The sequence below is a fragment of the Mauremys reevesii genome, linkage group 1 (genome assembly GCF_016161935.1).
Source record: "Mauremys reevesii isolate NIE-2019 linkage group 1, ASM1616193v1, whole genome shotgun sequence".
Taxonomy (NCBI): domain Eukaryota; kingdom Metazoa; phylum Chordata; order Testudines; family Geoemydidae; genus Mauremys; species Mauremys reevesii.
This window is the reverse complement of record NC_052623.1, coordinates 15,257,863-15,402,041: the sequence shown is the minus strand read 5'-3', so window position 1 is coordinate 15,402,041 and position 144,179 is coordinate 15,257,863. Positions and strand designations below refer to the sequence as shown.

The 144,179-nt window shown below is 45.2% G+C and overlaps 1 protein-coding gene across 4 annotated transcripts; it reads right to left on the bottom strand.

Moving 5' to 3' along the window:
• Nucleotides 1-35,069: 35,069 nt before the first annotated feature.
• SLCO2B1 (solute carrier organic anion transporter family member 2B1) lies at nt 35,070-140,376 on the bottom strand. 4 transcript variants are annotated; one of them, XM_039513084.1, is made up of 16 exons: nt 140,262-140,376; nt 132,954-133,044; nt 122,852-122,955; nt 105,347-105,484; nt 105,052-105,214; nt 102,589-102,810; nt 101,351-101,449; nt 98,354-98,484; nt 83,678-83,786; nt 71,478-71,642; nt 65,730-65,922; nt 64,772-64,928; nt 45,204-45,373; nt 41,734-41,798; nt 37,330-37,450; nt 35,070-35,686 (listed from the first exon to the last, which is right to left on the bottom strand). In XM_039513084.1, exons 3-16 carry the CDS (start codon nt 122,930-122,932, stop codon nt 35,512-35,514), a joined length of 1,989 nt encoding a protein of 662 aa, XP_039369018.1. In that variant the 5' UTR covers nt 122,933-122,955; nt 132,954-133,044; nt 140,262-140,376; the 3' UTR covers nt 35,070-35,511. The 4 variants fall into 4 exon arrangements, with proteins under 4 accessions (XP_039369018.1, XP_039369010.1, XP_039369027.1 ...); XM_039513076.1 differs by lacking the exon at nt 132,954-133,044; XM_039513093.1 differs by lacking the exons at nt 132,954-133,044; nt 140,262-140,376 and adding an exon at nt 123,576-123,594.
• Between the last annotated feature and the right edge of the window lie 3,803 nt (nt 140,377-144,179).

The following is a 144,179-nucleotide window of genomic DNA, read 5'->3' as shown; positions in this document are numbered from 1 at the left end:
CCTGTATCCAGCCAGGGCATGCGGTATGTGGCTAGGACAATGTCCTCAAAAAGCTCTTGTGGGTTAGGAGGCTGCAGTGAAGAATCTCTCCTTTATTTCAATGGCCGGACGTTGAAACTAGAGAAGATCATACTGGAAATAAGGTGTAAATTTTTAACAGTGAGAGTAATTAATCACTGGAACCAGTTTACCAAGGTTTGTGGTGGATTCTCCATCACTGACAATTATTCAATCAAGATTGGATGTTTTTCTAAATTCTCTGCCCTAGGAATTATTTTGGGGAAGTTCTCTGGCCTGTGCTCTACAGGAGGTCAGACTAGATGATCACAATGATCCCTTGTGGCCTTAGAATCTGTGACAGCTGATGGCTACTATAGGGTGACATTTATGCCTGCACTCTGATAACGTGACATCAAACCCCAGTTGAGCTAGGAGTGAAGCTGGATGACTATTCTGGGGTTGGTATTGCACCAGTTTCACAAGACTTAATGGTTTAAGGTCATAGATGATAAATGGTTCCTGATACACAAGAACCAGTTTCATTGTGGGAGCCAGCTTGACAGTCGTGAAATTACTGGGGACATTGCTGGCATGAAAAGGACGACTGGGAATGTATGACAAAGGGAAGACAATTAAGACACTCCTAAGCTTTCCAAAAATGTGACAGCTAACTCGTCAGTGCCAGACGCCCTCTCATTTATCAAAGCCTAAAGAGAATCAGACATAATGGACAGGAAAGAGAGAAACAGCAGTGTGGGAGAAATTGATGGACGTACAGAAGGAACAAGTCACGTAACGCTCTCTGCTCACAAAAGAAGCATTTAAAAGCTATCGAACGAGAGAGGAGTGAGTTTAGCAGGTAATGACAGAGGGAACTAATAAGTCTGGGGATCTTAAGGGAAATGGGTCAAGGGGCTGGACCAAAGTGATACAACGTATTATTAGTGATGATCATTGTATCATGTGTTTAGAATCACAGGGTTTGAAGGGACCACAAGGGTCATCTAGTCTAACCCTCCACCAAGATGCAGGGTTTGTGGTTGGAATGCAAAAAGCAATATTCAAAGTACAGGCCAAATTTTGAAGTCTTAACTCAGCTCTTACTCCTGTGGAAGTCAATAGTAGTTCTGCCTGAGGAAGGACTGTGTTCAGCCTAATGGCCTTTTGGATCTGATTTGCTGCACATCCTATCACCACCTTCGATATGCAGCCTGCTCTGGAGTGGAGGGAGGCTGTAGAAAGATGTGACTTCGCCATCTACACCTTTACATTTTTTAAGCCTCTCTCTACAGGGCAGCTGCCATTTTGTTAGACAGCTGGTACAGCAGGTTACAGAGGAGACATGCACAACCCACTGTGAGTGCCTGTAATAGGTCCTGCTCTGTGCTGATCCACAAAAGATATAACACCGTTACAGCCCTAGGTAGAGAGCTTTAGCTCAAACTGTAGCAGGTTGTGCTTTTAGCTGTGAAGATCCCAAGTTGGCAGCTCTCTCACACACCCCCACACACTGTCTTCTTTCTCACGGAGATTTTCCTTAGCACCTTCTTTTTTGTTGTTTCCCTTAATGTAAAATAAAAATATTTGGTCTATTGCAGATACAATGGAGGACATCAGCCAGGAAGACAGTGGAGGAAGGAGAAATTTTGACCAGTGATGCAAGAGGAAAATCTTTATCCTTAAAAAAGCATTGTTGGACCTTTAACATCTACACAGAAGAGACTAGACTGTTTTTAAGGTAAGAACCTACAGAAGTAACTTAGGTCATCCACCCTCAGCAGGATGGAGTCAGCCATGTCAGGGTTTGACCTTGTAGATTCAGAGAAACTTATCCCACTAAGGCATCCCTTCCAGACCAGAGAGCATGTTTAGACAACAATGCTTTAGATAACATTGCCAGCCATAGACCAATTCCTCTTGTTTTCCCTCCCATAAGGAAAGCAACAAGGAAGCGCACAAGTAAAGTCTCCATGAGAGAGCTCAGTGTATGTATATCCCCTGTAATTATCAGCTGCAATTCTGAGAACAAAATGGCACCTGCTTCTGCATCCAGGTAGAGGCCTTACTCATTTAAAGGTGTAGTACACACAAAACAAGACAGAGTTTCATAGCTACTGTATATACATCACAATGCCTCTCTACAGGAGACCCCAGTATATATGTAGAGAGAGAGAGGTACCAATGAAACAAACTCCCCTACTTAAGGGGATTTCCTGCACATGACTGATTGGCCAGTATAGTGACCTGATAAATTATATCTGCCAGAACAATGAGCTACATACATGAAGACTTTCTTTCTGTTTGTAGCTGAGCAGCCTGTTATTTCAGATCAATTCATGGCTTCTGCCGGATACCAGATTACACGCCTTTGAAGTATAAAGGCCTTTGTTTACCCACAGGACAGGGTCAGCACAGGAAGTGGCAGTGTAAGCTTCTCTCCACCTCCTGCTACTGGTCGCGGCCAACATGCCTCACCATGTCACGGAGGCACAATTCCATGGTATGAGAAGGAAGTTCAGTCTCTGTGGCTGTGCAGTCCTTGGCCTCTCCTTTGAGACTGCCAATAGGGGTGCAAGCTGTGGTTGTGGTTCATAGTGAAATGGTCAGCTGTTCACAATGATATTGACTAAGATCACAGTTCGTTTTGCACAGGCCTTGGGTAGTAACTTCTTATGCATTACCAGATCTCACAACTAAGCCAGGTCAATATTTGGTAAACAATCCCTAAGATGCTCTACCAAGGCATGTTGATAACATGGCAGAAGGCAGGTTTCTCTCTGAGTCAGTAATGACTGTGCCCATAAGTAATGTACTCAGGAAGGTGCCATCTTTTGCATAAGACACAAAACTAAAGTTCTCATCACTTGTAGACATCAAGGGGTCCATGGCATTTCCAACTCTGGGAATCAAATGCTGCCTACTGAAATTCTTCTGGTAGTTTCTATTGGATATGGTATGTGTGTTCACTTCCTGTCTTCATCTGTTGTGCAGGGCTGCTTCACACTGATGTTATGTTCACTGATGTTATGTGATGTTGAGAGATAAAAAGACTTCCTTTAAAAAGTGGAACTCAAATCGTAGTGAGGCAAATAGAAAGGAGCACAAACACTGCCAACTTAAGTGCAAGAGTGTAATAAGAAAAGCCAAAGAGGAGTTTGAAGAACGGCTAGCCAAAAACTCCAAAGGTAATAACAAAATGTTTTTTAAGTACATCAGAAGCAGGAAGCCTGCTAATCAACCAGTGGGGCCCCTTGACGAACGAAATACAAAAGGAGCGCTTAAAGACGATAAAGTCATTGCAGAGCAACTAAATGGATTCTTTGCTTCAGTCTTCATGGCTGAGGATGTTAGGGAGATTCCCAAACCTGAGCTGGCTTTTGTAGGTGACAAATTTGAGGAATTGTCACAGATTGAAGTGTCACTAGAGGAGGTTTTGGAATTAATTGATAAACTCAACATTAAAAAGTCAGCAGGACCAGATGGCATTCATCCAAGAGCTCTGAAAGAACTCAAATGTGAAGTTGCGGAACTATTAACTAAGGTTTGTAACCTGTCCTTTAAATCGGCATCGGTACCCAATGACTGGAAGATAGCTAATGTAACGCCAATATTTAAAAAGGGCTCTAGAGGTGATCCTGGCAATTACAGACCGGTAAGTCTAACGTTGGTATGGGGCAAATTAGTCGAAACAATAGTTAAAAATAAAATTATCAGACACATAGAAAAACATAAACTGTTGAGCAAAAGTCAACATGGTTTCTGTAAAGGGAAATCGTGTCTTACTAATCTATTAGGGTTCTTTGAAGGGGTCAACAAACATGTGGATCCAGTGGACATAGTGTACTTAGATTTCCAGAAAGCCTTTGACAAGATCCCTCACCAAAGGTTCTTACGTAAATTAAGCTGTCATGGGATAAAAGGGAAGGTCCTTTCATGGACTGAGAACTGGTTAAAAGACAGGGAACAAAGGGTAGGAATTAATGGTAAATTCTCCGAATGGAGAGGGGTAACTAGTGGTGTTCCCCAAGGGTCAGTCCTAGGACCAATCCTATTCAATTTATTCATAAATGATCTGGAGAAAGGGGTAAACAGTGAGGTGGCTAAGTTTGCAGATGATACTAAACTACTCAAGATAGTTAAGACCAAAGCAGATTGTGAAGAACTTCAAAAAGATCTCACAAAACTAAGTGATTGGGCAACAAAATGGCAAATGAAATTTAATGTGGATAAATGTAAAGTAATGCACATTGGAAAAAATAACCCCAACTATACGTACAATATGATGGGGGCTAATTTAGCTACAACGAGTCAGGAAAAAGATCTTGGAGTCATCGTGGATAGTTCTCTGAAAATGTCCATGCAGTGTGCAGAGGCGGTCAAAAAAGCAAACAGGATGTTAGGAATCATTAAAAAGGGGATAGAGAATAAGACTGAGAATATATTATTGCCCTTATATAAATCCATGGTACGCCCACACCTCGAATACTGTGTACAGATGTGGTCTCCTCACCTAAAAAAAGATATTCTAGCACTAGAAAAGGTTCAGAAAAGGGCAACTAAAATGATTAGGGGTTTGGAGAGGGTCCCATATGAGGAAAGATTAAAGAGGCTAGGACTCTTCAGCTTGGAAAAGAGGAGACTAAGGGGGGATATGATAGAGGTATATAAAATCATGAGTGATGTTGAGAAAGTGGATAAGGAAAAGTTATTTACTTATTCCCATAATACAAGAACTAGGGGTCACCAAATGAAATTAATAGGCAGCAGGTTTAAAACAAATAAAAGGAAGTTCTTCTTTACGCAGCGCACAGTCAACTTGTGGAACTCCTTACCTGAGGAGGTTGTGAAGGCTAGGACTATAACAATGTTTAAAAGGGAACTGGATAAATTCATGGTGGCTAAGTCCATAAATGGCTATTAGCCAGGATGGGTAAGAATGGTGTCCCTAGCCTCTGTTTGTCAGAGGATGGAGATGGATAGCAGGAGAGAGATCACTTGATCATTGCCTGTTAGGTTCACTCCCTCTGGGGCACTTGGCATTGGCCACTGTCGGTAGACAGATACTGGGCTAACTGGACCTTTGGTCTGACCCGGTACGGCCATTCTTATGTTCTTATGTTCACAGCATACACACAGAGATGTTAGTTTGAAACATTGCTGGAAGGTTGCAGCATAACACCACTTTATTTTGAAGAATTCAGAACATATAAGAACCCCAAAACAGAGGAAGAGAATGCAGGCTGCTCCCAACTCACCCCACCTTACTGTAGGCTGGCAGTCTGGAAACTGACAGCTGCTAGGCTCAGCTCATGCACTTTCCTACAGAACCCCCAATCGGCAAGCAGGACCAGGAAAAAAGCCCTTGCGATTTAGTGACAACCTACAATTGTAATGCAGTTTTAATATGCCACAGATGAAAATCTCTGTACACCAGTCTGTGAAGGGCATGACATAGACATGTTAGTGTAATTTATTCTTCTATTCCTGTTTTATCTTCTTCTTCTTCTCCTCCTCCTCCTCCTCCTCCTCCAATCGCTTCTTTTTGTTCCTCTTGGTCTTTTTTTATCCATCAGTCTTTTCCCCTGCGTTCCTGCAGCTATTACATTTTATGTGCAAAACCAGTAGTGCTCTTTAATCAAACAAAACCATTTAAAAACACTTCATTGTAAGTGTTTTCAGTTTTGTGCTCATTTCTGATTTCATGTTCTACACTCGCTTATTGTTTCAGGGCAGGAACAAGTCTAGGAAAAGCTTGGGGGATGGGGGAGCTTGGGGATCTCACAAAACTGGGTGACTGGGCAACAAATGGCAGATGAAATTCAATGTTGATAAATGCAAAGTAATGCACACTGGAAAACATAATCCCAACTATACATATAAAATGATGGGGTCTAAATTAGATGTTACTGCTCAGGAAAGAAATCTTGGAGTCATTGTGGATAGTTCTCTGAAGCAGAGAGTGCAGTGACAGTCAAAAACACTAACAGAATGATGGGATCATTAAGAAAGGGATAGATAATAGGACAGAAAATATCATATTGCCTCTATATAAATCCATGATATGCCCACATCTTGAATACTGCATGCAGATGTGATTGCCCCATCTCAAAAAAGGTATATTGGAGTTGGAAATGGTTCGGAAAAGGGCAACAAAAATGATTAGGGGTATGGTACGGCTTCTGTATGAGGAGAGATTAATATGATTTGGACTTCTCAGCTTGGGAAGGAGACAACTAAATGATAGAGGTCTATAAAATCATGACTGGTGTGGAGAAAGTAAATAAGGAAGTGTTATTTACTCCTCGTAACACAAGAACTAGGGGTCACCCAATGGAATTAATAAGCAGCAGGTTTAAAACAAACAAAAGGAAGTATTTCTTCACACAATGCACAGTCAACCTGTGGAACTCCTTGCCAGAGGATGTTGTGAAGGCCAAGACTATAACAGTGTTCAAAAAAAGAACTAGACAAATTCATGGAGAATAGGCTCATTGATGGCTATTAGCCAGGTTGGGCAGGGAGGGTGTCCCTAACCTCTGTTTGCCAGAAGCTGGGAATGGGCGACAGGGGATGGATTACTTGATGATTATCTGTTCTGTTCATTCCCTCTGGGGCATCTGGCATTGGCCACTGTCGGAAGACAGGATGCTGGGCTAGATGGACCTTTGGTCTGACCCAGTATGAGTGTTCTTATGTTGAGAGTCTGAGGGACGTCAACACTGCCAAAATAGACCTGTGGCAGCTAGTTTCAGAGCCTGGGTCAACTGACTTGGGCTTGTGGGGCTCATGCTACAGCGTTAAAATGGCAGGGGAGATGTTCTTGCTCAGGCTGGAGCCTGGGTTCAGAGACTCTCTGGGTTTCAGAGCCCCAGTTCCAGCCCGAGCCTGAATGCCTACACTGCTATTTTTAGCCAGTTGATCCAGGCTCTGAGACATGCTGCCGCAGCTCTCTTTTTGCAGGCTAGATGTGACTTACCCAGATTCTCCAAAAGAAAAAGGAACCAGGGGCCAGATCCCCAGCCAATGTAAATCAAAATCAGTACGACTTCAGAGATTGCTGAAGATGCTGCCCAGGCATTTGAGACATCTGGTTTGGGTTAAACACCCGTCAGCTGTCAAAGTGCTCTCCATCCCCCCCACAGAAAATGAAACGAAGCTGCTTTAATCAGAGAGCAGCACGACTGTCTGGGGGTTTCCGTGCCACTTTTATTACCTGGGAGCATGATGATTATAGGCGTCATAAAAAGAGCAGCTTGTTTAATCTGAGAGCTGGAAACCATCGCACCCAATCATGCCAAGAGGAGCTGCCAAATCCTGAACTGCTGCCTTGGCAGAATGATTCTCTCTTTCTCTCTGAAGTTCTCCATTCCACTGAGCCCCTCCTTGTACTCTTCGTCTCACCAGCCTGCAATTATGAGCTATAAATATCTGCATCGAGCCCTTTCTGGTCTGGCTCCTTGGACAGATGAGAGGTGCTGTGCCAGAATGCCACACAGCTGGACAGGGAGTCAGCACTCACGCCCCCCAAAACAGCTCCTTGAAGACAACCCTGATCCAGCATACCTTATGCACCCTACCCTGGAGATCCTATGGTTCCACAGCTCCTTTAAAGGGCCTGTCCATGAATCTATGTGCAGCTGCTGATTTTATTTTGACCAAGAGACCAAGCTTCAGTTTCTTTGGCTTTAGGTGTGTCTCTAAGTTATTTTGGGTCCAGCGCATCCCTGGAAAAACTGCTGCTGCTCTGTTCTAAAAGACATATATAATGCTCTTAGTCTACAAGCTGCTGGGCAGGCATTAACTAATCAGTACTCAGAACACTGCAGTGAAATAGATAGCAATCTCCCCTCCCCCCCGCATTAGAGAGATGGGGAAACTGAGGTACAGAGAGGTTCTGTGGCTTGCCTGCGTGCACAGAGATAGTCAGTGTCAGCTCCTGGATTCCAGTCCTGTGTTCAGGTGACATCTTTCACACGTCATCATGTTCAGAGTAGAGATGGGACTAACATGTCCATCCCAATACCAGGAATACAGCGGGTGACATAACAGCTTGTGTCCCTGATGCTCCGAGCTGTTGGACGAGACGCCGGTGGGACAGCACATATGTGATCAAAAGCACCTACTGCGACGCTGGACGCTATAGAACACCCTGTGGCAGCTAGATAATAAGCAGTGTCCCTGGAGAGGAACAATGACCATGTGGTTAAGGCCCTGGGCTGGGATATACTTAGACTTAGACTTGCAGTGTGGCCTTGGTCAAGTCACTTTATCTCTCCGGGCCTCAATTCTCGATCTGTGAAATGTGGTGAATGCTCTTTCCTTTGTTTCTTGTCCATTGTGACTGTAAGCGCCTTGTGGCAGGGACTGTCCCTTACTGTGTGTTTGTACAGCACCTAACACCGTGGGGGATCTGATCCCTGCTAAAGCCTCCAGGTGCCACTGCAATACAAGTAAGAGTGGAAAGGGACGTGTAGGAAGCATCACAAAGCAGCTGGGACTTTTGCTAATGGCAGAGAATACCGTCTCTGGCAGAGGCAATCAAGCAAAACATTGTCTGTGGATATTGGTTCAGTTCTAAGTCTGCATTTACCTTGGCCCTGTTCGCCGCCTTTTTCTATTTGCTTCCAACACCAATATAGCAGAGTTTTCCTAGCCCGAATGCTCAGATACTCATCGTGCAAAACAAATCCTGGATTCGCTTGCCAAACATTTGCGCCAGAAACCTGCTCATAAGAGCTACGCTCAGCCAGTTGGGGAGGGCAATACCATGTGACCAACCACAGGGCCGCAGCTCGGCTGACAACTCAGATAGTGGCCAGCCTCACTGAATAATGAAAGCTCCTCTGTGCACCATGCCCCTCCCTGCACTGGGGAGCCGGGCTGGTCCTGCTGCAGCAGGACGTCTGAGCCGAGCCAGAGGCTTTGACCCTTAATCAGGAGGTGGGGTGTTCGCCATCTTGTCTGCCTGTCATGTGCAGGTGTGTGATAACAAGGGTGCAGAGAAGGCATCTGTAGCTCAGTTCACCTGGGAATATTTTCCTCTCGGGGGTGGGGGGGTCCTTTCATGTACTTGTGGCTGGAAGTAGAGTGACCATATTTCACCCGAGCTGCTTGCCAGAGCACCCTCCCCCTCACAGAGCTGGCCTGAACCGACCCTCGCCCCTGCATGGAGCTGGCCTGAGCCGGCCCCTTTCCCCCCACATGGAGCTGGGCGAGCCATCCCCTTTCCCCCCACATGGAGCTGGGGCGAGCCGGCCCCTTTCCCCCCACATGGAGCTGGGGCGAGCCGGCCCCTTTCCCCCCACATGGAGCTGGCGCGAGACGGCTCCTTTCCCCCACATGGAGCTGGCGCGAGACGGCTCCTTTCCCCCACATGGAGCTGGCGCGAGACGGCTCCTTTCCCCCACATGGAGCTGGTCCGAGCTGTCTCATGTCGCTGCTCGCCTGAGCCCCACTGCACGGGACTGGTGTAGGCGCTTGCCCCCCCAATGTTCCTCCGTACCCCACTAGGGGGATGTTGCCCACTTTTTTTGGCATAACTGGACTACTGTCCCATTTGCTCTTGCCAGCTGATCATCTGTTGGCCAGAGCAAACGGGACCAATGCCCAGCTTTGCCAAAAAAAGTCAGAATGTCCAGGACAGGGCTTAAAAAGGGGACTGTCCCATCCGAAATGGGACATATGGTGTCATAGATTTATTCCCCACTTTGAACTTTAGCGTCCACAAGATGGGGACCTGCATGGACTCCTCTAAACTAAAATCCTAGTTCAGATCTGGTACGCTGCCACCAGCTAGAAATTCCAGTGTCTAGCACACTCCCTGTTCCCCCAAAACTTTCCCTGGGGAACACAGATCCAAGCTCCTTGGGTCTTAACACAAAGGAAAATAGCCCATCCCCCCACCTCCCCCTCCCTTATCCGTCGGGAGAGATCACCTTGATTCAAACTCCTTGAATCAAACAAAGAGGGATTCTCTTCCCCCCCCTCCTCCTTTTCCCCTGAGATTCCAGACAAGGGAAGAAATCAATCAGGTTCCAAAAAGAAAAGATTTTATTAAAAGAAAGAAAGTACACTATCTCTGTAACACCAGGATGAAAAGATTACAGGGTCTAACTTATAAAACTGGAGAGACTTCCCTCCCCCCTTTTCTCAGGATAATCAAAAGTAACAGCAAACAGACATAAAGATATTTCTCCAGCCAACACACATTTGCAAATACAGAAATTAATTAGAAGACTAATCCGCCTTTCTAATACTCACTATACTGAATAGAAGAACTACTTCAGGAAACTTGGAGAGCCTGGAGATACGTCTGGCCCCTCTTAGATCCGAAGAGAGAACACCCCCCAAACAAAGAACACAGACAAAGCCTTCCCTCCACAGAGATTTGAAATTATCTTGTCCCTTGATTGGTCCTCTGGTCAGGTGTCCGTCAGGTTACTGAGCTTGTTAACCCTTTACAGGTAAAAAAAGACCTTAACCCTTAACTATCCATTTATGACATATGGTCACCCTAGCTGGAAGTTACAACCTGACGCTTCACTTTGGGGCTTGTATTTCTTTTGATGCCTTGGGGGGCAGGGGAAGGCTGTGGGGGAACAGTACAAATTAGGAAAAGCTGTCAGAGGAAAAGAGAGGCCCTTTCAGCAGACCTGTAACTACCTGGGCCACAGCTACCTCCCCAAATGAGCACATGGTGAGCTGCTGGATTCCTTACGCATGCAGAGCTGCCTGTCCTCCTAAAACCTGTTTGTTGCTGCTCAGGAGGTGGAGACCTGTGACAAACTGCCAAGCCACTTGCAGTAGCCGCAGTGTGTGTGAATTGGAATACCAGGTTCAAACCTACCTTTGGGGCTTAGTTCCCTCCATAGGTGCTGAGCTTCCTACCCCTCAGGATCGGGCCCATCAGTTCTGTTTGGTTTCATAGAATCATAGAATCTCAGGGTTGGAAGGGACCTCAGGAGGTGTCTAGTCCTACCCCCTGCTCAAAGCAGGACCAAACCCAACTAAATCATCCCAGCCAGGGCTTTGTCAAGCCTGACCTTAAAAACCTCTAAGGAAGGCGATTCCACTACCTCCCTAGGTAACCCATTCCAGTTCTTCACCACCCTACTAGTGAAAAAGTTTTTCCTAATGTCCAACCTAAACCTCCCCCTCTGCAACTCGAGACCATTACTCCTTGTTCTGTCATCTTCTACCACTGAGAACAGTCTAGATCCATCCTCTTTGGAACCCCCCTTCAGGTAGTTGAAAGCAGCTATCAAATCCCACCTCATTCTTCTCTTCTGCAGACTAAACAATCCCAGTTCCCTCAGCCTCTCCTCATAAGTCATGTGCTCCAGCCCCCTAATCATTTTTGTTGCCCTCCGCTGGACTCTCTCCAATTTATCCACATCCTTCTTGTAGTGTGGGGCCCAAAACTGGACACAGAACTCCAAATGAGGCCTCACCAGTGCTGAGTAGAGGGGAATGATCACATCCCTCGATCTGCTGGAAATGCCCTACTTATACAACCCAAAATGCCATTAGCCTTCTTGGCAACAAGGGCACACTGTTGACTCATATTCAGCTTTTCGTCCACCGTAACCCCTAGGTCCTTTTCTGCAGAACTGCTGCCCAGCCATTCGGTCCCTAGTCTGTAACAGTGCATGGCATTCTTCCATCCTAAGTGCAGGACACTGCACTTGTCCTTGTTGAACCTCATCATATTTCTTTTGGCCCAATCCTCTAATTTGTCTAGGTCCCTCTGTATCCTATCCCTACCCTCCAGCGTATCAACCACTCCTCCCAGTTTAGTGTCATCTGCAAACTTGCTAAGGGTGCAGTCCACACCATCCTCCAGATCGTTAATGAAGATATTGAAGAAAACCGGCCCCAGCACCGACCCTTGGGGCACTCCACTTGATACCGGCTGCCAACTAGACATGGAACCATTGATCACTACCCATTGAGCCCGACCATCTAGCCAGTTTTCTATCCACCTTACCGTCCATTCATCCAGCCCATACTTCTTTAACTTGCTGGCAAGAATACTGTGGGAGACTGTATCAAAAGCTTTGCTAAAGTCCAGAAATAGCACATCCACTGCTTTCCCCTCATCCACAGAGCCAGTTATCTCATCATAGAAGGCAATTAGGTTAGTCAGGCATGACTTGCCCTTGGTGAATCCATGCTGACTGTTCCTGATCACTTTCCCCTCCTTTAAGTGGTTCAAGATTGATTCCTTGAGGACCTGTTCCATGATTTTTCCAGGAACTGAGGTGAGACTGACTGGCCTGTAGTTCCCTGGATCTTCCTTCTTCCCTTTTTTAAAGATGGGCACTACATTAGCTTTTTTCCAGTCGTCCGGGAGCTCCCCCGATCGCCATGATTTTTCAAAGATAATGGCCAATGGCTCTGCAATCTCATCGGCCAACTCCTTTAGCACCCTCGGATGCAGCGCATCCGGCCCCATGGACTTGTGCTCGTCCAGCTTTCCTAAATAGTCCCGAACTACTTCTTTCCCCACAGAGAGCTGGTCACCTCCTCCCCATACCGTGCTGCAGAGTGCAGCTGTCTGGGAGCTGACCTTGTCTGTGAAGACAGAGGCAAAAAAAGCATTGAGTACACTAGCCTTCTCCACATCCTCCGTCACTAGGTTCCCTCCCTCATTCAGCAAGGGGCCCACACTTTCCTTGACTTTCTTCCTGTTGCTAACATACCTAAAGAAACCCTTCTTGTTACTCCTAACATCTCCGGCTAGCTGCAACACTGCTTTGCTCAGCACTGGGCTTCTGTATAAACTGAAGCCAGATTTGGTGGCTGGACTTTTAACGCTGTTGTAATCCAGCAATTATTGTAAGAGGGCAAGATCCCTCACTTGGTTCCACTGGCATAACCCCGTTGAAGTCTGGTGTTGAAGCAGGATAACTAGGAGGAGAATCTAGGATTTATAAGGTACTATAGGGTTTATCTCTATAATACTTTGTTTCAAATGCTTTAAGTGAGGTTTTCATTTTAACAACATCCCTTGTTCCCTTTCCCTTTAGCTGGAGAGAGGTTTTAGAAGGAAAAACCCCGTTGTTTGGCAGTCCCTTAGTGGTCATTTAGGCAGTTGTAGTTCACACCTATGTTTGCAGTTGATATGTTACTGTGGCTAGATAATAATCAAAAGACCTAGCTTGTATACAGTGCTTTTTATCAGTAGCTCATAAAGATCTTTAATCATTATCCCATTTTACAGCTGGGAAACTGAGGCATAGAGGTGAAATGGCTTGTCCATATTCACCCAGCAGGCCAGAGGTAGAACTAGGAATAATCCCAGTCCAGGGGTTTTCCACTAGACCACACGGCTGCCATGTTATTCCTTAGTGTTCCTCTCCACTGTATAATTTGTTATAGTGGATTAGGGATAATGATTGTGCTTTGCAATGTCTGCAATGTGTAGCTGCTAGCAGGGCTGGTGAGAGAAATCTCATCCATGGTCAGTGTCCCAAAACCTTAACAACTTTATTACATGGTTGTTACAGTAACTTTAGGTGTGTGACGGATGACTGGTATCTCTCTCGCCTTCTCCACCCCCTAATTCCCTGCAACATGTTCCCCCTCCACACACCATTGCCAGCTTCCCCTCCCCTTCCCATTAAGTCATTATTAGACACTGTAAATGTCACTAACATGTACGCTGGTTCTCCTTGCTGTGTCCTGCTCTCTGCTGCACACACACATTACAGACAGCAGCTTACCAGAAAGCTGCACGCTGCCTTTGTTATGTAGCTCGAGCTTCGACCCAGCAGGTTCCCCAGCACTGAGCAGTACTGTCCCACCAGCTCTTTTCAGGTCTGTTTCTGGGCCAGTTCACCTTCCTTCCTATCCTACCAGCAGCCTGGAGTTTTATAGACACCAGGTGTCTCTATCAGGCCCTGTGGGAAGACAGCTAATTAGTTACAGGTGAACTGGACCCATTCTCTCTTAAAAGGGCCAGTCACCCTGTGAGTTACCCATTATGTTTAATGGGTGGAAAGACAGTGTGAATTGGAGGAGAATAAACTGCAATTTTCCTTGTTCCCTTCTCCCCCTGCCCCATCATTAATGAATATTTAAAATAAATAAATCTTGTTTACTATGGATGCAAACACTTCTCCCCATTGAAGTTACAGGGGATGTTTAAATTAGCCAGACTGTAGGTGCCCAGATTTTGTGGTTGGTGTGACGACTAGCTGTGGGGCATGGGAGCAGAACATCTGGGCCTGTGCACCTGCTCTTGTGGAAAAGGCCATCAGATCTTGTAGGGTCTGATTTGCAAACACTTGGCACCCACAACTGAGTCTAGCCTTTCAAAAGTGCCCAGCACGCAACATGCTAAACTCTTCCAAAAATCAGACCACAGTTGCTCAGGAGCTTGGGTCTCCAGCCTTTCTGAAAACTTATTCCCTATAGCACCATGCTAAAGCAATAGCACTGACTCAGAAGGAAGGTGTCTGAGCAATTACCTTCTCAGCAGGTAGGGGTGGGGTAGTTTTACTTCTGAGCCAGGGCCATGCCAGCAGCCTGCAAATAATGAGGACTCACCATTAGGGACTATGGACTGCTACCCATGATGCTGGAATGTGGTATCCTAAATAAAGGTTGCCCCCAGGGGGGACACACATGGGTGAATCTAGCCCAGAAAGTTATCACCATGCGAGGGCCGTGTGGTAACTGATGAGTATTGAGCTGGTGATCTCAGTTTGGTTTCCAGCGGGGAAATGTTCCCATCACACAAAGTTCCACCCACGAGTAGCACAAGCTGGCATGCTTGTTAGCATCAGCAGAGAGGTCACAGCCCAGAGGGGTATGGAGACCAAGCTCATGTCTCATGCTTCGAGATGGTCCCTGCAGAATGGAACTGAGGTACATTGGTGGAGACAAGTTGGAAAGCTCGTCCAACCGCTACTCAGTGTGAACACCAGACTTTTGGTCTCCAAAACTGTCAGTCTAGCCCTTTCACCATTATTTCACAACAGTGTGCATATTTAACACATTTGGAAGTGTGTGCCACGTCCCCCTCTAGTGGCTGGCTAGTGTAGAGGACAACAGCCTATTACTTCTGCCTCTTAATGGGGTTATTCCTTTAACGCCAGTTGTAGAGAGCTGTGCTGCAGTGCTCAAAGTTACATGTTCGAGCACTGCAGACGAATGCCGGTGGGCGTCATTGCAAGCTCAGCTTCCTCCTCACCCACTATCTGTGACTCTCTCTTCAAACTGCATCCCCACTCTGCAGTCTAAATTGCTTTAGGAGGATAGTAACTTTTGATGCTGTCTTGGGACTACATGAGTTTACATTTCCCTGTGTTCTCGTTCTCAATAAATTGTTTGCTTTCGCGTACCTCCGGGTGCCTCTGCGTTTCCTTTATCTCCCCTGCCCTGAAAAAAGTAGCTCTTTGGTACATGGTATTCATATTGTTTTCCTTATCTAATCTTTTCTTATTTACTTCTGGGATTTCCCAGAAGGCTCTCATTTCGCCTCGGTTTGATTTGTATGGCTGCATTAGATAAACGGTGCCTGTCCCCTCTATCCTTGTTATGACAGCTCTATAGTACGCACAAGTGCATTCATTCTTCTCCCCATTGACCTTGCCAGGCTTTGCCAGAGACTGTTCAATTTAAAATCAAACAGGGAGAACTTCAACTTTATCTCTAAGGTGAACATTGAATAACCAAGCAGGTGGGTCTATGATGCACACCTCTACCCCGATATAACACGACCCGATATAACATGAATTCAGCTATAACGTGGTAAAGCAGTGCTCTGGGGGGCAGGGCTGCACACTCTGGTGGATCAAAGCAAGTTCGATATAACACGGTTTCACCTATAACGCGGTATGATTTTTTGGCTCCCGAGGACAGCGTTATATCGGGGTAGAGGTGTAATTAAACTTGCACTGTTGAGTTGTAAATGGGATGATATATGATCACATGCATCTTTAAAGTGGTAGGTCCCCCCTCCCCAAACTGTGCTGTCTTCTAGATAAATCTATCCCCATATATTTCACAAGGGTATACTCACAACAGCTGCTTCAAACCCTACATGCCTATGAGTCTACAAACACCTTTCTTAAGGGATTGTAAAAGGATCAGGCCTATTTTATAGCACCCTCCTCCTACGGTCTGCAAACAGTTTCCCCTTCTATCTGTTTGGTTTTTCTAGAGCAGGTCCACTCTGCAGTAGCTCCAGTAGCCAACCACTGGGAGCAGGGCCCCTAAGCTTTCTGGACACCATTGCAGTTTCTGGTCTCCATTTCCTGCTGCCCTCTTTTATAAGGGTAGGCTAAGTTCCAGCTCTTTCTCAGGTGCAGCAGGCAGGGCTAATCAGCCAGCCAGATCCAGACCTTTGATCCCAATTCCTTAAAGCTGCCCTCCATATTCATCGATTGGAGTTTTATCTGCAGTAGGTTCTGTTTTGGAATCATGGGAAGCGAGCGGGACATACTTGCCTACGAGAGTTTGTTTGTCCCTGTAACAGGGTAGGACTCACCCCTGCAGCACCTCCTGCTGGTGACTCTGGGAATTAGCTCAGTTCCAGCCTTGAGCGCCCTCTGCAGGCCGGTGATCCGCCTGTCTTCAGGCCCCCGTGTCCCGCCTTGGACCCAGTGCCCTTTTACATGGGGTGCTGCCCCCTAGCAGTAACCCCGTTCTCTCTGGGTTTCCCCTGCCCAGGGAACCCCCACCCTCTGTCCCCACCTTGCCTCAGTATTGGCTACTGCCAGTCATTGTCTAGCCCCACACTCTGGGGCAGAATCAGCCACTCATCACTGGCAAAGGGGTTTGGACCTGCTGCCTTGGCCTACCCCTGGGCTGCCCTCTGCAACCCCCAGTACCTGTTGGCCTTCTGCTAGGCCGCAGCCTGGGGCTTTCCAGGCTGGAGCTCCCCAGCTCCTCAGCCTTTCCCCAGCCCTGCTTCACTCAGGTATCCAGTCTCTAGCTCCCTGCAGCCAGGCCCTTCTCTCTCTGAAGGCAGAGAGAGACTGTTTTGGCTTCTAGCTTCCCTGGCCTTCTTATAAGGCCCTTGGCTCAGTTTGGGGCATGGCCCCAGTTGCAGCCACTTCCCTAATCAGCCCAGCCTAGAGCAGCAGCTCTCAAGCCCTGCCAGGCTGCTTTTAAACCCCTCAGGGCAGGAGCAGGGTCCACCCTGCTACAGTCCCGCTTTGAATCTAGCAGCTGTGTATCAGCGGGGACGGCTTCCTGGCACAGAATTGATTTTATAATTATGATGTCATGTGTCGATATTCCTCCGCCGCCCTCAACAAAATATTATTTACAAAATTACAGAACATGACACAGAATTGACCCTCACTCACCCCAAATGCAGTGTCATGTATTTTCATGGTTCCTGCCCTCTTAATGTGACTTTGATGCTAAGCTACAAAAACATTCTGTAGTTACACAGTTAATGTTGGGTTTTAAAAGCACAGAACCATCGGACTGGAATGGACCTCGAGTTTAATCACTCGATTAAATATCCTTTTTCTAGGAGCGGCAAAGTGGTTCAGGGTACCAGATATGTGGCAGGACCCCTGGTTTCTAATCCCAGCTCTTGACACGAATCCACACTATGATGGTGGGCAAGTTATTTCCAGCCTCTGTGTCCCCTCCCATCCTTTGCTTGTGGTGTCTATTTAGATTGTCAGCTCTTTGGGGCAGAGACTGTCTCTGAGGTTTGTACAATGCCTAGCACAAGGGGGTGCCAATCGAGGCCTTTAGTAGAATACTGTTAACAATAATGAAGATTCAAACCCTTCATACAGAGCAGACATGCTCTCTGATCCCAGGTTAAAAGCAGCCTGCAGGTGTGTTATGACAGTGGGTCAGAAGACAAGGCAGGGCCCTTCAAACCCTGGCTCCCATCCCACACGTTGCCCTGACTCAGGGGCGTAGTCCCCCTGGAATGGCTCACACAAGGGTTTGCAGAATCTGACCCCAAATCAGGACTGTGGTATTCGTGTAGGAGCCAAAGCAGTGGTCATGAGCCACTATTTGAAGTGAAGAAGAACGTGTCCAAACCCTTTTCCTCTGCAGCTCCTGCCGCCTGGAGCTGCCTTTCTGTCTCATTTCTGATCCCATCTGTTTTTATCTCTCCAGCCCTTGCTGCTTGTTAATTTCTCTCTTCCTCTCTATTTACTATTGACATGTAAAGACGTAGCGTTTCAGGCCAGAAGAGAATAGCAGAGCATCTAGTCTGACCTCCTGTATCACAGGCCAGCAACCCCACCCAGCATCTGCACACTAAGGCCAGCAGCCAGAATGAGACCAAAGTATTCCAGAGCTCAGGAGACCAGCCTGTTCTGTGCCACAGGCTGAGAATAGGAGGGACCAACGTGCACCAGTGCCCGAGGCCCCTGCAATGGCAGGGAATTGATGAAGTGAGACATAACCAGATAATCCTGGCTAGTGACCCACACTCCATGCTGCAGAGGAAGGTGAAAAAAAACAGGTTCATTGCCAAGTTGACCTGGGGGAAAATTCCTTCCTGACCCCTCATATGGTGATTGGTTAGACCCTGAACATGTGAGCAAGAATCTGTCAGCTAAGCTGCTCAGGGAGAGTGAGCTCTGGCCTGCCCCATCCAGTATCCCATCTCCAGCCTTGGCCATCTTTGATGCTTGGGAGGAAGAAGATAAAAACAAACAAAATCCAGAATACATTGCGGGGAGGGGTTGGATCCCTTTCTGACCCGTGCAAGTGGCCAGCAGAAGTCCAGAAGCATGAGCTTTAGGAACATAAGACATAAACCAGAAGGAACTTCCCAGGCCTGCCAAGCCCTGCCCTCAACCATCACAAGCAATGCCAACATATAATCCCACTCGTAAATGTATCCAGCTCTCTCTTGCCCCCACAAATCCTGTGGGGAGGCTGCTCACCCCTCAGATGGTAGAAGCTGTCTTTTAATTTCCAGCCTGAATTTGATCATGGTCAGTTTATGGCCATTTGTTCTTGTGCCAGTGTAACCCACACACCTCCTGGGTGTGGTGTTCTGTCCCAGCTAGTGGCACCGAGATCACTTACAGAGAGTTAAATGAGTCTGTACTACAGCCTTAGCTAAGAGTCTGTTGGCTTTTAGCTCATGCGGTAGAGGCTCATGCACTTGGCTCCAGAGACCACAGGTTCAATCCCGCCCACTGACGAGCGGGATCTGTCGGTATTACACCAGCGCTCTCTGTTAGCTTAAAGAGCTCACCCCCTCCCTGGTATTTGCTCTCTGATGTATTTATAGAGAGCAATCAGATCCCGTCTCAGCCTTCTTTTTGCTAGGCTAAAGAAGCCACACTCTTCCAGTCTGCTCTCGTAAACTAGGCCCTCCATTCCCCTGATCATCCCAGTAGCTCTTCTCTGCACCTGTTCCAGTTTGAATTCATCCTTCTTGAACAAAGGTGATGTATATTTGCTACTTAACGTCTCTCTTCCTAGTTATTATTTCACTCAAGCTGTGTTTATCTAGCAATGGAAGTCACCTGGGGATCATTTGGAGGAAAGATGCTAGAAAAGAAAAGTTGCATTTGGTTCCCTTTTGTGCAGCATATGGAAGAGATCAGGGCCAAATCGAAGGACTCCCGTTGCCTTCCAGGGCTTTGGATCAGGCCCTTAGCGGGGTTAGCTACAGCCAGATTTGTCAAATGTTCTCAGCATGCTGGGAGCAGAGCTTTGTTGAAAATCTGCCCAGGGGCTTCCCAGTGGGAGCTGCTGGCTGGTGCATAATTCTGAATATCTGACCCCAGTGCCAAGCATTGCTGTTCCATTTGGAAGGTTTTTGCACAAGCCGGAGGCTGGGATTCTTTTTTAAATGGAAGCTTAAAGCAGTAGAAATACCCCAAATCTACAGAAAGTCCCTCAATCCATGCTACCGTGCAGAACAGCTCAGGTGCACATTTCCAACCTTGCTAGCCAGAACACTGTTCGCTATAAGCAAGAAAGGTATCTGGAAGCAGCCTCTGACACAGCATTTTCACTTTTCCTTCCAGACAAAAACAGAAATCACAGGAGGATGGGGAGAGATTTCTCTTTAAACGACTGAAGGTTTCTTCCCCACAACTTCAGCACAAGTTTAACCCTTTTCTTTCCAGACTTAAAATATCAGGGCCTGAACTACACATCCCCCCTGGCCCTTGCTTTTGGGGCTGGGGAGAGAGCCGTGCTGGAGCTGCCAGCATGGGGAGTTTGCTTCTGGGCAGGTTGGCAGCTGAGTTGGAGCTGCACTGATGCAGCAGCTCTAGGCTCTGTCTGGCTGTGCTGGAGGATGGCCCAGGCTGGAGATGCCCTGGTGATGCGGCTGCTGTTCCATAATGTAAGGAGAGCACTCTTAAATAGGCTGCAGCTGCCGCAGTGCTGGTGCCGCTTCCAGGCGGTATGTGGGGAGCGGGATGGCTGTGCCAGAGCCTCTTTGCCTGAGATGGTGAAGCTGTGCTCTCAGTTGGTTCAGACCTGGCCAGGGAGTGTGAGGGAGAGGGTTTGCCATTGCCCGTCTCCAGAGGTGGCTGCAGGGATTTCTGCATGAGAAGCATTTTCAGCCGCAGGTCCCTGTCAGGATGAGCTCTGGTTTTGAGGCTTGTGCAATGGACACTCTTGGCAGGGACGTGTGTCTCGCGAAGGCACTTCATACAACATGAGTGTCCGTCGGACCTTGGCATAGAGTCCTGACAGGAAGCACATTTCTTGAATCCTGAAGCCCCTGTCATTATTGAACTAGGAACGCTGGGGGAGAGTGTCTCCGTGGGAGACAAGCTTGAGGAAAAACGTTTTTTTGTTTTTGTTTTAAACTAAGTAACTATTCTAAGGGAAGGGAAACAACTGGGATGTTACTAACTAACTATTTTTATATTCTTTGTAATTGTTTCCTTCAGAGACCGGGGAAGAGGATCAGTACTGCCCTGAGTCCCGTCTTCAGCCAAGGACGGTTGAGAAGGAACTGGGGGGTGGCACAGGATGCGCGCACTCAGGCAGACTCTAACGAGACCACGACACAGCAGCTGAGCGTGTGTGTCCTGGCCAGGCACTGCTACTGAAGATCTCCGATCAACGGCACTGGGACGCCCCGTGACCTGGAGTGGAGCACCCACAGAGAAAGCACTCGAAGAAGAATCAGTGCTAGCCAGGGGGGTGTTGGTGAGGTGTGCCCTACAGGGTGAGATTTCATAGCTGGGAGGAGAACAGAAGGCAGTGGTAGCCAGGCAGGGGCGTGCTGAGTGCTGGGAGCAATCGGTTCAGTCAGGAGCCAGGAACCAGGGCTTTGCGCTTTTTACGGCTTGACCAATGAAAGTCAGAGGAGTTCCATTTCCCTTCTGACCCAAAGTCACTTCCACTTCCCGGGTCCCAAAGGCTGGGCCACAAACACTGCACTGGGACTCAGGAGCTGTGGGGTTCGTTCCTAGTTCTGCCCCAGGGGACTATGAGTGAGTCCCGCAGGGTGTATCAATGTTGCATCATGTACCTGGGCTCTGAGGCATTTGAACCCCACCCTATCCACACACACAAAGTCCTCTCACATGTGCCTGCAGCCCCTCAGGGCACAGGCTCTCTGTGCTTCAGTTTCCCATCTGAATAATGCGAGTAATCACGTCCCTATCTCACAGGGGAGTGTGAGGACACATTCATTAGTGTGTGTGAAATGCTCAGTTACTGTAGAGGTGGGGACTAGAGAAGTAGTTAGCCATTTTGGGGGGAGGGGCAGGGCGGTTATTGCTTTGCTTAACTTATCCATTTTCGACCAGCTTTCACATTCTACTGTGTACAGTTTATACTCATATTGTCTTAGCCTAAATGTCACAAACGGTTTACATTGCGCTAGCAAACACACCCGACAAGATGGCTACAGCCGCCGAGGGCACGTTGCTTGTGAGCAATATCTTCACTGGAAGTAACAAGCAAACCCCAAAATGGAATCTTATTGTTTTGCAGAAACCGCTGACTGGGGAGGATTCATGATTACTAAAGCGACTTGCCAGCTTCATAATGTGGAATCTGATCTGGGACGTCCGAGTTCTCTAGAACTCCCAAACAGGAAAGAAAGAATTTCATTTTCTGGGAAACTGATTACTGTAGTGTGAGAAAAGAGGAAGCAGAGGGGTAACAAAGCATGTCACAGAAATGTCAGTATTGAAGTAGTTCCAGACTGGGGGAACGTTTGGCTCCTGATCAGGCCTTTGCTGTCTTGTGGGGCAGCTGAGCCAGCGAACCGCACCAGGCAGTTCGCTGGCTCAGCTGGGAGCTTCAGGGAAGGGCCACTGCTTTCTGGGGGTCGGGGGTGGGTGGGCATGACTTGAGCTGTGCCGGGGTTATGCCCCCGGCTACCTCTTTCTCTGTTGCATCACACATAAGCTGCTTGTCTTCACATTTAAGGCCTTCACAATTATTATTTGTATTATTATCGCTTCTAGGCGCCCCAGTCATGGACCAGAACCCCATTGTGTTAGGTGATTGTTGTTGGGTAGGTATACCCTGTCCCTCTTTGGGGAGAGAGAAAGGGCATTATAGCCAGCAGCCGAGTCCAGATAACCACCCTTAGCCTCAAGGCGGTATGGCCTAATGGTGAGAGTCTATAAGATGGCTCTTCTATTCAGGGCAGTGTGGCCTAGTGGCCAGAGTCAATATTGCTTCCCCCCCCATTCAGGGAGGCATAGCCTAATGGCTGGAGTCCCTATGGTTGCCCTCCTATTCAAGGCTGTATGGCCTAGTGTCAGAGTCAATAGGGCTACGCTCCTATGCAGGGCTGTGGGACCTAGTGGACAGGGGGAAGTGGGCCTCCACCCAGGGGTGGGTGGTGGCCAGGGTAGGGCGACCCAGACCCTCCCTGCTCCACCAGGTCTCAGCCCAGGACCCTGTCAATGGCAACTGTATTCACCACTAGGTCAGTGAGGATCCATATGAAACACTGACTTCACCCCAGTTCTACAATCAGAACAATGGCTAGTTCCCCTTGGCTACTTCCGACCCTGTTTCCCATGCTGTCATCCACCGGTCCTCTGGTGCCATCGGCTGGCAAAGCTCCCGATGACTTCGTCCCCTTGTGGGCTTCTGGGTATCTGCCTGGGTCTTGGCATGCCTGGCCTCTGTGGTCTGGGGCGCCCTCAGCTCCTGGGAGGGAGCCAGGCTAAACTGGGCTGCTCCCTTTTATATTGAAGCTCCAGTTGGGGCATGCCCAGCAGTGGTGAGGGTGTGTGGCTTCCTCAGCCCACAGCATGGGGTTAATTCTTTCTGTGTCTCCCTGTGTCTCCGCCGAACATGGACAGATATACAGCTGGAATCTGTCTGGCTCACTTGGGGGCTAATATTGATAGAACAGGTATTAGAATGATAAGAAAAGGTTTAGTGGTTGGACTATTGAATGCTTGTGAGTTGCTGCCTGCATTTGTCTTACTTGTAATATCTGTGTTCCATACTGTAAGGCAAGATTTGAGTGTGATCCTCTCACTCCAATCGTCATACAGGAGAGGGACATTAATTAGTGCAAAGAGCTGCTCTTCTACAACAATTGTTATGCTCTTCCCAAAAAGAAAACCCATTGATACCAGATGGGCTGTGGCTGGAGCTCACAACCAGAAACTCCCCACATCTGGATCGAGGACTCATCAGCCAAAGAACTAAAGACTCTTATTGTTGTTCTGCTCTCCTCCCTGTGAAGACAAGTCATGAGAGTGGACTCCTCCCATCAGCTGTGTTAGCAGCTGAGAGCACATGGTAGGAGGGGGATAAAAGCCCCAAACCAAAGGGAACTAAGGATTTCTATGTTGCTGGGACTCGGGGGGGTGATGGTGGGAGGGGGAGTTTCCTAGACATAAGCAAAAGCTGCTTAGAGTTAGCCCTAAAGGACAAATAGAGCTTGCCAATTATGGAAGCCTCTACTACCTTTAACACCTAAGACTGTAACTCAGTGGTCCCCAACCTTTTTGGCTGGCAGGCGCCAGCTGAAGGACCACTGCTGCGGTGGAGCACCCACCGAAATGCTGCCGAATTTCGGCGACATTTCGGCAGCGATGCCTCTCGATGATGTCGCTTGCTGTCGACAAGTGGCGTCATCGAGAGGCGTCACTGCCAAAATTCGGGGGCGACGCCTCTCGATGACGTCACGTGTCGGCGACAAGCGTCGTCATCGAGAGGCATCCTCATCAAAATGCAGCTGCGGCATTTCGGCGGGTGCTCTCCTGGGGGCCAGGACGCGGGCACATTAAGATGCCCCCGTGGGCCCCATGGCACCCACAGGCACCGCGTTGGGGATCCCTGCTGTAACTCATTTGTGTCTATATTCACTTGCTTTAACTTTGTAACTAATTCTCTAGTTTCCTTTTCCTATTTAATAATCTTCATATAGTTTATTATAGAACTGGCAACAAGCATTGTCCTTGGGGTGAGATCTAAAACCCAACTGACCTGGGATAAGTGACTGGGCCTTTGGGACTGGAAGTAACCTGATTACTGCTGTGATTCTTGGAGTAAGGTACCATCTATCAGAAAGGTTGGCACAACTAGCTGGTCAGACAAAAAAACCCAAGGGAAATGTGTGTGACTGTGTTAATGTGTCTGAGGAGTTTGCCTTTGGTGCAGCTGGCTGGTAAAATCTAAATTTAGAACTCACGACCAGTCTAGGAACAGTCTGTCCTGAGCATGGTACTTGCACTTTTGGGCCACTGTTGGGAGCATCCCAGGAGACAATCTTGGTCAGTGTGCTAGACTGTGGGCTCCATACACCAGCAGCCTAACCATTGTCAAGTTGTTTGTAAGCATCACGGTAGGGGAGAGTTTTAAGGAGGGTTTAAAGTAGGTCAACAAGTTAGTTTTGTGGATGTTCCCAAGGAGCTGGTGCCAAGCATTGGGTGGGAGAAAGCATGAAGGCACTTGTTTGAAATTGTAACCAGTGGGCGATGGAGACTGGCATCGTGAAGGGAGTCGACCCTTCGTTAGTGAATGAGAGATGATCAGCATGGTAGAGCTAAGCTGTGAAGGACCTTGAATGTGAAGAAAAATAGCTTATCTGCTACCATAGAAAAGAGGGAGCCAGTGGAGGGATGCAAAATGCTTTAATAGTCTGGTAGGGTTATTATACTAGAAACAGCTGAGCCCTGAAGTTTGGTTGTGCCTCTGAATTCCGAGCGTGAGGGTGTCTGGATTTCTGATGTGTAATTAGGTCACCCAAACGGAATCCTAACTTCAGCACAAGGAGCAGCAGAAGGGAAGTCTGGACTGAGAAAAGCAGAGACTTTATTCAAATACACAGTGACAGCAAAAGGATTTCAGCAAAAAGAGGCCCGCCAAGGAAATTGCCTGCCATAGGAATGTGCTGTTCTCTGAAGCGGACTCTGAATTGTATGTTCCCACTTTAAGGGTTATAATAACTATGTGCACAACTTGGAACCATCTAAGGGACCAGACTCCTTAGCAAAAGTCATTTAAACTAGAAAAGCCAGGGGATAGGGATTGAAATGTTAAGAGTCTTTATCTGCAGTGTTGGAAAGCACTTTCTGTCCTTCAGTGCCCTGGATGCAACAGATCAGGATGAAACAGAGAATGCTAAAATACAATCATCTCTTTTCAGATTTTGAGGATAAAGGATGCTGTTCCTTCACCACTGTAATTGTAGGACCTTCAAAACAAGCTCCTCTCCCAAACTCATTATAAGTACATTAAGCCTCCGAGATGAATTTCATATTTCATGAGTGATCATTACTCAACTTGTCTCTAAACACAAAAAAGTGAGCCTGATTTATGCCGCTCTGCTTGTCTTGGTTCTTCAAGAAGGCACAGCTTGGAAAAAAATGAAATTAATAGGCAAATTGTATAATTCATCAGTAGACAAAGATATATTCCCAAACATGAGGGATTTGTGTGCACAAGGTCTTGCATTCTTCAGCTAAAATAGCAGGTGAATTTTGTTAAATGTTAGTTTAATTTAAAGGGATGCGGAGAACATAAAACTCTTGGCCAAACTCCAGTCTGGGAAATACAGTACATTCTGCCTACCTAATTTCCCCTTTGTATTTCAGTCGACTATATTTTTCACTTCTTGTCATAAACTGATGCTTAGAGTTTCTGTGCATGGTGTTAAACATCTTCTGTGTTTCACTCCAGAGGTGGCTGCAATTCATTGCTGGGGGCAGTAATTCTTATATGCACCATATAGTTTTTTTCATGTGTGTTTTGAGATGCAATTGGATGAAAGACAGTATGTTAATGTAAGATTATCAGCGCTGTTTGGGATCATAGCAGCGCAGGGGACTGTTAACCCAAGTGCCTGACACAGAAATGCAAGCACTTCTTTCAAAGGGCAGCGAAACACCACACAGTACTTCAGTGTAGGAAATGAAGAATATTATTGGGAGTCACGGGCTGGTGAGGTTACAGATAGTCTTACAATTTTTGTTTAACTGAATGAATAGGCTGTTGGATCTGGGGGAAATGCTTGTTGTTACTTGTGGTGCAGTCTTTTTTGAAGCTGAAAAGATCAACAGAAAGTTGGTCCCCTCTGTCCTGATCTATCAGAGCAGAGTAATTTCTTATGGGCAAAGTTACTTTCTACAGGTTATACCTATAAAAGCAAACAAAAACCTTATATGGCACCTGAAATATTACATGGTAGAAACTGCAGAGCAATTTGGAATGTAATTACAGGAAACAAAATTTGTCCAGGACACTAGGATTAACACCATGTGCCTTGTAACAAGTGTGATGAGATTTTTAGTGATGAAAAATGTTTAGGACTTTGTTTTTCTTTCATGTTATCTGAAAAAACAGCCCCATAAAAGCAGAGTAAGTGTGCGTATACCCCTCCCCTCAGCATCATTGCTGAGACAGAAGAAAGAATGCCAACTACTAAATCACAAACACCAGTGTCTGTGTCACGTGGGCACTTCTTGGTCAGCTCCATGTATTATTACTGGCCTAGCCCTGCTTAGTTTGTGAGCTCCCACACGATCCAAGACTACAACACAATGGCTGCAGGCCATTTGTACTAAAGTATGAAGTCTAACATTGTTTGAGAGGCTTTACACCTGAGAGACTACATAGAAGGTAAATGTTTGGGGGGAATCTCCGTTATAAAGGCCTTGACACATTATAGCTTTTTTTGAGGTACCACATCTGTCACCACAGCCCCCAGTGGAACAGAACAGTGGTACTCAACCTTTTGCGCACTGCAAACCCCTCAGGACCACTTAGCGCTCAGGGAAGGTCAGGCATATCCTGAGACTATTGTAGTTGACTTGTATGACTGTTCCATGGATTGCTGTGGGCTCAGGTTTGTATTCTATTCCCTGGGGGAGGGTTTACACAGCTCCCCAGTGTGTGTGGGGGTAATTATTGCCATCTCTGCGCCAGTACACCGCTCCAGAGAAGTACCACCTCTGGGCTGGTTTGCATGTACTACTTCAAGCTGGGTTTTCAAAAGACCCAAGAGACAAAGAACGAACTTGGGTTATAAAAGGAGGAGCCTGAACTGACAGAGGGGCCTTCTTTTTGATTCAACAAACAGACATGAGCCTTTGGTGAAAGGGGGAAACCCAACTCTGCTGAAGAGTTGGAAGGACTTGAACTTGCCAGGACTGATGGGTGACTTCTGGGGCGTTTAGTCCACGTTTAGACCTTTTATTTGTTTTTTTATGTTTTCTGTGACAGCTTGTTTGTGATCCTCCTCACAGTCGCAACCTTGCCCCCAGGTAGAGCCCAGGGAATAGAGTGTCTGATCTCCTCACATTTAGCTCTTTTCCTGTTCATGAATTGTCTCTGAACAGACTGTGATTTTACTAGATCTCTTCCCTATTCGTAACTCTTTGACAATATTTTGTGCCAGCCAACTTCAGCGGGTGGGTTGTTCATGAGCTGTTTGCATGGTGTCCACTTAAATATTCAGTAACATCACCAGACAGGCACTGCAGTGGAACCCCCAAGGCAAGCGGAAAAGAGGCCGCCCAAGAAATACCTGGCGACGCGACCTTCAGGTTGATAGCAAAAAAATGGGCTATACCTGGAACCAGCTAGAGAGAATGGCCCAGGATAGAAGACTATGGAGATCTGTTGTTGGCGGCCCATACCCCGGTTGGGGTGACGGGCATGAATGAATGAATGAATGAATGATGATATGATCTTTGTTTGCATTGTGTGACCGGTTACCTAAGCCAGGTGGGTTTTTGACATTGTGGGAGTGTATGGGGGCTTAACTTTTTACGAGCAGGAAAATCACTGGGATGTCAATCCTCACAGGGAGGTGGTTGGGAGCACTGCAGGGAGAGAGAAGAAGCAGGAGATAAACAGACCCAGAGAATATTAAGATGCTTGAAAGTACATAAGAACGGCCAGACCGGGTCAGACCAAACGTCCATCTAGCCCAGTATCCTGTCTACCGACAATGGCCAATGCCAGGTGCCCCAAAGGGAATGAACAGAACAGGGAATCATCAAGCGATCCATTCCCTGTCACCCATTTCCAGCTTCTGGCAAACAGAGTCTAGGGGCACCATCCCCGAACATCCTGGCTAATAGCCATTGATGGACCTGTCCTCCATGAACTTATCTAGTTCTTCTTAGAACCTTGTTATAGTCTTGGCCTTCACGACCTCTTCTGGCAAGGAGTTCCACAGGTTGACTGTGCATTGTGTGAAGACACACTGCCTTTTGTTTGTTTTAAACTTGCTGCCTATTAATTTCATTTGGTGACCCTAGTTCTTGTGTTATGAGAAGGAGTAAATAACACTTCCTTATTTACTTTCTCCACACCAGTCATGATTTTATAGATCTCTATCATATCCCCCCTTAGTTGTCTCTTTTCCAAGATGAAAAGTCCCAGTCTTATTAATCTCTCCTCATATGGAAGCCATTCCATACCCCGCATCATGTTTGTTTTTTACCTTTCCTCTCTTCCACTAGAAAAAGCATTATGTTTAGCTACAGAAGTGGATCCCAGCTTTAAAAATCCCTGGATTCCTTCCTGACTCCGGGAGACAGACACAAAGGAAATCCAGTGGCTGTTTAGCAAGCTTTACAATCAGTTTTAGTATCACATTCACACTAAATGGTGCTTTTGTGAGAGTGCAAGCACTTGCTCGGGTGCCAGGACTCTAGCTAGGGACAGCCGGCGAGTGCTGTGCTAAGCTATCTTAGGCAATAGTTAATGATTCACTTAGAGAATTTGCTGCTCTCATCATTCACTGTTTTGCACTATTTCGTAATACCTTCTGAGAGGAACCCTTTCCCAGCATGCCTCTCTGGAGGTAGGCCTTGATATGTGGCCCTAAAGCGACCATTTTAACCAGGAAGTAGTTTTTCCTCCTGTTGTGTTTCTTCTTTCTCATCTCTGAGGAGCTGGCACGTTCTCACAGGCCCCACCACCGCAGCCGGTCTTTGCAAGCAGCCAGCCCTGCTCCGGCAGAGTGCTGCACAGACAATGCAGGCTGTGCAGGAAGTGCATTGCCAAGCCCATTTTTGCTACATTATCCCTGCTCTCATTGTTCTCCTTTAGCCTGCCTAGAATACAAAGAGGGCCAGGCTTATGGAAGTCAATGGAGTTACCCCAGAAACAGGCTTGGTTCATACCACCTCTCCCTTTGCAATTCACGATTGTTGCCTACACGGTGTTCTCAAAGCTATTTTAAATAACTCTGGGGATGGAGCTTCCTCAGCCATAGCCTTTAGCACTAGGAAGTTTTCCTTGCTGTTATATTTTCCTTTGTTTCCTTTCATCCCGTTCCTCCCATGTGCATCCCCCCTGTAGCATATTAAACAAACCCACTTTTCCCTTGGCAGGGCCATCCCTAGGCAGGTGTGGGGCCCGGGACAAATCAGCATAGGTACGGGAACTAGAGGTGTGGGGGGTACTGCAGCACCCTGGAGTCCTGGCTGCCGGTCCTGCACACCCAGGGCTTTGCTCCCAGCCTCAGCTGAGGGAGGGCGGGAGGGGTGGACAGCTGGCTTTCAGCACCCCTGCTATTAAAAATGTTCCAGCGCCACAGCAAATCAGCTCCTGCTGGCTTGGGGACCCTGCTCTGCATCAGCGGCTGGGCTGGCAGGCCAGATCTGCCCTGGTGCTGCTGGCAGTTGCCGGTGCCTACCACAGGGCTATTGTTGGCCATAGCGCCACGGCGGCTCAGGGCTCCAGTCGGGGTGGGGAAATCGCTGCACCGGGTCTCCAGGACTGATCACGCTGGCCAATCGCGCTGGCCCGTAGGGCCCCCCAAAGCACAGCATCCGGCGCGGGGGCCCCAATTCGCCCCAATTCACCCTACCCACCCTACACCCTTCACAAGTCTGCATCTTATCAGTCTCCTCCCTGTTAGTGAGTTGGTGGTGCTACCTCTTCCATACTTAATTGTCTTAATCTCCCCTCGCAAGTCAAGCCCCCTGTAGTTTTCTTCTGGAGTGTGGGGGGAGAGGATGGTTTTATTTAAATTTATAGCAACAGTAGTTCCAGCTCTTGGCTATCACAACAGCAAAAACATAATAATGGCTGTTTACACTGGCCACTGAGCTGAGCCCAGCTGTTCGCAGTTGTCGCTGATTCCTTACCAGCAGGAAGCCTTCTTCTAAGGGAGAGGTAATGAGGGAAGGAAAAGCTCATGCTGCACCAGTTTGTGTCTTGGCTGGGGAAAATACGCTCTGTATGATCCGATAAGAGCGTTCAAAGTGGGAAAATATCTGCCCATCCCTTGAGCCAGCAGTGGCACGAAGCCAATGCTTGAACATTACAAAAGAGTTAGGCCATTCCTGTCATTTGCATTCAGCTCATTCACAAGCCCAGCAAGCTTTGCCATTGTTCCCGCTGAATGGCTGGGGGGTTGTTCAGTCCATCCGTCGTCAGAAATAGAACGGCAGATTCCAGAGCGAGCAAATGGGCTCACTCTTTATTAGTGCATGTGCAATTAGTAATGAATATCACAAGATAAATGGCTGTGTGTGTTGTGTTCCCCTGCCCCACAAACAGCACAATCGGCTCATTTTCAGCAACTGTTTGGTAATCAGGAGAATTAGGGAACAGCTGCCTCAATCAGGGGAACTTTCAGAAATAAATACTTTGCATTTATGCTGCCAAGGACCTCAAAGTGTTTTATAATGGAGGAGACATTTGGAAGTGCCCTGCAGACTCTGAGTTCTAGCCCTGCTGTCACTGTGAAGGTTTGCATGTCTATGGTGCACAGTATAATGATGCAGCTATATGTGGCTCTGGGTTGTTTTTTTCATATTGTCCTAAGTCCCATTTTCAAAAAGGAGAAGCTGAAGCACAGCGATGTCAAGTGATTTGCTAAAGGGCCCTGAGGAAGTCAGTGTCAGAATTGGGAGCAGATAGTCTGACTCCTGCTCTACCTCACTGTCATCCATCCCTCATGGAACTGTCATGTATGTTTCTGCAGTGCCTTGCACTGTCCCTGCTATGTATCCAGTTATTTCATAGACTCATAGAATCATAGAAGATTAGGGATGGAAGAGACCTCGGGAGGTCACCTAGTCCAATCCCCTGCTCAAAGCAGGACCAACCCCAACTAAATCATCCCAGCCAGGGCTTTGTCAAGCCGGGCCTTAAAAACCTCTAAGGATGGAGATTCCACCACTGCCCTAGGTAACCAAGTCCAGTGCTTCACCACTCTCCTAGTGAAATAGCTTTTCCTAATATCCAACCTAGACCTCCCCCACTGCAACTTGAGACCATTGCTCCTTGTTCTGTCATCTGCCACCACTGAGACCAGCCTAGCTCCATCCTTTTTGGAACTCTCCTTCAGGTAGTTGAAGGCTGCTATCAAATCCCCCTTCACTCTTCTCTTCTGCAGACTAAATAATCCCAGTTCCCTCAGCATCTCCTCATAAGCCATGTGCCCCAGCCCCCTAATCCTTTCCGTTGCCTTCCACTGGACTCTCTCCAATTTGTCACATCCTTTCTGTAGTGGGGGCTCCAAAACTGGACGCAATACTCCAGATGTGGTCTCACCAGTGCTGAATAGAGAAGAAGAATCACTTCCCTTGAGCTGCTTGCAATGCTCCTACTAATGCAGCCCAATATGCTGTTAGCCTTCTTGACAACAAGGGCACAGTATTGACTCATATCCAGCTATTTGTTTAAAAACACAACATATCTTATTTCTACTCAGTTTCCTTTTCTTTCTTAGCCTGTAGGATTTTTTCAGTGATGGCAAAATCATCATCACTCTGGTGATTTATTATTTTTTGAGCACTGGCCAGGTGCAGAATATAGAGTCGACAAGGTCTCTGCCCAGAGACCCAGTGTAACATCCAAATTCATCATTATACGGGTGACTATGAGAATGTATTTTTAAGCAACATTTCTGGTAACCTCTTAAGTCGAAGCAGTCCAGTGGTTAGAAGAGCAGCCAGTGCACCAAGACCCTTGAGATCAGTTCCTGGCTCTGATACTTACTCATTTGTTTTTGCTTGGCCCTGTCTGTTAAGGTCCCTGGACTTCAATTATTCCATGTTTAAAATAAGGCAGAAATACTTCCTGGGAGAGGTGTTGCAAGCCATATTTAATTAACTTCCAAAAAGTGCTTTGAGATCCTCTTGTAAAGGGTCTTATAGGAGTGGAAATATCAGTATTAATAAATACTACTAATAGATATCATTTATTATTAAGGAGCTTGATATTGCAAACCTGACTCATTCCTTCCTGCATTTGAACTACTGAAGTATGGAAGAGTTTGCAGGACCAGGCCTTACATCTTTCACCTCTGGGCAAGTACCTCACTAATCTCACTCGGGATTCCAAGCATAGTGATATTCCAGGCAGTTCATCTCTCTACAGTCCATGATTATAAAGTGTTTCCTGCCAGTAAGCACAATTTGAGTTCTCAGTAGTTTGTTAGGTTTTTAATCGTGCTGCTGAATGTTTTCAGGCAAAACTGTGCTCATTGGGAGGCAAGGAATTGCTTGTAGAGCTGAAAATCATTCATAGACTTTGTCAAGGAGCGCCCCTTCTCCTTCTCAAAAGGATATGGGAAGGGTGCAACCAAACTTAATTAAGTCTTACATTTTAAGACCAGACAGGCCCACTATGTTCATCTAGTCTGACCTCCTTCATAACACAGGTTAGAGAATCTCAATCAATAATTTCTGCCTCAAGCCCATAACTTTTGTTTGTGCTATAGCACCTCCTTTAGAAAGACACCAGTCTTGACATGAAGACTGCAAATAACGGAGAATCCACTACAACACTTGACAAGCTGTTCCAAAGGTTAATTACCCTCACTGTTTAATAAAACCCATGCCTTAACTGTAGAATGAATTTGTCTAGCTTTTGCTTTCCACCATTGATTTTTGTTATGCCTCTTTATGGTAGGTTAAAGAACTATCTATGGTAAGAAATCTCTTCTCCATGTAGGTACTTGCAGACCATGACCAAGTCACGTCTTAACCTTCTCTTCAATAGACTAAATAGATTGAGCTTTTTTACTCTCTCACCAGAAGATGTTTTCCAGACGTATAATGGCTAAGCAGACAATTTGGAGGCCCACCCAAGTCTGCAGCACCATAGCCCAGCACTGTGGGCCTTAGCCGTACATTCCAGGGGAAATACCGTGGTCTAGGGGCCCACGTGGAGGGGACAGAGATGGAAGGCACAACTGGCTGTTTCCCAGCGATCGCCCCAGAAATACCCATGTGCCAATGATGGGCAGAAGGTCTGCTGAGGTGGAAAGAATGCAGACTGCTGTGGCAATGTGAATTAGTTACAGTTAAAATAAAACAGATTTGACCCTTACCCCAAAATTACAGCTGAATCTGACCCTTTAATCTCTCTACCCCACTGAAGAGGCCCAACAGGGACAGCTTGGCGCGGTGGCCTCTTGGATTAGCTTCAGGGTACATCTAGCGCTCGGCAGAGCTGGGGTCTACTCCTGTTGAGGGCACTGGCTGGCTTGGTGAGCTTGGGCATGTTCCTTGACTCCACTCCACTTCCGTTGTAAAATGGGGACAGTCATACTCATGTGCCTCTGCTAAGTGCTTTGACAGCTAACGATGTAACAGTGCAAATCATTATTGCAGAGGGATGCAACACTCCCAGCACGCTGCAACCCGTCTACTCAGAGCCTGTTTGCCTGGGACGGTTCTGCAGTTCCTTTGAGGGTCCATGTAGCAGAGTTGCCATTTGCTTCAGTGTCCCAAATGCAAGGTTCATCATAGTAACCCCATAGGTCATACCCATCTCCAATGCTCCTCTTCTCCACGGAGCCCTTATTCTGCTCAACGGAAGCCCAGCCTTCTGGTTCAGTCCCCCTCCCTTCCTCTGCCCATGAGCACCCTGTCTGAGGGGGAAGGAGGCATATATACTAGTCTGCTTCTGAAAGCTTTTCCCAATTGGCCAGGAGAGAGGGGAGCCCTGCCCCACCCTATACTACAGGGCTCTTGATCCTGGGCCCTTAATGCCAGCATTCTGGGATCTTCCCACACCACCACTAACTCCCTGGGACTACTTCCTCTTGACTGGATTCAGCATGTTTCTGAACCTGTGCTCACAACCAACAAAGGAGTAGTGGAACTCCTTGCCTGAGGAGGTTGTGAAGTCTAGGACTATAACAGGGTTTAAAAGAGAACTCGATAAATTCATGGAGGTTAAGCCCAATAATGGCTATTAGCCAGGATGGGTAAGGAATGGTGTCCCTAGCCTCTGTCTGTCAGAGGGTGGTGATGGACAGCAGGAGAAAGATCACTTGATCATTACCTGTTAGGTTCACTCCCTCGAGGGCACCTGGCATTGGCCGCTGTCGGTAGACAGGATACTGGGCTGGATGGACCTTTGGTCTGACCCAGTACGGCCATTCTTATGTTCTTATGTTCTTAACCGCATGCCCGGAATGAGGCTTTCTGGATCCCCTAGGCTTAAAGGGCCGGTACACCCCATTACAGTCCAACCTTGCTACCCTCTCCCTCCCAGTACCACTTCTTCTCCCTCCCAACTAGCTAGTCACCCCATGCATATGCAGCCTTTCTTTCAACCAACACAAGAGCATCAGTATGTCAGCCAGCCCTTACAACCATACAGCATCACTCCTAGTCATGTCAGTGTGAATAGGCCCAGGCTTTCAGAGGTCCCAAGGCCATCTAATAATGTAACAAGAAGAGAAGAAGGTACCCTAGTGCTGTGATAATTGGTGTTTATGGCCAAGTACAGAATACTGTACTTGGATACATAGAAACATTTGTGTACTGTACAAAAACCTTTATAAAAACAATTCAGCTGTAGGTATTAGTGCTTAGAGTGCTGGCATCATCCAGATTGCCAGCTGAATGAATGCTTAGGAAGATATAACTCTATAAGGCTGCAATGTCCAAAGGGATTAACCCAATCAAACAAGCTCATGAGGCACCACTCAAGCATGGGTAGATATAAACTAGAAGATAAAAAAAAAAGAAGAAGAAAGAACAAAAGCTGTAGCTGCCAAAGATAAAGACAGGAAATAAATAAGCTTATCTCCTGTTCAGGCTCATCCCAAGCATCCATCCTTCACAGTAACAGTAAAATGCAATCCGTGTGCTTCCCTGGGCAGCAGATATGGAATAGTGATTCACTTTCTCTGAGTCAGACTTTGGAGTCTAGGTTTTTGCTTGACTTTTCTGCCAGCTTCTCCTTCTCTGGAATTGTCTTTGGCTCTGTGGCATTCCTGGTTTCCCTCTCTTGTCGTCTGAGAATGATGAACACAGCCACGAAGCACAGAAAAGCTCCCACTTCAAAGAAAAACTGGAGCCCAAGGAATCTAAGGTACAGAAACACAAAAGGACAAGGTAATAAGGTAAGGTGCAAAGTTTCAGGGTACAGCATCTATCAACCACCAAGCCTCAAGATGTGCATCAAATGAGCGTGGAATTTATGTCAAGAGCTTTTTCAGTCAGTCAATTAATAGGGAAGGTGAGTATCACCCATCGACGGGCAGGAAATCTGCACGTGTCAGGGGCAAAAGAAAATGTCGGCTGAATATTGACCTCAGTAATAGCTTTCCTGGTGCAAAGGTTTGGAAAAAAAATGGAATGTGCCTCCGCACCCAGGCTGAATAGCACTTGCTTATGCCAATAGCAAATCCTACTCAATGTAAGCAACCAGCTAGAGATGCCTTCCAAGCTCCTAATGATTCTGTAGCCCTTCCTCAGCTGAGTAGTGCCAGTGCAGTCACTGGTAGAGAGGTTTGGGATGACTTCCCTGCATCTGGTGGAGTCATTCCACCTCTGGATACTGTTATATTATCCCTGACAGAGAGGAGGGTTCTCCAGGGGCTCATATACATTCTACGGAGGAACTTGTTGTTTGCCAGAGGATTCCACCGTATGTGAGGTAATTTCAATAAACTGTCCTGTGGAGAATACTCCGGAACCCCATGAAAACCCTTTGCCCCACTTCAAACAGCGCATGGTGCTCCACACTTAGTATTTTTCAGGTAGTAAATACAAAGCTTTGTAACAAGTAGAGCTGATTAGAAGTCTGTCTGCTGGGCAGTGCTGCCTCCTGGCATTTGGAGAAAGTGTCTTTATTTAAATGGGGAAACAAAACACCAGATGGCCCAGCCCTTTACCCCATATCTCTGCCAGTACATGTACCTCACTGTCCATGGGGTTATGGCAGGAAAAGGGGGATGTTTCTGTGAGAGCTCTTCAATGAGATATTAACTGCACATCACTGTAGCAGAGTAGGAAGTCTGCCTAGCAAATCTCATGATGCCACTTTCCAGTCTATCCTTCCATCCATCCATCCCATGTTCATCGCCTTGTTTTCTGAGCAGATTCCTCAATTTTCTTTTAAAGACGTCACTAGTGTACGGTAAGAAATATGGCCTGGTCTACACTTAAAAGCTACAAAAACAATGAGGAGTCCGGTAGCACCTTAAAGACTAACTGATTTATTTGGGCATAAGCTTTCGTAGGTAAAAAACCCCACTTCTTCAGATGCATGGAGTGAAAATTACAGATACAGGCATAAATATATATTGGTACATGAAGAGAAGGGAGTTATGTTTCAAGTGGAGAACCAATGCAGAAGGCCAATTTAGTCAGGGTGGATGTGGTCCATCCCCAATAATTGATGAGGAGGTGTCAGGTTGACATAGCAACAATGCTCAGGGGTGTGTGAAAAATGCATATGCCTGAGCGCCATAGCTACACTGACTGAAACCCCCAGTGTAGACACGGGTAGATCAATGGAAGAATGCTTCCGTTGCCTAGCTACCACTGCTTGGGGAGGCAGAGTTACTACGGTGGTGGAAAAAACCCTTCCGTTGCTGTAGTGTGCATCTACGCTTCAGGGTTACAGTGGCAGAGCTATGGGGCCGTAGCTCTGCCACTGTAGCCCCTGTAATGTAGCCAAACCCTCAGGACAAGCGGTATCCGATGGCGCCTCACAGGGCCGTACCTTTGTCTGAAGAGATCGTTGTCATAGTATCTGCAAGCTGCGTTCTTCTTGCACTTCTTTTCCCACAGGATGCAGGTTGTGTCGATGGCACTGCCATAAAGCACTGGTCCTGGCATCCAGGCTGGAAAACAAGCACAGGGCACTTGGTTTGTCAAATGAGAAGCATTTCTTTCTGTTAGGGCAGACCCCATCATACCGTTTTTCAAAACCACATTAAACTGATTTCAGAATGGCGGGTGGCCTGGCTGGTGTCTTCCTGGCATAGGCAACACATGGGGGAGCACGCGGGTCAAGTGTCCCCCCACCCCCGATTTCTGCTTGGCCTGCCTGGAGGAAGGGAAGGAGAGAGGCTCTGTCCTTCTCCTGATGCACTTGCCCTCTGGCATGTTCAGCCCCTGTCCCTGGCACCTGGGCCTGGGTGGGGAGTGGAAGGGGTGAATGGAGCTGCTTCTCATGCTGGCTGAGGCTGGCCGCTCCAGGTCGCTGCTCTGTGCAGCACAGCGGCTGCCTGCAAGAACCTTGCTGGAGAGGCGGTGGTGGCCTGCCCCCTCTGCTCCTTGCCCAGGCTCCACTGCTGGGGCCAGGGGCTGAGTGAGCCGGAGCACCCCCCATGGCATGTTTCTGGCTTGCTTGGCCCCGGACCCTAGCAATTGGGCCCGGGTAGGGAGCAAAGGGGGGCGGGTCATTGCTGCCGCCTCCCCAGCCAGGATCTCTCTCAGGCAGCTGCTGCGCTGCACAGAGGCAGCGACCTGGAGCAGCACCATGAGCTGGCATGAGAAGTGGCTCTGTCTCACCCCCTCTGTTTCCTGCCCAGGCCTGGCTGCCAGGGAGAGTGGGTGAGTGAGCTGGAAATGTGCCGGAGGGAGGCGCAGTGGGAGAAGGACAGAGCCCCGCCCCCTTGTCCCCGGCAGATCACTCTGGTGAAGTGAGGAGAACATGGCAGTCCTGGGCTGGGCGCAAGGCGGGTGGTCACTGAAGCTGGTGCCAGGAGGTGGTTCCCTGGCCTCTGCTCAGCTGGAGGTAGGGGCATTGCCTGTGCCTCCCCTGCTGAGGTGTCCACAAGCTCGAGGGAGACACTGGTGCTTTGAGTCTCCCTGGGCCCTCAGCCAGGCCCAGAGACATGTGGTCCCCACTCCTGTGGCCCCCTAGCCTCCCAGGAGCTCTTGGGATTGGCTGTCTTGGCCCAGGGAAGTGGGGCTGGAAGTTCCTCCCAGAGGCAATATATGGGGCGGTCTCATGTCCGTCCCTCCCTTTACATTGCGTCCCCCCAGTACCAGCAGGCACAAGTTGTCTATGGGCCAGACACTAGAAAATGCCTTAACCAGTTAGCAGAAACATCCTCCCACGCCTGGAGTAGCTGTTCAGGTACTTTCTGCCTAAAAGTTACTATAGCTGAGAATGGAATGAGACATCAAGGCCCCAAACCTGCAGTTCTACCAGGCTAGACTTAATCCCATCTGGTCTGTCCTTGCGGAACAGCCATGGTTTGCAAAATAGCTAAAACCATGATGTTATAGGCAGCTACAGGCTTGATAAATACCGCTTTAAGGAACAATCCTGCATTGGCTGGGGTTGGACCAGATGTGATGGGTTTTTTATCTGTTGTTTTTATATAAGGGACATTCACACAATCCAGGTATTATTGCAATTGCAGGCTCACTTCTTCCTCTCCATTCTGTATTGTGTGAAAATGTGCATTGTTAGGATTTCTGGGACACATAGCAGTGTTTGCCAGGTGAAAATTAATTTCTGCCATAAGAAAAACAATTATTTGAATTGAACGCTATTTTGAGCCATTCTGACATGTACCTCATGAGATGGTCGAGTTCAGGATCCTGACAAAAGGAAGAAAGGAGAGCAGCAGAATACAGACCTTGGACTTCAGAAAAGCAGACTTTGACTGCCTCAGAGAACTGATGGGCAGGATCCCCTGGGAGGCTAATATGAGGGGAAAAGAGTCCAGGAGAGCTGGCTGTATTTTAAAGAATCCTTATTGAGGTTGCAGGAAAAAAACATCCTGATGTGTAGGAAAAATAGTAAATATGGCATGCGAACAGCTTGGCTTAACAGTGAAATCCTTGCTGATCTTAAACACAAAAAAGAAACTTACAAGAGGTGGAAACTTGGGCAGATGACTAGGGAGGAGTATAAAAATATAGCTCGAGCATGCAGGGGTGTAATCAGGAAGGCCAAAGCACAATTGGAGTTGCAGCTAGCAAGGGATGTGAAGGGTAACAAGAAGGGTTTCTATAGGTATGTTAGCAACAAGAAAAAGGTCAGGGAAAGTGTGGGACCCTTACTGAATGGCACAGGCAACCTAGTGACAGATGATGTGGACAAAGCTGAAGTACTCTATGCTTTTTTTGCTTTGGTCTTCACAGACAAGGTCAACTCCCAGACTGCTGCACTGGGCAGCACAGTATGGGGAGGAGGTGAGCAGCCCTCAGTGGTGAAAGAACAGGTTAAGGACTATTTAGAAAAGCTGGACATGCACAAGTCCATGGGGCCAGATGCAATGCATCCGAGGGTGCTGATGGAGTTGACCGATGTGATTTCAGAGAGATTGGCCATTATCTTTGAAAACTCATGTCAATTGGGGGAGGTCCTGGATGATTGGAAATAGGAAAATATGGTGCCCATCTTTAAAAAAGGGAAGGAGAATCCAGGGAACTACAGACTGGTCAGCCTAACCTCAGTCCCCGGAAAAATCATGGAGTGGGTCCTCAAGGAAACCATTTTGAAGCACTTGGAGGAGAGGAAAGTGATCAGGAACAGTCAACATGGATTCACCAAGGGCAAGTCATGCCTGACCAACCTGATTGCCTTCTATGATGAGACAAACTAGCTCTGTGGATATGGGGAAAGTGGTGGAGATCATCCACCTTGACTTTAGCAAAGCTTTTCATACAGTCTCCCACAGTATTCTTGCCAGCAAGTTAAAGAAATATGGATTGGATGAATAGACTATAAGGTGGATAGAAAGCTGGCTAGATCATCGGGCTCAATGTGTAATGATCAAAAGCTCGATGTCTAGTTGGCAGCTGGTATCAAGCAGAGTGCTCCAGGGGTCAGTCCTGGGGCCGGTTTTGTTCAACATCTTCATTAATGATCTGGATGATGGGATGGATGTTCAGCAAGTTTGCAGATGACACTAAGCTGGGGAGAGAGGTAGATATGCTGGAGGGTAGGTGACGTAGAGAAATTGGAGGATTGGGCCAAAAGAAATCTGATGAGGTTCAACAAGGACAAGTACAGAGGCCTGCACTTAGGACGGAAGAATCCCATGCACTGCTACAGACTAGGGACCAACTGGCTAAGCAGCAGTTCTGTAGAAAAGGACCTGGGGATTACAGTGAACGAGAAGCTGGATATGAATCAACAGTGTACCCTTGTTTCCCTAACTGCATATTGGACTGTATTAATAGGAGTATTGCCAGCAGATCAACGGAAGTGATGATTCCCCTCTATTCGGCACTGGTGAGGCCACATCTGCAGTATTGCATTCAGTTTTGGCCCCACCACTACAGAAAGGATGTGGAAAAATTGCAGCCTTCAACTACATAAAGGGGGGTTCCAAAGAGGATGGAGCTCGGCTGTTCTTAGTGGTGGCAGATGACAGAACAAAGAGCAACAGTTTCAAGTTGCAGTGGGGGAGGTCTAGGTTGGGTATTAGAAAAAACTCTTTCACTAGGAGGGTGGTGAAGCACTGGAATGGGTGGAATCTTCATCATTAGAGGTTTTTAAGGCCCGGTTTGACAAAGCCCTGGCTGGGATGATTTAGTTGCGGTTGGTCCTGCTTTGAGCAGGGGGTTGGACTAGATGACCTCCTGAGGTCTCTTCAAACCCTCATCTTCTATGAGTCTATGATTCAAACAAAGACACAAATAAGAATAATTTTCCCCTAGACACTGTCATTTCTTGAGAAAGATCCCAAAGTGCTTTAGAGAAGCTATGTATAAAGGTCTCTTTCCCATCCCATGCTGGGATGAAATGGGACAGTCAGTCTGTGCCAAGAATACACAACAGTAGTGTTACTAGGAAGGTAAGGGAAGAAGAATGGAAATTGCCAGAGGAACTTCAGATGCAATTCACAGATTGAAATTTGGCCAGGAACCAGGGCCCAACATGCCATCCCTTGAAGAAAGTGCTGTGGGATTTTTAATGACTACAGATGATCAGGACTTTGGTTTTACTGCTTATCTAAAAGGCACTTCAACCAGCAACATAGCACCCCATAGCTAGGAATAATGGTTCAGCAACAAATGAGAAAAAGTGTGACACCTACTGAATCAACAATACCCTTCTTTTGTAGCACCTGAGTTTCTCTATTAATGTCCCATCTGATCCATGTGAATTCAAAATATCTTATGACTTTTCAATGCTACATAACAAATTTTAATTTACCTAAAATTCTCAGCAGCAGGAACTGTATCCCAATAGCAAATGACTTATCTTCAGGCTGAACGCTCCTAAAAAGCAAAAACAAAAGAGGAATTAGTACATCCCCTTACACAGAAATAGGAACAAATATAGCTTTTGTTACATCCATGCAAACCTTGTATGTGTGTAACTGAGGGCAGACTTTGCTCCATCAGATGTATCACAGCCATGATGTTTTGGTTAGCTCTCATAATCTCTCCATTCTTTTATAATATTACAATATGTTCTTTACAAAAAGTCACTGCTCTTTACTGTAATGTGTTTTCAAAACATGTTATTTCCTAGTATTCATTTGTTTAACATACTTTGTATTAGCAGAGGACAAGGCTAGGATTTTGGGCATCTCCTGACGTATCAGGTGGCCAAATATTTCAATGTTCATTTTGGCACCTAGGATGTATTTGGCTGCTCAAATGTAACAACACATAACAATAAATAAACCCATTTTCAGAGAGTTGGTTCACAGTCAAACTGGAAGGGCATATCAAATGGGGTACCACATGGACCAGTTGTGGGTCTGGTTCTGTTCAATAACTTCATCAACGATTTAGATAGTGGCATAGAGAGTACACTTACAAAGTTTGTGGATGATACCAAGGTGGGAGAGGTTGCAAGTGGTTTGGAGGATAGGATTAAAATTCAAAATAATCTGGACAAACTGGAGAAATGGTCTGAAGTATACAGGATGAAATTCAATACGGACAACTGCAAAGTACTCCACTTAGGAAGGAAAAATCAGTTGCACACATACAAAAAGGGAAATAACTGCCTAGAAAGGAGTACTGTGGAAAGGGATCTGGGGGTTATAGTGGATCACAAGCTAAATATGAGTCAACAGTGTAACATTGTTGCAAAAAAAGCAAACATCATTCTGGGATGTATTAGCAGGAGTGTTGTCAGCAAGACACGAGAAGTAACTTCCATTCTGTTCCACACTGATAAGGCCTCAGCTGGAGTATTGCGTTCAGTTCGGGACCCCACATTCTAGGAAAGATGTGGACAAATTGAAGAAAGTCCAGAGGAAAGCAACAAAAATGATTAAAGGTCTAGAAAACATGACCTATGAGGAAAGATTGAAATAACTGGATTTGTTTAGTCTGGACAAAAGATGACTGAGAGGGGACATGATAACAGTTTTCAAGTACAGGAAAGGTTGTTACAAGAAGGAAGGTGAAAAACTGTTCTCCTTAACCTCTGAGGATAGGACAAGAAGCAATGTGCTTAAATTGCAGCAAAGGTGGTTTAGGTTGGACATAAGGAAAAGCTTCCTAACTGTCAGAGTGGTTAAGCACTGGAATAAATTGCCTACAGAGGTTGTGGAATCTCCATCATTGGAGGGTTTTAAGAACAGGTTAGATAAACACCTGTCGGGGATGGTCTAGATAATTAGTCCTGCCTTGAGTGCAGCGGACTGGACTAATGTCCTATTGAGGTCCCTTCCAGTCCAACACTTCAATGATTCTAATAACATTCTTCCACTGTGCAAACTGAACTGAGGCTGAGTCACAGCAAGGTCATGGGAGAGATTTCACTGATAAAAAAAAATTCAGACAAAGCCAGTCAGCTGCAGCTGGCTCTTGCTGGGGAGTAAAAATGATACATATGATACATTGCATTTCTATAGAACCTCTGATGATGAAGCTGTGAGGAAGGAAAGTAACACAAATGGGAGAACTTGGGCAACGAGAAATTAACTGACGTGGCCAGGGTCATACAGGTAGACTGTGGTAGGACTGTGAATACAACTAAGGCCCAGATGCCCAGTCCTGTATTACAGTACAAGACTGTCCTTCCACTCCAACAAGAAGGGCCCAGTGCAGCTCCCACTAAGTCAACGAAAAGACTCATTGAATTCATTGAGAGCTGGAGCTGGCCCTAAGTGAATTCCAACAACAAGCAGTTTCTGAGGAGAATAATTCCCTCCCCTGCCGGGATCAGTGGGTGAAATTCTGGGGCCAATGTTATGCAGGGACTCAGACCAGATGATCATAATGGTCACTTCTGGGCCTAAAATCCTCGGAACCTTTGAGGAATGAGACTATAAGCTGAAATGATGGAGGCATCCATTTGTTTTTTATTGTAAATCTATAGGGGAGTGAGGTACAGGCCTCTGGCTCCCAGCAAGTTGCCAGTATAGCCCCTGGTGTCACAAAGTCTGAGCAGCCCAACTTTCGTGGGCTGTGACAGACACAGTAACCAGAAGCAGCCAAGAATGTCCCAGTCCCTGGGAGGTTAACGTGTTGAAATATTAACAGCTGCTCAGTTCCGAAAAGTGCCCCCGCAGTACACGTCACAGTGGCTAGTGTTGTCAACTTGTTCTTCAACTCTGCAAGGGATTTAGCTGCTTCGGTTAAAGAGATGGGAAGAGCCTGTGTGGTCAAAGAGCACCTGAAACCTGCTGTAAGAGGTGCTCTGCCTGAACTCCTAACACAAGGCACAGCCTGTCATAAGGGTCTGTGTGAGGCAAACATCAGTCCCAATGATTTCTCCTGCTCTGATACTTCAGTGTAAAGCAGCTCTTCGTTTCTAGCGCTATTTGAGGCTCAGACACATGACCTGCTAGGCTAGCAGACTGAGCTAGCAGGCCAAGCGCCAAAGGTGGAACTACACGGCATACTTACCTGCCCTTCTGTCTTGGTGATTTGCTATAGTGTAAAGATGGAGACACTTTAAGACAGACAGCGAGAAACAAGGAGAAAGGCAGAAGCAGATTTACATAAGGATAGCTACAGATGATGGATGGCAAGACATAGACCGGGATGGCATCAGCAATAACGCCAGTGAAGTCAGTGGGCCTGATCCTCCACTGCCTTCACTAACACCTGGGCACAGTGCATGTGGGAAATGCTGTCATGCTGATCTGGTAGCACTTTACACCCACTTTTACCCTTAATTTGCACTAGGGTAAATCAGGTGCAAGGCAGCGGGAGTGAGCCCCAGTGCGGTTACACTGCTGTAAATTCAATTGGGGATCAGAATCAGGCCCATATGCAAATCAGGCCCAGCTCTGTTGTTACCTTATCACCCACCCTGTCCCTGTTTGTCTGCTTATCCACCTGCAGTGTCTTGTCATAACCCTAGACTGTGAGCCCTCTGGGCTCCATTTCCTCACTTGTACAGGGCCTAGCAGGCTGGGCCATGACCCCTGACTGGGACCTCTAGGCATGGCCACATATAAATAACAACATATATGGTTAAATGTGGATACATATCATAGAGATGTGCCAAGATGGGAGCTCTGAATTTAACCCTCATGCCTGCCACTCCCTGAACGTTTGTGGTTTGGATAAAATAGCTCCCAGATCTGAGCCACCGATGGTTTTGGGTTTTCAAAACTTGGCCTCCTCATCCCAGCTCCAGAGTATTCTCCAGAGGAGGGGAGATGCCGGATAGAGCCCATGGTACGAGAGTGGTGACAATCCCGCCTACATTACCTCAGGATGAGCATGAAGGATGGTGTGTGTGAAGTGCTTGCCAGGATTCCAGCCAGGCAGGAAATTACAATAAAGGGTAAGAGGAGGTGGGAGCAATTTGTGCCACAGGTCCCAGGGGAGGCGGATCCTTCAGCCCCGTTTGCAGAGATGCACCTGCAGTTTGTATAATTCTGAAAAGAGAGCAAAGAAGATGCTGAATTTAATGGGGAAAGCCATTGGAAATACAAGGCACTGCAGCCAGCTGTAAGTGGAGGCACAGATGTAGAGAAGAACCTAGGATTTTCCCTGCTAAATCAAACCATGGGTCTATTTAGTCACCTATTCAGCCTCCAGCAGTAACTAGCTTCTGATAAGAACATAAGAACGGCCGTACCGGGTCAGACCAAAGGTCCATTTAGCCCAGTATCTGTCTACCGACACAGGCCAATGCCAGGTGCCCCAGAGGGAGAGAACCTAACAGGCAATGATCAAGTGATCTCTCTCCTGCCATCCATCTCCATCCTCTGACAAACAGAGGCTAGGGACACCATTCCTTACCCATCCTGGCTAATAGCCATTTATGGACTTAACCACCATGAATTTATCCAGTTCTCTTTTAAACGCTGTTATAGTCCTAGCCTTCACAACCTCCTCAGGTAAGGAGTTCCACAAGTTGACTGTGCGCTGCATGAAGAAGAACTTCCTTTTATTTGTTTTAAACCTGCTGCCTATTAATTTCACGTGGTGACCCCTAGTTCTTGTATTATGGGAATAAGTAAATAACTTTTCCTTAGCCACTTTCTCCGCATCACTCATGATTTTATATACCTCTATCATGTCCCCCCTTAGTCTCCTCTTTTCCAAGCTGAAGAGTGCTAGCCTCTTTAATCTTTCCTCATATGGGACCCTCTCCAAACCCCTAATCATTTTAGTTGCCCTTTTCTGAACCTTTTCTAGTGCCAGTATATCTTTTTAGAGGTGAGGAGACCACATCTGTACACAGTATTCGAGATGTAGGCGTACCATGGATTTATATAAAGGCAATAATATATTCTCAGTCTTATTCTCTCTCCCCTTTTTAATGATTCCTAACATCCTGTTTGCTTTTTTGACCGCCTCTGCACACTGTGTGGACATCTTCAGAGAACTGTCCACGATGACGCCAAGATCTTTTTCCTGATTAGTTATAGCTAAATTAGCCCCCATCATATTGTATGTATAGTTGGGGTTATTTTTTCCAGTGTGCATTACTTTACATTTATCCACATTAAATTTCATTTGCCATTTTGTTGCCCAATCACTTAGTTTTGTGAGATCATTTTGAAGTTCTTCACAGTCTGCTTTGGTCTTAACTATCTTGAGCCGTTTAGTATCATCTGGAAACTTTGCCACCTCGCTGAAGGCAAAGAATTCATTACTATTATACCTGACCAATGGCAGACTGCGGTAAGGAAGAGAACATGCCACAGGTGCTGACTTTGTCGTTTCCCAGGAGGTGCTTGACCCCCCACCCTGCCCCAGGCCCTGCCCCCGCTCCACCCCTTCCCTCAAATCCCACTCCCGCCCCACCTCTTCCCACCCGCACTCTGTGTCTTCCCGCCCTGCCCCTTCCTGTCTTGTTCTGCTCCCTTCCCTGAGCGTGCCCCACCCTCACTCCACCCCCTGCTCCCCCAGTGTTTCCAGAACAGCTGATCATGGAGGGCGGGAGGTGCTGGGAGGGAAGGGGAGGAGCTGATCGGTGGGGCCACCAGTGGGTGCTGAGGACCCACTATTTTTCCCGTGGGTGCTCCAGCCCTGGAGCACCCACGGAGTTGGCACCTATGGAACATGCTCTTCCTGACCCCAGCTTCTGTACTGAAGGACTCCACGAGGGTGACTTGGGGCATTCTTGGATAGCTGTGATCACCATCAGACTTTACAGCAGAGAGTGGCCAAGACTTTGCTGTTGCTCCTGGGTGTGGCACTCATCATCCCCTGGACATCTGCCTCAGTTCAGCCCCTCCTCACTTTTAGAAGCCATCTAGTAATATTTTTTTTTCCAGAGACATTTCTATTATCAGCCATGCGAGCCCCTGTGTAGGGTTCCTCCCCACCCATTCTTGTAGTGATTCCTCAGGTTTTGTGCTTTCAGTCCTTTGTTTCACATCTATTGTGTGTTTGAGATGTTTATGCACCTTGGCACCTGAAACAAACTCTGATTCCTGGGATAGTTTCATCTCTTATGAGAGATCTCATCAACAACTTGTTAAAAAAATCAAATCAAACGTGTCCATTTGCCTGAATTAAATCTTCCTGCAGAAACAGTTGTGGGAGAAGATCTGGAGCAGAACACTGAGGGAGGATTGCATGGAGAACGTCCCTTAGATTCCCCCTCCTCAGTGGGATGATCAATGGTTAAACTGCTAGGACCAACTGAATCCTTCGTATCCACAGGAGACCAGTCTCTCCTCCGTGATAGATGCTAGTTTCCCACTTCCCCTCCCATTCTCTGACATCACAGCTCCATAAGAAATGTTCTGTTATTTACAATCTGGGACAAATCCTGCAGTAGTTACTGATGCAGAACTCTGAGAACATGGACCAATTAAAGAATAGATGTGTGCCCATCTTACAGGTTCTTTTTAATTACATAATTAGTAAAATACCTACAAGTAGGCAATAAACTTATCCAATCTGCTACATGAAACACACGAAACAGAGTGGCTCAGATGAAAAGGCGGTGGTTAAATATTTAATCATTGTAAGTGAGGTAATTGCGTCCTATCTTTCACTTTCAAAAGCATGTGCAAGATCCTATCTCATTGTTAATGCCAGTTACTGCCTCCAGCACACAGTGTTATGGACAACATTTCAAGTTCAAGTGTTTCCACTACACCACAGATGGATCTCCAGGTGGTTGGTTAAGAGTTCCGTTATAAAACCTATATAGAACAGAATAGTTAATTATGTCCTATAAAAGTTGGAACCTTATTGGTGAAGAGGTGGAAATAAATACTGGAAGCTACTTTCAATAGCCCAACATATTCTTGAATGAGAACATTTCTCTGTCCAGAAAGGAGGTTTTCTCTTGTTCTGAGTGCAATAGAAACTAAAGAGAAATGAGAGTTTTGCTATTGACTGCAATGGTAACAGGACTGGCCGATAGGTTTCTGTATCCTGAAGAATTTGCTCTCAGAGCTTGAGAAAAGAACCAGTGTCTTTAGCAGCATGCAGTAACTGAGTGAGGGAGCACTAAAGTGATATGGATGGCTTGGTGTTAATGATACCTCTGTGTTGCCAGTGTGACCTTTAACTTCTATCTAATCTGGTTAACCTATATCTCTGATCTATTTTATGGCCTCACTTTAGTTTTGTGCTTTACAAAACTATATGAATCTGTCTGAAAGGTCTATTCAAAGAGCCGTCCAGGGGCCAACAGGCGTGTCTAGAATGTCTCTTTTTATCCTGAGTGGGGTGAGCTCTTTGTTTGTTTGTTTGTTTGTGGGGTTTTTTTGGGGGGGGAGGGGTTCTTCCAATGAAGGGGCCCAATCCTTTGACGTTAAACACCCTCAACTCCTCGGGAAGCCAATGAAGCTCTTAAGCTGATGGCCCTCAGAACCTTAAGGAATCAGGTCACAAATGAATTTAAGTTGGTAGATCCCAGCACAGTGTGCAAATGAACTTCTTTACACATAAGAATAAGATATCCATTCTGATTATATTAAATCTGTCAACTGCCTTAGACACCATTGACTATGAGGTGTTCCTAGCATATCTGCAATCCCTGGCTTGGAATGGTTTAGTTCCCTTTTTTCAGAGAGGGTCCAGCAGGCAATGATGGGTGACTGTCAATCAGAATGGAGGGATCTCTTATCCCAGGGCCGGAGGGGAGTTCAACTAATAGGGCCTGGGGGTTGGCGATTCATTTGCTTTGGATGGAATGTAAAATCTTTTGTTATACAGCCTAATGGCATGAATTTGTTCATATTCATTTCCATCTCTGTTCCCACAGCACGGATGCAGGCACCTCTTGGTTAGAGTATCATCTTGTGTCTAAGCCAAAAGAATAAAAGATAAATACATCACAAAAGCACCAGATGCAGCACAGCTGTCAGTCTGTGCTTAGGCCTGGGGTGTGAACAAGACTCCTGCAGATCAGGGCTGAAGGCCGCTGTCACGGTTGGAGTGGGTAACTTTGAGAGACTTGTCTGCCTGTTCCCACTGTGGCTGCTTCTAGCCATGGCCATTAATCGCTTGCTTTCACTAAGCCCAAACTCAATGAAACATTAAATTAGAAAGCTCTGCTTGGGCGGGGGAGAATGCAAAGCCTCACCTTTGAGAGAGGGACAAAAATAACCAACATATTACTAGTGAAGAGAACAGATTGTGGGCATGGGATATAGAGTTTTCCAGTTTCTCTATTTTTAGTCACTATTGACTTGTTGTTACAAGGAGCTCGTTCTTTAAAATAGACCTTTACACAAACAGAGAAGGAAGGTAGAGCTTGTGAAAGGGACTGGATTTACAGCCTGTGGCTGATGTGTGTGTTCACAAAACAGGTACAGCACAGACAGCAGCTGTGCAGACTCCCCTCACAACACCACCCATATATCAATTACTTCAGCTAAAGGAACAACTCCATCAGATGTTAGTATGTAGCAAGCTGTGATCTTGACTGGGGACAGCCTCTAGAAGGAGTCTTGCCTGGAGACTGTAAATCACTGCGTGACAGGGCCTACCTCTGTGGTGCCCCTTGTGGCCCAATGGGATCCTACTAACCTTGTTGTGGGGTCTCCAATGGTCGGCTGTCACCTCTCAAGGGCCCGGGGCAATGATGCTTTAGCCTTCCGGCTAAGGCACACTTGAGTCCCACCCTTCTGGGGTACTGAAGTCCAAAAATAAAGGAATGTTATGACTCAAAACCAGGGTTGTCTGAGACGTCTTCAGCAGGACCCCATCTTTCTACTCAGGGCTTGTCTTCATGCAGCCAGTCTTCCTGGGCCCAGTTCTCCCATCCATTAGGAGGCTCATCTTGGCAGTAAGCTGTCACAGACACTTGGCTGAAAGCAGGCTTCCCTCACCAAGGGAGAAGCTCTGCTCCCCTTCCTGGTCAGCCCCAAACTCAGTTGGTCTCCTTTTACCTCTCCTCTCCACTCCTGACATCTGCTACAAGTGTAGCAGGGTGGGGCCAGCTGGATCCACAGGCCTTCATTAACCTCCTGGAGCCTTGCCGGTGTGAGGCCTGGATGCCCCATCCCACATGGTATCTCTAAGTCAAGCTTGTCCTGAGTGCCTTAGGTCCATAGGAGATCGAGTCCCAGTCACAAGTGACTTCCAGGCTGTTAGTTGCAAAGGGTTACCATTAGAGGAAGTTTTGCTCACATGCACTAAACCAGGGTTTGACCAATCACGGTGCTACTGGCCGCAAAGGGTGGGTCGAGAAGTCTCGCCCTGATCTGCCTCAAAGTCTGTAGAATTAATGATGTTTGTAAAGTGATTTTGTATGGGGAGATTTTGGCAAACTAGTAAAGTGCTTGAAACCACTATGGCTTATTGCTAAAAGCAGCCAAGTCAGCAGGCTTAGCTTAACCAAGGAAAGAGGGGAGGGGGTTTTCGGTGCCACAGAAAGGGCAGCTTGACTCTGCATCCTCCATGATAAGAATTGTGTTGAAGTTGCTGATACATGCATTTTAGAAGAGCAGCATGTGCCTGGCTAATCAATAATCAGAAGAAAACTTCTTGCTTGTCTAATGTATAAAATAAGGGGAAAAGTTTGGAGGTGGTGAGACTCTTCAGGACTGGTCTCTCCCTCTGGATGCATCTTGTGTTCCCCACTGGCAGACGGGCTGCCTCTGTGTCACTCAAGAGCCACACTCAGCTTTGGTACTTATCGAGGGTCGGGGGTGTTTTACTAGCCTGTTGCGGACGTGTGTAAGTGCTTGATTCATAGATTCTAGGATTCATCGAGTCCAGTCCTCTGCCCTCATGGCAGGACCAAATACTGTCTAGACCAGGGGTCAGCAATCTGCAGCACACGTGCCAAACACGGCACGCAAGCCGATTTTGAGCGGCACGCAGCCGCCTGCCACAGTCCTGGCCCCCAGCCCCACTCAGCCCCCCCTGCCCCCCCGCCCACCGCTCTCCCCTGCAGGGGCAGGAGGCAGAAGCTTGGTTCTGCGGCAACCAAGCTTCCCCCTGCCCCGCTTCTTCCCCCAGCGTGATGCTTTCCTGCCCCGCCCCCTCTCCGTCCCTGAGCCAATCAGCTGATGGCTCTAGCGAGGGGGAGGGGGGAAGAGCAGCAGCATGCAGGCAGCTCCCTAGAGGGGACAGAGAGAGGTAGAGACTGAGCCTTGGGGAAGGGGGTGGAACAGGGCACATCCCTTCCAGCCCCCTGCCCTGAGGTGGGAGCACCCCTACCAGCCGAGCACCCGATCCCTCTGCCCTGACCCCCACACACACAGCATTCTGCCCTGCACCCCCCAGCCATCTGCCCTTAACCCCCCACCCCAACACACACCCATCCCTCTGCCCTGACCCCCCCCACACACTCAGCATTCTACCCTGCAGCCCCCATACCCCCCAGCCCTTTGCCCTGACCCTTGAACCCCACACCCACACCCAGCCTTTGGCCCTGCACCCTCCACACATCCCCAGCCCTCTGCCCTGACCCCTGAAATCCCCCCACCCAGGTCTGGGGTCCTGGCCGCAGGCCCTGCTCAGCCCTCAGTGAACAGAACTCCAGGCTGGCAGCGAGCTGAGCAGGCTGGCGGTGTAAGATCAGCATTTAAATTTAATTTTAAATTATGCTTCTTGAACATTTTGAAAACCTTGTTTACTTTACATACAATAGTTTAGTTATATAATATAGACTTATAGAAAGAGACCTTCTAAAAACATTAAAATGTATGACCGGCACGCGAAACCTTAAATTAGAGTGAATAAATGAAGACTCGGCACAGCACTTCTGAAAGGTTGCCGACCCCTGGTCTAGACCATCCCTGATAGACATTTATCTAACCTACTCTTAAATATCTCCAGAGATGGAGATTCCACAACCTCCCTAGGCAATTTATTCCAGTGTTTAACCACCCTGACAGTTAGGAACTTTTTCCTAATGTCCAACCTAAACCTCCCTTGCTGCAGTTTAAGCCCATTGTTAATTGTTCTATCCTTAGAGGCTAAAATGAACAAGTTTTCTCCCTCCTCCTTATGACACCCTTTTAGATACCTGAAAACTGCTATCATGTCCCCTCTCAGTCTTCTCTTTTCCAAACTAAACAAACCCAATTCTTTCAGCCTTCCTTCATAGGTCATGTTCTCTGGACCTTTAATCATTCTTGTTGCTCTTCTCTGGACCCTCTCCAATTTCTCCACATCTTTCTTTAAATGTCGTGCCCAGAACTGGACACAATACTCCAGTTGAGGCCTAACCAGCGCAGAGTAGAGCGGAAGAATGACTTCTCGTGTCTTGCTCACAACACACCTGTTAATGCATCCCAGAATCATGTTTGCTTTTTTTGCAACAGAATCACACTATTGACTCATATTTAGCTTGTGGTACACTATAACCCCAAGATCCCTTTCTGCCGTACTCCTTCCTAGACAGTTTCTTCCCATGCTGTATGTGTGAGACTCTTGCGTTGTCCTGTTTGTGCCAGCCATCTATTGGTCAGACAGCCGTGTCTCCTCTGATTTATTTCCTGACATCACCTCGCATAGAGTAAAAGTTACCAAGAGCTTTGGGTTGAAAAAAACCCAGGTAATAATTTGGGTCCCATGTAGAAGGAAGGCCCTATATAAATGCAGGATCATCTTTGTTATCGTACAGAGCAGAGGTCATAATGATTGATGCACCAGGTTTTAACAGAGCATTCAACTAAAAATGGGACTAGCTCCACTGTGGCCTAGTGAAATTTTTAGTTGCTGCTACTTCCTGATGTTGACAGTGTAACTGTGAAACCGAAGGTACATGGTGCCCATAAGTCAGAGCCAAGGTGGACTGCACATTTGCTCCTCTCTCTGCCCCCAAGGGGAGGATGTTGAACACGAGGCGACATGTTTGCTATATCCACTGCTATGGAAGCATGTTTAATAAAGCTGTTGGCGCTCATTGCAGCTTGTTAAAGACATTTCACATGCGCCAGAGAGAAACGTGACAAACCTACTGTGATCCTCAGAGCACCCCAATGCCAGAAGACAAAGGGCTCCTTGGTATCTAGCAGTGAATCTCAGCTGGCCTGACCAGCTCAGTGTACCCCAACTCACCATTGTCATAATCTGCATCTGAAAGGTGTCATGCAAGCAGAAAGCTCCGAGAGCACAACTGCCGAAGCAAAAAAAAAACAAACAAAAAAGCACCCGGAATGCCACCCCTGGAATTGTGCCTCCCCAAGCACGTGCTTGGTCTGCTGGTGCCTAGAGCCGGTCCTGCATGCAAGATATGATATACAAACTGGTAACACACTGCTGATTATCACTATGTAGTAGTATATGTACGGGTGCTATATAGAAAATTATATCTATGGGCTGGAAATATGTCCTTAAAATGTGTTTGGCAGTTAGTGCTTAAGTCATCCTGCCCTAGGCAAAGGAATGTGGTCCTGCCTGCTTGAATGTGTCTCAAATGTAAACTGAGCAGAGAGACACTGGAAGAACATTTACATAAAAGGTAAACAAAGCTCACAACCTAGGGAATGGGGGAGACAGCCACTTAACTCTCACAGCGCGGGAGAGAGGAGACTGCAAAAATTAACATGGTGTCAACTCCCTGGTAGACACAGCAAGCTGAGCCCTTGAAAACAGATAAACTTTGAAGATCTGAGCAGAGAGAGAAAGCCATTTGGCATCCTTCACCTGAAGAGACAAAGAAACCAAGTGCTTTGAGCTCTGTGTTAGATCCTGGCTAAGACCTGGCCAGCCATGCTGGAAGAACAACTGTGGGGAGAAAACTACTTTGAACAAATGACTCTAGGTTGTTCAGTGAGGTTTTAGTCTCAGCAGCCTACTTTTTATGGTTTGTTTGTAAACATTTCCATCTCGATTCCTTCCACTTGGTATCACTTAAATGTCTGTTCTGTGTTAATAAACGTAATCCTGTTTTATGACAAAACCATCTCAGGGCTGTGTTTAAAACGGAGGAGTAAAATCATTGGCCAAACTCACAGCCTCATGCTGTGAACTCTCGTAAAAAGGAGCAGCAAACTTCATAAGGTTTTGTGAGTGCTACAGTGAGAGGGGCTGAGCATTGCAAAGGAGATGGTTCTGGGGAGACTCAGGACTGGAGGGGCTGTTGATGTCACTCTGTATGGAGGAACCAGGCTGGTGGATGCCAGGGTGAAATCAACGTGCTGGCAGCAGGCTGTCAGGGCTCTGAGCCAAAGCTGCACAGCACAGAAGCATCCAGGGTTAAAGGGCGAGTGGTGACACAACCCCTACTGGTCTGGGTGAATGCCCAAAGTGTCACACCCATACTGGCAAAAGGGCAACAAACAACGTGTGCACGTCACCCTCTGCACTTTGCTGACATTGACCACGAGCACAAAATATGTTTCCATCGGGGCCAACTGCTTTTGTTTAAAAAAAAAAAAAGCAGATGTTCTGAGGCAGGCTGTAGATCAGTGTTCAAATGCTTTAGATTACATTTATCGGTTGTAGATTGTCACTAACAAGAAAGACTTGCATCTCTGGCATTCTGGTTGTGTGCTGTTTATCTTGTCTAGTTAGATTGTAAAGTCTTTGGGGCACCACTGTTTTTCCACCTGTGTTAACTTAGCACAACAGGCAATCTTACTACACCAATAGCCAGCTAAGGAAGTGCTCCTTTAACTCAAGTAGAAGTGGCCTCCCCAAGTGTGTGTGTGCGATGTATCGGGTAAATGTATTTGTGGTCTGTAGCACATGAATGTGTGATGTCAGCACCAGGTTTGAAATGTCTTGGTTCCCTGGGGCCATATGTATTAATCTGAGCCCTGCAGTCTTTTCAGGTTGAGTCCAACAGACAGTTGAGTGTGTGGTTTTCTTTTAGAAGATAACACTCTGCACTTCTACAAACAGTAATTACCGTAGTTAAGGTTAATTAAAGCCACCCTGAGTGAGGTATTACTGTGTCTGTTTTATAAGGAAGCTGGGTCATAAAGAGTTTAGAGGACTTGCCCAAAGTCACGGCAGAGCCAGGAATACAACCACAAGACACCTGTCTCCCATGCACATGCTCCAAACAAGACCATGCTCCTTTCCTTTCATTCCGCTGTGACTTGACAGCAGTGGGTGACCACAGATTCATTTCAAAGCCCCTAACTACTAGAAGGCAACACAGCCACAGATATCTGAACAGGCCTGAATCCATCCAACAGAGAGTATTTGCGAAATACGTACGCTACCCAATTTGTACACGTAGGTGTTTTAACACAGCACAGAGCTGCCTTTGGGAGCCTTTTCACATTACATAAACCCTGGTTTAGAAAATCCTGCTACCATAACTTGTGTTTCACAGTCATGGCTCGAAAAAGAATTTCACCAAACCTCTGAAACCAGCTCTGCGGGTTGTGGGAGTCAGTAGCAGCCAGGCTCCTGTTCTGGCGGGCAGCCAACCACAAATTCTTTCATCGCTGGATGTCAAATAATATTACTCAGTGGTAATATCTGGCAATTGAGTTCTCAGTTGAGAAAGTAGGTCACATCAAACCGTGCATGTTGCGTGTTCTTTTTTTGCTAGCTGGGGCTTGCTGGTATATAAAGTTTTGTTGCTTTTTCCCTCGGAGGAGGAAACACATTGTTCTTGCCCCTGTCAGGTTCACATTGTTTATATAGTGTGTGAGTGAGGTGGCACAGTGGGAGTTGGCACACTAACCTCTCAGCTCTGGGGACATGCACTGAGTTACATGTGGACTGTATTGGGACGTCTCTCATACAAGTCCTTATTGGCACTAGCGCACACCACCAAAGCACCACTCAGGGGTTAGAGCCCCATCTTCCCTCCCATCCCCATACATCACGTAGAAGGGACAGAATGACATAAGGTGCCCTAAAAGTCCCACGTCGAGCTGGAGGAGAATTCCTTCAGCGACGGACTGACTGCAGAAGACAGCCATAAGGCTATTTTCTGAGAACCCCTCACAAGCCCTGGTGTAGGGGGCATGCTGGGAGCGGGGCTGGGGGCAGGAGATGGATGTTTAAACAGGGAGATTCCAGGCACTGCTGCACCCCATAGAGCAGCTCCAGGAGGCTACTCTAACTTTGACTGGCCCCCAGGGCTGCCAAAGTTCTGCTGAGGGCCTCCACAATCCCTGGAGCAGCTCACAATTGGGAGAGCACAAGGATGGCTTAACGCCACTCTAACGCCCCCAGCCCCCTGGGCAGAGAATTCTGTGCTGTGCCTCAGAGTCCTGAATGGAGGTGTTTCCATTCACCTCACACCAGCTCCAGCACAGGGAGTCCTTTAGCTACCAAGCAGTATCATCACCCGTTCCCAGGCACACACCACACACCAAAATGGTTTCTTCAGACTACCTCTGGTCTCTGTAACTCTGTTAATAGTTCACCCTACTGTTCCTGGGCCTGGTTATATACTTATGTTCTAAATAGCCAACAATACGCCATCCATAGGTGATGACGGGAAGGTCGCGCTCATCTTTCCTTAGAGAGGTGCAGTCCGTGCAAACTGTGGGACCCAATATACAATGCTCCACTATGGCCTGGTGGAAGGTCACTCATTTCAAGTCGGACACTGTATGATGGGGCCTGTACTTCCTGCAGCCCGCACCCCTGTGTGAAAAATGAGAATGTAATCTGCTCCATGTGAGGGGAATGGGTTGTGGTCCTCAGGCTCTTGGCAATAGGTCAGTGCAGCCTTCACTTTGGGCAAAGTTTGAGTAGCCCTGATGCAAATTGAGTTTATGTTTCCATACACACGTGGCAAAACATGCTTTCAGCCTGTGAAGGCTTTTATCTTACAGTAAGAAAAAAAACAGAATGAAGGAAATACAATCCCCAGAAGAGAGTACTGTGTACATGGCTCCTCTGAACCAGGTGGCAGCAACTCCAAGAACAAAATGTCTGCCAGCCCTGCACACAGGAGTTCTTAGAAATGTAATGGTGCAGGAGACAGGAAATAAAAGGTATCAGTGCCATAGCCACTTACCCTTCAGGGTTGGCGATGGAAACAGTAACAAAACTATAATTACACCCATGACAGCTTGTGCTTGGGGAATACCATAAAATGTAATAACCATGTTTATTTTTCCTGCAGCAATTTAGCCATTTCTCTGAGCAGAGAATTTGGAACCAATAACTACGATATACTGCTGGCATGTGGGAAGAGTAAAGTTCAGCTTTGTCTGAGCTTTTATCTAGATGACTTTGTGTCTTGGGTGGCTGCAGTGCAACAAACTCTGTTATCTAGGTTAACGAGCAGCAAGAACATGGTTTCCTCGTGCTGTGTGACAGATGGGAGTTAGTTTTAATTTTCAGGAAACAGGAGATACTGGCAGGGACCAGGGTAAATCCAAACCAAAAAGAGATTGAAGTTGTTCTGTGGAAAGCTGGGCAAGTAACTCATTAGTAGGCACGTAAGGAGCATAGTTCAGTCTTAGTAGCCATGGCATTGTCTGCACTCATCTCCTTGTCATGGTTACTTATAATGCCCAATTTACTGTGTGTTGGTCTAGTGCTGGGCACTAGACCAAGACTCAGTAAGAGACAATCCATGCCCTGAAGTGCTTAAGATCTCCCAAGCTAAACTGGGTCAAGATATGTCCATGGTTGGATGGAGGCCTCACTCGCTCCTCCCCCCGACAAGTGCTGCAGGAAGTGCTATTGCTGGTTTTACTAGATGGTGTTTGCTTATGTGTTTGCACAGCACCCAATACAATGGGGCCCTTATTGTGTTTGGGGCATCTGGATTCTACTGTAATACAAATACAGACGCTCCCTGGGTTACGCAAGACCTGACTTACGCAAATCCGCTCTTACGGAAAAAGTTCCATAAGCTAGAAATAGGAGGGATTTTTGTTTTTTGCATAACTGTCGGGTATATATTTCCAACTTACACAAAATTCGAGTTACGCAAGGCGTTCCAGAATGGAACGATTGCATAAGTCAGGGAGCATCTGTAATACATGGGTGCGTTTTATGAGCACCAATCTAGAACGTAAAAGTATTTGAAGGCTTTCTGGAGTGGAGGAAGCTAGGGGTAGGACACAGTGTTCCTGCAAGGAACAAACTTAAAAACAACCATATTCAGGAGTATGCTCTAGCAGGAAGTTTATTTGTTGAAAGGAACACCTTCAAAAAGAGTGTAAATTCAGTTCCTATCGTGTGTGTGTGTGTGTGTGTGTGTGGTAGGAGGAGGGGGAATGTTACTTCTTTAAAATGGACTTGTAATGTTTCACATTATTTATGTATTTGGTTTGGTTTACAATGAAATTAACCAGACAAACAAAAGACAGAAGGAGAAACCAAAGCATAGCAAAGTGAAATGACTTACCCAAAGTCAGAACAGATTAGTGATAGAGCCAAGAACAGAACCCATCTCTTCTGGCTCCCCATCCAGTGCCCCATATACTAACCTATGTTGCCTCATAGGTGTCTAGCTTGACAATAGGCATCAAAGAGGATAAAAATTGCAACAAAAATATGGCAATTTCTACTGTATGTTTGCAGGTATGGAGGTGAGTAAGCTGCTGGTCTGGGGAAGTCCCCTCAAAATGCCAATCTAAGGATTAAACAAAGCCCTGCACAGATTTTCTGAATGTTGGTTCATAACCATTCTTCTGCCATTGCCACACCACTGTGGTTACTTGTGAGCTACCTTGGGGGAGATGTTCTAATCCCATTAGCATCTCTCTGTAGCTATTGTGAGGCCACCTTGTTCAGTGCTAGTAAGAACAGAGTGAACGTTAGACTAAGTCTTTCTAGTACGATACTGTAGAGCAGTTCCACAGGGTCCTCTCTCAGCTATCTGGTGTGCCATGATGCTTAGCCAGTTTCCATCATCCCATGGTCATAAACACACCCAGGCCCTTTTCCTTTCACCGTGTGTTCCTTTTATACCACAGATCTTTTGCAAACAGAACATGACACAGGCATATTGCAGCAGGGGCTTCCCAGACAGCTTTTCTTCTTCATACAGTTCACCTTCTGAGATCCTCCCCCGGCTTCCTCTTCCTCCCAATTGCTGCCACTTGTATCGGTAGTCTAGTAATTATCACCCAGGTGCTCATCATCCCCCAATAGAAAAGTGGTTAACTGCTTCCAACTAAGCTTGCAGCCTCTTCTGTGCTGCAGCAACATCAGTGATCAGGGTGCTGCTGCCGGCACTCTGACAGAGGCAATAATAATGTTAAATGTTGGCACCATATGTACTCGAATAATAGATATATTTAGAGTTCGTTTCCGGTACAGGAATTATATTGTGATGGCAGGAGACCCCAGATGGCACTGTTACATATAGTTTACAAGCTCTTTTTTTAGTATTTGAATGCTGTTCAGTCTTTGAAGAAATGCTGCACTGCAGTTAGTTTGGTAATGTAGTTTCTTTTGGGTGAAGCTATTGCAAAAAGCAGGAGAATTTTCACTCTCTCTTAACCACTTACGAAAGAGTTGATCCCTGGGGGATGGAAATCGATGTTTTGGCTGAGATTTCTGAAAGAGGGATTTGCTTATGTTTTGGTTGTGACCAGACCTGTTCAAGAACTGGTATACACAGTGCAAATAAAACAAGTTACACTAAGGGTACGTCTTCACTACCCGCCATATCGGCCGGTAGCAATCGATTTCTCAGAGTTCGATATATCGCGTCTCATCTAAACACGATATATCGAACTCCGAATGCGCTCCTGTCAACTCCGGAACTCCACCACCGCAAACGGCGGTGGCGGAGTCGACGGGGGAGCCGCGGACGTCAATCCCGTGCCGTGAGGACGGGTAAGTACTTCGAATCAGTGTCATGGAGTCTGGGTATTTTCTTAGGCCTGGTCTACACTGGGGGGGGGGGTTGATCTAAGGTACGCGTAGCTGAAGTCGAAATATCTTAGTTTCTTCTCTAATGGGAAACTGACTGGTAAGACCCCAACATCTACTATGGCTCTGCAGAAGAGTGACAGTATTGTTGGTGGAGTTTTCCACTGGGTGATAAGTGCCATGGATTACAATTATCTTGGTCAGCTTGGGCTAGAGAAAGGATGTTACTGTGAGCAGACTGTGTGAGAAAAATTTAGATTTTGTAATTTTCTGGTCAGTGCAGTCCACTCCACTCAATAAGTCACTGATTTCAGGCTTTGAACAGTGAATAGGGTAATCCTGACTATCAAAGAACTAATGGGTGAGAATTAGGTGCTGCAGCTGCCAAAGCTCACTGAGAGAAAGCATGTTTAACTATTATATTTTCTGTAGGTTTGCATCAGCGCGAACCATGATGTAATATGTCTAATTTCTCCACTTAAGAACTAGATTGTTACCACCAACACAACAGGGTCTCAATCCACGAATGGAACTCCTAGGTACTACCATTATGCAAATAAATAGTAATAATCATAGAATGATAGGACTGGAAGGGACCTCGAGAGGTCATCTAGTCTAGTCCTCTGCACCCATGGCAGGACTAAGTATTATCTAGACCAGTGGTTCTCAAACTAGAGCCACTGCTTGTTCAGGGAAAGCCCCTGGCGGGCTGGGCCGGTTTGTTTACCTGCTGTATCCACAGGTTTGGCCAATTGCAGCCCCCACTGGCCGTGGTTCGCTGCTCCAGGCCAATGGGGGCTGCAGGAAGGGCGGCCAGCGCATCCCTCGGTCTGCGCCGCTTCCCACAGCCTCCATTGGCCTGGAGCGGCGAACCGCGGCCAATGAGAGCCGTGATTGGCCGAACCTGCAGACACGGCAGGTAAACAAACCGGTCTGCCCCGCCAGGGGCTTTCCCTGAACAAGCGGCGGCCCTAGTTTGAGAACCACTGATCTAGACTATCCCTGATGTGTTTGTCTAACCTGCTCTTAAAAATCTCAGTGATGAAGATTTCACAATCTCCCTAAGCAATTTATTCCAGTGCTTAACTACTCTGACCATTAGGAAGTTTTTCCTAATGTCCAACCTATACTTCCCTTGCTGCAATTTAAGCCCATTGCTTCTTGTCCTATCCTCAGAGGTTAGGAAGAACAATTCTTTGCCCTCTTCCTTGTAACAACCTTTCATGTACTTGAAAACTGTTATCATGTCCCCTCTCAGTCTTCTCTTCTCCAGACAGAACAAACCCCATTTTGTCAATCATATGTCATGTTTTCTAGACCTTTAATCATTTTTCTTGCTCTTCTCTGGACTTTTCCCAATTTCTCCACATCTTTCCTGAAATGTGGCACCCAGACTGGAGTAGAGCGGAAGAATTACTTCTCGTGTCTTGCTTACAAGACTCCTGCTAATACATCCCAGAAGGATGTTTGCTTTTTTTGCAACAGTGTTACACTGTTGACTCATATTTATCTTGTGCTCCACTGTGACCCCTATATCTCTTTCCGCAGTACTCCTTCCTAGGCAGTCATTTCCCATTTTGTATGTGTGCAACTGATTGATCCTTCCTAAGGGGAGTACTTTGCATTTGTCCTTATTGAATTTCATCCTAGTTATTTCAGACCATTTCTCCAGTTTGTCCAGATCATTTTGAATTATAATCCTATCCTCCAAAGCACTTGCAATCCCTCCCAGCTCAGTATTATCCACAAACTTTATAAGTGTACTCTCTCTGCCATTATCTAAATCATCGATGAAGATATTGAATAGAACTGGACCCAGAACTGATCCCTGTTGGACTCCACTCGTTATACCCTTCCAGCATGACTGTGAACCACTGATAACTATTGTCTGGGAATGGTTTTCCAACCAGTTATGCAGCGACCTTATAGTAGCTCTGTCTAGGTTGCATTTCCCTAGTTTGTTTATGAGAAGGTCATGCAAGATAGTATCAAAAGTTTTACTAAAGTCAGGATATACTATGTATACCACTTCCCCCCCATCCACAAGGCTTGTTACCCTGTCAAAGAAGAATATCAGGTTGGTTTGACATGATTTGTTCTTGGCAAATCCATGCTGATTGTTACTTACCACCTTATTATTTTATAGATATTTGCAAACTGGTTGTTTAATTAATTGCTCCATTAACTTTCCAGGTACAGAAGTTAAGCTGACTGGTCTGTAATTCCTGGGTTGTCCTTATTTCCCTTTATGTAGATGGGCACTGTATTTGCCCTTTTCCAGTCTTCTGGAATCTCTCCCCTCTTCCATGACTTTTCAAAGATAATTGCTAATGACTCAGATATCTCCTCAGTCAGCTCCTTTAGTACTCTAGGATGCATTTCATCAGGCCCTGGTGACTTGAAGACATCTAACTTGTCTAAGTAATTTTTTAACTTGTTTTTTCCCCTATTTTAGCCTGTGATCCTACATCATTTTCAGTGGCATTTACTATGTCAGATGTCCAATCACCACCAACCTTCTTGGTGAAAACCGAAACAAAGAAGTCATTAAGCACCTCTGCTATTTTCTGTTATTGTTTCCCCCCCCCCATTGAGTAATGGTCCTATCCAAATAAATAGTAATAATCATAGAATGATAGGACTGGAAGAGACCTCGAGAGGTCATCTAGTCTAGTCCTCTGCACCCATGGCAGCTTCTGAAATAAAAACTTGTCCTATCCTGTCTTTGGTCTTCCTCTTGCTTCTAATGTATTTGTAGAATGTTTTCTTGCTACCCTTTATGTCTCTATCTAGTTTAATCTTGTTTTGTGTCTTGGCTTTTCTAATTTTGTCCCTGCATACTTGTGTTATTTGTTTATATTCATCCTTTGTAATTTGACTTAGTTTTCACTTTTTGTAGAACTCTTTTTTGGTTTTTAAATCGTTGAAGATCTCCTGGGTAAGCCAGGTGGTGTCTTGCCATACTCCCTATCTTTCCAGCACAGTGGGATAGTTTGCTCTTGTGACCTTAATAATGTCTCTTTGAAAAACTGCCAACTATCTTCAACTTGCTTCCCATGGGATCTTACCTACCATCTCCCTGAGTTTGCTAAAGTCTGCCTTCTTGAAATCCATTGTCTTTATTTTGCTGTTCTCCCTCCTACCGTTCCTTAGAATCATGAAATATACTATTTCATGATTACTTTTACCCAAGCTGCCTTTCACTTTCAAATTCTCAACCTCCCTATTTGTCAAAATCAAATCTAGAACAGCCTTTCCCCCAGTAGCTTTCTCCAGCTTCTGAAATAAAAACTTGTCTCCAATACATTCCAAGAACTTGTTGAATAATCTGTGCCCTGCTGTGTTATTTTTCCAATAGATGTCTGAGTATTTGAAGTCCTCCATCACCACCAAGTCCTGTGCTTGGGACGATTTTGTTAGTTGACTGGAGCTTCTAGGTGCTACCATTATACAAATACATAATAATAATAACAACTCATTGCATCCGACAAAGTGGGTATTCACCCACGAAAGCTCATGCTCCAAAACGTCTGTTAGTCTATAAGGTGCCACAGGATTCTTTGCTGCTTTTACAGATCCAGACTAACACGGCTATCCCTCTGATACTTGAACTCATTTCTCATGAGCCACTGTGCAGCCATCAGATGGTAACAACTTTCAGTCACTGCTGACACCATTACCAACCCCGTCCACCTCCGGGCACTAACACCATTGTGACATGAGTGAATCACTTGCTTGTACACCAAGGTGGCCCCTGTATTACCAGAGCTCTCCATATCTATTTATGGCCATCCCATAGTATAGTTACACTACAAGAAAACACAATTATGAAAAGGGCCCTTTTAAGTGATGACTTGTGAGGAGAGCACAGTAAACTCTAGCACTGTCATTGCCAAAAACCAGTGGGTGCCTTTGAAAAGCACAGAATATATTAAAGATTAAATAAAGGTCCCAGTAGCCAAACCTGAGCTGATTAAAAGCAGTAGAAGTGGGAAACATATTTTGCTCACCTGATCTTTCTGAAAACTCATTGTTCACTGTCATTTTGAATGCTATATTTGCAGAAGTACTGCCCCGAACAAGGCACTGAACTACAAATTTCAGCAAAACACTCCAGAGTGTTTAAGAGGATACACCTCTGCCAAGTGTTTCCTGGAACTTTCCATTCGTCCTCTGTCAGCACTACTTTCAGCAGTGATGCAAAGAGACAGCATCCAAAAGGCACGTGAGAGCTCAGTTCACAATAAAGATGGAGTCTATGTCTACACTTAATCCACTATAACAACACAACTGCACCACTGCTGCTGTGCCTCTGTAGCACGTCAGCAGACACTCACTACAGTGACAGGAGAGGGTCTCTCATCTCTGTAGTTAATCCACCTTCCTGAGAGGCGGTAGCTGGGTAATAAAAGAATTTTTCCATCAATGTAGCACTGTCTACACCAGGGGTTGGGTCATCTTAATTACGTTGCTTAGGGAGAGCTGGGTTGACCTAACTTCTTAGGGTAGATCTGGCCAAAGATTTTCTTGCTACAAAGCTGATCTAAACAGTATCACTGAATTATCAGCATTGATCTTTGCATTGGACTCTTACTCGTTAGCAATGCCAAGTCAGGGCTTTAGTGCTGAGTGAAGAAAAAAACTTTACTCACCAGAACTTTATTTTCGGCCACAGAGTTTACAACTTCACAGCCAGCAAAACATGGAGAGATGTATTCAATCCCATCAGCCCCACATATAGGGTTATAGGCCTTATCGATGCAGTTGCATTTACTGTTACATTCAAAAGAGTGTGGTCCAACATCAGAGCTACAGTAGAAGGAAAGAGATGACTATATTAATATATACATTGTGGGTTTATGTAGTATACCATATGTATATAGATACTAGTGAACAAGAGCTTGCTTGCTTAACAATGAAAGTGTGTATTTGTGGTCTCTGCCAAACCCACAGAAAACATAATTTCCATAGATTAATTCTTGTACCTCTTAAAAAAACCCTCAAAAGTTCGAAAGTCTGGCCATGAACAAAGGATGCAGCCACTTATATACATGCCATATATTTCTCCTTCAATTACTACCAACCCATGCAAGAGGAACTTAGCAGCTCATGAGAACTAACGGTACCACATCAGGAATATGTAAAAGTAAAAAATTCCCAATTCAGAATTAATATTTTCTTCTTTAGGTATCACTGTGTGTGAGCAGGTTCCTTTAGCTCTAAACTACAGTCCACGCATTGAGTAGTCAAAACTCACCCCCTACCAGGGGTCTCTTTTTCTTAATAGAGGGTAAGGTTCTGCCTGCATTTCAACATATAAAGAGGCAGCCATTATTTCAAAAATATTCTCTCCATGTTAACATCTTGGTAAATTATCAACCAGTGAATGATGAATCAAGCATTTTCTAGTATGAATTTTTTATTCCAAATTATTTGTGATAAAATTCATTAAACTTGTGACGTTTGTGACCTTTTCGTGGATTTTTTGGGCTTTAATTCCTGTGTAATCTTTGTGGAATGCACCTGGAAAGGGACACTTTATAAATCAATCAGTCAGCCAATGAAAATGTGTCAGAGGGCCAACCTTATGGTCTATATTACGAGTGGTACCTTCGTCTGTAGTTAAGGCCAGCAACTTTCTGCGTCGGGCAGCCCAGGAAGAGGAGGGGAAAGGCAAAGATCACACAGAGGAGCATGCCAATGACACACATGCCACCACACTGTTTCAGAGTCATGTGGAACTTCTTCATGATGGCTCCACCCGCCACTATTCCAACCATTGCTCCAGGGATGTTCACAGAACCTTGGGAACAGAAACAAGAGCAAAGAGTTAAGATCCAAATATCAATGATAAAACGTCAACACCTTCCAGTCAATGCAGAACATAGTAAATGGATTAAATGGTAACTGATAGATCTCAAAACGTAATTGTAAATAATAATTCCCTGTTCTTTTCATCTCATCTTTCATCAGTAGATCTCGAAGCACTTTACAAAAGAAGTAAGCATCAAAGCATCACGTCTCCATTTTACAGAGGGAGAAACTAAGAAGTGAAGTCACTTGCCCAAGGTCACTCAGCAGACCAGTGGCAGAGCCAAGACTAAAACCCAGCTCTCCTGAGGCCCAACCCAGTGATCTATCCATGAGACCCACTGTCTCCTGTAGGAGGGAATGGGAAATCATCATCCAGTGGGGGAATTGCTACCAGTGGGCTCTGTTCTTTGTTCTATGCTATTTGATATGTTTATCAAGTATCTGGAAGAGAACATAAAATCATTGCTGGGAAAGTTTGCAGATGACACACAAATTGGTGGAGTGATAAATAATGAAAAGGACATGTCAGTTTTACAAAGCCATTTGGATTACATGATAATTTGGGCTCACCTGAACAATATCCATTTTAGTACAATTCAATTAAGATCATACATCAAAGTGGGGCACTGTACTTTGGAAAGCAGTGGCTGAGAAAAGGACTTAGCAGTCATGGTGGATAAACACTTTAATATGAGCTCCCAGAGTGAATCAGTGGCTGAGAGAGCAAACATGATCCTTGGATGTATCAGCAGGGGATAATTGCGTAAAAGTAGGGATCTGGTCTGACCTCTGGATATGGCATGATTGAGACCCTTACTGGATTATCATTTCAGTTCCGGTGTTTACTCTCTAAAAATATCTAGCTCTCTACTCCGGACCCATCTCCTTCTGGCCAAACTAAAATTTTCCCTTGTCTCTCTGACACCTCATGGGTGACTAGCCATCAGCTCAAGCTCAGCATGACTAAAATGGAGAAAATTCCCTCCTAGGTCATGTTTTCTAGACCTTTAATTATTTTTGTTGCTCTTCTTTGGACTTTCTCGAATTTGTCCACATCTTTCCTGAAATGTGGCGCCCAGAACTGGACACAATTCTTCAGTTGAGGCCTAATCAGTGTGGAATAGAGGGGAAGAATTACTTCACTTCTCGTGTCTTGCTTACAACACTCCGGCTAATACATCTCAGAATGATGTTCGCTTTTTTTGCAACAGTGTTACACTGTTGAATCATATTTAGCTTGTGATCCACTATGACCCCCAGATCCCTTTCCGCAGTACGCCTTCCTAGGCAGTCATTTCCCATTTTGTATGTGTGCAACTGATTGTTCCTTCCTAAGGGAAGTATTTTGCATTTGTCCTTATTGAATTTCATCCTGTTTACTTCAGACCATTTCTCCAGTTAGTCCAGATCATTTTGAATTTTAATCCTATCCTCCAAAGCACTTGCAACCCCTCCCACCTTGGTATCGTCTGCAAAATTTATGAGTGTAATTTTTATGCCATTATCTAAATAATTGATGAAGATATTGAACAGAACTAGAACCAGAACTTATCCCTGTGGGCCCCCACTCAATATGCCCTTCCAGCTTGGCTCTGAACCACTGATAACTACTGTCCGGGAATGGTTTCCAGCCAGTTATGCAGCCACCTTATAGTAGCTCCATCTAGGTTGTATTTCCCTAGCTTGTTTATGAGGTCATGTGAGACAATATCAAAAATCTTACTAAGGTCAAGATATACCACATCTACTGTTTCCCCCTATCCACAAGGCTTGTTACCCTGTCAAAGAAAGCTGTTAGATTGGCTTGACATGATTTGTTCTTGGCAAATCCATACTGATTGTTACTTATTACCTTATTATCTTCTAGGTGTTTGCAAACTGATTGCTTAATTATTTGCTCCATTATTTTTCCAGGTACAGAAGTTAAGCTAACTGGTCTGTAATTCCCCGGGTTGTCCTTATTTCCCTTTTTATAGATGGGCACTATATTTGCATTTTTCCAGTCCCCTGGAATCTCTCCCCTCTTCCATGACTTTTCAAAGAGAATTGCTAATGGCTTAGATACCTCCTCAGTCAGCTCCTTGAGTATTCTAGGATGCGTTTCATCAGGCCCTGGTGAACTGAAGTCATCTAACTTGTCTAAGGCCTGGGCTACAATAGCGGGGGGTTCGAACTAAGATACGCAACTTCAACTACGCTATTCGAGTAGCTGAAGTCAAAGTATCTTAATTCAACTTACCTGGCCGTCCTCATGGCAGCGAGTCGACTGCCGCGGCTCCCCCGTCGACTCCGCTTACTCCTCCTGCCGAGGTGGATTATGGGCATCGATTAGCGGATCGATTTATCGCGTCCAGACGAGATGCGATAAATCAATCCTCAATACATAAAACACTACCTGCTGATCCGGCGGGTAGTATAGACGTACCCTAAGTAGTTTTAAACTTGTTCTTTCCCTATTTTAGCCTCAGAGCCTACCTCATTTTCACTGGCATTCTCTATGTTAGATATCCAATCACTACTAACCCTTTTTGGTGAAAACTGAAACAAAAAAAGTAATTTATCACTTCTGCCATTTCCACATTTTCTGTCTTTTTTTTGATGCGGAACCAATTGATGACATGCTAAGGGCATGTCTGTCTGGCGAGTTAGAGCATGACAATCTGGGGTATAAATCCATGGATCTCTACTGAGCCATGCACTCACTGGCCAGATGGACTTTCCTACGTCAAGCTAAAAGTTCTGTTTGAAACTGCAGTAGATCGAAGGTCACAACCCAACTTTTAGTATGCACTGGCAGGGTCCCATGGCCCATGAGTGCTTGGCACACGATAACACTGTAGATTTACACCCCAGCTTGCTGGGCAGCAAGTTGCCATGTGGAGACACCCTAAGGCCTGTATTATACTGGAGGTCATTCTAGATGATCAAAATAGTTTCTTTGAACTTAAAATCAATGAATCATCTGGGGATGATCTCAGAGCTCTTAAAATATTTTAGTTACTTCTCAGCCACATTTCCTTCTTGGGGAACTAGGCCCTTGATATATTTAACACTCTTCCCTGACTTCTGTACTCAAATACCATCCACAGCTGAGTTCCTATTATCACATCTTAAGTCAAAGATAATCAAGGCCTTTGCTGAGTGGACTGTAGGGTGCGGAAAACACTTCTGATTTCTTTCACTGCCCTCCAGGAACTAAAAATTGCAGAGAGGTGGCAAACAAAGCAAATAGACTTAAAGAACTAAAGAAGAAGAAAGACAAAAAAAGAGCAGAAAAAAAAGAACTCAAAAAAAAAAAAAAAATAAGCATTGGCAAAATGAAAAAAAATAAAAATAAATGTAATAAAATAAAATAAATAAAAAACAACATGAAAAATAACATACAACTATACATACTAATAATTGGCTACAACGGAAAAGAAAAATCAGAGGATATCGATCTGTAGATAGTTCTCTGAAGTGTGCAGAAGTGTGCAGAAAGCAAAAAAAAGCAAACAGGATGTTAGGAATAATTAAAGGATAAGATAGAGAATATATATGAAGATATATTATTTATTTATATATAAATCCATCTCGCCATCTCTGTACATATGTGGTCTGTGGTCTCCTCTCCTCAAAAAAAAAAAAGACTACTAGAAAAAAGAAAGAAAAAAAAAAATGAAAATTAGGTTTATTAGGGGTTTAGAGAGGGTCCAAGAAAGGAGAAGAGAAGACTTTGAGTTTGGGAAAAGAGGAGAAAGAAGGGGAGAGGGGGAGGTCATGAGTGATGTTGAGAAAGTGGATTGAAGAAAAGAGAAAATTTATTTAATTTACTTTAGAACATAAGAACTAAAAATCACTAAAAATAAAAAAAAGGTTTAAAACAAATAAAAAAAAAAAAAATTTTTTTTTTTCTTCTTCTTCAGTCACGTGGAACTCCTTACCTGAGGAGGTTGTGAAGGCTAGGACTATAACAATGTTTAAAAGGGACTAAATAAATTCATGATGATGGTGGTCCAGTCCATACAGCCAGATGGGGAGATGGGGGATGTCCCTAGCCTCCTCTGTCTAGAGAGGGAGGGAGATGGATGATGGAGAGAGAGAGATCTTTGCCTGTGCCTTGTCACTCCTCAGGGGGGGGGCACATGGGCACTGTGTGTAGAGACAGACTATAGGCTAGATGGACCTTTGGTCTGACCCGGTACGGCCTTTCTTATGTTCTTATGTTCTTATGTAGAGTGATTAAGCAAATTGACTCAGGTTGTAACACCTCCCAAGAGGTGCCATCACCTGGAGAGGCTCGCATATACTGGTTCAAATTGGATTTTCTAGAGAACCAATAGACAAAGAAAGGACTTTTGGATAAAGAGCCTGAGTCTAAAATGAGTCAGGGCTTTCCTTCTGATCCAGCAAATGGACAGCACCTTCTACCTAAAGGAAGAGCCCCAATCCTTAGCGAAGGCCTGGAGGGACTGACACCAACCAGAGCCTTTGTGGAGATGAGGGTGGTGATCTCTGATAAGCTTATTATGAATGTAGGTTCTTTATTGTTTGTACTATGTTTTCTCTGTAATGCTTTCACCTTAAGAATAAATGTGCTTGCTTAGAAAGGGCTGTGTGGTAACTTAAAACTGTGTGCAATTACGCTGTTTATAGCTTCTGAGGAGAAAAGCAAAGGAGGCCTGCTTAGGCGGTCTGACTTGCTGGGGAATTCACAGTGTAAGCAGAGAACTGTGCAGCCTGGAAATTCCCTAGCTAGGAGGGAGTGAGATGCATGTCTCTGCACAAAAGAGGCCAGGGCTGGGGAGCTGGAAGCCTGAGAGTGGGTGTCCTCGCTGAATAATATGTGGGAATACAGTTGCAGTTGCCCTGAACACTGATATTATCTTTGATTTGTCCACACGTGAAGAGGAAACAGATTGGACCATCTTTTTGTTCTGTGTTTGGAGAGCACCTAACACAATGGGGTGCTGGTCCTTGACTGGGGCTCCTAGGCACTATCATGATACAAATAAATAATATAATAATAACTTTTAGTCCTAATGATTTTTATTTTAGTTTAAGAGGACACAGAATATCCACCCCTCCCCCCGTACACAGAAACAGAGTTTTAGCACTTAAATAGATAGGTGCACCATATATCTATTTAACAAAGGGGACACTGAGGCACAAACATCTTATGTGGCTTGCCCAGAGCCACATAACTAGCTCAATGGAAGAGAAAGGAGCAAAATTCAAGGGTCCAAGTCCTGTGAGATAGACAAACTCCCTCTGCAAAACTCTATGAGATCTTCAGTCAGTTTCAGTGAATGCTGAATATACTTTTGTAGACCTGTTCCTGACCTACTTTGTAAATGAGCCCCACCCATCTCCAGCCATACCTACCTCGCTTCTGGGCAGATCAGTCTGCAGGTATTTGGTTGCTGTCATGTGAACTGGGTTTTGTTTGAGTTTTGCTCTCTCCCATTGAGTTTGGGGTAGCCTATCAGGAAACAGGGCCTTCAGTGCTCCCTAGCATGTACAGTAAGAGCTGGAATGTCTCCAGTAGTAACAGGCAGTACTTACCTATGATCATGTTGGCAAATGATGCAGTGAGAGAGAACTGCCGCTCCAGGAATTTGCCCATGAAAGTTGCTAAACCAGCAACCATGGCGGACAGATTGACTTGGGCCAAAACCACCAGCAGATAGACTGGATGTCGGAGATTTCTCAACAAAACCGCAGGAAAGACTGAAATGAAAAGGATAATTAGGAACAAAAACATATTAATATACAGAGCTGGCTGAAACAGGGAATTTCCACCTCATGGCAGGTTAGCATGCATCCCACTAGCATTATAATACTTCTAATGATATAATACAGTGATAAGAGTAGTAATAATATAAGAGAGACAACTAGCGAGGAGGCGTGTGAAACAGATACTGGAAATTAGTTCTAAGTTTCTGTAATTCCTCTTCTGATTTTCCAGGGGCAGCTTAAGAAGATTCTTCTAATTATACAAGATTCAAAATAAGTGGTTCCAGGTCAGCCAGCACACACACACACAGAAATATTGAGCCAAATTCTGTGCTAATAAATCTTTAACAGCTATGGCAGAAATTGGAAGAGGGGGGCAGCAAGGGACTCTCCATATCTATTGAATAGATGTGATTAACGGATGATAAGACCTCTTCATATTTATCAACTGCTGAAAAACGCACACATTAAGCCCTTTGAATATATTTACTACAGTTCTAAACATGCACACGCACATCAAATAGAAAAGACCTGAGTTAATGCCACATCAAGTTTTTAAATGCATGAGTCAAGACATTCAGAGTTAGGGTGCTTAAAGAACCCCTACTGTGTCTCCTTATATGCGTGGATTGCAATAGGGTCTTTCATTATGTGAACACACTGGATGTAATGCACTTTTGTAGCCGTTTTCACTCCAGGATCTCCAAGTGCGTTACAAAAGGTGGCTAAGTATCATTATCCTATCTGTGTGGCTGGAGAAACTGGCACAGGGAGGTTAAGGGCAAGACTGTGCCATTTCCATGCAACACTGCATTGTGGTGCAGTCCCCCTCCCTGAGCTTCCTGCTTTACAGGTAGGTGTGTATATTTGGAGGTGGAACCATTTTCTAGGGTGATATAGCCTCCACCCTGCCATGATATGCATGGCCTGCTCCATGCAGCGGGGAGGCACAAGCCTGATCTTCCCCCTTTTTGAGTGGTTTGTGACCCTAGGAAGGCAGATATGGGGAGTAGTATACAGTGCAGGGACTATGAATACAGCAGGCTCTTGTGCTGGGTACAGGGAAGGGAACCCACATAGGTGCCAGTCACAATCTTGTCTGTGGTTTGCCCAGGGTCACCGGGTAAGACAGTGAGAGAGTCAGGAGCATCACCTAGGAGTCCAGGGATTGTTATTTATTACTTATATAGCACACTACATTTTCCTGGTGTCTAATGAATCAAAGGTATGACCAAAGGCCAGCTCTTGATCTCAGCTGAACCACTGCAAATGCAGAGCTCCACTGACTTCAGTGGATTTACTGTGAACTTACACTGCTATGAGTGAGATCAGGATGGGAACCAGTGTCTCTTTCCCTTAAAATCCAGGGGCCAAAGTCTGAGGTTCTTACTCGGGTGAGCTCACACTGCAGTGAATGGGAGTTCACGTAGGTAAGGACTGAGCAGAAAGAGAGAAAGTGCCTCAGGATTTGGTCCCATATACAGTATGTATCTCACACTGCCCAACGTTGTTTTGTCACACAGGCTGCTGTAGATACGCACAGCCCATGCAAAATTTGCCTGTGCATTTCCTTTCCTTGGGCTTCCTGCAGGGACTCTGTTATAATGAACTCAGAAAGCAGCTGTGAAGTTGTAAAAGGTTTATTTCCTTGTTCACTGCAATTCCGGCATCCTTTTCTTTTGATCATAAAAAAAAAAAGATTTGATTACAGACAAGAAAAACTAAGATGAACGCCCTAGGGGCTGCACTCCTTGCTCTGGAATGCAAAGGAGAAAACAGTTTCACTTGCACAGCCCAGGCACCAGAACGAAAAATCCCCTCCACCAGGGAATCAGAAAAAATGGATAACAGCCGCCATGGGGAACAGTGCAATTTCCCATTCTGTTCCCGTTCTGTTCAGTCCAGCAGTGTGAAAGTCGTCTTTCATACTAAGTAGGAACCTCATGTCCCAGTCATGCCTCTACCACCCTATAAATAGTAAAGATCCTTGCAACTCTTTGTATATCTTTGTGTCAACTAAATAAAACACAGCTGAAGATCCCTTCCAGATAAACAGTACATGATTTTCCCAGATGTGAACTCTTAATTCCTTCTACTGCTTTCAGCATAATATAATAGTATTTAATGTGTGGGAATAATGCCAGGGGTCACAACAAAATGTGTGCCGTGAATTCGGGAAGTTTGAGCAATTCACAAATGATGGGAAAATGCCTGGCTCCTTTTCCAAAATGAGGGCAATCTGTGGTCTGACATCCTGAGTTGGCGTGTGTCTGGGATCTAAAGCCATTTGGCTAGACATATTCTACCACCATAACATGACAGAACCCAAAATGTTATGCATGGCAGACCTTCTACCTCACCCCATGCTATAATCTTAACTCTGACTCCTGGAGCTGGCACTAGCCACTAGAAATAAATTTTAAGTGTGCATCAGCATGGGAGGCCCCTCAATAAGCAGAGACGATGATTACGCCACATTCTGTGTTATGACGCATCATTTGCCAGCATTTTTCTTCACCACTGGCAATTCTTTTAATCAAGATTGGAATTTTTCTCCTAAAAGCTATGCTCTAGTTCAAATAGGAATTAATTCAGGAAAGTCTTGTGGCCTAGGAGATCAGACTAGATGACCACAGTGGTACCTTCTGGCCTTAAAAAAGCAATGACTCTGCAGGCACTAAAACGGCTCTTCGCAGAGTTAGGAGTAGCTGTGTCAAATGGTGTGGGGACTAACTTGCAACAGATTGCCAAAGCTGACACTGTCAGATGTGGGGAGGTGCATCTGCCTTTCTAGGGATCAGGGATCCCTCATTTCGCCACTGAGTTATGTAAGTCATCCAAGCAGAGGACCACAATGGTTTATCCTTGCCGTGGGGATTTGTACTAGTAACATCTCACAACTCTGGGATGCAGAGAAGGCACAGTGGTCAGCTGTAGGCCAGGTGTAGCTAACTCCTGGTCACTATGGGGATGTCTACATCACAGTTAGACACCTGTGACTAGCCCGTGACAGCTTATTAGAGCTTGTGGGGGTCAGGCTACAGGCCTGAACTGGGGTGTAGATGTTCGGACTCTGGCTGCAGCCTGAGCTCTGGCACCCTCCCACCTCTCAGGGTCCTAGAATCTGAGCTTCAGCTCAAGTCCAAATATCTACACTGCAGTTAAACAGCCCCTTAGCCCAAGCTCCATGAGCCCACGTCAGCTGGCACATTGCAGTGTAGATGTACCCTAAGCCTGACTAAATGAAATGTTTGCCTTAATGAAGGCAAGTTGTAACAGTTTCTCCTACAGCACTCATGTACGCTGTCCCTGCTTTCCTCAGTATTATCTGGGAGGTTGAAGTGCTGCAATATCTGTCGGGGCAGGTTGGGACATCACTCAAAGAGGTCAGAGTGAAGGTTGTGGGATGGGGGTATTGTGTACCTTTGCCCTATTTCCTGGTTTTCAGAGGTTTCAGTGTACGTGAATTCAACATTCTGGAAGGGCACAGGTTAGGGGCAGGCAGGCTTATCTCTGCCTTAACAAGAAAGTGGTGAGATGGGCATGATTAAAGGGCACTTGTGGATGGCCATAAAGGTACTTTCTGGGCACACCTCTTTGCTTAGCTACCAGCTCCTACCTCCTCCTGGCCACTCTAAGACCCTGGTAGGGGTCATGGGAAGGATGACAGAGCTGTGAGGAGTGCGTGTACCAGCTGTAGGCAGAGAAAGAGAAGAGAGTTGAGCTCCAGAGCCCCTACCTCACAACCGGGCGTAGTGCATTGGGACATGGACTCTGCACACCCATTGGCAGCAGGTGAAGTGGGTATGAAGTGACCCACTCATCTCAGTAGGGTGGTCCAACTGAATGAGAACACCCCCTGGTGAGGAATGAAGCCTGAATTATACACCTGAGAGATGTGAAATGCTTTATTCATCTCAATGGATGGTCTCACCTCCTCTCCTTTTGTCTCAGTGCCCAAGTGCCTTTGCTATGCTCTGAGTATGTCTGTTCTCAGCTCCCTGCCCCTGTCTCAGCACAGTCTGCCTGGTGCATGCACTAAGCGCACCTGTTCCTAGTGCCAGGCACAGATACAGCTTGTGCTGCCCTGCAGGAGTTTAATGAGCCTCTCCTGTCAGAGAACTGCTTCGTCCCAGCTGGGACTCTCGGGCTGGCCTCTCTGTCATTTTCAATGTGGCAGCTAAAACCTCTCATAATTGCCCATCTCTGTATCCCACACCACGCTTCATCGCCTGGGCACAATACTGCCCACCCAGCTGTCCCAGTGACAGGTGCTGAACATCCCTCAGTAGAACCATAGACAGTAGAGATGGAAATGACATATTGGAAGCTAAATCTGAGTCATACATGTAGTTCCAGTGACTGTAATGGGAGTACGAATGTGAAAGGATGTAGTCCAATGTCATCCACACCATCTGCGCAGGAGTCAAGGCTCCTCCCTGTTGTATTCTGGCTTTTCTAATTTGGAGTAATTCTGGTGATGGAGCTTTGCTAACATTCCTTGGGTAACTGACCTCATTGTCTGAAAACATCCCCAGTGCCTTGCCGGAATTTTTTCCCATACACCATTTCATCCTCTCATTGCTCGTTATTATTCATTTAACTGCTTTAAGAGCATAAGAACATAAGAATGGCCAGACTGGGTCAGACCAAAGGTCCATCCAGCCCAGTATCCTGTCTACTGACAGTGGCCAATGCCAGGTGCCCTAGAGGGATTGAACTTAACAGGTAATGATCAAGTGATCTCTTTCCTGCCATCCATCTCCATCCTCTGACAAACAAAGGCTAGGGACACCATTCCTTACCCATTCCTTACTTAGTCACAGTTCTTCCCACCCTTGAAATTCACTCCTCAGCTATTTGTAAACCGTTATCTTCTCCCATTGGGCCTGAGCCTGGAAGAGTCACAGCAACACAACTCCCACTGACTTCCAGAGGAGTTGAGAGAGCTCAGCACTTTGCAGCATTGGGTTCTGGAGGAGGAGTCCAGACTGGGGGAGTAAGAGCCCGATTCTGGTCTCACTGAAGTCAATAATAAAAATCCCATTGACTTCATCCATGTAACCTCAGTGAAGGCAACGGGGCTGAACGGGTGTAGGTGACAGCAGAATTTGTTCTTTAATGGTCATTTTCATTTTGTAGCTTTTAAATCAACGGAACAGCCCATCTGGGCATTTCCTTCTGCTCCAGCTGAACTGAGCAATTTAAGGCCCAACTCAGCAAAGCATGGAAGCGCTGTAAGCATGCACTTAAGTGTTTGGCTGATTAGAAAATGGCCCTAACCACATACTTAAATTCTTTACTGAATTGCAACATAACCTTGCGTGCCACAGGGAATTGTCCCAAAGCTTGGCTCAGCTCCAAGCAGCTTTTTTTAAGCCATCAGTTTTAAAAGAAAACTCTTCCCATTCTGTTCCGGCCAGCAGTGTGAAAGTTAACAGACGGCATAGCACTTTCCACTGGGAATTCACTGTGAAATATATTTTCCTTTCCAAAAGAAACATTTCTAATTATAATTGGCATCTGTGAGCTCAATCCGGGAAATGGCCATCTCTCAGGCCCATCACTGTGGGAGCCCAGTGCAAAAGCCTGTAAGCCTATTTTGAAAGTGCTTTAATATTAATAATGAGCCAAATCCAGAGCAAACTCACTGAAGCCAATGAGTGTTTGCCTGAGTAAAGGCTCAGTAAACACTGGGTCAGGACGGCCTGCAGATCTGGCCCATAAATAATACATAGCACTTACAGCTAGAACATTGGATCTTCAAAATGTTTATAGAGTGTAGATTTATTAATATTTATATTTACAGAGTGTAAATCAGTGGGTCTCAAACTTTTTTACTGGTGACCCTCTGAGTGTGACCCCCCCCAATAAGTTAAACACACTGTTTAATATGTTTAACACCATTATAAATGCTGGAGGCAAGCAGAGTTTGGAGTGGAGGTTGACAGCTCGCGAACCCCATGTAATGACCTTGTGACCCCCTGAGGGGTCCCAACCCCCAATTTGATAACCCCTGGTATAAATACTAAGGAGGGAGAGGAATTATTTAGTGTAGCACCTGGGGATCTAACTACAAGCAATGGGATTAAATTTAAAAGGGGAAATTTGGAATGAATATCAGGAAAATCTTCTTGTGTTAAATCCCCATTCAGGTACTGATGCTGCTATCCCTACTCACGCTGAGCAGCACCGACACTTTTAGATTGGTGACCTTCCTGTTTAAGTGCTAGTAAGTGTTATTACTTCTTAGTTATGTACCACTAGCCACTTTACAGCCAGGTCTCTACCTGGAAGACCTTAGAATATAGAATCATTAGGACTGGAAGGGACCTTGAGAGGTCATCTACTCCAGTCCCCTGCATTCATGGCAGGACTAAGTATATACTATAAGATATACTAAGTATATCTTAGAGTCTCAGCTCATGCCACAGAGAATGTGGAGGCTTAACAGAGAACTGGAAACAAACAGAAACTGGAAGATGTGAAATTTCAGTAGAATTACCGAGGGAATGAAAAACATTGCAGAAAAGGTAAGTGTCTTTGAAAAATAACTGAAAATAGGCTATTGTCTAGTTGTGCACATAGGAAATCTTATTACTATTTCCATCATCCTTTCTCTTTCTTCCTGTTGATAATTATATTCATGGATTATAGCTGGTTGTATATTCGGGCCTAATTCTGCGAAGTTTCACCTCATTGTTACCTTGCACTTCCCCTGGCTGTTTGTGGTATCCACCTGTTAGCTCTCATCTTAAACTTAGATTGTAAACTCTTTGGTGCAGAGATCACCTTGTTGTTATGTATATATACAGTGCCTGGCATGGTGGGCCCCGATCTCTGATTGGAGCCCCTTGGTGCTACCGCAATACAAACAGTAACACAATGTGTGTAATTTTTGATTGTAAGATCTTCGGGGCAGGGACAATATCCCTCACTATATTTGTTCAGTGCCCCCTTGCAAAATGGAGCCCCAATCCTGAGTGAGGACTTTAGATACTATTAAAAATAAATAAAAATACTGTTGGAAAAATCAATAGTGCCTTCCCTCCTTCCTATTAGGCCTGTAAAAAAAAGTTTATGTATGTTTTGTCAAACTGTGTTTGGAAGCTTACAGAACTCATTAGACTGAAGGCCGTGTATCTACTAAAGTACAAAGGTCAAACGGATGTATTGTGTGTCCTTCAGAATGACAAATGTATCCTCAACAGCTGCTGTGTCTCTGTAGCCCCCACAAAATGATATTGACCGATCAATAAAGGTGTGGTACGTACTCTTCCTGTCTCCGTGCCTCCTTGGTGTGAACTCCAAACGACACGAGGCAAGACAGTACCAGAAGAGGGGAGTCCACCTGCTACTTTTGTGTTTGTTTTTATTTGTGGTATGAAGAAAAAAAAACTACCGGTCTAGGTAGCGTACCATCCATCTCTTCCCCCCCTTTTTTCGTGTGGGTAAGGGACAGTCTAAACATGAGAAAGCCTCTGACACAGTGTGAGCAATTTGTCTAGAAACGGGTTAATTTAAAACTCATAAAAAGAGAAAGTTTTTTATGCTCAAGGTCAAGCAAACCAAAGGCAGTACAAGTTACAGAACCAGTCTGACTTTGTGACGGATGGTGGTGTGGTGTTGCTGTGTGCACACTGCACAAGTGACAGGTAGCTGACCTGGACTAGAGAGAGAAGAGAGACAGAGCAGGAGATCCAAGGTGTAAGGCCTTCTTTCAGCGAAGCCAATGTTGGAAATTCTGAAACAAGCTGTATACAGGATAAATCTCCGTCCACCTATTCCTGTGCATTTATATCTTATATGTCTGATTGAGTGATGTGGAGCTCAACACTCTCTTTTTTGTTTTTTGTTTTTTATTTTTTATTTTAAATTTGGTTATATTGGTTATTTTATTCTCCTCCTCCTCAACTGCCTGCGTCAGTTGATCACCTGACTGAGACATGAGGCATAAATTGGTAACAGAACATTGTTGGTTTTTGGTGATAGATGAATGGAGGGAACTAGAGAAAATTTACACCACCATTTTTTTTTTTTGTTTGTTGTGTGTGTTTTTTTTTGGTTCTGTTGGTGTTATATATGTGAGGATTGCATAATTAAAGATGTGCCATTCTCAGCTCAGCTGCAGTCCTGAGAACTGAGAAGGTTTTTAGCATTTCTCTCCACCCTGGTTGACCTATTTGGGCGAATTGGTTGTAAGTGGCTGTTGCAAGACAAAGCAAGTGATATAAGGAAAAGAGCAAGATTTTGAAGGGAGAGTGAAGAGTTAACTCTGTAGTTGCTGGAGGGAGTAGTAGTTGAACTTTGAAAATGTAAAAGAGAAAAGTTCTTTTTTTTTTTTTTTTTAAAAATGTTTAAATAAAAAAAAAAAATATTATTATTATCATCATTTGGCTATTTAAATTTTTTTTTTGTTGAATTAAGAATGTATACAGTGCTGTGTAAAAAAAAATGAAAATTTATTAGGCTCTAAGGCAAGTAGTGTTTTTTTTTTTTTAAGTTAAAAAGCAGGTTAAAAGTAAAAAGCAAAAGCAAGCCATGCATAATAAATATTCTAAACTGATAGTAAAAAAAAAAGCCACTGAAAGGCTGCCCTATAAAAAAATATATACAAAAAAATATGGAATTAATTCTGTTTTTACCTAAAATCAACAAGGGTATTTGTATTTTTTTTAAAAAATAATTGACCCAAAGGGGTAGACTCTGTTTTTTTTCTTTTTCAATCAAAAAAAAAACTAATGCCCCAAAAAGCATATAACACATACATGATTTACTGGCAGAGTAAAAATATATTTTTTGAGTTCTATGTTCTGTTCTTGGTGTGTCTGTCTCAAGTGGCCAGAATGTGTTTAATTTTTCATGGGATGGATTTTCTAAAAAAAAAAAAAAAATTAATTGGCCAAATTGCATACTAACAGTCTTTGGAAGCAAGGACATAAACCCACTCCCCCCACCCATATTGTACATTCCTTCTGGCTACCTCAGATCAGATTTCCAGAGGGCTGGTGGGGATGGGAAGCTATTATTGAACTAGAGCTATTAAATGAACTCATCATCAAAGTTGGTGTTGTCCTGGCTTGTTGTTGTAAGCTCTGCTAATAAGGTTATTTTAGTAGAAGGGTACATGTGGCATAATGTGTTAAAAAAATAAGTAAAAAAAAAAAAAAGTTTTTTTTGTAGGTTAAAAAAGAAAAAAAAAAAAAAAAAAAAGAACGAGTTAAAAAAAAAAAAACTTTAACTTAAGCTCAGTCCAAAAAAAAAAAAAAAAAAAATACACACTGACTTCAAGGACACACTTGGCTAACAACCAAAAAGGGGGGCTGTACAATCTGCAAAGACACTAAAAAATGTGTAGGTTTCCTTTTACACAGGTAAGACCTAGCAGCCCTGCCACTCCCATGGAACCTGAGACCGGATCAATGCGACTGGCTCCACGCTGGAAAGGCCCTTATTGAGTCCTGCTGATTACCAACACCGCTGTGAAAAGCCTGACTGCTGGACCCATTGGACACTCACTGCAAAAGAAACGCTCACATAAGGAGAACTACTCTATATGATTAGCCCTATTTTCTTCTAGCTCCACACTGTGCCTTCTGGACAGCAGGAAAAAAGAAGGTGACGACGCTAGCCTACTCCCCCCTTGTCCGCTGAGAGACCCTACGTGCCTTTGAACTTTTCTAGAGAAAAAAACCATTACAGGGTGATGTGCTGATAATCTCTCCTGTAGAATGCTAAGACTAAAAGGACATTGAACTGACCCCCTGTAAAAAAAAAAAAAATTACACTGCAGGAAGAAACTTGTGGGATCGAATTTTTATTTTATTCTAGGCCTGGCCTGTTTTTTTTATAAGTACTGTAGTATGTATTGCCCTTGGATTTGGATTTTAAACATTGCCTTTATCCAGTCAGTTCCAGATTTTTTTTACCCAGATTGCTGCTCTCAGGGGGCTGCCATTATATTAACAACAAAGAGCCTGGGTTATTTCCTCTGGAAAAAGAAGAATGTCATTTCCACCTTAGTTCTATGACCCAGAAGTTACTGACATATAGTCAGTGCCCCAATCCCTTAGTTGTTCAATGAACAAGGTTCCCACTCTTTGTCCATGTGAGAAAACTCAGCCAAAGGTTTGTGAGTATTTCTCAAGGGGAGTTGTTGGAAAAATCATCTGTTGGAGCTTACAGAGAACTCATTAGACTGAAGGCGTGTATCTACCCTAAGTCAGCTATTTGCTTATCAGTTTTTTTTTGCTCCCCCAAGTTAACAATACTGATGAACAAGTGAAGATTGTGGACCACAATACAGCATGGAATACAGCATTAATTTATGTGTCTAAGAATTTGCAGGATCGGGCCTTTAGATTGGAAGTTCTTTTGAGGCAGAGAATGTGGCTTCCTATGTATTTGTACCTATCCAGCACCATGGGCCCCTGAGCTTGATTGGTGGCAGTGGTCACTGCTGCAGCAATAATAATAAATAATCCTGACTCCCATGCTCTGTGTCTGCTGCTCTCACAACTCCAGCTGAAGAAAAGGTGAATTTGTTCCCACCTTTATCAAGCAGAGGAAATTATTTTTACATTTAAAGTCTGTTTGCAGCCAAACAGAAAAGTGAGCCTGTGCTCTGTGAATTCATTCTCTGGCAATAACTTCCATAGCAAATTTGCTTAGTGTACCAGCTGCAACAAGATATTCCTAAATGATAATGCCACAAGGGCAACAGGTGATCAAAAAAACCCATTTTGCTTGTTTAATTTAGAATAGACCTAGCAAGTGAATGGTGTAACTAGCCAAAGAGACTCCAGCTCGTTCTCCCATAGTTGGGTCAGCTCTGCATTGGGGGTAATAAAAATCAGGGCTTCCAGCAAATTATAGTGATGAGATTTAGGAAACTCAGAGGAAGCAGGCATGAGGCCAACATCAGAAAGTCACTTTTCTAAAGTGAGAGCCACAGTTGGGATTATTTCCTTCAAACCCCCCATTGGAATACACTCCAAGAATGAAACCTGCTGACCTACCCCAGCACAGACAGACCTTAGCTGTCCTTATAAGAACACCATAGTACATTAGCCAAGTCTGACTTGTAGACAAGCCAGCTGTGATAGATGAAGATAATCTGGCACAGACATTTTATAACGCAGAATTTTACCATAGAAATCCTATTTCCAAGCAGAGACCATTTTACTTATTGCACTGGAAGGGACAGACTGTTCTCAGCCGATGTGCGCTCACGGTCCTTCAGATAGAGTTCCCTTTAAGGATTTTAGGAAGGAAGGAAGGTAACCCCCTTGATGGCATGACTTTAGACATGTGGAGAAAGTTTAGTATTTTAGAGCAACAGCAGCAGTGTTGCAAGAGTCAACTCCTATGCCAGGGATGAGCTCCTGGAAGCTCCTCCCACTCCTCCAGGCCCTGTGCCAGTACACAGCTCCTGCAGAGTCTTCCAGGCCCTGCACTGGGACTGGGCTCCTGGAGGTTCCTCCCACTCCCTGTGGGCCCTGCACTGGGACGGGGTTCCAGCAGGCTCCTCCCTCTCCCTGTGGGCCCTGAACTAGGCCAAAACTCCTGCGTGCTCCCCCTGCTCCTGCTGGACCCTGCATCAGGGTGGTTAGATTTGAGGCTTGGGTCCCCATTTCCTAGTTTGCATGAGGTCCTGCCTGCCACCAGTGCAGTGAGAGGTTGAGAGCCCGCTGTTAGGAAGTGCTGAACTAACAGCAGAAATAGGGCATTCAGGTTAATACGGGGAGGCATGAGGTACTTTGTTTGATACACTCGTAAACGTTCTGCATTGTCAGATCAATAACAGCTCTACAGAGCAAACTTTAGCACACTGCATCCTGCCTATGTGCTAAAGCTGCATCTGCGAGTCAGGCTGTGTACATGGAGCAAGTTATAGTCCCATCTTAGACTTTTTATCACTGGTGGTGCATATTAGTAGCAAGCTCTTCATTGCTAGGAGACTGATATATGCTTGGGTGAGAAGAGGAGTCACTTCAGAGACTTTCCAAGGAGGGGAAACACCAACTTACTTTTTATGAACTGGGTTAAGGAGAGGCTTTGCAAGAGTTCCGAGTTGGATTTAAGCTCGTTCAGTAGGTCTTTGCTCGTCTTAACTTTACTCTTGCTCCCTTTCACCACCTGAGAAAAGACAAAGAGACTCTCAGTTCTGGACACACTGACAGCTGTTCTACTGACCTCACTTCCTCCTCCAAGCTGCATCACAGCTGTGTTATTTAAAGAAACGAAAATACATTCATTCTTATTTATGGCCCAGCATTCCAGCCACAGAGGGATAAAGAGAATGCCCCGCGTTTCATGCTCTCAAACAGTTTACAAGTTAAATAAGAATCTTTTCACCCCCCCATGGAGAGGCAGCCACTTCTGGGATGGTATGTGGCAGCTGTTTAACAGCAATATATACAGTAGTTATGGGCAAGAAGCGAGGAATACTGTATCCAATTGAAACTGCAAGAAGACTTTAGGAAGGCAAAATGAAATTCTCTCTGTTTGAACTTGACCAGGATACCAGGAAAAAGCCCCTACCCAAGTGAAAAATCTCAGGAGGTACTAAATGACCACAAAGGCTCAGGGCACCTTGGTTTTACATCCCACAACACCTCAACAATCATAACCCCGTGCTTGCAGGAGCCCCGGTTCATTCCTGGCTTAGCAGGAAGAGTGGCAAATGGAGAGGGGTAACTAGTGGTGTTCCCCAAGGGTCAGTCCTAGGACCAATCCTATTCAATTTATTCATAAATGATCTGGAGAAAGGGGTAAACAGTGAGGTGGCAAAGTTTGCAGATGATACTAAACTGCTCAAGATAGTTAAGACCAAAGCAGACTGTGAAGAACTTCAAAAAGATCTCACAAAACTAAGTGATTGGGCAACAAAATGGCAAATGAAATTTAATGTGGATAAATGTAAAGTAATGCACATTGGAAAAAATAACCCCAACTATACATACAATATGATGGGGGCTAATTTAGCTACAACAAATCAGGAAAAAGATCTTGGAGTCATCGTGGATAGTTCTCTGAAGATTCCACACAGTGTGCAGCGGCGGTCAAAAAAGCAAACAGGATGTTAGGCATAATCAAAAAGGGGATAGAGAATAAGACGGAGAATATATTATTGCCTTTATATAAATCGATGGTAGGACCACATCTTGAATACTGCGGACAAATGTGGTCTCCTCATCTCAAAAAAGATATACTGGCATTAGAAAAGGTTCAGAGAAGGACAACTAAAATGATTAGGGGTTTAGAACGGGTCCCATATGAGGAGAGATTAAAGAGGCTAGGATTTTTCAGCTTGGAAAAGAGGAGACTAAGAGGGGATATGATAGAGGTATATAAAATCATGAGTGATGTGGAGAAAGTAAATAAGGAAAAGTTATTTACTTGGTCCCATAATACAAGAACTAGGGGGTCACCAAATGAAATTAATGGGCAGTAGGTTTAAAACAAATAAAAGGAAGTTCTTCTTCACACAGCTCACAGTCAACTTGTGGAACTCCTTACCTGAGGAGGTTGTGAAGGCTAGGACTATAACAATGTTTAAAAGAGAACTGGATAAATTCATGGAGGTTAAGTCCATTAATGGCTATTAGCCACAATGGGTAAGGAATGGTGTCACTTGCCTCTGTTTATTTTTCAGAGGATGGAGATGGATGGCAGGAGAGAGATCACTTGATCATTACCTGTTAGGTTCACTCCCTCTGGGGCACCTGGCATTGGCCACTGTTGGTAAACAGATACTGGGCTAGATGGACCTTTGGTCTGACCCAGTACGGCCGTTCTTATGTTCTTATGTTCTTATAATACAAAATCACTAACATTCTTCCTGCTTAGATTAAAAGAGCTCAGAAGATCACAAGCTCAGATGCCATAGCTGCAGGCCACCAGGTGCTCAGTGGGGTTAATCAGAGGTTTTCAGTAAAGGGATAATAACCGGATTTTCCTTCCCCACTTTCATTAGTCAAACTGTAATGAATAGCACCTCATAAATAACAAATTGGGCCGTTATCTATGTACAGTAGAGTATGTGCCGGGCTTCTATTACTATAGAAATCCAGGAAAATTAGCTTTAGAGGAGACCAACAGGAAATGCGGCTTATTCACCAGGGGCTGTATTGCACCTATGGATGCAGGTGAGGCTGGGAGTGGGGCTGAAGTCAAGGGAAGCTGCGTACCTAAACCCAGGGCAGAATTCAACCCCCCAAGCAAACTAACAGTACCTCTCCTCATCCCTTTGACTAACTCCTCCCAAGGCTGGAAGTACAATGAATGTCTAATATTTCTCTGTGTGTACATGTAATGTACTGTCATGTTAATGTATTCACTGCAGTAAAAGACAAGGGCCAGAGAAGGGCAATGACAATGATTAAAAGCATTACAGGGAGGCAGGCCATGAAAGGAGAGATTTTCAAATCCAGGGCCAAACTTTTCAAAACTAGATGAGGAGGGCTCTGAGTTACTACAGAGAATTCTTTCCCAGGTATCTACTTGGTTTTCCGGTTTAGCCCACATGCTCATGATCTAACCGATCACCATATTTGGGGTTGGGAAGGAATTTTTCCCTGGGTCAGACTGGCAGAGACTCCTGGGATATTTTTTTTATTTTTGCCACCCTCCGCAGCATGGGGCACAGGTCACTTGCAGGTTTAAACTAGTGTAAATAGTTAATGTAAGCTGAAGTCTTTAAATCATGATTTGAGGATGTTAGTAACTCAGCCAAGGTTAGGTCTGTTACAGGAGTGGGTGGGTGAGGTTCTGTGGCCTGCAGTGTGCAGGAGGTCAAAGTAGATGATCACGATGGTCCCTTCTGATCTTAAAGTCTATCAGTCTAAAACTTGGATGCCTAAACTCATACTTAGGGCCTGATCCTGCAGCTGGATCTATGCAGGCTAACGCTGCAGCGCAGTAGCAGCAGCAGATTCTCATGGCTATGATATAGGTGTGGTGGTGTATTGAATGGACTTCCATCTTGAACAGTCCCCCTTGCAAATCTTCTTCCTTCAACAAGAGTCAGTATATGAGGATTTAGGTTTCTTACATCCCTCAATATTGCATCTTCCAAATTCATGTGGTTTGACTCTTGGTCAACTTCCTTCAACCTCAGCTCTATAAGCCTGTAGAAGCATACCTTCTTCTGCACATTGGACATGACCACACTACTGTAGTCATCTTGTTCCCAATCAGTGCAAGACTGCAACTTACTGGGCTCGTCTAAGTATCTCATAGTTTGTGACAAAATCAAACCAATAGATGTTAAGAATACACCACAATTTTTGAAGCTGAAAACTGTTTCGTTTCCTCTTCTCTGGTGTTTTTAGTGGCCATTTTTCTTCTCCATATTACAGGATTGTCATCATTACTACGTTGAACACTTGTATCTTAGTTCTCACACAGACATCCCGCTGCCCAGAGGCCTTTGAAGACAGTGAAATGTCATTGACACAAGACCAATCCATTGTGTGACTTCTTTGGTTACAGAACGTCCTGCTGCAAGCTGACTTCCAATATATAATGAAACCATTCACCCATTCAATGTCATTGTCATCTACATGCAGCATCATTTCCATTTTATAGGAGGAATGCATGGCTTCAGTTTTATCACCACTGATCTTAGGTCCAATAGATTCTGCAGTTTTTCACAGATCTTCCAGTATTGGTTATAGTTGGTCTCTCCAAGTAAGACAATAAAATCTGCATACACAAGTTCTTCTAAAGACGTATCTTTAAATTTCACACTTCTGACTTTGGTCTCAATCAGCTTTGTCATCAGATAGTCTATTAGAATGTTAAATAATGTATTCCTAGCACAATCCTGATTCTATCAAAAACTAGTCTGTAAAACAACTGTTGACCCTCATACAACTAACTGTACCATGGTACAGTTCCTCCACTAGGCACATTAACGAAGGCCTCAGGCACCCCATACTGACACAGCAGTATTCACAGTGCTGATCAATGCTTTGAGGCAAAAGCAGCTGCAAAGTCTATAAATGTAATGTTAACTTCCTTTTGTTGCCCTAGTCATTTTTCAATAACATTCTGCAGAGCATATATAGCATGGATTGTAGATCGACTTGTACAGAAACCACAGTTGGGTCCATCTTGGTTCTTCCCATCAATGGTTCTTGGTTATAGCCCCATCCACTATGATTTCTTCCCTCCTCCTCCCAAAGTCCTCTTGCTCAGAAGGATGTGTTTCCTTTCATAAACAGTATCGACAATCGGACACACTGCCACCTCCCAGCCAGCAACCTATAGGTGGTACGTCAGATGGTGATGGTACCTGATGAGCCGGGCTGTGAGTTCAGCTCCTCAGACAGCTTCAGGGGCAAATCCTATCTCCTTCCTCACTTTCTACAAGTACAATTATTCCTGAATCTGTCCCATGTCAGACTAGATGACCCTTGTGGTTCCTTCTAACCCTATGATTCTACGATTCGATGGTTCTATGATTCTATGAGTTACTCAGAAAGAAGATCGCCATCTATGGAACCACCAGCACCACTTCCTGAGTATCAGGGTGTTCCACCAGGAAGCCTTAGGGAGACACGACCAGGCTGGACTTCCTTTAGCTTAAGCTAACTGAGAGGCTCATGCGGTGCCACTTTGTGATACTACATGACTGGGATGTTGCAGGTATACTGGCCCTTTGGTACCTGCAGACATGATCCACTCAGCTCGGAGTTATGCCCCTAGGGAGAGACCCCACGGAGCCAAACAGTGATGTGGGGTCTTGAGGTCAAATCCCAGCAGGTGTTGGGACCAGGTGTTTTTTTATTGTCTTTTGAGGGGGGGACTCCCTGAGCTGACAATAGCTGGGGGAAAGCCCCAGACTTCCTATGCACACTTGAGTTAATGAGGTGTAGCTGAGTCCAGCTAGGTTCAGAAAGAGGCAGGTCTCCTTTCCACAGAGGAAACGGATGGAAGTTGTCTGCTAGCAGGATAGGGCTCTGGTGAGAAAAATAGTGTCCCAATCTATGTGGTATTTCACCTGCAGGGAGAACACCCACAGGCTTTGCCAATCTAGTTTTATTTTGGATTCACTAGAAAAAAACAACATATAAATACCCCCAGAATGCAAGAGAGGGATTTTCTCTGCTTAACCTGGAGCTCCTGCTGAGGTCTCTCCTGCTGTGCAGAAGGTAGCCCTTGAGACTTAGTGAAAAACAGGGTGACAGATACTATTTTAATATTAAATAAATAAGGGATAAAAATCCATCAAGCCACAAAAAATCAATTCAGAATGAATTTACTCAGTTAATGAGCAGGTCAAGCTCCCATCAAACAGCTCATTATACCTCCTCCAGCAAATGCTGGTCCCCTTTAGTTTCTTTTATTTTTGTGTGATGCCTTATTAAAACAACCAACCTGCAGGGGACTCATTTATATGAGACTGGATAATTATTTTTAGCAATTGGTTGCTTCTGTTTTTAAAACTTTGTGCTGAAAATCTGAAAATGGAGACAAATCCATCCCTGTTGCCTTCTTGTGCCGTGGCCGCTCACACATTAGTGCCACAAACACACCCTGTTAATTTGGTTCCTCAAATAATAGAGTGTATTTCTAATACCTTCTGCAAGTGCCTTACAAGCATTAATGGAAGAATCCTCACAACATACCAACCCCAGTAAGTAGGCCAGTGTGGTTACCCCCATTTTGTATATGGGGAAACTGAGGCACAAAGGTTGAGTGAGTTGCCCAAGGTCTGATAGGAAGCCTGTGACAATGCTTTTCTGATTTCTGGTCATGTACTTTAATTACAAGACAACCCTTCCCCCATGCTGGCAAGCTCAATTTAGATGTGGTTTTAGAACAGCCTCTCAAGCATTCTGCCTCAGTGTTTTCCTTTAAGCTGTTCATGTTTACTGGAAGTACCAAAAATAGGTAATATAAGTGGCTGCATAACCGTCAAAAAGCCTTAAAGGGGCTTTGTTCCATATGCCAGTCTGGCTCAAGCTAAAAATTAGAGACGTTATCTTCACTTCACTTCCTGAACATGACTGCAATATAATGGTGCTGGTGCAGAACAGGGGCCACGTGTCTCTTCCAGAGTGCTCCCCATTCGGCACTCAGTAAAGTCCATTACGATCCCTCAGAATGGGCAAGGCAACATCCGGGTGAAGTTGTGATTTACTCAGACTCTGATTTGCTGCGTACCCTTGACTCCTGTCAGTGTCCTCATTGCTCCTGAACTCTTCTAAAGGTACGTCTACACTACCCGCCGGATTGGCTGGTAGCGATCGATTTATCGGGGATCGATATATCGCGTCTCGTCTATATCAATTCCCAAACGCGCTCCCGTCGACTCCAAAACTCCACCAGGGCGAGTGGCGGTAGCGGAGTCAACAGGGGGAGCCGCGGCCGTTGATCCCGTGCCATGAGGACGGGAGGTAAGTCAAAATAAGATACGTCTACTTCAGCTACGCTATTCCCGTAGTTGAAGTTGCATATCTTACATCAACACCCCCCCCAGTGTAGACCAGGCCTAACTGATGCTGGTAGGAGTTGTGGGGGCTCAGCATGTGCTAGGCGGCTTTCAGCACATTGTGGGTTCAAGCAGCTAGACCCCCAGCCTGGCACCGTGAGAGCAGACTGCTGCACCTGTGCAGAGCCCATAGACTTCAGTGGGGCACCATATGGGCTCAGCAGCTCACCCATCAGTTGTATAGCATAGGGTCATTGTTGAAAATCCAGATTTCTTCAAGTAAACAAGTAAATGAAATAACCAGCCCAGACATTGCCCTGTGCTAACCTTGGCAGTCAGGAAAAGGCCTGATCAGACACCCATATATGGGAATAATAATAATAATTAATAGTAGCTCTCTCTGACCTCATCTGAAGCTGGAAGCGCCACTCGAAATTAGGCTCTAAAGCTTTAGGGCAAGTTTATCTCCTTTAATCCATACCGCAGAGCTTTGCTACATATTCGGTCTAATCTACCAGTTGAGTGCCCAGTCACTTGTGATACTTCTATTGATGTTCCCCACTGTGGCACTGACAGGGAGCCTCACTGTGATGTTTCTAATGCAGGCCTGTACATTGTAACAGAGATTAAATGCCCCACAAGGAGTCGGGGCACTTCACACCGGAAATGTGAGGCTGATGGAACGCTGCATCAGCAGTGCCCAGTGACATCCCTTCGTATGACACAAAGCTGGGAGGTATTGCTAACACAGAGGAGGACCTGGATATCATACAGGAAGATCTGGATGACCTTGTAAACTGGAGTAATAGTAATAGGATGAAATTTAACAGTGAAAAGTGCAAGGTCATGCATTTAGGGAGTAATAACAAGAATTTTAGTTATAAATTGGGGACACATCAGTTGGAAGTAATAGAGGAGGAGAAGGACCTCAGAGTATTGGTTGATCACAGGATGACTATGAGCCGCCAATGCGATATGGCGGTTAAAAAAGCTAATGCAGTTTTAGGATGCATCAGGCGAGGTATTTCCAGCAAAGATAAGGAGGTGTTAGTACCATTATACAAGGCACTGGTGAGGCCTCATCTGGAATACTGTGTGCAGTTCTGGTCTCCCATGTTTAAGGAGGATGAATTCAAACTGGAACAGGTACAAAGAAGGGCTACTAGGATGATCCGAGGAATGGAAAACCTATCTTATGAAAGGAGACAAAGAGCTTGGCTTGTTTAGCCTAACCAAAAGAAGGTTGAGGGGGGATATGATTGCTCTTTATAAATATATCAGAGGGATAAATATTAGGGAGGGAGAGGAATTATTTAAGCTTAGTACTAATGTGGACACAAGAACAAATGGATATAAACTGGACACTAGGAAGTTTAGACTTGAAATTAGATGAAGGTTTCTAACCATTAGAGGAGTGAAGTTCTGGAACAGCCTTCCAAGGGGAGTAGTGGGGGCAAAAGACATATCTGGCTTTAAGACTAAGCTTGATAAGTTTATGGATGGGATGGTATGATGGGATAGCCTAATTTTGGCAATTAATTTGGCAACTGATCTTTGATTATCAGCAGGTAAGTATGCCCAGTGATCTGTGATGGGATGTTAGATGGGGTGGAATCTGAGTTACTGCAGATAATTCTTTCCTGGGTGCTGGGTGGTGAGTCTTGCCCACATGCTCAGGGTTTAACTGATCACCATATTTGGGGTCAGGAAGGAATTTTCCTCCAGGGCAGATTGGCAGAGGCCCTGGAGGTTTTTCTCCTTCCTCTGCAGCGTGGGGCACGGGTCACTTGCTGGAGGATTCTCTGCAGCTTGAGGTCTTCAAACCACGATTTGAGGACTTCAATAACTCAGACATAGGTTAGGGGTTTGTTACAGGAGTGGGTGGGTGAGATTCTGTGGCCTGCATTGTGCAGGAGGTCAGACTAGATGATCATAATGGTCCCTTATGACCTTAAATCTATGATGGAATGCTGCATGGCAAGAGAGGAAATGTCACAACCCTGAGCCAAGAGAGGCAAAGATACCTCCTCAAAGGGTGACGTTCTTTATTTGCACTCGGTTTTGGTGACAAAAAGTGTGTGTATGGAGGGGGCATTTCCTGTGTGAGTTTAGTGCTGAAGGAAGGTTCAGGATTGACATCCCTGGCAATTCTATTTATCCACAGAACACAAACACTAGCTCAGTCCCAGGGAGCACTCCCTCCTGTATTGCTGCACTAGCCAGCAAAGTCCTGTGACTCAGGGAGTGGAGGGAGGTTAACCTCTATGTTCTACTTAGTCTTGGCTTGTCTGTCCAGACTTGTCCACAAAGGGGCCAGTTAGACCCAAACATGGTCGGGTTTGTGATGGTGGATACCCATCCCCTGAGAACTGGCTGGAGATCCAGCAAATGCATTTTTAATAGGCCACCAAAAAGCCATTGTATTGTCAAACTTTTGGGTCACTGTTAACCAGGTTGGATCTGAATTCACAATCTAGAGTTCAGCTCCTCTGGCTGTGAAACACCCTCAGAAACATGTGTCTTGAGTTTCATTAGTCAGCAAAGCTGACGGCAAAGGATTTAATTTACAGGTATTTTCTTTTCTTTCTGTTCTATCTCACAAAAGATTAACCTGCTTCTTCCATCTTCCTGTGGGTACTGAGTATGCAGACACCGTGAAACCTGCTGCTACCGTACCCATCTCTGAGTACAACAAAGCTGTCTGCAGAGCGGAACTGCATATAAACATAAATGTTCTGGATATTCCAGACTAGACAGATTTTGTATTATAATGCATATTCAGTAATGCTCAGCTAAAATTCTGGATTCCCTTCAATTGCTGTCTTGTGACATACTAGAATATCTTAAAAGAATAAGTTACCATAGTCACAATTGTTTTCCATTCCTTTTCGAATTCCTCTCCTTTAAGATGAAGCATACAAAAAGTGTGGGGTGATAAGGGCCCAACCCCACAGCATGCTGAGCAATTCCTATAATATGCTCGGCACCCATCGGCTTCAGGGTGAGCATCCACTGACTTCAACCCAAGGACTTTGCAAGATCAAGCCCTGGTAGAGCAATCCTTTTTAAAGGGCTTATTTTATTAAACGCTTCGCAAGTCAATGATCACAAACCATCAGTAAAGAAAGAGACTGAAGACAACAGGACATTCAGCGCTGGCTTAATGAAAGTGACATCTGATTCCTTTATGCGGTCAAGTTTTACACATTCATTGCATACTTCTAACATACTATTTCTTTCTCATCTAGAAAAATCAAAGTGATTTTCACCCTTGTGGAGGGGAAAGGATACAATTTCCTTCCTATTTTTTGTCAGCGCCAGTGTATCTGAGATTATTCCTACACTTGAGAGCTGTTTAATTTTCCCCTTGGGTTTCTGTTTGGCAAAAATATACTCTGGCACTGGCTTTATCAGAGCTAATGTTGGGATGTTGTGAAGGCCAAAACAATAGCCTGCAAAAATAATTAGATAAGTTCATGGAGGATAGGTCCATCATTAGCCAAGATGGTCAGGGACACAACCCATGCTCTGGGTGTCCCTAAACCTCTAACTGATAGAAGCTGGGAGTGGACAACAGGGGATGGATCACTCATGATTGCCTGTTCCGTTCATTCTGTCTGAAGCACCTGGCGGCATTTGCTGGTTTTGGAAGACAGGATTCTGGGCTAGAGGGGCCATTGGTCTGACCCAGTATGGCCACTCTTATGTAAGAGAAGGTGTCATCCACTTGTACCACTTTATAGCAGGATTGTTTCACGTAATTTCAAATGTCAGAGAATGAAATTTAAATCAATAGGTGGTTGTAAGCAAGACATTTCTTATACATGACCCATGAGGAATAAGGATAATTCCTTACATTTATATCATTTTTATCTAAAGGAAACCTGCATTACATTCAAACCCTACATAGGATTCCCTTTACTCACCAATGAATTGCAGGCACCGTGGAAATGATTTAACAACAACGCTACATCACAGTTTAGCATTGGAAGGGAAGATGAATCTGGTGCCCAAGTGAAACTACAGGGAAGGTTTTAGTAGGCAGAATGTAATTACCTGGATTGGAAAATGATAAGGACACCGGGGACAGACTTTGGTACATTAGCTAATCCCTAACTGTTAAATACGCTGGGCATGTGTCAATCTCTGTCATTTCAAATGAGCCAATAGGTGGTGCTATGTCAGTGAGGGGGATGAAGCGAAGTTGAAGCTATTGGAAGGGTCTAGTCATGCCTCCTTCCTGCCAGAAACCCCTTTTTCCTTCCTCGGCATGAGATCCTGATGGCAATCCTGATAGCTTGGCTGTGACTGCACCTAGTATACTGCTGTCAGGCACCTCTGTACTAGAAAGATACTGACAAACTGGAGGAGTTCACAGATTAACAAAAGATGATGATGATGATGATGATGATGATCAGGTGCTGGAGTGACTGACTTCTGAGGAAAGATTAAAAAAGCTAACTATGACCCCGACCCTGCAAACACTTACAAATGTGTTTAACATTAAGTAGATGAGTAGTTCAATTGATTTCAATAGGATTGAGTAAAATTAATCACATGTCTAAGGGTTTGTAGAATCAGGCTCTAAATCTATCTTGACTAAGGAATCACTACAGGAGGTAAATGATTGTCTACAAACACCGGTGGGATGCGCTATTATTTATTATGAATAGAATGGCAGGGTGTTGGGGAACATGGTCCCTGTCTCAGACAAAGTGTTATTTGTGGTGATCCCAGGGGTATAACTAAGACGAAATGAAAGCAGCGAAGGGAAAATGTAGACTGAGAATCAGACAAATGAGATGGATTTGACTGTGGGATAGTCTCCCATCATTTAGATCCCATCACTTGGGTCATTTAAATTGAGGCAGGAGAAAACCCCAGGACATGGACAACAGAGAACAACCCTGCCTTGGCCCCAGAGAGGGAGATAAGATGTCCCAATTGGTCTTTTTCATATGAGGAGATATCGGGCTAAATTATGCCTGCTTCTTGTGGGTTTACTAGGGAGGAGAGAAAGTGTAGGGAGCCCTTTCCCTCCCTAGCTCTTCTGGGCAGGGGTCAGTCATCATCTGGCTCCCAGGGCTGCGGAAGAATGAGGCAGAGTTGGCTGGAAAGCAGCTAATGCTGCTGGCAATGCTAGTGCCCCTAAAATCAGCAGAACCTTCAATCTGCCTAGCTATATATCTCCTCCCTTGGTAGTGTGGGTAACAGATAGGCTTCCTGCTTATTAGGACATTGGGTACCAACAATTGGCACAAGGCCTGAAAAGGCCAGTGTCCAAATTTGGTCCCAGAATTGAAGCACAGAATTAGTGGGGCAGTGAGGTGCTGTTTCTGTCCGTGCTGTGTCAGCACTGTGGATAGACCAAGGACATTTCAGTGTCTTCTTGTGTTATTCTATTTCGGGCACATTACCTGGTTTCTTTTATAACTGATTTATTCCCATTTTGTTAAGGTGGCCAGACAGGATATTGGGCTAGATTGGTCTGACCCAATATGGTCGTTCTTATATTAGACAACCAAAGTCCTACAAAAGGAACATTCTTTCACTACTGAAATGCAGCCACCGCCATGCTTGAGAGCCATTACTTACCAGGAACAATATACAACACTTTTTAGGAAGGGATGTTTAGACAAATTACAATTTAAAATAAGGTGGAATGGAGGCAGGCAGAATGTAATTACCCAGAGTGGAGTATGGCCAGGATATCAAGATTAGCACCAATTCTCTTACAAAACATGCCATGGGATCTTTAGCAACCAGGGCCTCAGTTTTATGTCTCATCTGAAAGAACAATTCAAACCATTCTTTGTGCTATTGCAGCAAATCATTTACCAGAAACTAGGAGCTGCAGAGAGCAAAGTCCCTGCAAAGCTTGTAAACCTATTTGCTCTTCAGTACAGCATGGACATGTTCTTTGGGCTTTTGAGGAAGATAGAAACCCTGATAATAAGAACAACAAAATGCTCCTATGTCAATGGGAGCCAGTGGTAGATGCACAGAAACACCCAAGGGTTGGATGTGGCTCCAAGTGTGGAGATAATACACTGAGATCTACAACCAGCATTTCAAACCTCTTTTCTGCTGCAGTGTTGTAACACAACAATATCCCTCTGAAACACCACCATTGCAGCAGAATGTCAATGCTTTCAATAGCAATACTTAGCTATGCAGAGCAAAGATCTCCTAGTGCTTTACAAAGCCAGAGAGGTATCATTAGCTATGTTGGGAAAACTAATGTCGCTCAGGGGTGTGAAAAAACCAGACCTGACATACGTTTCGCTGGCATAAGTGGCAGTGTGCACAGCGCTATGTCAGAACAATGAGCAATGGTCTCAAGTTGCAGTGGGGGAGGTCTAGGCTGGATATTAGGAAAAACTCATTCACTAGGAGGGTAGTGAAGCACTGGAATGGGTTACGTAGGGAGGTGGTGGAATCTCCTTCCTTAGAGATTTTTAAGGCCTGGCTTGACAAAGCCCTGGCTGGGATGATTTAGTTGGGGTTGGTCCTGCTTTGAGCAGGGAGTTGGACTAGATGATCTCCTGAGGTCTCTTTCAACCCTAATCGTCTATGATTCTTCTATGATTATATGTCATAGTTATCGCTGCTAGTTGAGGTGGTTTTACTATGTCCATGGGGGAGCTCTCTCCTGTCGGCACAGAGTAGCTACACAAGCGATTTTACAGCGGTGCAGGTGCATTGGTACAGCTGTGCCACTGTGAGCTCGCTAGTGTAGACATGGCCCAAGTGACTTGCCCAAGGTCACAGAGCAGGTTGGTGGCAGAGCTGGAATAGATCCAGAGTTGCTTGATTCTCAATCCATTCCCCCCCATTCACTGGCCCATACCATCCCCAACAGTGTTACTGAAATGCTGAGCAGCATGGAAAGTGCCTATTGTTCCATGAAGCCATTATGTTGCACAGCACTCAAGTGGTTATATGTATTTTGGCTTGGGAGCATTGAAAAGAGGAGAAACAGCAAAAGGGAGTAATCTGAAATCTTTCACTCCTCTGGGCTAGCATGTTGGAGGCAATTCACTTATAAATGGTGATAGCTGAGACGGGCCTCTGATGCAGCTGCTGACTTGTCTCTGAATCCAAAGGAAAGTCAAAGATTTAAAGGGAGTAACATGGTGGGAACAAGAGGGACACTACTATACCAGTCTCCGTCTGGTTGAGGACGGTTGAGGAGAGAGATCTTGGGGAAAGAACTGTACAACTGACAAGCTGACTCATCAGCAGAAGTGCCCATGAAAGGCATTTTCAAATACCACGAGTATAATATCTTACATTTAGACCACATTCCTTTAGTTAGAAGGGTTCCACAGTGCCATTCCGACAACATATTATGAACATAAGTATAATATGCCCACCACTGATGTGCAGTCACTTGTGAGACAGAGCAATGGTTGCTCATGGAAGTATTCCCGTGGACTTCAAAGGGGCTACTTGAATGAGTAAAAGGTTGCAGGATTAGCCCCTTCAACAGGAAATGAAAAATCACTTCACCAGTTGAAACAAAATGCGTAGCGCTATGTAGCAAAATATACTAATCCACAGTAGAATTTGGGGAAGTATTTATGAAAAGTACCACGGGTCACATGGTCAGGGACAGATGTGTAGTCATGTTGCTTAACACACTACTGTAAGGCACTGAGATACTATAGGGATGAGCATGGTACAAGAACCTATACAGAATAGAATAGAATAGAATAGAATAAGGATTCAATTGTTTTTTGCACCTCTGGAGAGGGAAGAGTGCCACCTACTAAACTGTCAGCAGCACTCTGGGTTTTTCTTGGTAGTCTTTTACCAAAGTACTGGCCAGGCTGGACTCTGCTTGGCTTATCAGATCTGAGCTAGTAAGGGCTGCAGACACGAGAGAAGAGTTCAAATCAGAAAATCCGTCAGAAGCCCTTTGTACTTTCAAGAAGTTTGAATCTGGATACAAACGTCACCACTCACAGTCATCTCTAGAAGGCACGTGTCCCACAAGGGAAGCAGAGAGGAGAGAGAGAGAGGCGGCATGTGTACAACAGCACATTTATAACATCTCCTCACAGCATATTGATATTCTGTACTTTGTCCCACTTCAGCATCTCCCCATCGCCCAACCAGCCTCAGGAAATTCTCACTGAGATCATCATCCCCTCACACCGCAATCTAGAGTATGGGGCATGGGAGCTAAGAGAACTGAAGTGTTTAAACCAGCTGAACGATTTGTGCAGCTGACCTTGCCTGTCTCCATTCCTGCTCTTACCTCTTTAGGCATTTCTTTTGGGAAGAAGAAATAAGGGATGGCAGATAAGGCCACAAGAGTGGCTGCGACCAGGAAGCCGAGCCACCAGGCTCCAACCCATCGAGGATCTTTGTTAGTGAGCTGAATTTCCTCTGAAATACAAGCACATAAACACAAAATAGAAACACAGATGACGTGAAGAAGTGAGGGCCACCACTGTCTCCACCTCTACCCCTCTGACTGCAGGAAATAGGCTCTATTGGATGTGTCCCTCTGTCCCTAACAAATGAATTTTGCTCAGTGCTCCAGAGCGGTAGCTCCCACACTGGGGGCTGTGGATCCCTGGAGGTCCACAGAACATTTGCTGGTGGCCCATGGAGAGCTGACCAATCACATAATGCTGAATCTCTTCCTTGCTTCCACCTGTTAAATATCATTAAAGGCAGCTAGAAATCCACTAAATAATAAATGTTAATTTAAGCATCTGATTTTAGGCACCCAAGTTTGAATATTTTGGCTTTAATAACTTGGCTACTCTCAGTGGCCAAGCCAGGAGTAGGACCCAGGAAACCAGACTCCCATTCTGCTAGTCTAACAGTTAGACAACACTAGGGTGACTAGACAGCAACTGTGAAAAATCGAGACGGGGTCGGGGGTAATAGGAGCCTATATAAGAAAAGGACACAGAAATCAGGACTGTCCCTATAAAATCAGGACATCTGGTCACCCTAGACAACACTCCCTTTTAAGGCATCTCCAACATACAGGCCAAATTGACCAATTTTACAAAATCCTTTGGTAACTTCCATCTCTTCTTCCCCCTTCTGCTTTTTCCTCTAGTTCGAATGACCATTGTCCCCCTGGTTGCATGACCAGACAGATCTTCTGGAATGTTTTTTTCCCTTTCCCATGAAGTAAGAGCAGCACCCTGCCAAAAATTATATACACTGGGGAAGGATACTTCCCCTAATTAAAACATGATCTTCAGAAGTCACGATGCAGTTTCTCAATATGATCAGTTTTAACCAGAAAATATTTCTACAGATCATGGAATTCCTGTGGTTAGATATTAATTTTAAGCCTAGTTCTAGGAAACTAGTCCTAAAGGATAAGTGAACAGCATCTCTTACACAACTGTGATGTAATAACCTCCTACCCCCACAATGCACACAGCCAGTTGTGCAGTGCTGTATGTGGAGGTTAAAATTCCTTCCGGAATCCCACATGGACAAGGTTTAGCCAAGAATCATGAGATTGGGTTAGCTGTATTTCTGCATGACTACCTACCACTGCCACCACTTTCTGAACTTTCCCTCCCACCCAATAGCCAATTACATTCCTATCTGAAGACAGCACAGGTAGAGGGAGCTGTAACTCCAGTTACTCAGACATATTCCTCACTTAGCTTTAGTCTAAGGGGATGACTTAGAAGATCTAAGCATCAGGTTTGCAGAGCCCCTGGGACCACAGATCCTGCCAGGGTCAATCCATCCCTTCAACATTGTGAGGCAGGTAAGTCGAGTACCAAGCCACTTACTGCTTCAGCACCTTTTGCCGCAGACTTTAAAACTGGGGCTTTGTTTGCTCTGCACTGACATTAACAATCCCACAGCAGTTTTCTTAAGAATATGAGTTTGTCCAGTGTCCTTGACCCAGATTTTCCTTTGCCCCACGGTGAGTAGCCTGCTGCATGTCAGTTGGCTGCTACCTTCATGCCAGAGATAGTTGCTTCTGTAATATTAGGTATCTGGATTGTGCAGAGTTTGAGGGTCCATCAGAGCAAAAACTGTTATATAAATCGAAAAGACGATCTAGGTGAGGTAATATTTTTGATTGGACCAATCTTTTTGATTGGTGCCTGAGCCTGCTCTTCTTGAGACAGCAGCATCAGTTTTGTTCTTAGGCTTTTCCACAGTGCTCATCCCCGTTACAACTCTGCTGACTGGCAAACAAGGCTGTTTCTGTCAGGGTGGATCTTCATTGCCCCCCACTACCTTCTGTGGTAGTCTCTAGTTTTGCCTTTGCTGACAGGCTGACGTTACCAGAGTGTTAGAGGTCTTTCCTATGCCCAGCGAATCCCACAAATGTTCTCCTAACATAGTGCAGGACAAATGAAACTGAAAAGGCTTCAAGGACTTTAAGGGCAATTACTGCCCCTTTCTCTCCCTGATCTTTGTCTCTTCTCCTTGTTTTTGGTCTCTTTTCCCCCCTATCTCTCCCCCCTCCTCAGTTACCCTGTCTTTCTGCACATTCCATGTCTCTTTTCTTTCTCTCCTCCACTCCTCTTTTGTGTTTCTTTCCTCCCCTTTCGTTTTCACTCTCCTCCTACGCACCCACCTGGAGAGCTGGCGGTGGGTGGAACGTGCATACCCGTGCAGCTCCCATGCACCACTGGCTACGCAGAAGCAGTCGGAGAGAAGCATAATGAATAAGGTGTAATCCTCGTGGGCACCCAGCTAATACAGCGGTGAGCATGGTAAGGACAGATAAATTGCCTCGTGCTGGCAATATTGGAACTGAGCTGCAGCACAGGTGTGAGTGAGCCCCATGATTGAGGAAGGAGAAAGCATGAGGAAAGCATGAAGTTTCTGAAGCAGCCATGCTTGATCTAACTGTCTGGCATTTGTCTGTGACCCTGAGTTAGAAGGGAAGCACCCACTTGCCATATCTGATTACTCGGAGAGTTCTGTCACCGCATTTACTGTACTTAGTTTACCACCCCCGGAATCATGCAAGCCACTAGCAGAATGATTACAGGAAGCTCTGTCAATGCACTCAGGCATATCCAAGTGTGTCAGCAGAGTTAAAGGAAGCCAGGCTTTGCTTCACTTGATGGCAGATGAATAGCAGCGTCGCTGTACACTTCAGATCTTTTAAACTTCTTTGGCATCAGGATGCTAGCTCGCAGATCTAAAATAACATTGCTTATGGTAACAGGAAAGTTCTCCCCTCCCCACGCACACTCCCGTGCACTGCATTGCAAATGGATAATGGCCCTCAGAACCTACATGAACTCACCTGGGAGAACTTTGTCAATGTCCACATAAAAGCCCAACATGGCAGATCCTAACATGAATGCCACGCCAGGTCCGATGACAGTCAGAGCAAAGAGGATTCCTGCAAAAAGAAACAGAACCTTTCTGCTGAGTGGAAAATGCTGGCTTTGAGAGGAGTGCATCCAGGGGACATGAGATACAAAACCACAGGAAAATAGGAACTGCCAAATGAGGTCAGACCCAAAGTCCATCCAGCGCAGTATCCTGTCTCTGACTGGGGCCAGCACCAGAAAAAGGAGTAAGAACCCTGTAGTAGCAGGTGTGGGTTAATCTACCCCCACATTAGGTCTCATCCTGGCATCTAATAATTAGAGATTGGCTTAAACCCTGAATCATGAGTTCTAATATTCCTTCAAAAAATGTTGTTACCATTAATTATACCTCTGACTATTCTTGTTATTCATATAAATGTTCCATCTGTCTTTCAATCTTGCTAAGGTCTTGGCCTCATGGCTTCCTGTGGCAATGAGTTCCACAGTCTAATTACATGTCATGTGCAAAAGTATTTCCTTTTATCAGTTCTGAATTTCCCACCTTTTGATTTAATTGAATATCCCCTTGTTCTTTTAAGCAAAAAAGAGAAGCAAAATCCTTTATCTACCTCTTCTATACCATAAATTATTTTATATTCTTTTACCATTTCTCCTTTCTAGGTAAACAATCCCAATCTTTTCAATCTCTCTCCACAGGAGCGTTGTTCTATGCCCTCAATCATTCTTGTCTCTCTTCTCTGAACCCCTTGTGACTTCTGCAGTACATCAGGGGCCAAACTCTGACTTCAGTTACTCCTCATGTAAAACCTCCATTACATTCAAAACTGTACTCAAGATATATACTGGCACTGTTCAGATTAAAAACTGTGCCCTTCTCTTTTAAATGTTTTTTGCTACCTCAATTTATCTACTTCAGCTTTTACATGGAAGCCCTCTTATGACAGCTACTGATGAAAAGCATGAACATACATAAGACTCAATTGTTTGCTACACTGAATCCTTGTGAAATATGTTTCAGGAGTTTATGGCATTTATAGGAATTAAACTCTGGAGCAGCCAAAAACTAAAAACACTTGAAGTTTCTTGTAGTCTAAGGGTCTGTTCTTGAGAGCGGAGCAGTCACACCCTGTCATGGAACTGGTCCCTCCAGCCCAGCATAAGAGCTGCTTTTCTTTCTTACCATGGTGAGACTCAATTCTAGTCTTACCTAAATAGAGAGGTGAGTTTCTCTCACTGGCAAAATCGTCAATGTAAGAGATCCCAAAGGGCTGGATGGGGACTCCTCCAATCCCTAGCAAAGCCTGGCCAATAAACAGGATCAGCAGGACCTCGCGGTTTTCTTTCACTGCATGTGGGGTGCAGTCTGTGTCACTGAGGTTTCTGGTCGATATAGCAGGTTGGCAGAGATCAGTAGAATTGCTGAACACACCTGTGGAGGCAAATGCAACACCCCTAAGTGCTCAAAGCCGAAGTTGGTGGACACCTAACCTTAGATGTGAAACATCCTCTGTAAAATGGCATCAGATACAGAGCTGCTGTTTGTCTCTCTGAGGGTTAGGTTGTGGCACTTAGCTACAACCCCGACTGTGGAGTCACACAGCCCCATGGGGATCTCAGTCAGCGACTGTGCCTCCAGAGGATTAATTCCTCCCCATGCTCTCCAGAGCACAAGCAGTGATTGCAGTCTGGAATGCAGCTTGCTTTCTTGGTGCCCCAGCCCAGCTCCACCGCACAGCGCTTTCACCCTGCCACCTAGCATACAGCACAGAGCATGCAGTCCCTACACTTCTCCAAAGGCAGGAGCTGAGATAGTCCTTGACTGCTGGCTTTTCCTCAACCCCGTGCTAGCTCCTGGGGCCAGGGAAAATCTGGCTCTTAGTGATTTCTATAGCCATGTGTGGTTTACAAATTAAACAAATGATGGGCTAAATTGGTCCATTCTGCCTCAGTGGAAATTTCACAAGTGTTACACAGGGAAGAATTTGGTACAATATTTGTTTCTTTTAAAAAATCTCTTTATCTAGTCAATAATAACCTACCTAACAACAATGGCAAATACATGTAGATATACATCAAATAAACACGGGGCCTTAATTTAACATCCACACTGGGGACACGGTGCAAGACAATCAAAAACCAAATAAAAATGTATTTTTTGAGCTGTGAAAGATTATTATGATAAAAGAACAATGGCATTAAACAAAGTACAATAACTGTCACACTTAAAAATATAGATGGAGGCAAAAAGGATAAAAATCAAATCCAATTAAAGAGGCAGTCTGCTCTCATCTACACTGACTTTGGTGGAGTTACTCTGGATTGATACCAGTGTGATGGAGATGTAAGAGAAAAAAAAATGGGTATCATAAAAAATTGTGAAATAATAGATAACGGATTTATCATGAAACTAATTATCTAACTAATTAAGGAATATTGAAAAGTGTAGCATAACAGCCGCTTTTGAAAGTTCTGGAATTTTTGTTGCGTCCCCGAAACAACACTGAATTCAGGATTTTTCCTCTGTGTTTGACAGATCAGTCATCTGACCCAGGAAACGTCTGCCCTATCCAAGGGACTATCATGAAGTGTAGGTTGAACTTGTTTCCATACTTTCGTTAGCCCTTGTTCCCTGGATAAAGCTGTGAATTAGTCACTTCTTAAATCCTCCTTTGGTGGCTGTAACTGAGGATATATTAATGGGAAAGTACAATGCAGACCTAGTCTGTGACCCCAGCTGTGTTCTGGCTGGTCTGTACTGGTGTAGTGACCCAAGGAAACAGGAAAAAGGCCTCTTAGAGAAGTTTCTAAAGGATTTTGCAGAGTCTGATAGTAGGATTTCTATTATTACTGTGATTGGGGATTATGGCTTTGAGGTCAAGGAGCAGGATGACTAACCTCCACCAGTGTATTCTCCTTCCATTCTCATCTTCTCACTTCTTCCATGAAGCCTCTTATGCCTGTAAATCCCCTCCCTGACCTGGTCCTCCGTATCCTACCATCTCCTCCTTCACGTCCCTTCCTAAAAGTTACTTCTTCAATCAGGCCCGCAAAGACTAGTCTTCCCCCCAAGGAAGCATCAATGAAATCACAAATAAAGTAAGAAAGATTTAAAATCCGGGCACTTGTGCCTATGGTCACTGCTCTACCACTGCTGTTGGCTGTATCCAATCCTCTTTCTTCACCTACAGTTTAAAGCCCCATCCTGCAAACCTTTGCTCACATATGTATTCTCCTTGATTTGGGCTGAACTCAGTGGGACTACTTGTGTAAGGACAACTTGTGTGAGTAATGATTTCCAGGATTAGACCCTTGATTGTAATCTCTTTGGGGTAGGGACCTAGGGTACATTTGGTGCCCTAAATAATCATAACAAAAGAGGAAGCAGGAAGTGGAAGCAGCAGCATAGCTAAGAATGTAAATGCTTTAGATCTCATTTTCATTTGCTCTAACTCCAGTTTAGGAGCTGTTTTCTTGTTATTCCTCTCTTGGCTTCATCTTGATTAATGTTTACCTCTTGGGACAGTACATTTTAATTTCTGAAAACAAAAGTTGAATATCTGCTTCTTTGGCGTCATATTCCACATTTTTATGCTTTGCAGTTAATGAAACCTCAAGAAAAGATTTCCCCCTTTACCTGTTCCCAAAAGGTATATACATTTAGAGTACCTACTGGCAATGGACTGGTCATATTCGTAGAGCCCGGTTATAAAGTGAGGAAGAGACATGAGAAACCCAGCTATGGATACAAGAATAGCGCCGCAGCCAATGAAACGGGGCCTGTTCACTCTGCTTCCAAAGTAACTTACAAAGACTATCAGCAATGTGTTCCCAACCTGCAGTAGGAGACAGAGATTAAAAAGCCTCTGAAACACTTTGTAAATGACCTCCTTAGGACAGACCAGAGTACAGGAGAGTTGTGTGGGTGGGATATCAAAAGAGAGAATTTTGAATACAGTTGGGGTTACCTCATTGAAGGAAGCGAGCAATCCGGATGTCTGACTGGATAAGCCAAACCGCTTCTCAATTGTTGAAATTGAGCTTTTCAGATAGCCAGATAGCAGGAGCTGGGAGAGCTGGAGAAACCCATGGCAGAACACAAAAAACTGCAGACACAAAAAAATAATCCACTCAGTGTGGTTATTGCTATTGAAAGTTGTAACCTAAAAACAAACTCTTTTTTCAAACTTTCTTATATTTAAATAAAACAATCACTTAAAATAAGAAGTGTGGTGGTCATTGAACATGTGGGATCAACTTTAAAATATCACTACCGTTATTCATTTCAGAGTGGTAGCCGTGTATCAGCAAAAAACAAAGAGGAGTCCTTGTGGCACCTTAGAGATTAACAAATTTATTTGGGCATAATCTTTCGTGGGCTAAAACCCACTTGATCAATGCATGGAGTGAAAATACAGTAAGCACAAAATATATTATAGCACATGAAGGGCATTACCTTACCAAATCGGGGGGGTCGGTGCTAACGAGGCCAATTCAATTAAGGTGGAAGTGGCCTATTCTCAACAGTTAACAAGAAGGGGTGAATGTCAAGGGAGGGAAAATTACTTTTGTACTGCTAACGAGGTCAATGCAATCAAGGTGGACATCGCCCATTTCCAACAGTTGACAAGAAGGTGTGAGTATCAGCAGAGGGAAAATTATTTGTTGTAGTGACCCATCCACTCCCAGTCTTTATTCAGGCCTAATTTGATCGTGTCCAGTTTGCAAATTAATTCTAGTTCTGCAGTTTCTTGTTGGAGTCTATTTTTGAAGTTTTTGTTGTTGAAGAATTGCCACCTTTAAGTCTGTTATTGAGTGTCCAGTGAGGCTGAATTGTTCTCCTACTGGTTTTTGAATGTTACAGTTCTTGATGTCTGATTTGTGTCCATTTATTCTTTTGCGTAGAGACTGTCCGGTTTGGCCAATGTACCTGGCAGCGGGGCATTGCTGGCCCATGATGGCATATATCACATTGGTAGATGTGCAGGTGAATGAGCCCCTAATGGGGTAGCTGAAGACCTAACCACATCAGCCACACCATCAAGGGTTCGTTCACCTGACACCCCCCTTGGTAAGGCAACTCCCATCTTTTCATGTGCTATAATATATATTCTGCCTACTGTATTTTTCACTCCAAGCATCTGATAAAGTGGGTTTTAGCCCACGAAAGCTTATGCCCAAATGCATTTGTTTTAGTCTCTAAGGTGCCACAAAGACTCCTCATTATTTTTACTACTGTTATTGAGTGCGGACATTGCTGGCGAGAGATTCCAGAGACTGGAGTAATTTATCCCCAGAGCAGGTACACACTTCTCTCCCACCCTCCAGATACTGGACATTGAGCCTGACCTGGTGGCACTATCCCTGGGGCTAGAGAGTGTTTCAGTCACCAGGTGCCTTAAATCCTTCTCTGCTGAAACTGCCAACAAGAGTGCCAGCTGCTGCCAGCTGCGCTAGGGCCAGCTGTGCACTAGAAACTGGGCTTAGAAAATCAAACTGATTTCATATGGGACACGATCAACCTGCACTGGCTTTGACGTGGTGGTCAAGAAATGGACGGCTCCATAGCCATTTCTACTTTCCATGACTCAGAACCATCCAGTTGCCTGGCTTTTGCTGGGTTAGAGTCACGTACAGAGGAAATGTCCCATGCTTTGTTGTATTTCTTAACAATCATTTTGTTCCGAACAAAGTCAAAATAGAGGTTCCCCCAGCCAAATCTTGAGTGCTTTGATGACTGACTATCTAACCTCAGGGCTCAGCAGAGTGAACAGAGCCACCCCTGGCTATCTGTTACCTGTATTCATTTCAGAACATTATGCGAGCAATTCGAAAAAACTCTCCACTATCAGTGTGGATTTGTGCATCCATCCAGTCCAAATCCAGGATTTGTCACATCCTCTACTGTGTGTAACAGACCACACGACTTCTATTTCTATTTTCAGGTATGTGTTTACCTTAGCTGCCCCTTGAGTGACTTCCCAGTAATACTTGGTATTTCCATAAATCTTTTCATCCCAGGTTATCAAATACTGGCACATATTATTCTCCCTATTTTACAGATCAGAGGATTGATGTACAGAGAGATCCAATGACTTGCCCAAGGAGTTAAATGGGTGATAGAGTTGGGAACAGAACCCAGCTCCTTTAAGTCCTGTGCTCTGTCCCTCAGACCATACCAGCGCCTTCATTATTTGAATGAAAGAGGAAAAAGAGATGTTGACTTTAGGACAGTTGAGGAGATTATAAGCCCCTATTTGTCTTTTGTTGCACCATTTTCTACTGCATTTCACCATGGAGTGTGATAGGGGTTTTATATTAATTTGTTGGATCATGACATCAGGTTCTTTGGCTTGTATGTTCTAGAAAGAAGCTCTTCACCTTTGGAAAGACAACGAACTATTTACAACAATATTAACCCAGTGGTGAGGGGATGGGGAGAGAGGAAACATTTTTACATTAGGAAATGCATAGGGTCATCTGTGCTTGGGAAACTGGTTGATTCTCTAGCTACCTATTGCAGATATCTAAAGTGTCCCCAAAATGGCAGAGATTATGTACTTACTCTCTCTTTCTCTCTCTCTTCCTTCATTAATTGGCCAGCAAGATTGTACTCACTGATTCCCTACAGGTTTCCTCAAGAACAATAACATGGATAGTGGCCTTCCCTCTCCCAACCTGCAGAGACTGTTCCTCATGATGCCCCCAGAAAGTTGCTTCCATGAGGTCAAGGGGAGGGAAGAACAAGGCTTCAGGTGTGGCATCCTTCTTCCTGTATCTCCTCATCTTGTTCCATCAGACTGATCCTCCTTTCAATGGAATAGAGGGAACAATCTGCCCCCGGATCTTTATGTCGGTGCATATCTATGATAGTTTTGAATTTTGTAAAAAAACATCCTTGTTCCTACTATTGAGGTTACTTTAATGATTTGCTGTGCAGCAGAAGAGCTCTCAAATCTCCATGCATCAGCCCTGCTCTTTGTACTGCAGCATAGACTGCTTACTTAAGCACCTTCTGTGTTAGGTCCCTCTGGACAAGCTGAAATTTCAGACAACACACTCTGTCTGATTAAGAGGTCATTTTCCTGCATGAGAGTTTCTGATAGAAGAGATACTGCACATATGGAGATACAAGGAAGGGCAGATAGCAATAGTTAGAGCCAGGTATAACACCAGCTGGCAATATATAGATCTCCTGTACACATGGCTTGCAGCACCTCTACAATTTCTGAATCAATGTGTTAAAACGCCCCATGCTACATCAGTCCCTCTGGGGCAGGGACTATCAAATGAGAATGTATCATATGGTGATGCCAACTAAAACTAAAGATGATAACATCAAACTTGATGGACCTGTGCTCTAAGCCAGAATTTGAAAAATTAAACTTTCCTTTCTATAGCACGTCTCCTCCAACAGTCTCAAAGCACTTCTGAAACACGGATAGGCCTCACAACACCAAAATGTAAGTATATTGTACCAATTTTATTGGCTGTGCAATGAGTCAGTGGTAAGAAGAGAATCTAGAAGTCCAGCTGCCAAGATCCCATTGTTCTAACCAGGATGTAACTTCCCTTCCATTTGTAGAGAGAAAAGGTTAGCACATTTGGCCACTATACTTCCAAATCTCTCTCGGGGCACTATCAGGCCAGAAATTGTTGCACTGAAATATCTTCCTGTTCTCTTTCCTTTGTAATACCTTCATAGAAGATTGACAGTGAGAGAAATTGTATTGTCAATCTCATTTGTCAGACACGGATTACAGTGCTCCGGTATCCTTGGAGTTTGAAATTAACAAAGCATTTCCACTTGCCACCTCTTGGATTTCTTCTCTTATCACTGGGTAACAGATCAGCATACATTGTAGGCTCTACCAAAGCAGAAGCTTGTTTGTTTGTTTGTTTGTTTTAAAATTTCTTAGTGACATAGCAATAGATTTTGAAGGCGCTACTAGTTTTTTTGACCCAAGATGACATTTCCTATGGGATTAGAACAGTTTTCAGGTGTTAGAAATGTGGGGTTTATGGCACTTAAAAGTAGGTTTTCTTTTAGTTCAGTAAATTGTAATTTACTAATTTGCATTAATCCAGACCAAACACCTGAATCAGAACACGGATTTCAATGTTTCTATGTGTCTCAGAGCTCAACATCTGTTTATATTCATTCTATTCAGGTTCTTACACAGCCCTCATCACCGTGTTAGCTGCGTGCCTTCCAGAAGTGCATTAAGCAACGTGACTAGCAGCTGTCATTTGTGGTTCTTTGTTCTCTTTTCCTCTCTCCAGCAGGAAATTATGTATTGTGTTATTTGTATACTGTGGTGTGTGTTTCTTTTAGTAAAAATAACAGCGCGGAGCAGGAAGATGATAGTTCCTCTCTACGAGCAACACACTGAGTCACAATCAACTTAAAACCAGAAATAGGTCAACAAACAAAAGGAAATCAGAGAAAAATAACAAAAATGAATAATAATTTTAAGGGATTTACTGGAAGAACAATTCCAAGATCCGAAGACATTGGGCCCCAGTCCATTGCAATGGCCTTTGGGGGCAGGATCCTTGGCAGCAGAAAGTTCATTGGAGGATTACAGCAGCACAAGAAAGCCACATTCTTCCTTAAATCAGGGACCCCCAGCAGGCCAGTGCAGCTCCCAGTATGGGGGTGCTTATGAGGGAGGGCCACAGTCAGGGGATATGATGATTTAATGCTCCTATGGCACCCTATGGAGATGAAAGCTGCCCACCCCCAGCAGAAATAGCTGCCTGCTCTGCATTAGCTGATGGATTCTGCCATTCCCTGGAACACACTAGATCAGGTTGGCACAGGGAGGTGCAATGTGCCCATAGGGAGCTGGACCAGCATCTGGACTCTTTCTGAGAAGGAAGAAAAAGAGATTTTTAAATTCTTAGATTCTGTGACAGGGGCCCTGGGACAGGGAAACAGACAAGATGGCCTTAGGGCTTTTCCACCTTGTGTGTAGACATTTTAAAAAACCCTAACAAAGCAGAGCACTGTACACATGATTCTCACCCAGGGACTGATTGAGAGAGAGAATTAACCACCCATGACAGATGTTAGTCAGTCACATCACCTAGTGCACACTGGTGGAAGATGCTCAAGTACTATGGTGAACTGAGTGATATAAGAACCTACCTAGAATAGAATCTCTAGCCTTCTCCTGCAGCTCCAAGGAAAAATAGGATGATGTAGAGTCCATTTAGCATAAGCAAGACATTCCAGTCTGGTAGTTTATTGTTGCAGCCACAGGCGGAGAGTGGTCACAATCCAGGGCAAATGGGAAAATTCTTCCTACCTGCTCATTCCCTGGGAATAAACAGCTGGCAAACATTTTTCACTCGTAACAGCCCCATGGAGACGTATCAGGTTCTGGAGCTGCTTACCTGAGCAAAATGGATGGCATGCACTATTACTGCACTTTGCATCAAAGGATCTCCAAGCATGGTACAAACATTAAGGAATTCAGCTTCATATCACCCCTAAGAGATAGGGAAGCATTATTATCCTCTTTGGGAAGTCAAGGAGACCTAGAGAGATATGTGACTTGCCCAAGGCTAAACAGAAAGTCAATGTTGGAGCTGGGAATAGAACCCACATCTCCTGATGTACCCTATGTGACAAAATTAGATGATATTAGAATAATAGAATATTAGGGTTGGAAGAGACCTCAGGAGCTCATCTAGTCCAATCCCCCACTCAAAGCAGGACCAACACCAACTAAATCATCCCAGCCAGGGCTTTATCAAGCCAGGCCTCAAAAACCTCTAAGGATGGAGATTCCAGCACCTCCCTAGGTAACCCATTCCAGTGCTTCACCACCCTCCTAGTGAAATAGTGCTTCCTAATATCCCACCTAGACCTCCCCCATTGCAACTTGAGACCATTGCTTCTTGTTCTGTCATCTGCCACCACTGAGAACAGCCGAGCTCCATCCTCTTTGGAACCCCCTTTCAGGTAGTTGAAGGCTGCTATCAAACCCACCCTCACTCTTCTCTTCTGCAGACTAAATAACCCCAGTTCCCTCAGCCTCTCCTCATAAACCATGTGCCCCAGCCCCCTAATCCCTTCTGTAGTGGTGGGGACCAAAACTGGACACAATACTCCAAATGTGACCTCACCAGTTCTGAATAGAGGGGAATAATCACTTCCCTCGGTCTGCTGGCAATGCTTCTACTAATACAGACCAAAATGCCATTGGCCTTCTTGGCAACAAGGGCATACTGCTGACTCATATCCAGCTTCTCGTTCACTATAATCCCCAGGTCCTTTTCTGCAGAACTGCCGCTTAGCCAGTCGGTCCCCATCCTGTAGTGGTACATGGGATTCTTCCTTCCTAAGTGCAGGACTCTGCACTTGTCCTTATTAAGCCTCATCAGATTTCTTTTGGCCCAATCCTCCAGTTTGTCTGGGTCACTCTAGACCCTATCCCTACCCTCCAGCATATCTACCTCTCCCTGCAGCTTAGTGTCATTTGCAAACTTGCTTAGGGTGCAATTCATCCCATCATCCAGATCATTAATAAAGATGTTGAACAAAACCGGCCCCAGGACCAACCCCTGGGGAACTCTGCTAGATACCAGATGACAACTAGACATCGAGCCATTGATCATTGCCTGTTGAGCCTGACAATCTAGACAGCTTTATATCCACCTTATAGTCCATCCAATCCACTCTTATTTAAATTGCTGGCAAGAATACTGTGGGATACCATATCAAAAGCTTTGCTAAAGTCATGGCATATCACATCCACCGCTTTCCCCATATCCACAGAGCCAGTTATCTCATTATAGAAGGCAATCAGGTTGGTCAGGCATGACTTGCCCTTCATGAATCCATTTTAACAGTTCCTGATCACTTCCTCTACTCCAAGTGCTTCAAAATGGATTCCTTGAGGACCTGCTCCATGATTTTGCCAGGGACAGAAGTGAGGCTGTAGTTCCCCGGGTTCTCTTTCTTCCCTTTTTTAAATCTGGGCACTATATTTGCCTTTCTCCAATCGTCCGTGAACTCCCCCGATCGCCATGAATTTTCAAAGATAATGGCCAATGGCTCTGCAATCACATCAGCCAACTCCCTCAGCACTCTTGGATGCATTAGATCTGGACCCATGGACTTGGGCATGTCCAGCTTTTCTAAATAGTCCTTAACCTGTTCTTTCACCACTGAGGGCTGCTCACCTCCTCCCCATACTGTGTTGCCCAGTGCAGTAGTCTGGGAGCTGACCTTGTCTGTGAAGACTGAGGCAAAAAAAGCATTGAGTACTTCAGATTTTTCCACGTCATCTGTCACTATGTTGCCTCCTCCATTCAGTAAGGGTCCCACACTTTCCCTGATCTCCTTCTTGTTGCTAACATACCTGTAGAAACCCTTCTTGTTACCCTTCACATCCCTTGCTAGCTGCAACTCAAATTGTGCCTTGGCCTTCCTGATTTCACCCCTGCATGCTCTAGCAATATTTTTATATTCCTCCCTCGTCATCTGTCCAAATTTCCACTTCTTGTAAGCTTCCTTTTTGAGTTTAAGCTCACCAAAGATTTCAGTGTTAAGTCAAGCTGGTCGCCTGCCATATTTGCTATTCTTTCTGCACATCGGGATGGTTTGTTCTTGCATCCTCAATAAGGCTTCTTTAAAATATAGCCAGCTCTCCTGGACTCCTTTCCCCTATTAGCCTCTCCAGCGATCCCTCCCATCAGTTCCCTAAGGGAGTCTAAGTCTGCTTTTCTGAAATCCAGGGTCCGTATTTTGCTATTCTCCTTTCTTCCTTGTGTCAGGATTCTGAACTCAACCATCTCATGGTCACTGCTTCCTAGGTTGCCACCCACTTCTACTTCCCCTACCAATTCTTCCCTGTTTGTAAGCAGCAGGTCAAGAAGAGCACAGCCCCTAGTTGGTTCCTCCAGCACTTGTATCAAGAAGTTGTCCCCAACACTCTCCAAAAACTTCCTGGCTTGCCTGTGTATTGCTGGGTTATGATATTCTGGATTAGGATTGTTTCCAGTGGAAACTAAGGCTTCCAGTGAGCATGCTTAATTCAAGTTTCTCTCAGTGACTTCTCAGTGCATTATTCTGCAGAGTACCACTTCTTTTGTATCAAATATAGAGGACAAGCCAAGGAAATCTTCAGTTTGTATCAAGATGTGTTCACCTACAGTATGGAGAACAAGCCAGAGAGACAAGTCCCGCCACTTGCTTCCATAATCCTCTTCCTGCTGTTAAAAGTGACCATAGGTTTTGCTTTATATACATTTTTGCTCTCAGACATGTGATGTGCCACATATGTTTATTAAGTACCAGTGGCTTTGCCTGTGCTTTGGCTGATGAAGCCAAATCAAATCTTTCACTTGCCATGCCTGCCAAGTTTTCTGAGTTGCCCAAGATCAATACTCAAATGCCTGTAAATAATTAACAGTTTTATCAGGAATAGTGTCTTGTCTCCAGAAGGCAGAAATAAATTGGCAGAAATAATTTTCAGCTTTTTGTGAGCTAAGGATTCCTTGCCACTGCAATAAACAGGGAATCACAGAATTGTATGACTGGAAGGGACCTCGAGATGTCATCTAGTCCAGTCCCCTGCATTCATGGCAGGACTAAGTATTATCTAGACCATACCTGACAGGTGTTTGTCTAACCTGCTTTAAAAAATCTCCAATAATGGAGATTCCACAACCTCCCTAGGCAATTTATTCCAGCATTTAACCACCCTGACAGATAGGAAGTTTTTCCTAATGTCCAACCTATACCACCCAGGCTGCAATTTAAGCCCATTGCTTCTTGTTCTACCCTCAGAGGTTAAGAAGAAAAATGTTCCCTCCCTCCTTCTTGTAACAACCATTTATGTACTTGAAAATTGTTATCATGTCCCCTCTCAGTCTTCTCTTCTCCAGACTAAACAAACCCAATTTCTTCAATCTTCCCTCCTAGGTCATGTTCCTGCTTGACTGTGACCACTGATAACTACTCTCTGGGAATGGTTTTTCAACCAGTTATGCACCCACCTAATAGTAGCTCCATCTAGGTCAGGGGTGAGTAAACTACAGCCTGGGGGCCTGATCCAGCCTGGCAACCATTTTAAGCTGGCACTCGATCTCCCACTGGGGAGCAGGCTTTGCCCGCTCCGGTGCTCCAGCTGGGGAGCAGGGTCAGGGGGCGCTCCACATGGCTCCTGGAAGCTGCGGCATGGCCCCCCTCCAGCTCATACATGCTCCTATGGCCCCGCTCCAATGGCCCCCTCCAGCATGCCAATATAACTTGCAGGGGCGGTGCCTGCAGATGGGGCATCGTGCAGAGCTGCCTGGCTGTGCCTCTGTGTAGGAGCCGGAGAAGGGACATGCAGCTTCTTCCAGGAGCCACTTGAGGTAAGTGCCACCCAGAGCCTGCACCCTGAGCTTCTCCCCGCGCTCCAGCCCCCTGCCCCAGCACTTATTCCCCTCTCGCTCTCCAACCCTCTCAGTCCCAGCCCACAGCAACCTCCTGCACCCCAAACCCCTCATCTCCAGCCCCACCTCAGAGCCTGCACCCACAGCTGGAGCCCTCACCCACTTCCCGCAACCCACTCCCCCACCCCAGCCAGGAGCCCCCTCCCACACTCTGAACTCCTCCTTTCTGGCCCCACCCCAGAGCCTGTACCCTCAGCCAGAGCCCTCACCCCCTCCTGCACCCCAACCCCAATTTTGTGAACATTCATGACCCGCCATACAATTTCTATTCCGAGATGTGGCCCTCAGACCAAAAGGTTTGCCCACCCCTGATCTAGATTGTAGTATATTATTGAGTTATTGTGTTAAAAACTGGTCCTGCTAGTGAAGGCAGGAGGCTGGACTTGATGACCTTTCAAGGTCCCTTCCAGTTCTAGGAGATTGGTATATCTCCAATTATTACCTTTATTACCTATTACCATTACACTTTCTTCCATTTCCCTGGGGGAAGAGGATGTGGGACTCTTATCAGAATTGCCAACGTGGTTAGAAAACCAGGTTCCTATTTGCCCGGATAGTGCATGACTCTATAAGTGTAAAATAAATAAATAAATAAATAAATAAATCTGTTAGTCTTTAAGGTGCCCTCGGACTCCTCGTTGTTTCTATAAGTAGAAGAATCCCATGTACAGCTACTGACAGGGGACTGACTGGCTAAGCAGCAGTTCTGCAGAAAAGGACCTAGGGATTACAGTGGACAAGAAGCTGGATATGAATCAGCACTGTGCCCTTGTTGCCAAGAAGGCCAATGGCATTTTGGGCTCCATTAGTAGGAGCATTGCCAGCAGATCGAGGGACGTGATTATTCCCCTCTATTCAGCACTGGTGAGGCCTCACCTGGAGTATTGCATCCAGTTTTGCCCCCGCCCCCCCGCACTACAGAAGGGATTAGGGGGCTGGGGCACATGACTTACAAGGAGAAGCTGAGGGAACTGGGGTTATTTAGTCTGCATAAGAGAAGAGTGAGGGTGGGTTTGATTGCAGCCTTCAACTACCTGAAGGGGGTTCCAAAGAGGATGGAGCTCGGCTGTTCTCAGTGGTGGCAGATGACAGAACAAGGAGTAATGGTCTCAAGTTGCAGTGAGGGAGGTCTAGGTTGGATATTAGGAAACACTATTTCACTAGAAGGGTGGTGAAGCATTGGAATGGGTTACCTCGGGAGGTGGTGGAATCTCCTTCCTTAGAGGTTTTTAAGACCTGGCTTGACAAAGCCCTGGCTGGGACGATTTAGTTGGTGTTGGTCCTGCTTTGAGCAGGGAACTGGACTACGTGACCTCCTGAGGTCTCTTCCAACCCTAATATTCTATGATTCTATGTGTAGTTTTTCACAGAAGACTGAAAGGACCAAGGCTCACCAGTGCCTGCTTCTTTGTAATAGCTACTATTATACACCCATTTGATCCTAACTGATGATCCCTGCTCAGTGCAGGAAGGAGAATCTCTCCACCAGATCCCTGTCGATATACCATTGACCAAAGTAAATGATATTTCCGATCCACATTTGTGATCTATGTAACCCAGAGCATGTGCGGGAGAATCACTGGTGCATATGCATTTTATCCACATGATATTTCGCAACATTAACCTTTGAATGGCTGTCAAAATCCTGCATGGCACCTACATGAGATTGGGAATGTTATAATAATATAATTATGTGTATTTATACAGAGCCTTATGTCCAATGATCTCAAAGCCCTTTATAAACAGAGGTCCAATAAGCCTGACATTGCCTCAGGGAGGTAGGTGGTCTTACTGTCCCCATTCTACACATGAGGGAAATGGAGACATGGAATAAGATGGAGCAACTTGCCCAAAGCCAGGCAGCCAGTAAGTTGCTGGGCATGGAAAAGAACTCCTTACTCTCATGGAGCTGAAAAACTTCTTATTAGTTACACTGTCCTAGCATCCTTTTTAATGAATGCTCAAAAAAGACAGATGCCGGCTATTACACTTTGTGCCGTAGGAAAGTCGATCTCACACTGCTTCCTGTCTTTCCAGGAATATGCTGCTGCTATTTTAACAACAGGCTCCCACAGATATTTTCTTCCTTAGCCGGTGATAAAAGCCTGTACTTTTAGGTGTTTTCAGAAAGGAGGGGATGAGACTGTCTGAGGAATCATTTGTTTCCCCACTGAATCAATACTGCTGGTTCATAGCCATAACCAAAGCCAAACAAACTTGTACTAAGGGCATTGTGCAAGGGGTGTCTTTAGCGTGTTCCTAAACAAATATGCACAGCATGCTGCTAGCATAGCCTGGGGGGCAGCTTGTGTAATCTGAATTGTCATGGGGGAGAGGAGGACAGTGCTTGTAGAAGAGAGTCTCCTTCCCCAAGATATTTCTTTGAAAATACATGACACCTGGTGCAAACTGGTGCATAACAGAGGGAAAACTGTAACTTTTCAGAAGTATTTTTTTCTGAGCTGCGGGCATCACTCATCTCTTGGAAGGGAATTCAGTTGTATTCAGAGCTGGCCTGGCTCTACTAGAGGCTGGGAAATCACCCCAACCAACTTGTCAATATAATGGCAGAATTTTTAGCAAGTGGCTACTAACAGACCCCTAGCACCCTCTCCTGCCCATCCCCATACCAGTCTGGGTCTCACAACACTTGCTAGCAGAACACAGGCAGGGTTGACCCTCCACTGTTGGGCCTTACATCTCTCCTCACAGAATCTGGGCTGGGTTAGTGTTGTTTTCACAGGCATGCAATGGCTCCTCTCTTAATGGTCACAAGCACCCCATGTGACCTCAGGCCAGGCCTGCACATGAACATATTTCAGCCAAATGGGCAACGTGCACATATGTCTGCAGTAGGCAAGGGGATTTAAGGCAAGACAGAGCAAGCTATTTACAAGAAGGCCAAGACCTGACCCTTTAACCACAGTAATGTGCAGGTTAACTTTATGAGTAATTCAAATGGATGTTCAGCCTCTGGTCTGATTCCAGCTAGGAATTATGGCAGTAGGAAGTGGCTGAAAACACACAGAGACACACTCAAAATATAAAGTAGGAGAAAATAGTTGAGCAGAAGAACTTGTACTATAACTGCAACCTCAAGTTATTTTTATATAGTAGCTGGCCAGGTCCAGCCAGTGCCCATAACATATAATTATATGACTTTGCTGTTAAGCAGACTATATTACACTCATAACTTTGTTTTTACTGACAGGTGAATTGCTGCCATACCACACACAGTAACTGCTAATAACACTTCACTTGTCCACAAGACCTTTCTTCTGAGGATCTCAAAGCCCTTCACATACATTAATTAATTCACCCTCACAACGGCCTGGATTTTGCAGGTGGGGAAAGCCAGGCCCAGGGAGATACCCTCTGGCAGAGCCAAGTATAGAACCCAGATTTCTTTGCCAAGATTTTAAAAAGTGACTAGTGATTTTGGGTGCCTACATTTTTGGCTGCCCAACTTGAGACACCTTAATGGGGCCTAATTTTCAGAAAGTGCTGAGCTCCTGCTCTCTGAAAATCAGGACCATATAAAGTGACTCATGTCAGGCACCCAAAATACGTAGCCACAGCCCAGTCTACCGATATTTCCTTGCTGGATTTGTCTCCTTATGTTCATTACAATATTCGTGAAAAGAGTTAAAGAACGAAAGCTAACCTAAACTTCAGCTTTGTCAGCGGTCTTTATGTATTTTGTTTGACGTGCTCTTCTACTACAAAGTCTAATGGCCAAATTCTCCTCTCATGAATACTGGTGCACCCCATCTACTTCAGTGGAGTGCCACTTGCTCTTGTGTAGTGTAGAACAGAATTTAATCCCTAATGTTCACTATATTAAGTCAAAGCTAGATCTTGCTTCTGTAGAACTCAATAGAGTCTTGCCATGGACTTTACTGGAAGCTGCATCAAATCCTTATTTTGTCCACTTTATAATAGGAATTAGTCATTAAATGTTTTAAGGTCTTTCTGGTCTGTACAGTATTCTCCAGGAGGACTGTCTGCATCATGTCCTTGAGACACATTTTTGTGCCTTAGTTTGAAAATCTACAGCGATCCTGATTCTAAAATTGTCCCCCAGAATGTGAGGAAGTCAGACGTTGATTCTGAAACCTGAGTGACCTAACTTCATGAAAGCAACATAAGGCAGGGGGAAAAGCTTCTCTGCAGAGCATTCAACATGCATTAGGAGTGAATTCTTGTGTCTTGGCTCTCCTGGCACATGCACAAATCCACATGACAGCTTAGATCATCTATTTTTATAGTATTCAAACTCACAATTTGCACACACAAAGCACATGATGCTGTTTCCAGGGGTTTAAATTTCGAGTGGGATTTCTGACACATTCATAGCTTCCTCTTCAACAAAGAAAAATCTCTAAGAGGCAGGTCAGGTGGCAAATGCCTTTAAAGCCTTGCCAAGCTCCTAGAAGCAAACTCTAGATTTCTTTGCAAGAGAGTTTTCTAGGGATCTAGGCTGTTGTACAGGTAGTTTATACTGTACATGGAGATGTGAAACTCATATTTTCTTTCAGACTTTTGGACGTGAGCTTAGTGCTGGAAAAGTGCTGGGTTAGCAACTGCAGAACATGGACAGCAGCAGTGAAAACTTTCCCCACGTTGCCATGCCAACCTGCTTCAATTCTGACCTGGAAGGATCCCTTCTAGAGATGAGAAGAGTTTTTAGTGTCCATATCAAATGAATCGGTCTCTCTGCTGAGTCTACCAACAAGGAGGTTGACTGTAATCTATGCACTGGGAGCTGAATTGAGACCACTTGCTCATGTCAGAAAGGAAGCCACCAAAAATAACTATTTTCCATCACCATCAAGGGCTGGCTTCAGACCAGTGTCCCAGCAAAGAAGGGCTCAGAAACCAATAACCAATCCCCTAAGCCTTCCAGTCCCGCACAACATGGGATTGTTATCAGGCACGTTGACCTGCAACATCTGTGAGGAAGATTTATGTGTCTCTCTCATCTCAGGCGAGAACTCAGGAGTATAACTGCTGATTGGGCCAGAATAATGGCCGATTTCAGAGCTTACTTGTGCCACACATCATTGGCACTCTTATTGCTTGTTTCTTAGAGATTACTAATTTGTTTCAGTGCATGTAACTTCATAGGCATCGCCATAGAAAAACATTCACTTTGTTTTACTTGCACTTGGACATCCATGAGAACAAAATAAAGTTGATGAGAATGACGGTTTTGTGGCTAACTCATAGGACTGTGTCAGGTAATCTGGGTTACATTTTTGGCTCTCCCACAAACTCCCTGTGTGACTGTGGGTACGTCACGAGCCTCAGCGTCTCGTTCTGCAAAACAGGGATAATGATACTCTCCTACCTCAGAGGAGGTTGTGAGGCAAAATTCATTAATGTTTGTAAAACACTTTGAAAAGTCTTATTGTTAGGCAGGGCAATGCCTGTTTTACTCCAGTGCTTTAAAACAAAGCCTTGGCCATGTAACTTGATAACATAATAAAATTATCTAATAAGAAAGTATCAGGTAATCAACTTCATGCTCTAAATGTACGGCATTGTTTGTCCCAGAATCTCAAAGCACTTTGCAAATATTAATGAATCAAATCTCACAGCTCTGATCCTATCAGGTAATAAGTATTATTACAACCCCTTTGTGACTGAATGCACCCCTATGTTCACACCCCACACACTATTGTAACAAACTTTGTACAAAATATGAAATCCCATGTATGATGTTGGTAGCACATCTTCAAAGCCACGTATTAGGCAGGAGTGATTAAGCAAGTCTGTTTTAACCAAAGAGACTGTATTTACCTTAATTTACATATAATTAGTAAACAAGGTCCTTGAGATAGTAAAAGGGTGACAAGGCAAATCTGCATTTTAGCATACACAGGGAAGAAGAAAGAGCATGGGGGCATGGTTACCCCCAGACTCCACAACACCCTCTTTACTGTTTGAATACAATTTGTTTTGAGGGGTAAATCTCTGATGAATCCACTTCAAAGGTGACTGGACTATAAAAGTGAGGGGCAAACCCACCCTAGGTATTTCCTGCTTGCTCACTCTTTCACCTAAGAAGACAAAGGAACCGACCCTTTGGATTTTGAGAGCAGATCTTGAGTTGAGAATCTGGTCAGCCCCATTGCTGGGAACATGTGGTAAGAATTTTACCTGAACCAAGTCTAGTTTGTTAAGGTTTCGCACTAGAAAGCATTTTATCTTGATTTGTCTTGTAGCTGTTTCTGAGTTGAACACCTTATACTTGCACTCACTTAAAATCTCTCTCTTTGTAGTTAAATAAACTTGTTTTATTCTTTAATCAAAACTAATCCAGTGTTGTGTTTAATCTGATTGTTTGTTAACGCCAATTAAAGTAGCAAACTGCTGTACACTGACCCCTTACAGGGGCAACAGACCTAAAACATCTGAACTGTCCAGGAGAGGAGAAGGCTGGACATGCAGAACACACATTTTTGGGGGAAATTCGGGACCGGGAGTGTGTTGGGGGTCACCCTGCAGGTACTAAGCAAAGCTGCTGGAAGCAGAGAGTGGCCGGTGCGTTGCTGGCAGGCCGCTGGCGTCGGAGTTGCTGAACCAAGACTGCAGTTACACAGACACTCAGGGTGTGACCTGCATGCTGTTTGGCTGTTTGTGAGTAGCCCAGCTTGGAAGCTACATTAGCAAGGCTTTGTGAGGGATGCAAGGTTGCAGCCAGGGCCAGTGCAACCACTTAGGCGACCTAGGCGGTCGCCTAGGGCACTGGGATTTGGGGGGGCGCCATTTTCTTCTGCAGCAACCGCGGCGGACGGATCTTCGGCCGCTCCTGTCACTGCCAGCATTTAGGCAGAGGGAACTGGGGCATGGGAGTGCAGAGAGGGCCACCTGCAGCAAGTAAGAGGAGGGAGGCGGCACCAGGGGAACTCTCCACCCCAGCTCACCCCTGCCCCGCCTCCTCCCCAGCACGCTGTGGCTGCTTCACTTCTCCCGCCTCCCAGGCTTGCAGTGCCTAAGCTGAATGGCGCCGCAAGCCTGGGAGGTGGGAGAAGTGAAGCAGCGAGGGCGTGCTCGGGGTGCTCGTGCACGGAGCAGGGGTGAGCGGGGGCGGGGTGGGTGCCTCAGGGCGGAGGGTGGGGAGCTGCCGCGGGGGAGGGGGCGCCTCAGGGCAGATAGGGGGAGCTGCTGCGGGGGGGGGAGCGCCTCAGGGCGGGGGTGCAGGGCGGAGGCACAAGGTGGAAGTTTTGCCTAGGGTGCGAAACATCCTTGCACCGGCCCTGGTTGCAGGGCAGGGGTGACAACCCTTCATTGGGCTGGATTGCGCCCCAGAATTTGATACACTTCACAGATGGATGAAGAGCCTCAAAAGCTGCAAGGCACTGAGAAGGAAGGCCCTGATCCTGCAGAGTTATGCCAATACATGAGTAGTTCCACTGGGTTCAGCAGGACGACTTAATTGCTTTGCAGTCAAGCACTCACATAACTCTCTGCAGGATTAGGCTCTAACTGACTTGCCCAAACTTGCCCAGTTGATTCCTCAGATGGCAGGAGACAGAGCACAGAACCCAGAGTCCCTCCCCTCTTTTCTCAGCACTAGGCTATCCATTTCCAATTCAAATGCCTCATAATACTTTGTGTACACTTCTTGTGACATGGTAAGAAAAATGACCAGATTTTGGGAGCTGGGCACTTCTGAAAATCTGGCCCATAGGTAGATGCCTAAAGGGGAGTGAAATTCTTTTGAAAATCTGGCTCCAATAATGGGTGCAAAGAGTTTAACAGTGGAAGGTTAAATACTGCAAACAGGGTAAGTAAAACTTGTGTCGTAACATCCTTTTTTGCAGGGTTTTCTTTTTAGATTAAAAGCACTTTTTCCCTCATTGAACTTCTGCAAGTAGGGAAATCCATGTCTGAGCTTTAACAATCATTTAATAAAAAGAAATAAGGACAGATGATTTCTGCAGAAACCAAACACTTCCTTATCTTTCCTTGCCCGGTGACCTTGGGGGGGATTATAACATGCTTGAGGTATTTACCTTGATATTGAGAAATGGGTTCTTGCAGAATATTCGTCTGGATTGATCCTCGGAGCTGCTCTCTGTAACGGTGGCTGCCATTCTGTCAGTTACACTTTATATGCCTGCCAGAAAAGAAATTATTCAACACATTGCTTAATGTGCAGATGGGTAAACTCTGCACAACACAACAAAATCCAATAGAGCTTTGTAAACAATGACACAGCTGGTACCTGGCCAGAGTAAATCATTATTAATTATTATTAACAATATTTATTAACTAGATTACATGTTACATCTGCAAAACTTAATACAGAACATTAACAAACTAATCAACAGGGTGTGAGAGAGGTTAAGAGTTGGGGAAACTGAAACTCAGAGGTTAAGTAACTTGCTCCAGGCCACATAGTGACTCAGTGGCAGAGCTAGAATCAGAACTCCGGATTTCCCAGCTCCCAACTAGATGAATAATGTAATAATTTCATAACTCTGCCTTCATTTCTCTTTACAGGCTCTACTGCTCTCACAAGTCTACCCAAGTTTCACTCCTGATTGCTGCCTTTTTTCAACCACTCGGGGCTTTCTGCTTTCTTCTATACACTACCACCCACCTGCCTGGAACAGTTTCCCAGTACAGGCCAAACTCTCCATAAGACCTCACCCATTCCACAAAATATTCCAGCTACAAGGATCGTTCTGTGTTTTTTTTAATGATACCTGGGGAAAACTGTGTCTCAGTACATACCTGCTGCTAAGTTTTGTTGGAGGGTACTAGTCTATTTGCAGTTTCTTATCAGAGAGGATGGGATCCAAACATCTGAGCTAAGGCTACGTCTACACTACCCGCCGTATCGGCGGGTAGCGATCGATTTTTCAGGGATCGATATATCGCGTCTCATCTAGACGCGATATATCGATCCCAACAACTTCTATCGATTCCGGAACTCCACCGCCCCGAACGGCGATGGCGTCGTCGATATGGAGAGCCCCGGACATCGATCCCGCGCCGTGAGGACGGGTAAGTTATCGATATAAGATACTTCGACTTCAGCTACGTTATTCACGTAGCTGAAGTTGCGTATCTTATATCGATTTTTCCCCTTAGTGTAGACCAGCCCTAAGACAAGCCAGAAAAAGGTGAACATGGAAATGTGTTCCCATGGGGTAGGTAGTGGTGCATGTGGAGATCCCTTCCCATGGATCAAGTATTTTCCCTGAGCAGATTGTGGTGGATGCTTCTGAGTGGATTCCTTCCCTTGAGCAGACTGGGGTGCATATAGAGACATTGCCCCCTAAACTAATTGGGAATGGATACAGAGATACTTTCCTTTGAGTTGATAGGCTGGATGTGGAGAAGGAGATGGTTCCCCTCTCGCCACGGAGATGGCTGCAGATGGAGAGGAAGTGATGCCTGCTCCTGAATTAACCGTGGGGTAAAGGGAAGCAAGCTCTTCTCCTTCTCTTCACACAGTTTTATCGTTTCTGGTGCAAGAGCCTCATTCTCTCTCTCTCCACATCATTTCTGTTTGTAGCATTTTTAGCTCTCACCTGAAAACATCTTTTCATACTTCACTTCTGTCTCCCTCTGCTTTTGTTTTTTTTATTTTAACAGTGAAAGTGAATTTAAATCTGTAAAGCTCTGTGTGGATAGGGAGTATGCAAAATGGAGTTATATACTAATGTAAACAGCTTATCTGAAGTGAATTCCCATTGTACTACCGCCTCCTCTGATATGTTATGTTCCATATTTTCCTTTTGGCTAAATCTGTAAATTGCCTGATGTGCAGAAAGACTGCTTTCTTTGTTCTGCTTTCAGTATCCAGACTTCCTGTTTCAAAAGTTGTATTGTTCAGAGTGTAGCAGGGTGGTTACCCACTCCTACCCTGAGGGGTTTAAAAGCAGCCCTGCAGAGGGCTGCAGCTGTAAAAGCCTGGGCTGATTGGGGGAAAGTAGGCTCAGCTGGGGTCATGCCCCAATCAGGCCCAGCTGGTCCCTATAAAAGGCTGTGAGCCAGAGGCCCAGCAGATTTCTCTCTCTGTTTGTAGAAGGAGAAGGACCTGGCTTCAGGGAGCTGGAGACAGGGTACCTGAGTGGAGTGGAGTGGAGCGGAGCTAGGGAGCCCCTGCCTGGAAAGTCCCAGGCTGCGGCCTAGCACAAGGCCAACAGGTACTGGGGGTTGCAGAGGGCAGCCCAGGGGTAGGCCAAGGCAGCAGGTCCAAACCCAGCCTTGCCAGTGATGAGTGGCTGATACAGCAGTCTGCCCCAGGGTGTGGGGCTAGACAATGACTGGCAGTAGCGTATACTGAGGTGAGATGGGGATAGAGGGTTGGGGGTTCCCCAGGGAGGGGAGACCCAGATCAGAGGGGTAATGCTAGGGGGCAGAACCCCACTTACAGAGGCACTGGGGGCCAGGGAGGGACCAGAGGACAGGCAGATCACCTGCCTGTAGAGGGCACTCCGGAGACTGGAATGAGCTAATTCCCTGATAGACCAGCAGGAGGCGCCCAGGGGTGAGTCTGCTCCTCTACAAGAGACATATTAACCTCTTCTGCGTCAATCTGTGGAGTCCTGCAGAGGAATCAGTTCTTGGCCCTACACTATATACATCTTTCTCAAGACCCGGAAGAAGACAAAATCATCAGTGATAAAGTTTGAAGACGATACAAAGACAGTGGCGGGACTTCGGCGGCAGCTCCTTCGGGATGTTGCGGGGCCCTCTTAGGGGCGTGGGGCCTGATTCCGGGGAATTGGCTGAATCGCCCTAAAGCTGGCCCTAGTGGTAAATAATGAAGAGGGCACATCACTGATTTGGAGCAACCTAGATCACTTTGTAAATTGGGTGCAAGCAAACATTATGTGTTTTAATACAGCTAAATGTAAATATATACATTCAGGAACAAAGACGGTAGGCCATATTTACAGGATGGGGGACTCTATCGTGGGAAGCAGTGACTCTGAAAAAGATTTGGGGGTTCATGGTGGATAATTAGCTGGGCATGAGTTCATAGTGTGACACTGTGGCCAAAAGAGTTAATGCAATCCTGGGATGCATAAAAAGGGGTATCTTAAGTAGGAGTAGAGAGGTTACTTTACCTCTGTATTTGGCACAAGTGTGACCAACTGCTGGAATACTTTGTCCAGTTTTCATCTTCACAATTCAAGAAGGATGTTGTTAAATTGGAGGGGTTCAGAGAAGAGCCACAAGAATGATTAGAGGATTAGAAAACCTGCCTTATAGTGATAGACTCAAGGAGCTCAATCTATTTAGCTGAACAAAGAGAAGATGACTTAATTACAGTCTATAGGTAACTACATGGGGAACAAATATTTAATAATGGTCTCTGAAATTTAGCAGAGAAAGGTACAACACAATCCAAAGTCTGGAAGCTGAAGCTAGGAAAATTCAGTCTGGAAATAAGATGTATATTTTTAACGATGAGAATAATTAACCCTCAGAACAATTTACTAAAGGGCATTATGGATTCTCCATCACTGGCAATTTTTAAATCAAGATTGGATGCTTTTCTAAAAGATCTGCTCTGAGAACTAATTTGAGGAAGCTCTGTGACCTGTGCAATGCAGGTCAGAATCTTACACATTTCTTCTCTCCATGTCCTTCTGATAAACCATTCTTTTTATGCATAATTCCTGAGCAACATTTACTATTCCAGAGGATTAGCCGCCATAAACTCTAGTGTAAATAGGGAAGGGGATGCTTTAAATAGTTTCATTTTCATATAATTCTATTTTCCCCCAAGCACCGAAAATTGAGAAGCTAATGCAATCTGCATCCAATGAACAATTTTACTATTTGCTTTAAAGCGTGACAATCTCAAGTGAACTCAAAAATTGGTTTAACTGTGATGTTTATACAGCTCTTAAAAGGTATTTCACAGCAGACATAAATCTAAAAACATGAACTGCATAACATGTAGCTACCTGTTTCATACTTGGTTGCTGCTCTCAGTCCTGTTCCAAGAGAACAGGTTGTGCCATAGTAAAACATAATATGGGATTAAAAAGCAACTACAGTAATACATTAAAACACCCAAGAAAAGCTTATTTAGACCTCTGGAAGGTTAAATGTTATAGTGATATAAACACCTGAGCTTGTCTGCACTACAGCATCCAGTGTTGCTAGCCCTGGGGAGCTGGACTGGTGATGAATTACAACTACATAATTTTTTAGTGTGATAGGGTTTATGGGAGTGGGGAGTAATAAGGGTCCAGCACAAATATTTTTATGGTGCAATATAAGCACTTTAGGCTCTCAGGGTAAAAATTCTCCCTAGTCCTCTGTATGGTTATGAATTTTCAATAATTCTGAACACTGTAGTATGTAAGTGCTGCACGCAGGGGCGGCTCTACGTTTTTGGCCGCCCCAAGCAGTCATGTGCAGGAGAGGCCCCGGAGCCGCGGACCTCCCGCGGGCATGACTGCAGAGGGACCGCTGGTCCCGCCTGGCTCGGCTGGACCTCCCGCGGCTGTGGACGGTTCGGGGGTCCGGCGGCTCCGCTTGAGCTGCCGCAGGCGTCCCTGCGGGAGGTCCAGTCGTCCCGGGGCTCCGGTGGACCTCCCGCAGGCATGACTGCGGCAGGTCCGCCGGCCCAGCCTGCCGCCCCCCCCCGGCCGCAGGGGACGCCCCCTAGATTTTGCCGCCCTAGGCACCAGCTTGTTTTGCTGGTGCCTAGAGCCGCCCCTGGCTGCACGGCTAAATTAAACCTGCACAGCAATGTCTATAGGAGTCTTTGCGGAGTGTACTGCTCTTCAGCATCTACATATTGCAGGGAGTTCTTCCTGATTAATTATTTCTTTTTGATCTAGTATGTTTTGTGAAAGCACTCAGACTTTGAGTTAGTCTAACCTCTTTTTTTAAAAGGCTTTACAAAACCCATCATTACTAGACATATTTTCATTACAGTGTGAAAAACAGGTATAAAATGTTGTAAGAAATCCTTGGGAGTCTTGGACTCCATGGTTGTCCTTTTGTTGTTCACTATAGCCCGTTCACATGCATCCGACGAAGTGGGTATTCACCCACGAAAGCTCATGCTCCAAAATATCTGTTAGTCTATAAGGTGCCACAGGATTCTTTGCTGCTTTTACAGATCCAGACTAACATGGCTACCCCTCTGATACTATAGCCCCATTGAACTTCATAGCATCACCAAGGATAGAGCTCAGATCCTCCTCCTCCTCCAGCAGAGCCCAATACCACTTAAGTTAAAGGAGAATCTATAGTAGCTGTGAGCTGTATAGGCATCTGACACCCAGTTGAGCAATTCTGAGTCCATCCAGTCAAGGACACTGGTTCATGTACACTCTGGTGTGTTCATTACAATAGTCTTGTTTTGTTTTTTAATTTGGATTATAAATTTCTTTGCAGTGCTTGCAAATCAATATTGTATCAGTGAGCTAGTGCATGAGAACCAAAATACGAAAGTAGACAAACAACATAAATAGTGAAACATAAAGTAGATTTTCAGAATTCTGTCAGTTTAAATAATCTAAGGCACAATTCATAAAAAGTATAGATGTTAGTGAGTGGTTTTTAATAATTTTAACCAAGGTGTGCTTGCAAGAACGAAGGGAATATCAGATGAAAGAATAGAAAAAATGTTTTTATAAATCAGGCAAGACAAAACCAATTTAAGGAAATAATTGGATAGACAAGGTTAGATAGATACATACACATTTAAAAGGGACAAAAAGTTGTAATCAGGCAATGAAAACAGACTCATTAATTCTTCACTTCTTCAAAAACCAAACCAGGCTACCAGTTATTCGCACCAGAGCTATGTATATATAAGCCCCCAGTCAGTGCTTCCTCAGTTTATCATAACCCCTCCTGGGGGCTGGGCTTGCTGTACAAAAGCACTGTCCTCCATTTTGAACCCTTCCTCCTTACAACTAGATCCCGATGTACAAAAACATCCATTTAAATTAATGGGTTTTCCAGGTGAGGATTCCTCAGTGAATCTGCACCTCTAAGGAACGAGAGGAAGAGGGAATTTATTCTTTTCAGAAATGGAGGCTGATTTCGAGTTTGCAGTTCATGCCAGTAGAGGAAAGGGAACAAAGAAGAGATTGAGAAAGAGATGGTAAATACTAGAAAAATGTGTGCAACCTGCCCTCTCCCTAACTAAATGTAGAAGAGGGGAGGGAAAGAAAAACAGGAGGGGGGGGAGAATCCTTTTCTCCTGCTTTGGATGGAACTACCCGCCTGCTTAGCTGGGTCAGGGCTGGAGTGCTCAGCAAACTGCAGGTCCCACTATCCCAGCAGAGGCCTGCATTCCCAGGACTGTGATCCTGACCCGCTTCTGCCCAGCAATATGTTCCCCTTGCCACAAGGCTGTACTGTGACTCCATTCATGCACCCACCTGCCACTAAGGGGGAAATGTAAACTACTGGAGGGGTTTTCTTTAACTTAATTTGAAAGCCAACAGAAGTAGGGCCTAATTCATTTCCACTGTGGCCTAGTGGATATAGTACTAGAGTAGGAGCTCTATAAAAGCAGCAGAGTCCTGTGGCACCTTATAGACTAACAGACGTATTGGAGCATGAGCTTTTGTGGGTGAATACCCACTTCGTCAGATGCATGCTCTAGGTTCTCTTCCTGGTTCTACCACAGGCCTGCTGGGTGATCTTGGGAAAGTCATGGCACTGCTCTGTGCCTCAGTTTCCCCACTGTAAATTGAAGATAATGGTACTGAGCCTCTTTGTAAAATGCTTTGAGATCTACAGATTAAAGCATTATATAAGAGCTAGGTGTTATTGCACAGGGGTGGATTGGGTGCATTATTCCATATTTTTTCATTGTAAGAAACACTGGGACACTTTTAAAACAAAGCGAGTTGTTCATTGTTTCACTACAAGCCTGCATTCTAGGGTCAGCTCTGGACTATAGAGGCACTTTGTTTGGATTAATTATGTTGACGGGCGACATTGGCATAAAGTGGCTACACAAGAGATCTTACAGTGGTGCAGCTGCATTGGTACAGCTGCACTGCTGTAAGCTCTCTAGTGTAGACATAGCTTTAGCCTTCTCTTCCTGTCTTAAATTGTTGGGTAGTGTAAATTTTTGCTGTTATCCAGCTCCTAGGGCCCACCCAAGGTGGCTGATCTGTGCAATGGGTTAAGTGAGCCCTATGTTAGGGTGACCAGATGTCCCGATTTTGGGGTCTTTTCTTACATAGGCTCCTATTACCCCCCACCCCCGTCCCAATTTTTCACATTTGCTGTCTGGTCACCCTACCCTATGTGCACAGCTGACATATCACATTAAGACTGCAAAGCACTTTGGAATGACAGGGGTTATATCAATGCAAATTATGATTGTTCCAGAGATGATTAACAACTGCATGAGCTTTCTTGGCTTGTATTGGTAGATTTCAGCTTTAATCTTTATACACATCACTCGCCCAGAGAACTGTTACCTTATTCTAGCAGATATTTCCAGCATTGTGCTGTAATCTTGTTGCTTTCAAATATGCATTCTCTTCCTCCTACTCTCTGCCCCCTACCCCCAAAAAGAGCAACCACTAGTTCATTTCCCTACTCATTTGCTACCAAGAGAAAATCAGTGAAAAACTGGGCAGTATTTCAAGGGCAGCAGGCAAAGATGGCAGATCGATAATTTTAAATAGTGTCATTGACCCTAGTACAAAACTCTTTAAAATTTCTCCTAGGGAAGCAGGAAACTGTTTATTTATTATATGTTTGAAAGTAAATTCTTAAGCTCTCAAAGAAAAAGTGCTGCTCTCATAAAACTTGAAGGGACTTTCCACATTTCTGACAGGCATTAACAGAGTTCAACTAGATGCAAGGGCAACCAGATTTCAGTGTACACAAGCTCAGTCAAAGCTTCATGAACTAATATTTACATTGCAGGGGGCTCGGACAAAGGTCACACTTGTTTGGCATCTAAGACTAATAGATATAAAGCACCGAGTTAAGTACCCATTTTGTAAGCTTCATCTAACTGAGCTGAACCATGGGGAGCTGTGGAAATGGTCCAGCCACTAGTTAAGGGGCTGAAGGTTGGCTCACCCTCCTGCACCCAACAACATTGAGGGGGAGTCAGCATATTATACACATGGGCCTTTCTTTTAGGATTTTATAGGCACTGGGGCAGACCTTCAGCTGCTGTAAATTGTAAGAGCTCCATTGGATGTCAGCTGAGAATCTTCCCCAGTAACTTTGGGGGTGAGGACTTCTCCCAGATGCCGTTTTCTCCTTTTTATTTCTGTATTCTCAGAGGCCCTGAGCCTCAGTAACCCTCTCCTCTAGCCTGGGAGAGCTGGATGTGGTTCCCGCCCAAGTCCATCAATGCAGATCCTTGAAGCTACCCTGCATGCATTGCTTGGGAGCAGAGCTCCAAACCTTTTGAGGTGGGGGTGGGAGCAAGGTACTGAGCCTAGAATTTGAACTAAGATCTCGAACAAGGCCAGCCTGCTATAGTTATGGTTAAATTACAAAATCTTACTAATGTAAAGTTTGACTACTAGGCAGAGGTGAAAGTAAGCCGGTCTGGTCCGGCGTATCAGCAAGAGCCAGTACGCCATGCTGGACCAGATCACCTTCCCCAGGCCGGCGATTTAAAGTGGCCGGAGCCCCGGGTCCTTTAAATTGCCGCCAGAGCCCCTGGATGGCGGAGGCAGCCCAAGTGGCAATTTAAAGGGCTCTGGCAGCAGGGTTTGGGTGGCGATTTAAAGGGCCTCGGGCTCTGGCCACTGCAGCGGAATCCTGGGCCCTTTAAATAGCCGGAGCCACCCCCGGGAGCTCCCAGCTGCCGCCGCTACCCCAGGTTTGGGGCTGTGTCAGAGATTTACCTACACTAGGTTAGCTACTGAGATTTAACCTGAAGTGATATGAATGCACCAGAAACACCAATTTAAAATGATTTGTTTGTGGTTAAGATGATTATATATTGAAAATATACACACATTTTCCCATGGTACCTTCTCACCTGCTGCCCACTGTGCCTATCAGTTCTGCCTGCCCTGCCAAATTTTTCCTTACATCTAATCCTAGCAGCAGCTTAGCTGTGCAATTATTCCTCTCCGGTGAGTTTATGTAGGTGTGCATGTTAAGGCACCACACAATGTGGCTCTTAACCCCAAGAAGATAAAGGTATGTAGGAAGAGTCATGTGTAGCAAAAGCCATTGGCTGAGTATCACTGTATTAGATAGTCATATATTTATGTATAAATCAATGTAGTCACTAGTTTACAGACAACATTAACTTAGGGCATGCAGTAATTACATCGCCTGTGCTTGGCTATGCTTTGCTCTTGATGTCGGTGATGCGCGTCCTCACCAGAAGCGCTTGCACCCATTGAACTGTCAGTGTGGGGCATTATGGGATGGCTTCTGAAAGCCAGCAACAGTTGATGTAAGCCATGCAGTGTCTCCACTGACCCTGCCTCAACCCAACGACATCAACATTGACTCTATGCCTCTCGTGAAGGTGGAGTTATTAAGTAGGTGCAGCAGGCGAGTTATGTTGGTGGCAGGGCCGGCTTTACCATTTTTGCCGCCCCAAGCAAAAACAAAACAAAAATCCACCCGGACTGTGCCACCCCAAGGGACAGAATGCTTCCCCTTAGCATGTGCTGCCTCAGGAACGTGCTTCCTCCACTGGTGCCTGGAGCCAGCCCTGGTTGGTGGGAGCGAAATTTTAGAGTAGACACTTCCATAATTTGGTTGACATAAGCTGCCTTGCATAGATCTAACTCTGTAGTGTAGATCAGGGCTTAATAAGCCACATTTCAGATAGAGGCGTCAGAGCCTGGTGAGTACTGGGAATGAGAAGTGAACAGGGGAGAGAGTGGATTGTATACTAGACAGAGGAAAGGAGACTGAGGAAATTAGGACCAGATATAAGTTTATTGGTGCTTTAGGTAATGCCTCTGTACTGGGAGGCTGATTGTCAGAAGGAGGTGTGGAGTGATTGCAGGCCTGAGTGTCCAGGTTGGCTCCTAAGGGAGTGTAGTGGTTGGTGTAGAGGGTGCTGGATAGTGAGGGACTTTTGTACATCACATGGAATGTATTTGGAAAAGACGTGTGCACAAAATGAAAGGAGCTGAAGTGACTTTATGTTCGTAATCCTCATCTGCTCACCTTCCTGCTTTCCCACCTGGTGGTCTGTAGCTGTGGCATATGGTGCCGTGCCAGGTATTAGCATGTGCACTCTTCAGGACACGGAGCGAGTCTGTGTTTGTAAGATGGATGCAATGAATAAATAACAATAACAAAGTCAGTTCCTGTTTTCTTGATGTTTCCTGGGTTGCTCTGGATCCAGTTGTCCATCCCCTCCCCTCAACATCTCTATCTGTCCTTACATCCCACTCTTTAGGGCAGGGTCCTTATCTTCTGGCCATCTGGTCTCCTCCTTTTATTATTAATTATGTGTACTCTGGTTGTGCCTAGAGGCCAGGACCCCATTGTGCTAGGGACTGGACCTGTTCTATTGTATTCTATATAGATTCCTATACTATGTTCATTGTTGTAGTATGTGAGCACTGTCTAGTAGTGTGTTAAGCGAGGTGACATGTGGATTGTTCTTTTGTCCTCTTCCCATGTGAAGAACTGTGTGTGCAATGGAGTGTTTAGTTTTAGTAGGGCTGTTGGTTGTTATGCAATGCACAGACAAGCCAGGAAGTTTTTGGAGAGTGTTGGGGACAACTTCCTGGTACAAGTGCTGGAGGAATCAACTAGGGGCCATGCTCCTCTTGACCTGCTGCTTACAAACAGGGAAGAATTGGTAGGAGAAGTAGAAGTGGGTAGCAATCTAGGCAGCAGTGACCATGAAATGGTTGAGTTCAGGATCCTGACAAAAGGAAGAAAGGAGAGTAGCAAAATATGGACCCTGGACTTCAGAAAAGCAGACTTAGATTCCCTTAGGGAATTGATGGAAGGATCCTCTGGGAGGCTAATATGAGGGGAAAGGAGTCCAGGAGAGTTGACTATGTTTTAAAGAAGCCTTATTGAGGGCACAGGAACAAACCATCCCGATGTGCAGAAAGAATAGCAAATATGGCAGGCGACCAGCTTGGCTTAACACTGAAATCTTTGGTGAGCTTAAACTCAAAAAGAAAGCTTACAAGAAGTGGAAATTCGGACAGGTGACTAGGGAGGAGCATAAAAATATTGCTAGAGCATGCAGGGGTGTAATCAGGAAGGCCAAGGCACAATTTGAGTTGCAGCTAGCAAGGGGTGTGAAGGGTAACAAGAAGGATTTCTAAGTTATGTTAGCTACAAGTCAGGGTAAGTGTGGGACCCTTACTGAATGGGGGAGGCAACATAGTGACAGATGATGCGGAAAAAGCTGAAGTACTCAATGCTTTTTTTGCCTCGGTCTTCACAGACAAGGTCAGCTCCCAGACTGCTGCACTGGGCAACCCAGTATGGAGTGGAGGTAAGCAGCCCTCAGTGGTGAAAGAACAGGTTAAGAACTATTTAGAAAAGCTGGAGATGCACAAGTCCATGGGTTCAGATCTAATGCATCCAAGGGTGCTGAGGGAGTTGGCTGATGTGATTGCAGAGCCATTGGCCATTATCTTTGACAATTCGTGACGATTGGCAAAAGGCAAATATAGTGCCCATACTTAAAAAAGGGAAGAAAGAGAACCAGGGGAACAGCCTCACTTCAAGTCCCCAGCAAAATCATGGAGCAGTCATACCTCAAGGAATCCATTCTGAAGCACGTGGAGGAGAGGAAGGTGATCAGGAACAGTCAACATGGCTTACAACCCTAATCTTCTATGATTCTATGTACATGTTGCTATATGCTTGTACAAGAAAAGGCAGGTCAAAAACTTTGCCTCCCACTTGGAGCAGAAGGTGGTGAGATTTGTAATGGGCCTTAGTAACATAAGTTGTTCATTTCACAGTCTGGGACAAGCCTCCAAGAAAGCTCTGTCTCCTGCACAGATGATCTGTATGCATATATTTTGCAAACATATAATATCGACCTAACTCTCTACATGGTGTTTTAATCTGCACGAGAGGTATGTAAATTCTAACGTGCGCTAATTTGTTGCACACTAATGGGCCTATGTGAACCCTGCTTTCAAACAGTATTACATTAAGAGGCACTTAGGAACTGTGAGTGTGCACCAGTAGGGGCCACACTGGCAGACTAAAGCACCATGTAGACATACTCAGGGACAGCCCCTGCCCCAAACAGCGTTCTGGATATAGGCTTCTGACCCATGATGTTCTTCTGGCCCGTTGCCTGGTTCTGCAATAGAACTCATACAGGAGCCATGGAACTCTCCTTGCAACATGGTATCGCACGTGGCCACTTAGTCAATGCCTAAAACTCACCTTGGAGGAAACAGGTTAAGGAAAGAAGGAGGGGCTAGTTTTGTAACTGTAACTAGTATAGAGAACAGCATTCAGACTTTTGCTTTCTCCTCAGAGGAATGCAGTATACAGTAATGTCCTAAACACTGGGCACCTCAGGCAATACTGATCTGAGCAACATTGCACTGACAGATCACATTCAAGGTAATTTGTGGTTGTCACTGTACACCTCAGCCACTCACAACTTCATGGAGACTCTAGGGAATAAAACTCCTGTTGCTAACGCTCCTGTTATGTGGGCTCAAGGAGAATCACCTGTAGATTGTAGTAGTATAGGACTATGAATCACAGTTGAGCCGTTCTGATTCCATCTAGCAGAGGGCAGTGATTCACATACATATGTAAGCAGCTAAACACACTACAGTTTTGTTTTGTGTCTTTCATACAAACTCAACTCCCAAAAGCTCATGGAGTTGAATACACCCATCATGTCCAAAGATAAACAATCAGAAGTAGCAGAGAGAAGGAAATGAAGAGGGTACACACAGGACAGAAGAGAAATCTTTTTGCTGACATTTGAAATCTCAGCATGTTACATAAATGGAGAAGATGGGGATTATGCAATAACAGGGTTTCTCAAAGAGGGGCCCCTGCTTGTGTAGGGAAAGCCTCTGGAGGGCCCAGGGCCGCCCAGAGGATTCAGAGGGCCTGGGGTCTTCGGCGGTGGGGGGCCCCCGCTTTGGCGGTAATTCAGCAGCGGGGGGTCCTTCCGCTCCGGGACCCGCTGCCGAAGACCCGGAGTGGAAGAAGCTCCGGGGGCCCCGGCCCCACGAGAGTTTTCTGGGGACCCTGGAGCAAGTGAAGGACTGAAAAACTCTCGTGGGGGCCCCTGCGGGGTCTGGGACAAATTGTCCCACTTGCCCCCCCCCCCTCTGGGCGGCCCTGGGAGGGCCGGGCCAGTGTGTTTACCTGCCCCGTCCACAGGTCTGGCCGATCATGGCTCCCACTGGCCGTGGATCGCTGCTCTGGGCCAATGGGAGCTGCTGGAAGCGGCAGACAGTAAGTTCCTCAGCCCGCGCTGCTTCCAGCAGCTCCCATTAGTCTGGAGCAGCGATCTGCGGCCAGTGGGAACTGCGATCGGCCGGACCTGTGGACGGGGCTGGTAAACGCACCGGCCCGGCCCACCAGGGGCTTTCCCTACACAAGCGGCAACCCTGTTTGAGAAACCCTGTGCAATAACAACCTGTTTGAGTAATTTCCCAAGACCAAGCTTCCCTACTGTTTGGATTATTCTGCAGCAGATTTAACACTCCTGTCTTCATGCATTTGAAGAAGTGGGTTTTTTACCCACAAAAGCTTATGCCCAAATAAATCTTAGTCTTTAAGATGCCACCAGACTCCTCGTTGTTGTTGTGGATCCAGACTAACATGGCTACCCCTCTGATACTCCTGTCTTTATGACCATGTTTACTTTACAAAATTTTCAAAGCAGTGTCTAAAGGTCGGCTCTAACAAAGATATGTAGATTCAGTATTTTGACAAACTCCAGAAGCGGCATGCCTTGTGCTGCCACACAGCATTCCCATTGCAGCCTCAGGATGTAATCAGGACTAGTGGTTTTTACTAGCTGATGTTTGTTCTGAGGTTCAATCCACTTTGATGACTGCTGATGATTTAGTGGTTGTCTGTTTTCTGTTTTGTTTTTGTAAGGGTCATATTGCATAACGAGTACTAGCTGAAGTCAGGGCCAGGACAGGCAGAAACAAGACAAATTGCCTATTTCCATCCTAGGTTTCTCTCAAGTCCGAATTCTGTGCTGTATTAGCATTTGCAATGCTGACAGATGACAGACTGTATTCCAGGCTAAGGCTCCTGTCATAGGGTGATTGGCCCTTTTAAGGGGAGAAGGGGCCACCCACACTGTGCCATAGTTCATTAGCTGCTTCCCAGCCTGAGAAGACAGGACTACAGAAGATCACGTGACAGTTTAATGGTCCCCCGTGTCTTCTAAAAAAAAGTCTGAGAGAGATCAGCCTGGGAGGTTCCACAAGGAGTGGGAGGGCTCATGTGGAAGGCCCCGAGCAGGGTCTGCAGGAGGCTGGGTATTCCAGGGGGCACCCACCTGGGGAACAAGTGCTCTCTACAGGATCAATTACTCTCAAAGGTAGTACAGAAGGGACTAGGAACAGGGCCCAGAGGGCAGGCTGAAGAAAAGCCCTGAAGAACAAAGGACTATTTTTGTTTGGGACCTTTTTTGCGGGACTCTTGCTACCTTGGAAAGGGTTAAGTTTATCACTTGGTTATAAGGGCTGAGCCATATCTCCAACACAGACTGGTGTCTGGAAAGCTGAGGAGACCAACATCACGGATAGAAACTGAGGAAGGCACAGCCAGCTCCATCATACTCTGTTATAGGGCAGCCGTACCCAATGACAGCTACCAAACAAATTATTTCAGTAGCAACCTTAAGACAGCATTTGGACCCAGCCCCCCAAATATGAGCAATTAGTGCAGTAACTCTTTGCATCCCTCCCTCGTGGCTTTAATTCTGAATAATTCTTATGTTAGGTCTCTGCGAAAGTCCTCTGCCAGCCTTACTATGTTTACCATCCTGCTCCAAAGACACCCTGCTGTGCCTCACTATAGCCCTGCTCCAGAACTCTGCTAAAGAAAGAGGCAAGAATCAGGTTTTAATTAATATCTGACCTGTTTGTGGTCCTGAGCTGAAGGAAGTCAATGGGGTTGCACAAGGTGTAAGTCAATAAACAGTTTGTGCCCTTGTTTCAGACCCACCACCCAGCTCAGTTTGGATTTTTGGATGCACATGCATTGTGGGCAGAACCTAGTTCCCAAAACCAAACCTCTACTCCCACTTAGGCTAAAGGAGAATCTTCTTTAGCTGAAGTAATATTAGGCTTTATACCCTCTCTAGTTTGCTGCCACTAGATGGCAAGAAAGATGGCTTAGGTGCCTAAGTTATTTCTTGTGAGAAGGAGTGAGGCAGGCACCTAATTCCATGCAAACTTGCCAGATGAGGAGGTGGTGCCATCACCCTTATAACATTTAACTCCGTGGTTAGAGAGCTCACCTGGGATGTGGAAGGTCAGATTCAATTCCCCACTCTGCCTGAGGGGGAGAGAATTTGAACAGGATCTCTCACACCTCTTGGCGTGCGCTAAATATGGGATATTCTGATGGGGAGTGTCCCTCAATCTCTCCTGCTGAAGCTGTTTCACTGTGGATAAGTACTTAGCGTCATTGGCCAGAGTGAGACAATGTAGCTTGGTAGTTAGGGCATTCACTTAAAAGGCAGGAGATCCAGTCCCTCTCCTCCAAAGACTCTTTAATCATTTATACACAGTTGAGGCACCTACAGGATTAGGTGACATCTAAAAGGCTATTTTGCGGGTTACAGTGATGCTTAAAACTGGGAATCAGGTGCCTAAGTCCCGTTGTAGATCTGAGCCTAAGTCACGCAGGCAGTCTGCAGAAGATAGGGGATTATGCCTTCATCTCCCAGTCCCAAAACACGAGGGTCACCGTTCCTCTCCCTTGATAATGCTAGGTGAAAATGGAACAGTGGCAATTGTAAATTGTTTTCTGGTAGTGCTGTAGTGCAGAGCCTTTCACCTAAAGCTCAACAGATCAAATGCAGCCAAGTGTAGCAGTGACTGAAAGTCATTACCAACTGATGGCTGTTCAGTGTCCTTTATGAAAAGAGTTGGAGGAGTCTTAGTCCAGTCCCTACGGGACAGACATCCCCCTCATAAAAATCACCATCACAACTGGCATCATTGTCTCCCTGGCCCTGAAAGGAAATTTCAGCTGAAACATTTATATGGAGAACAAGAATATCTAAAGTTATAACAGTTAATGGTAACAAAGGAGAATAGGACAGGAGATAAAACGTCATATTTCTGGGTTTAAATTATCTCTAATTATTAAGGATTGGGGGAAAACCTTCATGGGAAGCGGAGTATCCCATATCTAGCTATCATGAAGCTCTTATTTTCCCTTTGAAGCATCACATGCCACCAACTGTCAGAGACAGGGAACTGGAGTACATAGCTGGAGCTCTGGTCTGAACCAGCATGGCAATTCCTGTGGTTCTATGACCAAGGACTGGACGAGTTGCAGAGAGCAAAGCGTTCTCTCCCCCCCTAGAGTTGAGCCAACGAAGTCAAGGCTGAGAGAGATTTCTGGGACAATGCAGGGGAACCTGCACTGAAACTGCTGCTCTGTGCTTGTTCTGTGAATTGAAGACTCCGCTCTCCAAAGCTAATAATTCTACCCCAGGCTGTTCACGTAACAAATCAAAGTGCTGCAACATAGCATGATGTTCAGTATGTACACCTGCAAAGCAGCCACTCGGACTGCAGGAGATATTGTCATCATACAGTCTGTGTAGAGCTGCAGCACTGCTAGGTTAATGCTTGATTTTTCTGTCACTTTAACACCTACCAGCTCTTTGTCACAGACTTTGTCATCTGGCCAAGGAGATGAAGCAGCAACATGCTCCTTAATTGACTAGATGAGTCTCTCCCCAGGAATCCAATCCAACTCCTTCTCCTTGCAATACAGAGCACTATTTCCATGTCACCAACTTCAGCCTAAGAGGTTAAATGTACTCAGACATAGGAAATGGTTTATGTCTCCCTAGAAATCCACCCTGCCCTGAAATAAATTCAGTGAAAAGTTAGTCTGGGTTAGTGAAATCTCCTACAGTGAAGTGACTTTCTTGAACAACACTGCGGAACTTCCATTCTATTTCAGTAGATGATTTCACTCCACATGGGTTATGCCTAAGGCTGCAGTGTAAAAGTACGGTTGTTTTGTTAGAACAAGAGAATCAAAGAAATAAACAAGCACAAACTCCTCATGGAACAGACAGTACAGAACATTTGTGCCCACTCCCTCTTTTTGAGCTGCTAAGAAATCCAAGTCCTGCACAATCTAAAGTTGTATAGAAATAACCCACCGGGGAAAGCAGCGCAGGCAGCTAAGGATTTATAGACACATGAGCTGTCCTGAGGTCTGAATTTGGAGGAAAAATCAAAACAAGCTAAGCAACAAGCAGCTCAATAACCTTCTTCTTTATAACAAAACACTCAGGATACTCACAATTTCTAGACACCCCTTTTCATAGTCTCAGTGCTGCTGTAGCAAACACAATCCTCAGCCAATGTGTTTTCAAGCCATAGAATACTTTAGTTTTCAGCATGGCATGGGGTGTGTGTTGGAGGGGAGGGACTTAGCCTATGCTTCTGATTTGAAATTGCCAAAGATCTTTTTCTAACTTCCAGTTTTGCAATCTGTCGGTCTGCACTTGGATTTTCTGCCATTTTTGTTGGTTTTAAGCCTTTTATTTACACATTTTTGGAGCCAAAAATTTCAAAGGCTGTTGTTTGTTTGAATTTTTAGCCAAATATTTTGAAAATGTAATAGCTCTTGATTTAAAAAAATTCCGACAAAACCAGCAATCTTTGCTCTTATTCTATCCATATTGCAAAATTCCTGCTTCTTATCCCTTCCCCAAATATACTGCTAGGATCCATCTCATGTAGGATTGTTAACTCTCCAGGATTGCCCTGGAGTCTCCAGGAATTAAAAATTAATCTTTCATTAAAGATTACATCATGTGATGAAATGTCCAGGAAAATGTCTAACCAAAATTGGCAACCCTAATCTCATGTGCTTTGCTCGTCATGTTTGTCTTGTTATTCTATTTTGTTACTTGTGGCTTTCTAAGCTGCAGTGTTGGTGATGGATTTGTGATTTAGGGCATTTGTTTCTATAACTAATCACTATAGCATTTTCAGATAAGAACAAGAGAAATTAAAGTACAAACAACACCAGCTAAATCTGTCATGGGAAAACAGGGATTTTTCTCTTCAAGCTTGTCATTTAAAAAAAAAATTTATGTTCATTGAGTGCACACTGATCCACTGGAATTGCCGGTCTTCTCACTTTTATTTGCTTATATATCAAGGACACTCACACTCCATGCAGTATTCTATGTTTTTCCATGTGGCGATAATCTCCTAACCAAGACTCCCAATCTAAACAGCTTCTAACTTTACAAGGGGAGGGGAGATCATTTCAAATCTGAATCCAAATTTAGTAGCCTGCACCTATATCTTTAATAGGCTGACCCAAAACCCTGGACCCAAACATTCCTTGACATTAGGGGGCGCTGCATGTGCACTTTGGTGTCAAAGCTCATCAGTACTCAGATACCAGCAAAATACTTCACTGCAGATAGATTAGATCTCTGGCAGCAATTGTGCTGACACCTTTATTTATCAAGCTAATCAGGATTGTTTCATGTCCTCCTCCTCCATCTATTTGCTTTATCCACAGGGGCGGCTCCAGGCCCCAGCACGCCAAGCGCATGCTTGGGGCGACATGCCACGGGGGGCGCTCTGCCGGTCGCCGGGAGGGTGGCAGGTGGAGGTCCACCGGAGCTGTGGGACCAGCGGACCCTCCGCAGGCACGTCTGCGGGATGTCCACCGGAGCCGCAGGACCAGCGACCGGCAGAGCGCCCCCCGCGGCATGCCGCCATGCTTGGGGTGGCGAAATGGCTAGAGCCGCCCCTGTTTATCCATCTGCTTTTATTTCATCATGCTTTTCAACTGGGACAGGATGTGTACCATAGCACCATAGGGTCCTGATCCCTAATCAAGTCCTCTAGGTGCTACTGTAATAGAGGTAATAAGAAATAACTTTTGAGAGCTATAAATAGGGACATATAGGAATGGGGAGGGAAAAGACACACCTTCCAACTCCATTGAAGTACAGAGGCTAGATGGCATGGCCTTTTTTGGAAGGAAAATATATGCAGAATGGAAAATATTTTCCTAAAAATAAGGATGGCTGGACCCTCTTAAATAGGGAGAGTGCACTACTCCCATGCCTTGTTTTACCTTTTAGACAAGAAGCGAACCTATTCTGATAGTTAAAACACAATCTGGGATTCAGGAATTCTGGTTTCTACTCCCTACTCTGTCACTGACTTGTTGCTTGGCCTTGGCCAAGTCACTTACCTCCATTTTACAGATGAGGTTAACACTTCCCAGAATAATGTGAAGTTTAACTTTTTAATGTCAGGAAAGTGCTTGAAAAGTTTAGATGAAAAGCACTAGAGAAATTCAGCATACTAATATTGACCTTAAGTGTCAAATTCAGACTTACTATGAATGGGAGCAACTCCACTGAAGTTAGTGGGACAAGTTCACTCATTGCATTCAATATAATTACACTTGATTATACCAGTGGTGAATTTAGCCCCAAGGGGCTGCACCTGCTTACATCAGGATTGGGCATGGCCCTATGTATTTTGGTCCTGAGACATAGCACAGGTGGACTTTGACAGGTTTGGAGATTTGGTTCAGATAAGACATATGGATGCTTATCCTAGTCCCTTCTGCTAAACTGGGTGCAAATGTCACCAGACAATGGCAATCTGAGCAGTAGTTGATCCTGATTTGCTATGCACTGTGCTAATTAGGTTCCTTGGGAAGGAGGAAGAGATCAGATACACAGTACGTGCTGCTTTTTCTGCTTATCTTTTCCTGGAGCATACTTTTTATTTCGGTTTGGAACAACTGGGGCCCAGTTGCTTTGGAAGCTACAGACTTAAAATATTGGTTGTGGTTTTGAAATGGGTCAAAGTCAGAACCTCATTATCAAGTCCCCAGATTTGGTGGGTCAGGTAAAATAAGACCCACAACTGAGCAAGCCCTAGTTTTGATTCTGCAAAATCCAAACCACCCCCTTTTCAATATTAATGTATTCAAGATGCTTTTATTTGTCTCTGCCTCCTTTTAGCATAAAATAAGGATCTCTGTGGATGATCTCAGAGACATTTTCTCAAGGCAGTTCACTAGACATCCTCTGAGTTGCCTGCCTTTCATTCTAGGACATCAGAACCTGCTGGCACACTGCTTCTTCCACATATATTCTTGAGAAGTCCACAGGATACATGTGTGGCTGGTTTCCCTATTGCCATTGCGGCACCTGCTGTTGGAATTCTTGTCCATGGCCTCATGAGAAGATCTTTTTGTGCTTTTTGAACTTAGAAATATCTAATCAGGTTAAAAAAAAACAAACCTGTGATAGCCGAGATACTGAGGGGATGGAGGGGAGTGAGGTCTCTAAAATTGTGAGCACATAGATTTTCTGCTGTGAATAGAGATGAGCCCCATTCACAGAGTTTGAATCTGGATCTAGATTTGGATACAAGTGTGAACTTTTCTAAAATTGAGGACGGTCTGGATCCATAGAGTATCAGGTTTGGAAGGGACCTCAGGAGGTCATCTAGTCCCACCCCCTGCTCAAAGCAGGACTAATTCCCAGACAGATTTTTGCCCCAGATCCCTAAATGACCCCCTGAAAGATTGAACTCACAAGCTTGGGTTTAACAAGCCAATGCTCAAACCACTGAGCTATCCCTCCCACTAGATAGTGAGACTGATCCAACCATACCTAAAGATTACATTAGGGGGAGGAGGGGCTGGATCCACTTTATTTTCTATTTGGGCTCTTATCAGGCACCTGACTGCCTATCTCACTTTGGGCTTATCATTAAACATCATACATTCCACTGTTTCAAGGACTTTGGTTTCTAAATTCTAGAAGAACAAAGACAATGAAACACTTAATTCTTATTAAGGACAAGAAAATGTCAAAGAGTGAAGTTTAAGATGGGGGGTTTTGATCTATAAAGCCCTAGATGGTCAGATTATGCATCCAATCTACTGTTCAAACTTCTCTTATAGGGTCTGCAGAAAGCTCTCTTGTCTGTAGCCTCATTGCATATGAACTGTTTTATACAGAACTATTACAACACACAGTCTGATGTTACCTTTCCAACACATGCAAGTTTGCAGTCAGATACATTTTCAAGGAATTTTATATTTACCATTCAGAACCAAGAAAAAATGATTCTATCGTTAGGACCAAATACTACTCTGGGATGTCTGCATGTATGGTTCCCATTGACCCCAGTAGGACCCCGCACAAGCCAAGGAATAATTCAG

Excerpts from the sequence above, each read along its gene's own strand:
- SLCO2B1 (XM_039513084.1), bottom strand. The coding sequence starts at position 122,932 with ATGGCAGCCACCGTTACAGAGAGCAGCTCCGAGGATCAATCCAGACGA. Across the intron at positions 105,485-122,851 it reads ACCCATTTCTCAATATCAAG|TTTTTTGTGTTCTGCCATGG; the intron begins GTAAATACCTCA and ends TTGTGTCTGCAG. Across the intron at positions 64,929-65,729 it reads GGCCTTAACTACAGACGAAG|CTCTGATGTTGGACCACACT; the intron begins GTACCACTCGTA and ends CTTCTACTGTAG.